The sequence below is a fragment of the Acipenser ruthenus genome, chromosome 1 (assembly GCF_902713425.1).
Source record: "Acipenser ruthenus chromosome 1, fAciRut3.2 maternal haplotype, whole genome shotgun sequence".
Lineage (NCBI taxonomy): Eukaryota > Metazoa > Chordata > Actinopteri > Acipenseriformes > Acipenseridae > Acipenser > Acipenser ruthenus.
Genome location: NC_081189.1, coordinates 17,899,724 through 18,040,298, shown reverse-complemented (window position 1 = coordinate 18,040,298; position 140,575 = coordinate 17,899,724). Strand labels below are relative to the sequence as shown.

General features: G+C 38.3%; 5 protein-coding genes across 15 annotated transcripts; 4 read left to right on the top strand and 1 right to left on the bottom strand.

The window, feature by feature from the left end:
• The first annotated feature begins 22,366 nt into the window (after positions 1 to 22,366).
• LOC117409602 (SH2 domain-containing protein 4A) lies at positions 22,367 to 40,122 on the top strand. Of its 8 annotated transcripts, none has more exons than XM_059012859.1 (11): positions 22,367 to 22,600; positions 22,780 to 22,853; positions 23,967 to 24,042; positions 25,574 to 25,919; positions 26,596 to 26,755; positions 30,756 to 30,918; positions 33,389 to 33,530; positions 33,813 to 34,008; positions 35,318 to 35,448; positions 38,537 to 38,757; positions 39,137 to 40,122. In XM_059012859.1, exons 4-11 carry the CDS (start codon positions 25,745 to 25,747, stop codon positions 39,227 to 39,229), a joined length of 1,281 nt encoding a protein of 426 aa, XP_058868842.1. In that variant the 5' UTR covers positions 22,367 to 22,600; positions 22,780 to 22,853; positions 23,967 to 24,042; positions 25,574 to 25,744; the 3' UTR covers positions 39,230 to 40,122. The 8 variants fall into 8 exon arrangements, with proteins under 8 accessions (XP_058868842.1, XP_058868834.1, XP_058868823.1 ...); XM_059012851.1 differs by having other exon boundaries at positions 23,964 to 24,042; XM_059012840.1 differs by having other exon boundaries at positions 22,692 to 22,853.
• Positions 40,123 to 40,206: 84 nt separating this feature from the next.
• Positions 40,207 to 59,060, bottom strand: LOC117409601 (neutral amino acid transporter 9). The gene is made up of 16 exons (XM_059012828.1): positions 58,899 to 59,060; positions 56,733 to 56,788; positions 56,459 to 56,612; positions 52,646 to 52,775; positions 52,241 to 52,362; positions 48,232 to 48,295; positions 48,028 to 48,121; positions 46,898 to 47,068; positions 46,736 to 46,795; positions 45,477 to 45,674; positions 44,527 to 44,634; positions 43,770 to 43,876; positions 43,516 to 43,629; positions 42,786 to 42,934; positions 41,702 to 41,791; positions 40,207 to 41,153 (listed from the first exon to the last, which is right to left on the bottom strand). Exons 3-16 carry the CDS (start codon positions 56,596 to 56,598, stop codon positions 40,988 to 40,990), a joined length of 1,713 nt encoding a protein of 570 aa, XP_058868811.1. The 5' UTR covers positions 56,599 to 56,612; positions 56,733 to 56,788; positions 58,899 to 59,060; the 3' UTR covers positions 40,207 to 40,987.
• A 1,693-nt stretch (positions 59,061 to 60,753) lies between these two features.
• LOC117962538 (probable ATP-dependent RNA helicase DDX4) lies at positions 60,754 to 89,613 on the top strand. 4 transcript variants are annotated; one of them, XM_034924288.2, is made up of 21 exons: positions 60,755 to 60,854; positions 61,782 to 61,910; positions 64,343 to 64,391; positions 67,718 to 67,831; positions 68,519 to 68,599; positions 70,339 to 70,386; positions 70,854 to 70,946; positions 71,232 to 71,303; positions 71,649 to 71,705; positions 71,848 to 71,892; positions 72,320 to 72,364; positions 73,775 to 73,914; positions 74,052 to 74,204; positions 75,710 to 75,864; positions 76,516 to 76,645; positions 78,027 to 78,193; positions 78,500 to 78,645; positions 79,150 to 79,249; positions 80,187 to 80,457; positions 87,739 to 87,846; positions 88,731 to 89,613. In XM_034924288.2, exons 2-21 carry the CDS (start codon positions 61,836 to 61,838, stop codon positions 88,809 to 88,811), a joined length of 2,130 nt encoding a protein of 709 aa, XP_034780179.2. In that variant the 5' UTR covers positions 60,755 to 60,854; positions 61,782 to 61,835; the 3' UTR covers positions 88,812 to 89,613. The 4 variants fall into 4 exon arrangements, with proteins under 4 accessions (XP_058868804.1, XP_034780179.2, XP_058868800.1 ...); XM_059012821.1 differs by lacking the exon at positions 67,718 to 67,831 and having other exon boundaries at positions 60,754 to 60,854; XM_059012817.1 differs by lacking the exon at positions 71,848 to 71,892.
• An 18,362-nt stretch (positions 89,614 to 107,975) lies between these two features.
• LOC131716120 (interleukin-6 receptor subunit beta-like) lies at positions 107,976 to 122,647 on the top strand. Its single transcript, XM_059012811.1, has 12 exons — positions 107,976 to 108,057; positions 113,377 to 113,445; positions 113,640 to 113,933; positions 114,535 to 114,661; positions 114,923 to 115,083; positions 115,826 to 115,968; positions 117,088 to 117,253; positions 118,931 to 119,013; positions 120,391 to 120,607; positions 120,811 to 120,981; positions 121,634 to 121,735; positions 121,828 to 122,647. Exons 2-12 carry the CDS (start codon positions 113,391 to 113,393, stop codon positions 121,998 to 122,000), a joined length of 1,692 nt encoding a protein of 563 aa, XP_058868794.1. The 5' UTR covers positions 107,976 to 108,057; positions 113,377 to 113,390; the 3' UTR covers positions 122,001 to 122,647.
• A 3,071-nt stretch (positions 122,648 to 125,718) lies between these two features.
• LOC131715973 (uncharacterized) lies at positions 125,719 to 131,158 on the top strand. Its single transcript, XM_059012800.1, has 4 exons — positions 125,719 to 125,987; positions 126,596 to 126,680; positions 127,247 to 127,328; positions 129,077 to 131,158. Exons 1-4 carry the CDS (start codon positions 125,924 to 125,926, stop codon positions 129,674 to 129,676), a joined length of 831 nt encoding a protein of 276 aa, XP_058868783.1. The 5' UTR covers positions 125,719 to 125,923; the 3' UTR covers positions 129,677 to 131,158.
• Positions 131,159 to 140,575: the final 9,417 nt, after the last annotated feature.

The window sequence follows — 140,575 nt, the reverse complement described above, 5'->3', positions numbered from 1 at the left end:
TGTTACTGTAATCGAAAAAGTTGCACAAAACCACAATTTTGAGGTCAGTTAGTGTATAATGGCAATACCTCCGACATCGTATACTAACTTTATAGTTCACGTTGTGGGTAAATGCAGACTTTATTTTACCATACTGATCTGTGCTTTATCATGCTGCATATACTATTAGCACAACTTCTGTATCCTTTTACGCACCTTTACTACACTTTGCTCTGCTTTTAACATGGTATGCTGTCCAGTCTTATCAGAGATAACACTATTTATAAAGAACTGATCATAATGACAAAGCCTCAAAAAGCATAACAGGGGATGTATACATGATTCTTAATGTAGCTTTCCACAGTGATTTAAAACACTCCAGCCTCTCTGGGTTTAATCAATTAGCCAACAAATGGAAACAATTACCTCATGTGATGTGGCTAGTTGGTGGTTGTACATCGTTGTGTCATAGACTGGAGGCCCTGATTCTCTATAACAGGGAAGGCAATGTAAAACAGCACAGCAATGTTTTAGTCAATACACTACATAACTTATAACTTGATCTAAAACAAACGTTTCCTTTCAAAGACCAATTCACATGCCATATTGTTCATTATTTGCTGCCCAAGATACACTAAAGGATTTTTGGAGCAAACAAAATTGAAATGGTTTTGGACCAAATGTATTAAGCCTTTGCTTTAAGTCTTCAGTGGTTTGTAAAATGAAACTTATATATAGAGAGAGCTTATTGGCTGTGAGAAGAGGTATGATTGTGCAATGTGTTAACAACATTTCTCTGCAACAATTTGGCAATTATGAATTTCACAACAGTGTATTCTATTGGTGATGCTGATGTTTTATCAGTGGGGTGGAAACATCAGGATTCTTGATCCATAGCCTAAACTATTTCTTCTGAACCCAATTTATCATTGCTAGATTGAGTTGCAGAGGCTGGTGAAAAAAAGACTTCAAGTACTGAGCAATTGAAACGTATCTGTTGAGAAGTGGCAAAATATAAGTTATGCAAAAAGCTTGTACATACTGTGAAAATGTGACCTAACAGACTGGTGTAGAGCACTCTATCCACCTACAGTACAGTAGCCTTGATACAGTAGTCAGACCTTATGGGCACAATCCATTTAGACCACTTGTATCCACCTCAGTGGCTGAACCACATCCGGGGTAGAAGTGCCTTGAAGAAAACCCTGAATGAAATGGTACGTGTGATTGTATGTGGCTTGGTGATGCATGCATTTGCAGAGGATTAAGACGTCACAGACCAAACCAATGGAGAATTGGGGGGAGAACGATAGCATGGCAGGCTAAGCTATTACCCATTACCATGGGTATGTGTGCCCCTTCAGATATAACTTCTGTAAGTACCATCTAAATATAGTTAAGCAAAATGTAGGCTGCAAAATGAGCTTGAAGCTCCAACAGCTTTCAGAAAGTCATGTTACTATCAATGTAACTGTATGACTTTGGGATCTGGGGGGGGGGGTCTATAAGCCTGTCTGTGTCTGTGAGCGCTACTGAGTGATGTCACTGAAGCACTGTTGTGCAGAAGCAGTGGAATGTCATATACAGAATAATGGGAAGAACACACTTGGTTGGCTTCACAGCTTGGTTCAATAGATACTGTTATTCTGACATGAATTGAATGCTTTTCCCTAACAGGGGATTTGATGCCATGTGCAAGAGGTGTGTAATGCCTGTTGGGTATATCTGGATAGTTTTTTTTGTTTTTGTTTTTTTTTCCAAAATACTCACATTTTTGGCATGTTAAGTTACCTAACACTTTGTTAACTGCCATGTGATCTGTAACATTTTTATAACAATTTTTATAACATTTAAAGCAAAATAACTAAATAAAAAAGTACATTATTCAATGTAATCTAAAATACCCTGTTTTTCAAATTAATCTGCAGATGATCTTGTGAACTGTATATGAAAATCTTGGATGCATTACTACATTTCTGATGACCTTGACTCACCTTTGCTTGCATTACATATCACTTTCAAATTACACCCATGTTGGAAATAATGCTTATCACAAACTAAACTAAAATAACTGCATTGATGGTAAAGACATTCCCTTATCACATAGCCCACCCCCAACACTGCTTTTGTTTCTTCTTCAGAACTCAGCCTGCTTAGCTGCTGTTTTCTCTGGCTGTGCCAGATGTTAAATATGATTTCCCTTCTTAATTTATCTCTAATGTTAATCCACTCCTGGGGTTTGGATTTGTGGAAAATGTTGTGGACTTTATTTCACAGTTTAAAATGCCTAGCAACACAGCGAGGCAGCTGCATAAAGGGAACAGAATACCCTGGACTAAATGGCACGACAGTTTATCCCCAGGGTTAGGTGGAAGTCAGACATCTAGAAAGGAGGAAAAGCTACAGTATACAAACTCAATGACCCGGACAGGAAACGGTGTGGCATCCACGGATTGGAGGAGCGGGTGTGCTCGTTGACCAAGGGGTCATGGGTGACGTTTTAAAAAGGGGACGTAGCGATGTGATCTTTTCCTTTGTGAATGGTTATATTAAAGGACCAGAAGGAGAACCTGTATTGTGAAATGTGAGTGTTTTGTTTGTGTTTGTTTTTGTTTGTCGTTAATAATAAAGAACTGTATTCACCATGAGCACTAGAGCATGCACTGCGGACTGGTGTTTGTGTTTGTGTGTGTGTTACATGTGGGTGAACTAAAAACAGGACTGTTATTATTTCGGGGCCAACCCACAGTTTACAAATAAGCAATACATGATGCTGTATGGCTTCATTACCATTGTTATTATTTACTGTTGTTTTGCCATCAGGCCATTGGATTAAAAAAAAAATACATTAAACCACATTGCACCTGGATTATAATTGTCTGTCTGTTTATTGATCACCTGTACCTGCAAACTGTTAACCACTTTGCCACAATTGTACATTTGCTTTTATGCTAATTTGGAATGATTGAATATTCAAATTAATTTTGAAAGACTATTCAGACATTACATTTCAGACTAGCACTAGACTTTTTGTTTACTACATTGTTTTAAGTTTTGCCTTGTGAAATCAGTTTGAACAAGAAGAACATCATTCTGGACAGACCTGTTTGTCTACATTTTGCAAAGGCTGCATTAAATGTATAGACTTAAGCTACCCCCCACTATTGATATTTGTCTTACTGTGGCAGTGTGCCCCGCCCCTGTGTGTATTTTGTGTTATATGTTGGATGTGGCATGTTATTAATGTTGGTGTATATTGGTGCATGGGTGTTGTACAAGAGTTGCATTAAAACAATAATTTCAGGCTATCTTGACAACATGCAGAGACACAGATGTTGACCTCTGGAAAGGTCAGCCTAATTGCACTAAAACGTGTTTAAGGAACTATTTCAGTCAAACAACAGGAGGTCTGAAAGGAGCATTGTCAACCACATGTGGGGATGTGTGGCTGCGTAGGATTTGGCTAGATTCACAATAGGTTTAAATTTGCACATGCTAAATTGCACTGTTTCCAAAGCAGTTAGTAAATTACATGTATTAGAGTTTTCATAGGACACATACAGTAGGATACCACAATGAATCCTAACATGTTATAAACTTAAACTGCTTAAAAGCTGCTCCTTGCACAAACAAGAGGTGACCAAGGAGTTTGCTACTTGTAATATTGAATTATTGTCTAATCCCTCAGAGCTCAGGTTAGCTAATAACAATACTGTCCTGTCAACATGGCCTAACTGGGAATTAACCAAATTAGTGAAAGATCCAGCCGTGAAATATCGAGGCAGCTCTGTATTTTGAAATACTTAAACCCTGGCAATTGCTGCTGGCCTTTTTCTTTTTATTTATTTGCACAGAAATGAATTATATAAAAAGCAGAACATGGACATAAATATACCAAAAGATTTACCTCTGAAATTAACAGTGTGGTGTGCAGTCTGATACACTGGCAATGCTGTATATCGCCTGCACACTGTGTGTGTATGGCAGACATTTTAAAACAGTCCTCATGATGAAGTCGTTTTAAGCATTTCGACCTACTTCTCAGTTTTCCATCTGGTCAGCTTGTTTTTCTCATGCGTGTTACCACGGTTGACAGGTAACAAAAGAAGCTCTGTGTCAGCATGGCACCCAAGGCAAAACTATTACCTCACAAGTACTGCATGGAAGCAAAACACATTCGATAAATCTGAGGCAGACGTGAATAAAGCCTTTAAAAAAATATATGACTAGTCATTTTTAAGCATCATTGAACATCTTATGGGAGTGTATCTATTAGTAAACTTAAAATGTTTCAGATCAAGACTGCATATCCCTGTCGACATGGATACAGTGGAGTTGCACTATGTCACATGTTAGTTTTTATGGTCTGTGGAGGCTGTCTGTCAAAGAATAGTTTTAGTTGTATCACAATTGGACATGCAGTTCTCTAGATTTATGCAACTCGTACATGACATACAAAAAGGCAGTTGGACGGACAGATATGCATCCCCATTGGGGAATAATAAACTGCCTTATTGATTGTTGCTGACAGCATCCTAAATAAAATGTTTATAGGTGATTATTTATGGATCCATGAACTACACTGTGGTCCTTGCATCCAGCTTGCCTATAAGCCAAACTATAATAAAAACGCCATTAGGTAAAGGAACATCTTTCAGTGGTTGATGCAGCTAGCACTATGTACAACTGGACTTCATTACAGATGAGGAAAAGTAGAAAACAAAGGGCCCTTTCACTGAGGGCAGGAAGAGGTTTGAAAACAAGGAGGGAGGTCACTCCTACATTACTGTGGCTTTCTTCAGTAATCATGGTCTGAAACAACATTGGTTGTTTGAGTCAGTGTGACCTTGAGACCCCCGCCATTGTGAGCTTGACTTGGGTTTTGAGTGTCTGCCAAGCTATAAAATCACCCAGATGCCCCAAAATGTCTGTAAGTTTGAATGTTGTGTGCTAATCCACGTTTCTGTTTTGAATATCGTCCTCTCACAACGTTGGAGTGCGCGTGTTGTTCTAAACATCATGGGTACGATTACACTCTCGTTATACAGTGTACTGCATATAAGGAACTACTTGATGTAGGGCCAGAAGGGGACCTACAGTAATGCCTGTAACACAGTTCAGTAGTTTAGGACAAACCCCTACAGCACAGACTTTGAAATGAATGGTACTTATTTGATGATTATGGAGTATGGTTCAAGATTAAACATTTGGCCTCAAACCCACTTGGTTTAAGGGGTCTACTACTTTGGACGAGACGATAGACCCCACTGGTGGGATAATGGAAAGTGGTGTAGGTGACATGTCAATTTGTATTTTTTACAGTTGACTGATATGTGATGTAGCGTGCGTGGGGGGCAGTCCTTCCTTCCGAATGGAAGTTTAAAACTTACATGAAGTGAATATGGAAAGATAGTGGGGCTTCCCTGCTTTAATAATGAGAGAATTTTAAAGACTTGGTTATTGCACAGGTACCTCTGACCTTATGATATTTATGTTGATTGAAGTAAATACAGGATATACTACAAGTAATTTTATCTTTACCTAAAAGGCATACGTAATTGGCAACGTCGCGTGATGCACTGCCGTTACGAATTCTGGCCCCTGATGGTGAGATGAGGTTAAATACAAGCTCTATAACTATTCCTGCGGAGGTTCAAACCAATTGCATGGTCACTGAATGTCCCATTCAGTCTGCAAACATCAGTCACTTGCTAAAGCAAACCAACTATATAATATTATACAGTGGGAACAGATCAACAGAGGTATTTGGAAAAATAGATTTTGTTACATGCGGATCAATGTTGAATTATGCCCTGAGATAATAACGGAAAAGCTTTTAAGAATAATTTTAAAAATAAAATTGAATCTTGAAATTGATCTTGTCCTACACAAATAAATGTGATTATTTACTTTGGATAGCCAAGTCAAGATGCAGTATTTCCCAGCTGGATCTGCATGGGGTTAGTTGGGTTTCCTATAAGCTGTATTCTTCAAAATGTACTTTTTAAATATTGGTTACAGTTTATATTATCCTGGCAATTACAAACCTTCCAGCTTCATCTGTACTCAAGTAGTAGAATTAGTTTCAAGACAATAGTAACAAATACAAATTTTGCTAGGGCCTCTGGTAATTCAGATAAACCTATCGTCTGTTTAATGTTCCTTTCTTCCCTATAAAAAAGCTCACCAATGCAGATTTATTAAAGAATTTCCTCTTTAGTCCAGTTTATTTTGTAACATTAAGTTTGTTATTCCTCTTTGAATAAAACAGTGCCAAATGCACTTTGGTATAAAGACCTTAATAAATGTGACTGAGTCCTTCTGACAGAGACAGAATAATTCTTGGTGATAAATCTCCCTCCCAACCTGTGAGGATGCAGTGTAAGGGAACAGAGTGCCCTGGACTGGATGGCTTGACAATTCATTCTCAGGGTTAGGTGGAAGTCAGCCATCTAGAAAGGGGGCACATCTGCGGTAAATTAAGTCATCACTCCAGAGAGAAAGTGATGTGGCAACCGCGGATTGGAGGAGAAATGGTTGCACTCGCTAACCAAGGGGGCGTGACTGAAGGTATAAAAGGAGACGTGGCAAGGTGATCTGTTCCTTTGTAATGGTTAAGAGAGAACCGCTGAAGGACGAGTGTAAAATAACCATGAGTGTTTTGTTTGTTTGTATCGTCTAATTGTACTGTTTGTTATTATTAGACAGCTAACACGATCTGGAGCTGTCTTAAGGCCAGCACAAACCCAGACAACACTGCACCAATGTTCACAGATTAAAATTGCATTTCACCACGAGCACTACAACACTCACTCTGGATTTGCGACCGTGTCCATGTTTTGTGTTTGTGTTTAATACTGTGTTTATTATTTTGGGACTGAACCCTGTGTTTATTGAACTGTGCAATACACATCGTTGTGTATTGCCAGACCTCCATTTCTTTACTGTTGTCATCAGACTTTGGATTATACACAAACCACCATGTGACCAGTACTTTATTGTTTGTCATTGTCTTGAGCACTGCATCACCTCTACACCTGCGCACTGCAAACCACTTTGCCACAGTCCCTTAAACCCCCACTTATGTAACAGTAGAGAGTCAACAGGAATCACATGCAGACCTTTATTCAGCTGCTTTGACATACAAATGTTATCAGCTGTTAATGATTCACACATGACCATGAGTACAGCGTTGATTAAAACCGGGTAATGCAGCAGACAGCAGTCCATTAAAAAGCCATCCCATAACCAAACATTACTGGAATGGATCAAAACAATTGTCAGCTTGTTCACATTGCTTGACCTTGTCTAATGAGAGGGCTTTCAAGTTCTGGCATGGGATCAGTGCTGAAAAACGAGACGCTTGCACCAGCGAGATTTACTCAGATAAAGGATGACAAAACATCATTCGGTCTTTGTAGTACTCTCAAGTGTTCTGCATTCAAAACCCTCTGCAAAAATGCTTTGATGATAAAGCCTCCCCACCCCTTTATAAAAGTTTATATAGCAACTCGGTATGGATAGGAAATATTATCCTTACTAAAGCACTCTTCTTCTTGTTTAAATTCACTTGGCATAATGTTCTGTTTCAGTATTACCATAATGGTAACTTTTCATAGCACACCAATGACCTCAGTGGAGCTCTCTGAGTCATGTCTAAACTAAGCACATCTGGTACACCACAGTGTAAACATGAACCTGTCCCTCTACCCCTAGTGGTTATACGAAATGCCACATTTGTTCATTACTCATTTATTTTTCACATCCACTAGCTGCAGATTGTTGCGTGGGGCTACACTGGAATATATGTACTATATGTACAATATGGAATATATGAGGTTTGATTCTGAGAGCTCTAGTGAGGGGGCTTTAAAGTGCTGAAAAGGATATGATGATGTTGCACTTAATTAGTAAACCATGGCAATGTAGAAAAGCATAGAGAAAGAAAGGGAAAAATAGGCATGGAAAGCACATATTCTTATGTGAAAAGAATGATAAACTACAAGTTATTGTTTAAATAATAGCAAATCTGTTGATGAGGTTGAATGTAAGTAATAGAATAGTCTTTCTCCACTTTAAGTGAAACAGTCTAATTTTCAAGAAGCGTTTTTGTCTCTGTTTTCTCATGTCTCTGTCTTGGCGAAAAACTGCAGTTCTAATAGTACTTGCTGATCAGCAATGCCAAAGGCTACTGTTAGTACAATTCATTCTGACAATAATAATAATAATATATTTATTTTTATGTAGCACTTTTCATAGTGGACCACCATCACAAAGCGCTTTACAGAGGTAGGCTGTGAACTGCGCATTATATGCAGAGTCACTTACAATAGGACATTGATTTAACATCTCATCGGCAGGACAGAGCACACAGAGTCACACAGTGAGTCAGTCAGAGACAGAGGTGGGATTTGAACCGGTGACCTTCTGGTTACAAGCCCTGACTTTACCCACTGGACCACACTGCCTCTGTGGATATACTATTGCTTTTGTTTGCACAGTTTGTGCTGAAAATCTCAAGGAAATGGGTAAAGTATTGCTTTTTTATTTCTAAAGCGACACATCTGTGAAGCCTGTTCTGTGATGAGCTCGGCTGAACCATTCCGAGGGCGCTCAGATTCCTGGGGTTTCTGAACCATAGCTGCGGAGGTTAGGTAATTGTTTTAGTTTGGAATGGCAATTGCTCACATTTCCTACAAAGCTTTAACGACAATGTGAAACAAGTTTAATAACCTTTGCGTTCACACACATGCAGCAGGAGTATTCTCATCGGGATGAAATCATTAGACTGTTGACTTGCTTCCAAATTACAAATATATTTTTTTCCCAATATATGACTTAAGATTTAGTGCAGTGTACCAAACACTAAGCTCACACTAATGCATTGCATCTGATTCTATTTATAAAGTGAAATGGAAATGGAAATGTTCATAAATTCCAGTAATGACTACAGTATTTCCTACCAATAATTAATGGGACTACGCCGAGAAACATATATACATTAAACGTACCTCTGTGTATTATATGTAATATTTATAGTATTAAAATAAGTGTGGCTTTTCACAAGTTGTTATTATCTAAAAAAAAAAGATACATCTTGGCAAAAGGCTGTAGCAATGAAAAATGCATGTGACTAGCAGAAATGATCAAAGGACTGTGTGAATAGACAGTAGCATATTGTGATAGGACGGTATATCTAACCTATGTAAAGTGATAGGAAATAAAAATCAATGCCATTAATAACTACTTTTCAACTCTGCAAACTATTGGCTGCAAATTCATAATGAATTCCGATTGGGTACTGCAGGAATAACACCTGAATATCTTATGAAGTTCCTGTCCCCTGTTAATTCATGTGGATTTAATTACCCATATTCATTCCATGTTTCTTTGTAACAAATTATGTTGATCAAATGTGTAAGGCATGCATGAATTAACACAATCCCCTGAATGCATCCCTTATACTGTACATGTGATCAGCATAATTTGTTACAAAGGAACATTGAATGAATACGGGTAATTAAATCAACATAAATTAACGGGGGAGAATTCAAAATGAATTACTTCAGAATATTCCAGAGTGATTCCTGTGGGATTCAGTCGGAATTCATTATCAATTTGCAGACGTTATTTTAAAGTGTTACAGATGCATTAGTTGGGGTTTGCTTGGCAGATGTTTTGTATTACCAACCACAGTGTAGTTAATTTATTGTATTTGTATATCCAGCAGTTAAACTCTCTGCCTTAGGTAAATTACCACCCAGACTGCCCTTAATGTCTTGTAATGCTCATTCTGTTGGGTCTTTGTTTAAATTTAATGATACATGTGGTGGAAAATGTTACAGCATAATTACTGCACTTCCAAAGAATGATGCAATTATTGTGTAACCGGATTAATTAATAAGCATTCCTTAATGCTCATGTTTCAGATATACACACGAACACAGGATCATTTGTTTTATAGTTTCTGAAATCAAATTAGATTTTCTTATAAAGTTTTTTTTTTCACATTGCTACAAAGTGTTTTTTATTTAAAAAAAAAAAAAAAGTGATAAGCCAAAAAAGTGATAAGCCAAGATTTCATTTTGATTCTATAAATATTACATATACAGAGGTAAGGCTAATGTATATATGTCTCTTCGTGTTATTCCATTAATTAGTAGTATGAAATAATGTATTAAGAATAATAACACTTTTAGAGATTATCCTTGAGGGAGGGTTGGTCCACAGTCTGGGAGCACAGGCAGGTGAGAAGTCGGCTGCAGGTGCAACCCCAGGCAGAGGTGTGAGCCCAGGTGACCGTGCAGCGAGTCTGAGCTACCAAGGGGAGCGGAGCAGGAGACCAGTTGACCAACTGTGCCTGGTGGTGCCACAACCTGGGAGTCAGGCTCAGTGACCATAGGTCCAGACATGAAGGTCGGGTGGCTAGGCGCCCAGGTCGAGGGATCCAACTCCCAGGAGCCGGGCTGTGGCACAGGGGTGGTGGTCGGGGCTGTGGCTGTGGTGGTCTCCTCACCTCCGCCCCTTTCTCTGTAGCGAGCACCTCCCTCTTCTTGATCTCCAGCAACAGAAAATCCTACAGTGAAACTGCTGCTGGTGGAGGTGGTCTCCTGACCTCCCCCCCTTCTCTGTAGCCGGCAGCTCCCTCCTCTTGGGCTCCAGCCACAGAATTCCCCCTTCAGCTGGACTTCTGGCTTCAGCCTGATGAAGTCCAAGAGGATATCCAGATGGCTGTCCCCCAGGAGGTGTCTTCCCTCCATTCTCAGCCACAGGGGCGTGCTGGGGTCCCTCAGTCAGCCCTCGTATCTCTCCATATTCTCCAGCCAAAAAAAAAATAATCCTTAGTCTTAAAAAAAAAATGTGTACGCGCAGTACCTGTCTGGCCTGGGTCAGTGGAGGTGCTATAATCCCATGTTGGGCACCACATGTGACAGGATGGCTGAGTGGTGATGTCCCCAGACCAGGAAGCTGACAGAGAGACACAGGCGGTTTGAAAGTGCTGGTGCGCATGTTTGTTCAAACAATCATAAATAAAAGGTGTAGAAAAACACTGCTCACAGTGCGAAATAAATCGGTTAAACAAAACAAACCGCGAACACAAAAACAAACCAATACTTAGGTCAGGCTGGGCAGTCGCCTTCACTGATCTTATAATCTATGAGCTGGTGCGTGTTATTTTATTCAAAAATTAAATTAAACAAACCTTGTTTAGTAAACCTTCACTGAATTTATAATCTAATTTTCTTTTTGCTTTCGTTTTAACTTGCTCTGTCTTACTCTCGTTCCTCCTCTCAAACACCCACCGTGTTCAGTCAAATCTGCAGGTTTTTCTACATGTGACCATCTCCAGTTTAGCAATGAATTAATCAATCCGGAGATGATCACATTCCACGTGAGTTTAGTGGAATGGGGCTTTAACCCCTTCCACACTGCCAAACAATAACACACATTCAACGGTTCTAAATAAACACAATGCAATACATTTAAAATCATAATACACCCCGCAATAATACATTTAACAGCAGGGGTTTGCTCTCCACTAATTACGTGCAGGGCTCTCCTCTGCCCTGCTACAGAGGTTCACAGAAGTGCTTTGATGGGATACTGCCTCTTCGATTTTTAGATCTGCTGTCTTGTCCATTGTGACTGAAACTGACTTGTACTACTTCCATGTCAAAACACTAAAATAAACTAGTAAAATTCAAAATAGTTTATTTTAGTATTTATGCATGTCTCTTGATGGTGTTTTATAGTTAAGTACATTTGCAAAACAAATGAACCATTTCCATGAAGGACATCCCATTCACTCTAAAGCGTGTGCTATTTAGACAGGGTGTTTCTTATTTCTCAAAGGTATATAAATACAGGAGACGCTTGAAGTAAGATGCATACCAAAACATACAGGGACAACTGAGGACATAGAAGTCAACAGACCTGTAGAAGCCTGGGTACCTGGGTAAAGTTATTGTAAGAAGTTTCTTTAATTACTATTACATGTATCTCTCTCTAGCCAGACACTGGACAGGAACTGGAACACTGGAGAATGCTCCCCAGCCTTTTCTGTCACTCCTGCTCATTAAGGGCCTAGGGTACCAAGGTGCTGCTGAGCTGACAGGAAGTCATGTCCAGCCTTCCTTCCTCTGTGTCAGGGGGTCGCTCCACCCCTCAGCAGGGTGTCTTCACCCAGCACAAAGATCTTTTTAATACTGTGCTGTCAGCTCAGCTTTATATATGAATGTAAATTGTGTACATTTGTACTTTTTTTTAAATGTTACCCTATCTTCTAGAGAAGCGTGAAGACATAAGTGGGCTTTGAAGATTCCTACCTGACGATTTGATTAGAAATCTGCTTTATCTTCTTAAGGTTTATCACATTCTTCATCTGTTAAGACAAACTTGTGATTCCTACCTGCAGCTGTTTAGAAAAATTGTATGGCAGATTGCATCAGTGTTATTTCACTGTTCCTCCTAATGGTTTACTGTTTCTTAGTCAGTTTATACTTTGCAGAAGTGTTTGCTCCTAAGATAAACATTTACATGTTTTCCCTCGCCAAGTGCATCAAATACCATCTCAGATGAAATCTGAGGAATTTGTAAATATTTGTTAATTTTTGATTACACAGAAAAGACAAATACTGTAGATAATAAGGGAAAAATCTTGACACTCATAATTAGGGGAAAACCTTTATAATGATACTAACCTTTCTTTTTAATTAGCAGTGTTACGGTGAACTTTTACGGTGAACTTTTTTATTTTAAAGGGTTTACTCAAGCAATACATGATACATTTTTCACAATCTCTTAAATGAAACACAATCCTTTCTGCCGCAGTATTTAAAAAACACCAAACATTGAACTTACCATATCAATTGTTACTGTCTCCGGCTCACAGCTGGTTTACATTCTGCATTAAACTGTGGATATGACTCCCGCTGCAGTGTAAAATAAAACACTCCACAGAGTTATTCCATTTTAGTGGGTCTGCCTCGAAAGCAGTGTATCAAACAAGGGAGCTTTGTACCTTCCCAACCTGCCCTTCTCATTGTCACCAGGAGCCTTAGTTTTACTCATCAGAAACAGAATAGTGATGATGTAAACAGGCAGTTTATGCTGTCTGCCAGTACTGGGGAGCGATTGGTCCTGATTTCAGCGGGAACAGACGGCTGGCTCTGTCTGGGTGCTTGTGTGTTGGGAAGCAGACAGGGGTTGAGCTCCCTCCTGGTTTACTTGAAGTTCACGCCAGGAAACGCGGTGGCAGCTAACACAACCAGAGAACACTGGCCTCCAGTGACCTCCCCAGATGTCGAGTGATCATTTATACTCTGACAATGTAATAACGTTTTGATAGTTGTATAAGTTTATAGGATGGCTACTCAACTTTTGGAAAAGGTAAAAAAAAAAAAAAAAAAAAAAAAGAAACATTTCCAAGTTACAAAATGATAAATAAACAACCTAACTTACTTAAACTGCCTTCAATTAAATACATACTAGGGTTATTTGTATGACTTTCCCAGGTTTTTTTCCCAGTTGAAAAATTGAGCAATGTACTCAATGACTTTGAAAATAAGCACTATATTTGTAATACCCATTTTAAAGCATTTGTGCTTCTGATGTACCTTACTCCAGTGAAAAAAAAATCATAACATAAGCATTTTAGACAAAACTGAAGACAAAAAACTTTTGTCTTTCTTTACTTATTTTTTAGCATTATTAATATATAAAAAGAAGAACGAAGCAACTGAGGTGCATGTATTTGCCCTCATTGCTACAAATATCCTGTCATTTCTTGTTTTGTCGTGTACTATATAGTTCCAGACCTAAAAAGAAAGAGAATTGTACAATAAAGTGAAAGTTTTTTCCTCCTGTTTAGTAACAGCCTCAGTGCACACCATTTCAGTGAATGGATTTCTGGGAAATGGGCTCCCAGCCCAGCTCCTGCCACGGTTTCTTGACTAACCTCTGAGCACGGCAAGGCAGCACAGATGCCAACAGCTCTTGTGGCTGTCCTCTAATCACTCAGTAAAGCTATGGTTATGGAAAAAATAAAACCAGAACTGCCTGAACATAAAACACTTAATGATGAACTATTAGGAAAGAAAGTAGGGACATACGGTGCTGTGAACAAACCATGAAGCAGCTGACCAGTCGGAGAATCTGTATCCCAGACTGCAACTGCAACTGGCAAATAAAGAGCCGCTTTGTCGAGATTTTAAAGAATGGTAAATAACCCCAAATGCAACTGCAACTGTGAATGTCAGTAATGCTGAATTGGATGGATTTTCTTTTTTCTTATTAGTGTTAATAAGTGTTTTCTTATTAGTGTTTTCTTACTACCCCCTTGGTGAAAGTTACCTAATAGTGGAAGTTACGTACCTAATGAGTGTCCAGTGCACTGGTTTTAAATCTTCAACTGCAGAAACAAATATATCGGCTGAACCAAGGCTGTAAGTATAATGTACCGTCAGGGAAATATTGCAGGCTGGTGAATTAATTCATAAATAGCAGTCAAACAAAAAACATGATACATACACGTGACCTTTCACTTTTGTGTTATATCTGGTTGCAGATTAACTGCAGATGGAACCGGCCGCAGCCCCAGTTTGATATTGGAAGGAGATGAGAATGGAATGTCATGGAAATGTGGCACAAAAAATGCTGGTCCAGGCCAAAAGACCAACATGCTTTTTAGCTCTGGGGGTTTCGATCCTAAATAAAATCCCAACCTCACATCACAACACTCACCACTACATTTTCCCATTGTGAGCTGTTTTACAGTATTAATGTCTCTTCATGTCCTCCTGTGACTCGATACAGTCAACCTGCCCCGTTGAGCTTGTATGCTAATCTCTCATCTTTCCTGGGGAACAGTTAAAGCAAGTGCCTCTAATGTACTACATGTCTACACGGTTCACTTGTAATAGTTATAAGAAAACAAATATTTAAAAATGAGTGTCACGCACACACTGTGATAAGATCGACCATTTTGTAAATATCACCAAATTATAGTTTTCCCAAAAGGAAGCAGGAAACATTTATTCCCTTAAAACTGCACCCCATGACTAAGAGATGATGTTAGTGCTCCAATTCTGTGGAAAAGCAAGTCATTTTGGGATTAATTTGAGGATTGTTCAGTAGATGTAACTGCATATATAAAGAATAATAATAATAATAATAATAATAATAATAATAATAATAATAATAATAATAATAATTAAAGCAATTTGATATAAAATCATTCAACAGCGTCATAAGGCTGTAAGGAATATATGGTAGAACCTAAGTTTTTAGAATGTCTTTGTGTTTTGAATACTACTTACTACAATGATTCATATTTTAATTTATAACATTGTATACTAGATTACTGATACTTTTAAATCACAACCAAGAGTTATAAAGGTATAACAAATCCAAATTGAATTATACAAGGCTGGCATAAAGTCACATGGTGTATATCAACATATGCTGTGGTTTATGTTGCCACCATAGAAAGCTGAAAGTATGAGGTCTTTAGCACATGTGCTCATATGGGTTTCAACAGCTCCCCCTATAGGATGTAGTTATAGCATCCTTGTGTGGCTTGTTCTGTACCAGTGCCACAGTTCTGAAATGTTAATAAGGGCCATAAGGCATGCATCTATTTATTTATTTTTTATACATTTTTTATACACAATTTGAAATGCTCAATTCTAATTCCTGCTGTCAAACCAATTGCCTCTTTTCACCTGCAAAACCAAAGTGATGAGTTTTACCAAGCTTGGTGAACCCTGGAGGCAAGGGCCCAGCCAGAGAGCTCTCTGGACTTGTCTGGCGCTGGATCTGTAGTGGCTGCTGAATCGTGATGAGGTGAACTAGCCCCAGACTGTCCCAACCCTGTTGGTGCGTTCATGGGGATGTGTTGTATAGCAATGGATGACAGATTAAATTGCCCTGATTTCCCTGATTGTCTTAATACAGACATGAGCTCAGTAACATAAAGCCATTCTCAGGGCTGTGCCCAGCTCCACCACACGGTTTTCATTAAAAGCTGAATGATGAATATTAATGGTATTTCCAAATGACGAACATTGCATACTAACCCAATGCACCATACGCACGATTGTGAAACATCAGACCAGAAATTGAAATCAGCAGGTGAATAAAGTTCAGTAGCGAGGAGATTCTAACACACCATTACACATACCATGTCAGGCTGCAAGCCAGGGGCACTAAGATCATGTCCTGCTCCCTCATTAATGTAATTAATTACAGGCAGAAGGAATATATTATACAAATTAAAATAAACCTTTAGTATGAGTGTAACTATAGTGTAGAAAGACAATTTATTCAGCCATATACAGGTGACAAAGAAACCCAAGTGTAGATATTATTGTAGGCACAGGAGGTTGTTAGCTATCACATTGATGATGACCTAGTTCATCAACAAAATGACATTTATAATACATAGCGTTGACATTTTCTGTGAGATTGTAAGGTTACATATTACACATGCAGTGTTTGCACTGGGGCAATATATATATATATATATATATATATATATATATATATATATATATATATATATATATATATATAATAAATAAGTAACATGTTCCCATAGACACTAGTTTGCGTCACACATGGCATTAAGTACAAATTCAGTTATGCATGTGGAGGAAAATATTCTGAAGAATTTAGATAATTTCAGGCATTATATGAAATTATGAAATACATCTAAATTAAAACAATCCAGTTTGTTGAAATATTGACAGAAATATAGGCATTATATTACTTTAAACAACAGAATAATATAACAAGTTTACCAAATTTATGAAGCTTCCCTGGCTTATCTTGTGCTGCAATATGAAACATAAGTAATGGTGTCTGTTTATCTTTCATTCATAACCTTCCCCATGCTTTAGCAACACACACAGCAGCTCTCTATTTTGCACATGTGTTTCAGTTTGAAAATGATAGTAAAGGATGTTTACAATATCTACTTTGTTTATTTATTTAAAAAAAAAAATCCAGGCTTGATTCTCCTTGTTTTTTGGCCACATAAGTGAGTCATCTGATTATGTTTCTGAACAATCAACAATCTACTGGAGGCAGGCTGTAACATTCAAACGGTACAAATGTACTCTTCCACATCTTTTTTTGGTGTGCATAGAATTCATTTGGTATTTAAAGTAATATAAAGTACCATCTGTGTGGTTGCTCATAAACTTCTATCACGCAAAGGTTTTGCATAAGAGACCTGCAAATGAACACTTTGCAATGGATTTCCTAACAGATGGGATGCACAGTAGAAGTGAAGACTATTGTTCAATACATTCAGTAATTATTAAATCAACACTATTAAAACTGCTCTTTTTTTGTACACTTCAAAATAAGTTGATACCAAGTCAACATATGTCATACCAGTTGATACCAAACAAGTTTCTAAGTTTAAAAAATCACTGCAGTTTTCTCAGGCAAAGGTCTTGCAAGAGCTATTTGGTGAGTGTTTTTGCAGCAGCATTTTAAATGAATCCTCCTTTGTTTCATTTGCTGGTTTACATTTCTTTACCCATAAGCTGTCCAGAAAAATGTTCCCTTATAACATTGAAGGTTTCATTTATAACTGGCTGCAAGTGAGTGTGTGAATGAGTATGACATACAGATGGATGGATGGATGGACAGACAGACACTCCCTATATCACCAGAATCTCATATTCTCATTAATTTATGACAGGTTCATACCAAGTTTAGATGAACAATTCTCCATATGGAGTAACCTGTGAAGTGCATATTACTGCCTCCACTATATTATTCTCAAGAGATTTAATACACTAGGTTGTTCAGCATGTTTTTTTTTTAAATGGCCAGTTTTCAACTTAAAAGAGTTTTATGTTTGTAGAGGATATTTTTATAACAATGCAGGAAGCAATATTTTTGTAATTTTACATCAGTGATGAATGAACTGTTTTAAGGATAAACTTCGTTGTGATCGCCATCTTGTGTCTAAAACAGAATATAACCACAGCATTGCTGAAAGTGCTGTCTTCCAACTTGTATTTCCAACAGTATATATTTAAACAGAATATATATTTTAACATAATCTACAAGGTGATACATTTTGGGGAGGAAAAAAGCTTGTTTTAGAGATATATAACCTATTTGTTGTGGGATTGTGTTAAAAAAAACTTGGATTTGATATAACATGTCCATAACCACAGTGTATGTGAGGTACAGTAACTGGCAGTTAAATCCTATATAATAAAATAAATGTTCTCTTTTGGTCACTTTTGCTGACAAAAAAAAAAATGCTGTGCGAGATAATTAATTTCCTTACCCTTGTCATTGCAATATAGAAGTGTCTGGGTTACCATGGTTACAGAATAGAACAGCTTTGTTGGCCTCATTGAACACGCCACAGCTTGTAGCACAGGACAGGTGTCTGTACTGATTCCAACAGCAGTGATTGTTTGACATTACAATGAAATCACATGCCAAATAATAATGAAATACCAGTTAGGTAGCTCAGTGCAATGTGATGCTAAACCTCAGTTCATAGGTGACACATGAACACAGGTGCAGTTTTTGTCATTTTACATTGATAAAATAATCTGGAATAATCACTTTTTAGAAACATCATTTAAATCAAATTAAATGAAAAAAAGAAAAAAAAAACATTAAAATTAAAAAAAATGTGTTATTCTTTTCGCAGACAACCTTCCACATTGTTTGTTAAACAGAACCTTGTGAGCACTGGAAAATGAACAAAGAAGCTTGGTCACTGGCTCCAGCGTGGTTTGTTGGTTTGTCATCAAGGTATTCCTATTCCTAATGTAGTTAACAGTAATTGTCCAGCAGTACCTCACACTGTACATCACTGCTTTCTACTCCAATATAAATACCACTGCTCTCATTTAATTTCTATTTTTTTGTTTCTCATTACGAAGATTTTCCATAAGCACACCAAACACAGAGTCATTGAACAAAGTTGAGTCTGGACACAAATCACATAAATGGAAAAAAAAAAAAAACATGTGAACTGAGGCAGTATCCAGGGAACAACTTAAGAAATGAGACCAGAATGATTCAAAGCCTTAAGGGAAACTTCAACTGTTTAAAAAAAAAAGGGGGGGGGGGGGGAGGGGGCATTTTAAAGCCATGAAATTTGAGTTCAAGCTTCCCTCAAAGGTCTCTTAATTGCCTGTATATTCCCTGAGGTCAATCTGCCATGTACTTCCTTCCTACTCAGTCTTCCCTGCTGAGTACCACTGCAACGATACTGCCAAAACTAACACAATTTCACATTAACATCTCATTATTATTATTTTTTTACTTTGTAAACACTAACCGTAGTTTGACGACCAGCTGTAGAATGCCTCCTGCTTCTCTTTTTTGGATTTCCTGGCAAATCTAGCACTGCTTCAGAAAAAGTCTAACAATATTGGCTAAATATGAATGGTGCAGATTGTAAGAAGTGGACATGTTGACTCTAACTCCCACTGTGTTTTCATACTCTTTCAATATAGAAAATGGAGCGTTTGTCTGCTGAAGTGACATCTTCCAGTCATTTTCTCACACTGGATATTTGACTGAAACAAAGTATGTCCTTAGTGCATTCTTTAACTAACTACCCAGTTATATTGGTTATTTATTTTTAAATATATTTAAAATGAATTATAAATATAATATTCTAAAGAGTTAGTGCAATAACCCCCTAGGGGGTCCTTATAAAAGTTTACCACAGTATTTTGCAGTTTTCCCCCCATGATTCTCCCATGGTTATACTATGCATTTACAATAGTTTACCATGCTTATTAATATGATTTACAATACCTCCCTGTGCTTTACAATGCTTAGCTATGATTTAGCTTTCACTGTGCTTTATTAAACTTTATTATAGAACATGTTACCGTGCTTTCATTGTGTTTTATTACACTTTCCTATGCTTTTACTTTTATCTTAACATGAAGGGGTCTGAACCGACCCCCCCAGCCAGAGTGACAGCAGCCATATTGAAACACTCTGAAAATGTACCTGTGGAGCCGGAGCAGTCAGAGAGCGCTGTGAGCAGTTTTAACTCTTACTATCCAATTACAATGCGTCATCTTAACAAATAAACACGCGCTGGGTGCATGCTCAGGGCGCCTGCATGGAATTTTTCCTTTAGTTTTTTTTTTTATGCACTTATTTCACAAAAGTGTTTGGAAGAATAGAAAATGTTGAAGGAATGTTGCTATAATACAAGTAACTTTATATAATGTTTGCAACAATAGTTTCTTGCTCAATTCATATTGGACATTAACAGCTTAGAGTATAATTAAAGTAAGGAAACACCCCTATAATATGAGCACCAAAGCAAATTTCCCACACCTATATCTATATAACACAACACCTATGATTATAAATCTGGCTAATGGCAGAATCCCAAGCTATAGATCTACAGGTGCCTGTAAATCATGTGACCAGATTATGGGCTACAAATTCTTCCATTTGAACATACTGTAAAGGTTTGCACGCAACACATGATTACTCTTCTAAGTCACAATATGCAATTGCATCACAAGGGAAGGGGTTCCTGGAGACATCGGAAATCCAATACAACAGGTATATGTAAATGTGACTAAAAGAGTCAGACTGTAACAGAGCACAGTAGCCACTACAGTGTGTATCTACTCCAAAACACCTGAGGGTGGGTGATTGGGTGATATATACATACAAAATGCATTATGTGCTGAAACATATTGCATGGGTTGGAACACTTCTTTATGGGTTTGTCAAGGGCATTTTATAATTGTTAGCAAATGTATAAGGATGGAAAGCTCATCCTGGAACTGAGGCAAGGGCCTGGAGTCTTCCTATCAAGCCATGGTACTGTGTAGACTGCCTCTCATCCTGGAACTGAGGCAAGGGCCTGGAGTCTTCCTATCAAGCCATGGTACTGTGTAGACTGCCTCTCATCCTGGAACTGAGGCAAGGGCCTGGAGTCTTCCTATCAAGCCATGGTACTGTGTAGACTGCCTCTCATCCTGGAACTGAGGCAAGGGCCTGGAGTCTTCCTATCAAGCCATGGTACTGTGTAGACTGCCTCTCATCCTGGAACTGAGGCAAGGGCCTGGAGTCTTCCTATCAAGCCATGTTACTGTGTAGGCTGCCTCTCATCCTGGAACTGAGGCAAGGGCCTGGAGTCTTCCTATCAAGCCATGTTTCTGTGTAGACTGCCTCTCATCCTGGAACTGAGGCAAGGGCTTTGTCAGTGAGACATGGCCCGGGAAGTTAAACACAATATGAATTAACAAACACATAAGCAGAATTATTAAACAAATAAGATTGTTTATTGTATTTCTGAATGGTGCTACTACAATGTAATAAATTAGTCTTCTGTTAACTTGCTAACAAATCTTAATACAGTAGCAAAACTGGCACTGTAGGCTGAAAACTGGGACAATCTTAAGTACACCTTGTTGAACACTGCCACTGAGTGCATTTCAAATCCTGGGTCTTTCCCGTGCTGCCAGTGGATTTTGTTTCTGATGGTCCCAGGTCACTGTCTGTTGTCCAGAGCCATGATTTCATTTTCATTTCCATATTCAGTGGTTTTGAAATCCCATTTACAAAGATGTCCTGGCTAGACAACAATAACACACACAAAAATCAACAAGGCTCATGAATTATTAGCTTAGATAATTTGCTTATACTATTACTAAACTCTCGGGCATTGAAAAGAATGAGTATCTAGCTGTAGACTGATTGAAAAATGATTCAAGTTCATATGAATAACAAAAAATATCTTGCCAAGCCCTGCTCTACCTCAAGGTCCTGCTCTGTTTCATGATTTAAGTGCACTGGAGCATCACGTGTGTAATACAGTACAAGTTACACACTCTTAAGGCACAGTTTCTTTTTTGGTATTGGGCCTTTTGATGTATAACAACAGGTGGGAACACTACATTTAATGGGAAACTGTATTAGCAGAGCTCTGATTCAATACAATGCAATTCACGTTTCTATAGTGCCTTACACCCCAAGGATCCCAAAGCGCTAAACACAAAAAAAAAAAAAAAATACAAATGAAAATGAAAAACAGTCATATACAAAATTTAATTATATTTAGATTTAAAAAGTATCAAAAAAATGTGGTTTTATTATAGAATGAGAAAAAACTAAGATAAAAAGCAGGTTTGTAAAAATGAAAAAATGAAAAAAAAACCGGAATAAAATCGGAATAAAAAAATAAAATATACAGTTTAATTGTAAAATTATACTCAGATAAAAAGCTTACATTTAAAAATAATAAAAATAAGTTTTTTTTACTACAATATACCAGTACGTCAATGATGTTTGCTAAATAATCCCTCAATTGTTTAGTATACTTCCCCTTACTTAACCAGACCTTTTTCCAGTGCAGCTTGTTAACATTCCTCTGGGGCAGTTATTACATACCTCCCCCCTCTTTGAAACCTGTATGCAGTTTACAGGTTATGCTCTGAGGAAATGGAAATGTTGTAAAAGGTGAATCGTGAGATGGGTGGATTGTGTGCAATCACACTTACTTACGGATCAAACCCCCCACTCAGTGAGTGCAGGCTGTTTTTGAAAACATGCAATATGTGTGATGATAACGATAATGAATAACAACGCATTGGTACAGGTAAGAAGAGCTTTAAATATGATTCGCCGTATTCGTTTGCGACGCATATCAAAACACGGGTTAATCGTCATGACTCATGTTTGTTCTGTAGTGTTACTTCCATTTGAAGAGCATTGAAGGGGGAAGCGAAAAATAATTATTCGCAGCTGTGGAGAACTAATGCCAGTTAAACTTTCCAGGACAATATATCGACGTCAAGAAGAAAATAATTTTGAATGACCTGAAGTACAACCCAACTTAAAGCGTTGTTTTGGTAAGTTTATCAAAAAAAAAAAATCTATATCCATGATTTGTTTTGTTTAATATAATTAAATATCTTTTTTTGTATTCAATAATCTGTAAAACAAAATAAAAAACAGTTGTTTAATAAACTGGTCAGGTCTGGTAGTTTCCACACAGGGTGACATTATGAAGTAAGTTATATCATTTGAGAAATGTAAACACTAGTATTTTACTAGTCAAGAAGGTTTGCTGATAAAGCACACGGCTTAACTACGAATTAATGGAATTAACAGTGAAGAATACGGTTTTAAAATTATTATTTTAATGCCCGTTTAAAATGACTGCAAGTCACTGCAGCGTTAATTTGCTTCATAAATAAGTCATAGCTCTTTGTTTTTAATGATTCTTGATTTGGACTTGTGTGTTACCATACCTCAAGTTACCACGATTTTAAATGCAATAATAAAAATAAAAAAGTCATTTTATAGGTAATGTATTAAAAATGTACTTTGCGGCAGTAAATGTACAAAGCCACGCTGCAAAAAAAGACTCGTATGGTAGAGACTTAATAACGTAATACTGTATTTGCAGAGTACAATGCTCAACCTGTGGTAACCATAGCGTTGATGTATGTGATGGCTGACATTGAGGCCATGTGACTTGCATTGAGTTATTTTTCTTTGATTTTTGGTCTTATATCAGTATTCTATTTTTTTTATTTTTCAATTAAGTCCCCTCTCCTGTGTTTGTCTAGTAATAATAATAATAATAATTTGAAGCCAAGTTGTTTTAACCTCTGGCTATATCCATGATATAAACTATTCCATAGCAGGTGACATGCCTCTAACATCTGCGGTGCTTTCTTTTGTTCACACAAAAAAAAAATTCTGTATTTTACCATGTATGCTTTTGAAATGTTTTTTTTATGTTTATTTAGATAATGTAATGAAGAACACATTTATAAACCAGTATATCTATAAATTCTCTTTGCTGCATTTCTGAATTTCGCAGGTAGTTCATTTTACAAGCACATTGTAGGAATATCTTATTCCAAGAATAGCATGTTTTTTCCTTATTTATTTATTTTTGCTTGTGTTTGTAGTAACAGAAAATGTTTTTTTTTGTTGTTGTTTTTAAAAAGCAGCATCAATTGTCTTGCTATAAACATATGAGTTTACATCTGAATGCTGTGGGTGGGGAAATTCTGCCGCATTTGTCATGTAGGTGGACTTTACAGTTTAAACTGATTAACATTCTCTTATCTGAAAGTTTAAACATTTCTAGGAAAAAAGTTCCATGATGTTGTCATTACTGAACTTCCTTGTGTGATGTCACCTGTGTGTTTTGGTCAGTAATTCCTGTTTCAAATAGACATTAGTCATTTTTAGGTTCTTTCACAAACTCCAATGGGGGTTAGGAATTGAAAATGGAATTGGAATTTAAAAAAAAACAGGAATGGACCCCAAACCTGCTCCTAATACTGACTCCTGATCGTAGATTTTGTGTTTGTAATAAATAATGGGACTTAATGAAAATAGCCTGCTTTGGAGTTCTATTGCTGCTGTATACAAAGCCTTGCATTTAATAATTAAATACAATAAAGGTAAACTTCATATAAAAACCATTTGCAATTGCATATGCTGTATATATTATAGATTGCTCAGGATTGTGTATTCCACGACACATCACAGAGAAATCCTATTCATGACATCAACCATGCCACTTTACCGTGATGTGTTCGCCATATCGGCATGGTTGATGTCCTCTGCTTTAAAAAATCATACCTGAGGCACCTCTAGGAATTCCATTAAACTGCAAAGTCCATTCAAAATGGTGACATAACAATCGTCTTTGTAGCTTAGCCACTGACCGGTATTCTCTTCATCAACCTTTTCCCTTTCCAGTGAAACTCTCAAAGAACTAAATAAAGGTAAAATGATTAGAAAACAAATCTAGCTGGGTTTGTAAGTTGTGTGTTAATTATAAAGCAGTATATAATAGAGTTGTAGGACGGTGAATGTTGGTGTATGGGTAATATTGACATTAGTTAAACGGACCTCAGCTTTCAGCCACAGCCCCTTCACTTCTGCTTGTGCCCATATTTCGACAAACACAAATGTTCACCACCCTAGAACCCTATAGCACAATACTGTATAGCAGGGCTGTCAACGGATGGCTCTGGTGAAGGCCGGACATTCAGTAGTTTTTGGTTGAAGCAAGTCAAAGTACAAAAACAAATGTGTAGGCTAGTGTTTAAATATGTAACCTGTTCATTCACACACACAAAAAACCCTGAAGCGGTGTGTAGTCCACTTAAACTTTTCTTTTTCTTTGTGACTTTTTTGTGGTGTTTGTTTTTGCTTTTCATGTCCATGGTTGGACAGTCTGGTTTGGTAAGCTTCATCCAGTGCCTGTACTGCTAGCAGGAAGAACATCTAATCATTAGTTGACTTGATGAATAACGATTTATCCTGAAAAGAAGTACCTATATCGCAGGCTTTGTATTTGAGAAATAAAAATAAGATCTCTTTGTTAGGGATTAACTCCTTCAGCACAATGTAGGCTACATATACAGAAATAACCCCCTGCGAGAAACCTGGCTTTAAAAAATAACTAAATAAATAAATAAAATTCGAAATGGGTCTAGGTCTGCTGTGTTGAATAGAGTTGTCTTTCCTTGACTTATGCACAGTTTTGCAGTGTTGAAAAAGTTGAGATGGCTCCACTTTAATTATGAGTGTTTCCTTGCAGGATTGAAACAACCTTCATGAGGATATAATTACAAGCTACAAATGAAGCTGTAGAGTTACAGCCTTCAGTTCCTGCCGTTATTTCCCAGCGTGCTGAGTAAAGTGTCTACTGTGGGTCCTTGCTGTGTTTTTAGAAGACTTTGAAGCAAGCTTGAGCTGCGTGACTTTCGCCATGTTGGAGCAGATTTTGGCCGATATGTACATTGAGCCTGAACTCTTGGCTGAGCTAAATGAAGAACAAAAACAGATCCTCTTCTTTAAAATGAGGGAAGAGCAAGTTCGGAGATGGAAGGAAAAAGAGGCGTTGCTGGAGAAAGAGCAGTCGCTGGAGAAGAAATCAAAGAAAGGTAAGACCTGGATCTTAAACACTGAGTTGATAAAACATGTATAGTATTTAGTGGCTGCATATGTGAAACGCTGGTTCCATTTAAAATTATTTTCTTTTTTGTGAAGACATGAGCTCCAAGGATCCCATTGGTACACCAAGTACACAATAAAAAATACATACTGCTCTATATGCCAGATTCATATTAATCTTCCATTTTTAGTAAAAGCTTTTTGCATATCTTGTTCAACTGTGTGCACAAACTAAACTTAGTTTAGCATCATTTAGAATGACACTAGCAAGTATAGACTTCCTAAAACATTGTAGCTGACACCTTGATCAACTGCGAGGCTAGGTTACTTAGGCACTCTCAATTAAACTGCATCAATATTTATAAAACGGTCTGTTCCAAAATTCTGCCTAATGAAGAAAAATTGTGTTCAGGGTGGAATGACCTCCTCTTGGGTACCGTGTGTCAAATAACCAGCCTAATAAAATATTTCCATAAATCTTATCTGTTCTGCACTTTCATTCTCTGTGTCTTCTGGGTAAAACCATGCCACTTTTAGCCATTAGCTGGTTGTTTAATCACAGGAAAAAAATATGTTGATAGAGCTGAGGAAAGTGCATTCAACTTAAATTTCTAAGCTGATAGTCCAATTATCAGAAGTCTTAACATGCATTGATTTATGTTGCAGCCAATGAAAAGTCAGTGAAGTGGCTGCTGGGTTCAGACAGTGATGTGTGGGTCTGGGTAATGGGAGAACACCTTCAAGACAAAACTTACGACCAGATCTGTGATGACATCATGGCAGAGAGAGCACGCCAGCAAGCACAGCGAGAGGCAGAGGAGATCAGGTACCAGCTCACTCGCAGTGCTTCACCTTGTGCTCTGCCGTTATCCAATTCTTTTGATATCTTTTTCTTCAGTTTTTTTATTTATATAAAGTAATTGAACCCTATTTTAAAAAGAGTGCAAAAAACTTAATCAGAGAGGAATACATTCATTTGAATTGTATAAAAGGTTGAGAAAGTAGCCCAGGTCATTCTCATCTGGTATTTAGTGTGCAGCTTGTCAGTTCTGCTGTACCTGACACAGTCTCTTGTGTGAAACAAAAACAATTTCATTTCCAAATATTTGACTTGCAGTTTATATGTTTGGTTTTGTGTGAACAGGTAGCTTAAAATATGTATTATTGTCAAGGCCTGTCAATAATCCTCACAAATGTTCAATATGCGAGTGTAGTCTATTTATGTTCACATATTATGCTGATTCATAAAGTAAACTCTACAGCTTTGGGGAAATGTTTTGCATCACCTAGAATTTTAGGATTGATAAATCATTAAAAAAAAAAAAAAAAAAATGTGAACATAATTTTTAAATCTTTTATTTAACATCATGTAATCAAAGAAACAAAATGATATTGCAAAAGTGTACCAGAAGCCGTAATAGTAGTACATTATTTCATGTTAGATTTTGAAAATGTCAAATCTTTTGTAATTTGTCAGTTTTTCGTTAAATATATGGGAAACTGCAAAGCTGTTAGTAATTCAATATGCTAACGTAACATTATTGAGGAGGTTTCATTCGACTTTATGAAGCAAACGTAGTTAATTCTATAGGGTGATGAAAAAAATCTTGGCAATTCAATGTGGGGATCATGACTGCTTGTATGGGTATGGTGAGAGGTGATTATGGACCATTTGGCCGCTGGTCCTGCCTGTTCGGGGGAGAAGCAGCCACCACCCTGTGAAAGAGGAACTGATCTGATGATGCCAGGACCAGCGGGGTGGACCGTGATGAAGCTTAAGTGCACTTAAGTACAGGAATAAACAAAATAAATGAATACAATATACCAGCCCCCTACTCTATTGACTCATGGCTAGTTGAGTAACAGCTCGGTCTTCTGGAGCAGTTCTAATATACCGTATTACAGCACTTGAAGATGGCGTTGTGGGCGCAACAGATCAAAGGAATCTTATGGTAGTGAATGGACTCCTTGTTGAAGACAGTCTGCTTTACTAGGATTGGGTGAGGACTTTTGAATTCTACATAATAATAAAGATGCTTGCGGTAGTCCGGTGATAGGCGGCCAGTTGATTCTGTTTAGTCTTAGGTTGAATTGGATGCCTGGTATGTTTTGATTGTAGATAGCTGGAGGTGCAGTTTTCATGACAGTGTGTGATGAAGACCAGGAACTGATCGGAAGACTCGTGTGGCAGGATAGATGGTAAATTGAATAGGAGTGAAGATAGGGTTTCCAACCTGGAGTTTACTGGCTGAAGAGAGGAGATGGCTGGGAAGGTAATTTATAGGATTGGCTCTGGAAGTCTGGAAGTGGTAGGCTGACTAGATCGTTGATCGGGGCCAGTTTCTTGAAGCGTTGTTGCTTCTTACGTGAGGTAGTTCAGAGACGACATACAATATGACGGCTCTGTTACGGTATAGGCAATTCGCACAGACCAAAGTGCCGCATCAGTGCCGTCATAACTCACCTGTGTGAAAGGGGTTACTAGAGCAATCATTCAATAATTCCAATAGCTGTAGACCAGTGTTTGTTGTTAAGTAAACATGACCTCACTATGAACCTCTGTCAGCTACCAGATAACAGAAAGGCTTCAAAGAGCAAGAACTCTGCTATTTTTTTTACTTTGTGAGCTTCTGCTTTCTTTCCTTCTTTCTGTGAATTTTAAAGGGATAATTAACAAGCCTTTGAAAACTATTATCCAGTAACCACTTAATTTAATATCCATTGTAGTAGGAGCTTTGAAAATATGGGCTTATATGGTTTCTATTGATGAATCACAAAAATAATACAGTGCAGTGTGGATACTGGATAACCCCCTCCCCTCGCACTGGTTTTGAAAGAGTGTTTTAAGTTAATGGTATTTAATAGTACTGTACAGGTAGCTCAGAACTGATGCACGATGTGAATGCTGTGCTGCTGTGTTGTTCTATTGATCTGAAATACCGACAGAGTAATTCTGTGAGATTATATGGCATCTAGTCCAGGGGACCTTCAGTCAGGTTATTTTATTGCTTGTACAATGGCGCCCACCCGTTTTACATAGGTTTAGAGAACCGCTTATCCACGTGTGATAAAACCTTTAAACCAACATCCTTTACCAGAGTGAGAGCATCAGAACCTGGGATCTGTATAGAAACCTGCCTATACATATATCACGTTTACATTATCACATGCACACATTTTATATGTAGCTCATGGTTAAATTGGGTTTTCATTGTACTATATAGCTATCATGTATAATACTAACATACTTTTAGGTTTGCAGTTGAAGCCATTGAGTACTATAGCATTATAATATGCATGTCGTTCTGGAGGTTCAGGGGAGTGGTTTGGTTACATATTTACCAGACTTCTATTTACAGTAGGTGGCAGCTTATCAGATTAAGGCACTCCCTCTAAAATTTGCTGTCTAATTTCCCACCTCTGCTAACCAAGCTCAAAGCATGTACAGCGGCAAACCTGTTCTTCATTTTTTAGGTACCATAAATATGTAACCTATGTACAGTATTTATGTATTATGAGATTATGATGCCCCTCCTTGGTACAGTATGTGTGTGTTTTTTAGTTTCTGTATTGTACATTAACCCTGCAAATCTGATAGCTTTGCCGACCTTGTCCTTAGTACTGTACATTTTGAAATTGCAAAATAATGTGATCACTGTAGACGTCAATCAGCTAAAATTTCAGTTTCTCGGTTTCAAATACACGTTTAGTTTTTTCATAAATAGCAAAGACAATGGCTTCCATTTCGCATCCCCATTTCAGCATATTAATGGAATTACCTTTTTGTTTTCTTAATTTCTTAAACCACCTAGTTCCCCCCTTGATAACCTCGCACAGATGGAGTCATTTTGGCTAAAGCATTTGTAGATAATTTGTAGATGACAATATTTTGTGTGCCCACCTACAGCCAGTGATATTATCCAACATGTGTGCGAGATAGACAGTAAGAGTAGATTACAGGTAGCCCTTACTACAAAAAGTGTGACTGAGAAAGTGTTGAAACAAACGTTTATCAGTTCCATACTGTTTGTTTATATATGTAAGTGTTTGTATTGTGTAAGGTTGGGCTTTTTTAAACCCTTGATGCCATGTCATGTATTGGTGAGTGAATCTGCAGATTTGTTATGTACACAGACAGCAAGCACTACCTGTATTTAAACATTGCTCAGGGCTCTTTGTTAGTTAAAGTGGTCTCGCATGCTTACGACTCTAACTCATCTGTCCAGTTAATTCCAGACAATTTCAATAGGCAATAAAACAGATCAACTGCATCAACACAGGTTACCAGATTACCTTCCTGTATCTAAATTATTTTGGTCAGTTCCCTTCTGCAGTACTGTATGTATCCATTCACATTATATCAAGAGCTCTTAATTTGCATTATTTAGTACAGTATCTCTGATTTCCTCATACATAATAAACATGAACATGGCTTTTAACGTTTTAAAAATGTTTGCAGTCGTTTCACCATCTTCAGATTTCCCTGTTTATTTTACTTGTACAGTAGAGACACTTAAATCATGAAAAGCAGCATTCTGCATACCCGGACTGGAGTGAAGCAACCTTCCTTTTTTAGGAACTTTAGGCATGCCAGGTTGCCTAGAGCTCTTTGGGCTGAGTTCATTACGAGATTGTTTAATATGTAAGATATGATTTATTGGAAAAAGATGAACTTAAATGTGTACCAATCTTTTTAAAAGGTAAGATCTCGAACGCTTTTTAAATGTACCACCTAATTGTAAAATAAGTGTGTTGTGTTGTAAAGTAATTTGGGGAGTCTACACGTATTTATGGAATATTGAATCCACTTTTCACTTTTTTTTAAGGAAAAGGAATGAGGAGGAGCTGGTTAAAAGATTTTCCAATGCACTGTCCCTGGAGCCCCAGATTGACAGCTCTCTAGACAGCTGGAAGAAGAAGGCTATTGAGGAAGAGCAAGCCAGACTAACTGAGGCTGCTGAACAGAAGAGAACCGAGTTGGAATTAAAGGTGAACCACATACAGTACCTGGCTTAACAGTTAATGGAGTGATGATAACATGAAATTGTACAAAACTTAGTAGTTATATTATTAAAATGAATACATTCTGAATTATAAAAGCGGTAATTGGTGAAATATTTTAAACTATGCTTAATCCAGTGATATTTAAAAATAAACCACAAAAATAAAACTAGTCTTTACCTGACACCATTGTGTCAGGTAAAGACTAGTTACAGAATACAAACAAGAAATACCCTTACAAAAGGTTTTGTAAGGGCATTTGTTACTCCGTATGTGGTGAATGCAGCACACAGCGAGCTACTTTTTAGGAAACATATTTTAAGAAACATCTGGGGCTGTGGGAGATTCCATTCCAAGATTCCTCTTCTGATATTCTTATATTCTCTTATAAAAGTTGACCATGGTATTTTTGCAGTTGTATCATGCTTTTTCCGTGGTTATACTATGCTTTTACCCTGGTTTACCATGTTTATTAATGTGCTTTACTCTACTTTGCAATTCTGTACAATGCCTACTTGTGCTTTGTCATGTTCCAGCCTTATAAAGGTAGAGCTCAGAGGAACAGTATTCCAGGTGGTTTAAAAATGTTTTACTCATGCACTGGGCTTGAGTCAAATTAGCCGAAAAACCCAATAGACTTTGAGAGGGACAAAAAACCAGATACGACACTCATATTAGAATAACAGCTTCCTTCGGAGAAGCTATATTTAATTAAGAACATGCAACGCTTCTATTCAGAATGCATCTCAATCTTAAAAAACATTTTACAGTTTACAACAGAGTTTTATACTATTTGCGAATGTCATCCTATTTTCTTTAAGCTTTGCAAAAAAGAAGTGTTGAAAGTAGTTCCTACAGTGATTGTTTTAAAACGAAAATCCTATTTTTGAGAACTCAGTTCTTATAAGAAAAACTATCATGAAACACTGCTGTGTTATTCAGGCATACAAATCTAAACCACCTAGTACATGCATATTCTACTTCAACTCATCTATGACATCTATTTTTCAGGCAGTTAATGTTTTCTTCCCCTCTTCTTTGAGATGTAATTAATTCAGAGCAGGTAGGGCATGTCAAGTAGGTGAGGGTTTTTCAGGCAGAGTCTCGATTCTGGATTGAGCTGCAAAGGCTGGGTCCAGCAACTCAAGAGCTCAGGTCGAGATTGAGGACAAATTGATATGGTTTGACTACAGGTATTTAAGGCCTTTTTCAAATGCCAACCCATTGTGCTTGATGTCACCACAACCCCCCTGCTTATGTGGTTACAGTGTATTTGAGAACTAGCAAACTCACTAAGGGGTAGATGCACTAAAGTGTTGCGCCTGTCGCAATAGTCACAAACCAGTTGCAAACGAGTTGGAAGTCCAGGTTGAAATGTTCTAAACTTGCACAATGCTGTTAGCGACTTCTTTAACAGAATGCTTTGTGGCAGTGTTTTTTCTTTGCTGTTCATGAATATGCAATTATGGGCATTCCTGCATAAATTTGCAAAAAGGGGACCGATATAGTGCAAATGAGGGTTCTCAAATATTATAATGAGATGTACTATAGCTGCCAGCAATTGCGACACTTACAATTGCATCAATTTGTTAAGAACTTTTAAAGCATGTTTTAAACAGTTGCAATTGTTGCTGGCATTTTCCAGTCCGCTTTTTCTCATGCGTTGCCAGTTGTGCTCAATGTATTTGAGACATTTTAAGTCAGTGCAATAGACTGCACACATGTGCCACTAACCCATCCAGCTCATTCTGAGCATCTGTATACGACCATAATCTATTGTGTGTTAATTGTCTAGGCTACTAAGTAGGCCAAGTAATAAAAAAACCCTAAAATCATTTAGTTTCAATTTAAAATAATCTTTTATTCGCATTGTACACCAATGTGTACAATGCAGGAGCATGATTTATTTTGTGTTACCAGTAGGCTAAAGTAAAAAGAAAGTGTGCTAGGTATTCATTTGATTGTATTCAACATTTTAACTTTAATAATAATTAATTTCAGGAAGCTAGCTAGTTAAACATTCTGACCGGATCCTGTCTTAACACCTCCATTAAAAATATACTCCAGGATATTTCTTCAGACGCACATTACTAGACCACAAAGCTGGCCGTCAACTGGACCTCACCTTCTCCATGGCCTGCTACCCCTCCACCCTCTCTGTCACCCCTCTGGACCTCTCTGATCACTATTTCATTTCTTTTTTTCTATGTCTCTCCCCTCTCTCCCTACTGCACCTACCCCCACTGTCATCTCCCGCCGTAACCTCCGCTCTCTCTCCCCCTCTGTCCTTGCCTCCTTTTCCTTCTCCCAACTCTCTGTAGACTCTGCTACCTCCACCCTCTTCTCCTCCCTCTTCTACTCCCTCCGTCCCCTAACCTCCTGACCTGCCCCCCCCCCCCCCAACCCAACCCTGGCTCTTGTTGATGGTTATGTTACATACTGGTCTTGTTCATTTCAGATGAAGGAGGAAGAAGAGAGACGGCGACATGAGGAAGAACTGAAACGATTAGAGGAAGAGAGAACCCAGCAGATTTATATGGACCTCAAGGAAGTCCAACAAACCGTGCAGAAGAGAGAAGACAAGGAGTGGCAGGAGTCACGTAGGTGTCATTTGATATAACAAATACATGAATAGAATAGCAGGAATGTCTTCATGAGCAAATTAGTTGGGGTACAAAAATACAGCATTACAGTAAAAATCTGTGTTCCTTTATTTTTGTATGGAAAAGCTCCATAACGCAAAGCATGTAGTGGATAAAAAAAATATTAATAATAAAATGAAATTCCCATTGCCCCTAAGGGGACTGAAAATAGTTCTGTACTGTAATAGCACTCGTTTTGAAGTTCAGAAAGCTTATAGCACTCCTTGTCTTTGTGGTTAGTGAGGAAGTCTAAGGCAGCAGATGTGCGAAGGAGGTCTATTGCGAAACAAGCAAGAGATGACCACAAGCGTCACTCGCTGAAGGCTGTTGAACATGGTAGAGTGGCGGCCATGTCAAAGGCATTTGGTGGTGGAAAGCCTCTTCCACCAAAACCGAAGCCAAGAAATAACATCCAACGTGGTCACGTGACTGGAAGGTAAGAGCTGCGTCTCAGTCTACATAAGGGGTTGTGTGCAGAACGGGCTTGTGCATTACTACGATGATGGCCTTTTTCAAATTTACATTTACAATTTTGAAAATGTTGATGGCAAAATGTGCATAGCTTTTTCAAACCTCCTTGATGTCACTCACTTCACTTCAACAAAAATAAATAAATAAACACAAGCCTTACTGTTTATAAGGCCAGCTATGACACACGTTCAATGCTCTGTAGTCAAGCACCCTTGCTTTTCAATTCAAAACTATATTTTAATATGTTCTCCATTAATTCCGTAAGAGGAGGCTGTGTGGTCCAGTGGTTAAAGAAAGGGGCTTGTAACCAGGAGGTCCCCGGTTCAAATCCCACCTCAGCCACTGACTCATTGTGTGACCCTGAGCAAGTCACTTAACCTCCTTGTGCTCCGTCTTTCGGGTGAGACGTAGTTGTAAGTGACTCTGCAGCTGATGCATAGTTCACACACCCGAGTCTCTGTAAGTCGCCTTGGATAAAGGCGTCTGCTAAATAAACAAATAATAATAATAATAATAATTACCTGTCCAGGCCAATTACTTGGCAATGACCAATGAAAATCATAGTAACATTCATTGTAACGTTGCATAAAACTGACAACGTAACATGTGGATCCCAGTTGACTGTTTGGTACAGTCTTTCAGTCGGCTCTTCAGTGCACACTAGTTCATTGCAAATTAGCCCTTGTTTTCTTACAATTTGGTTTACATTCCCTAATGTTTTAACAGTGTGCACACAAGCTTTATCCCTCATTGAATCCTTATTTTCTCTTTGAACCTAAAAGGTATTCCCTTGACCAATAGGAGGTTGTTTATGGCATATGCAATTGCTGCTGTAGCAAAGCAAATTAACATTAAAATTATAATTAAAATGATAAAGATTTGTAATTTTTTTTCTTTCAAACTACTGTATAATCTAGTGTTGAATTTACATTGTGGTAAGCAGTGAACAGCCTTTTGTTCAGTATCATTTACATGTGGTTGTAACTGAAAAAATAATAACTATGTACTGTATAGTGAGTTTCAGTTTGGTTTGACATTGTTGGATTAGCTGCAGTGTTATAAATATTAATATTTCACAGCCTTGCTGAAACCTGAGATACGTGCATTGTTTGTCTTTCCACCTTGGTAGAAGATGTGTTAAAATGAAAACGGTTACCTTGTGCCTTTCCCAGCAAGCACCTGTTTGCTTGTGCTGATTACACCTGCTGCAGTCTAATCATTTCCTACGAGGTTAACGATTAGCCAAATAATATTTTCCCTGTTGTGATTTCCAGTAAGTCAGGACTCCAGAGGACACTCTCTACCTCGACCCGAGAGGTCATCATCAGGTGGTTTAAAGAAGAGCAGATCCCGCTTCGAGCTGGCTACGAAAAGCACACTGAGCGTCTTGCACCTTGGTTTCATGGTGAGCTGCATATATGTCTGCTTTTTGAGGTTGTCCTTGGTGCTGTTGAAGTGTCCTTCCTAACTCATCCCAGGCTTTCTCAGTGGGGTTTAAATAGGCTGAAACCATAAACGAAATTCATGACTTCAAGTCAAAATGTTTGTCATTGAATTTGAGTTTCTTTTAGTATTTTTAAATTCAGCATTGTTGAGTATATTATTACAGTAGCTATTGATAATAAGACAAAATTCAGTCAAACAATAATCCTGTCTGCAACATTTAACACACAATGGTTTTCAGATCAAACCAGTCTATTTATAAGGGGACCCTCGTGCCAGTCATGTCCATCCGTCTGGCTGTCTGTCATCACACTCTACATGATGAACAAGGTGACTGCCTTGATCGTTCCCAAACTCATACACTCCTAGCCTCCTCTAGATGTTTTGGATTGCATTTGGCTAAAATCTGATTCTTTTTATTTAAAAACCTTTAGCTTATTTCATTTATTTTGATTAAATAGATATTTTACACTGATTCCTGTGCAACCTCACTCCCTTAATACCAAGCAGGTATTAAGACCCCACCTGAGACCTGTGCTCCTTTTCTCCTGTATTTTGCACACAGCCCTCCTGTAGGTAGGGTCAGGTACTTTACTGAAACCTATTGAAAAGATTGCCCGTTGGTCTTTATCATTTACAAGTCTGTACAGTCTGAAATCGTTTACATCGACAGGAACTATTTTAAAAACGTGCAAGCAATACGAACTCTTAACATTTGCAGGCATTTTTATTAGATTATTCAATTTTAACCCACTGGTGTATCCTTGTATTTTCATATGAATTCACTGTAGTTCTGTCATGTTATGCTGATGTTGAGCCAGGACACCATTCATAACAAAAGACAGTTTTTTTTTTTTCCCCCAAATGATTTATTATCCTGGTTAAATAAACACTGGTTTATTATTGTTGACTATATTAACAACATTTTAGTTCCCTGTTTTAAAGTCCACAACTATGTACTGTACTGTACAACATTAGGAAACATATGTTATTCCTAAAAAGAAAAAAACACAAACATCTCTGCTCGTGGTTTTGTTGGTAAGAGTCATTTGCATGTTTTCCGTATCCCTTGTTTTAAGCTTCGTCAGGGTCCACCTTGCTGACCTACTGTAGCGTGGCAGTTTCCTTCTCCCCTTGAAACACAGGACAAGCCCAAATCAATAACATGGGTGAAAATTCCAATAGAGGTGCCCATGACTCGGATGTTAATCCCTGTCTGAGTGTGTGTGGAGAGAGTTCAGTACAGTTTTCCTTCTTTATAAACGTGTTTCAGACTTAAGCAGCAGACTTGTTTAAACTACTTATTTATTTGATAATTATTTAAAGCCTGTTTTGCGTAGGATTTGGGGTTTATTTTACAGTTCTGAGGACCGAGAGGGATCTCATTGGACAGGAATAGTCAGAAATGTTGCATTTAGCACCACATGAAACACATTCCTCATTCTGTTGAAGTTTGATAAAGAAATCAAGTAGGCCAACTGATGCGGGATTGTTTATGAAGATCTGAACTAGAATATGACATTTAGCTTTCAAAGTTATCTGGGTGGATAAGAAAGAGCAGAACAAATATATAATGCAGCCAGTGTCTGATATACAGTGTTCTGAATTGTACTCCACATTTAAGTAAACTTTTACTAGTGAATCCAATTGAAATATCAGGGATTTAACATGAGGTGTAAGTAGTACAGTAGTTGTGGTTTCTTAACAGTGTAATTCAGTTCTTCATACCTTATGTAATTGGGGATTTTTAATGTAACATAATGTTGTGCTTTAGATGCTCCTAATTAGGGGTCTACCTAAATCGCGATTTCGCGGAAATTGGGAAATTGAGGGGTGACGGCGAAATTCACCTCTTTTAGGGGCCAATGCATACCGGACAAGTACGGAGAGAGAAAAAAAAAAAAAAAAAAAACTGGTGTTAAATGCACACTGCAAGCGAACCAAACTACGTATCTTCCTTCTATAGACAGTCTTTTTGCCGTCCTGTGAGCATTGCACTTAGGCAAAACAAACAAACAAACAAACAAACAAACAAAAAACGTCTTTAAACAAATGACATTTACAAAAAAATACTCCAACACGGTTAACGTTCTTGTTTACTGTTCAATTGACAACTGTGACCTGTACTGACAAAGCAAAAAAAAGCCAGGTATATTTTGGCTGATGATCGTTTCAAGATATTTCCCAAAGAAACTGTACATGCAGATGGAGGTCATTGTTTTGCACATCTTGTAATGTGTCTTTGGAGAAAATGTGATCGATCGCTATATAGCCTCAGAATATAGCCACACATTAAACGAATGGCTACTACAGAGGCTGCTAAACGGAACGTAAAGTCAAACTGGAAAGTCAGCGCAGACAAAAAGTATTCCTTTCAGTTGTAGCCAAGTTAAATCAGTACTACAGGTACGATCTAGCACAGCCACCTCGCTTTAAACAACCTGCTGCTTACTTTTTAAACGCAGTTAGAATTTGAGACCCAAATAGGCACGTTTTCTTTGTTTTGACTCGGTACTGATAAAATAAATAAAGTATAACTTGACAAAGCTTTGCCTTACACTTCCAACCAATTCAGTGGATGCAGAACGTGCAGTCTCAATGTATGGGCAAGTCCACACCAGACAAAGAATGTCGGCAGCAACTGCTGGGGGATGTTGCATACTTGCCTTTAACAAATGACAGCACTCTGTTTTAGTAAGGAAGCAAGTACCACTATTTGTAGGCTTTTATAGTGCTCTGAAATATTGTCTACTGAAGTTTATTTAATGTTTAAACAGGTCAGCGAAATTCTAATTTTATTCCATAACCTACCCGCGAAAAATATGTACATTTACTGCGATTTTAAGTAGACCCCTACTTATAATTATGGATCAAATGTGAGGACTTCTAGTCCAGTCTAAATTTTATAAACACTTTTCCATTCCCAGACATTCTTTCTGAAACCCCAGGTGTTTGGTAAATTACTTCATATGGTTAGAAAAGCTTAAAAATTTTTTTTTTACATTTTCAGCCTTTGTTTTAAATAATTATTTTTTTCCTGATTTCTTAAGGCATCATATCGAGAGAGGAGGCAGAGGATCTGCTCAGCTCAAAGGGGCAAGGATCCTTTCTGATCCGAGTCAGTGAGAAGATTATGGGCTACGTGCTTTCCTACCGATGCCAAGACAGTTTCAAACATTTTCTCATCGATGCCTCTGAGGATTCCTACTGTTTTCTTGGCGTCGAGCAGCTGGTGCATTCAACGCTATCTGATCTTGTTGAGTATCACAAGGTAACCTCCTCTTGTTTCTGTGTGCACCAGTATTTGAAGTTTGTTTTATGGAACATGCAGCAAATTCATGATTTGTTTTTAGCTTGTGTACTCACAGCAGGCCATCCATATTTTGGTGACAAGAGCATGGACCTTCTCTTTTACATCGTAAAACCATTTTCCAGATATCAATCTAGGAAATAGTACCTATGTATGTTGCTCATTTAGAGAATCACTTATACAACTGCAATAAAATGCTATAGCTTTTAAGAGTATAGGAACCTGTCTTGTCTATATACATGTAGAAAAGTTGATTATTGAAAGCGGTAGCTCTTATTTTGTAAGTGCGTCTAACCAGATTCGTTGGTAAATTGTGTAACATATTTCTTTCTTCCAACAGGTGGAGCCAATTACTATGATGGGAAGAGAACAGCTTCTTGAACCCTGTGGACAGACGGGCAATTGCCTGGATTACTTTGATCTTTTTCAATGACAGAGATTGCTAAAACATGCCATGAGGGATTAAGGTCAAATCACTGGCTGCTGTGGTTTTAGAATGTTGTACTTGTGGTCATACACTTCTCTACTAAAGTAACACACCTGAACTTATAAAGTAATCTTTTACCTGGATGCAAAGGCTAGAGGTAAACAATTGTATTCACTGTCTTCAAAAGATGGGTTAGTGGCTTTTTATGGAGTCAGTGATGGAAATAAGCCTCCTATTGCATAGTTGTTTCACCCATTCCAGGTTTTACTATGAGCTTGGTTAGCCACAGTGTATAGGTAACAAGCTCAGGTGTGTCTTACTAACATAATAAAACCAAAAATGGATTAAACTACTACTATCCATCCCTGTTATTGTATGATTTGCTACTATTTTGTTTTTAAACAGCAAACTAAAAAAAGTTGTACTGTGCACACCAATATTATTGTTGTCCATACATTTTTTTTTAAAATATACATATACAGTAACAAAAAATAATAATAATTAACCTGTTAAGGCCTTAGTAGTAGAATGATGATTTATTCTGTAGTTCTGAAGTATCGCAGCCAAGTAAGCTATCTGTATACACAGGTTTCATTTTACTTTAATCGCTTCAATGTCTTACAGACAGTGCGTGTTAGTGTTATTTTTATGTCAATGCTGTTTTCTACTAAAGAAAGTTTAGTGGTGAATACCTATTTCAATATCAGTTTTGTGATTATGGCCAGGGTGAATCAAACACAGTTTTATAAAAAATAGGCAATTTATTGTGTACATAATGTATGGTAAGAAAAAAGCATGTGTCTGAACAAACTTGACTGGACTAAAGAAAAAGTGAAATAGATGTGTGATTAAATGAGTAAATGTTTTTAATATATCATTTAATAAAGATGTGAATACAATTGTATGACTTTTCATTAAAAGAAAGGCACACAACTGTTCAGTAAGACATATACCTGTGTCTTGCAGAAATACCATACCAGTCCTGGCATTGATAATAACCTTTAATAACATTTTAACATGGCAACTAAAATTGCAATTTATATTTGTATTACATTGGGATTTATAGAACATTCAACTACGGATGAGTGCTTTACAATTTTACAAAAAGTCTGTAGCAATATCAGTTAGCAAAAGTACTAGCTTTTAGAACAAAATGTTGTTAAACACATTTACTCATTCTGGGTATTAAAAGTAAAAATAATAGTGTCCATACATAAAACGTGTGTGTGTGTTTCCCTTTCTGATTTTTACAGATATTTTAAAATGTTTCCTTTAATGTGCATAGAGACATGTGCCACCCCCAATGTCTTGCATGTGCTACATTTTCAGCATCCTTACTAAGAGCACATTGAAACCCATTTGTACAGTGGAAGCTAGGCCACCTTTTCCCTTCTATTAGAATAGAGGAATGCAGCAAATCAAACTGTACAGTTCTCTACAGTGCACATAATGGGTAGAAACACTGTATCAAAATACATATTTACATTATAGAACAAAATCCTTAACATTGAAAAGAATGCCCTAAATGGGGAAAAAAAAACAAACAAACAGTGATACCTTCTGTATTGAGTTTAAAGTGTATTCAGATTGGCTGTATTTGATGATCAGCAGGTAGTCTCCAATTATTGCAACAACCCTTTTTAATAATAATAATAATAATAATAATAATAATAATAATAATACCGGTAAGGATAATAATGTTTTAAAACCGAATTACCACTAATGCTAACAACATGGTTAACAGATCTTTTGTGGGGATTGTGTTCACATTAAGAACTGTCCAATCAGGTTAGCAATGCCCAATACAATAAGAAAACTATGGAAAACAGCAGAAGGCCACCGGAGCTGTCCTGACCGATGAAGTGAAATCATGTGGATGACTGAAGGAAACACAAACACATAGGCAAGACCACAGGTAGCTCCAGAATATCTGCAAAATAAAACGCACATGAAAATACACATTACACACAACTTCTTTAATATTCCAGTACAACACATTAATGTGCAGAATGAGAATAAGCAGCCACCAACGTTTAATCCTTCTGTAGATTAAAATCCATCTTTTTTCTTAACTCAGCACTAAGTGGTTTATTTTATAACCCTATTCCCCTCTGCGATAAGACATGGCTAGACGCAATTACAGCAGCGACTGCATTACCTGCATGGATATCCTGGAATAACCCAATAAAAACAGTGGTGGTTGATTCATTCCAGGAGAATTCCCTGGTGATGTCAACTGTAATGCTCTACTAAAATTAAACTGTGGATTATCAACATTTATATAACTTTATACAAAGACTGCCCAAGCATAACTAAATATTTTCAGTGTCATATACAGAACAAAAAAAACAAACAATGACCATGGATACATCCACAACATTCCTTCTACATTACTAATGTAACTGATCACTTTGACAGTATTAAAATGTACTAAAACATTTAAAAAAAAAACCAAAAAAACAGAAAACCAACATGTACCTGATAATAGAGCCTATGTTTGGGTAAAATCTTGCCATGAGGACTCCTGCTCCCACAATTATTAGGTTCAAAGTCATCACGTGGAAAACACTTTAAAAAGAAAATAAAGCATACAGCAGGTTCAAATAATGACAATCTTACACAGCAAGTCATTTATGTGAAAAACTTGGGAAACGTCTGCTAGATTACCTGAAAACTTAGCAATTACAGTAAACCTTTCTATTATGGTAGAAAGTCTACACCACAACCCAAGAATAATTACAATCAACTTATGCAGCCTAACAAAATAACTCCCCCACACCAGGTTCAACAAACATAGGTAAACTTACACAGCACTTTACTCCTTGTCTTTAAAGGGTTTTCATTTCATGCCCTCGATGAGGTGCCTCTTTCAAGTGATTTAAGGCTGTATTTTGTCATAATACACAGACTCAGACATGTTCCATATGAAACTTAAAAATATTAAAATAATCTTAAATTCAATGACAAATGTTCTGACTAGAAGTCTTTTTCAACGATTGTCAGAGGCCTATCAAGTCTGTTCGGCTCACACAACAACAAAAAAACGAATGATGGGGCTCCCGAGTGGCGCATCCGGTAAAGGTTCTCCGCGTGGTGTGCAGGATGCGCCCTATAGCCTGGAGGTCGCCGGTTCCAGTCCAGGCTATTCCACTGCTGGCCATGGACAGGAGTTCCCAGGGGGCTGAGCGCTGCCCAAGGGCTTAGGTCGGCCAGGGTGTACTCGGCTCACCATGCACCAGCGACCCCTGTAGACTGACCGGGCGCCTGCAGGCCTGCCTGCAAGCAGCCCAGAACTGCGTGATCCTCTGACACTAGCTCTGAGGTGGCTGCATGGTGGGGCTGCAGAGTGAAAAGAAGCAGGCGGCTGACGGCACACGTTTCGGAGGATGCGTGTGTTAGTCTTCGTCTCTCCCGAGTCAGTGCGGGGGTTGCAGCGGTGAGCCAGGCTTACGAATTGGGCATTTCAAATTGGGGAGAAAATGGGGTGAAATACAAATGCCGATTCCAAATTATTAAAAAAAAAAAATAGTTGCCTTTACAACTATAATAAAAGCACACTAACCTGGGGTAGGGTTTCCCAAAGATCTGTCCCATCAGCTGGACTCGAACAAGGTAGCCCAGCAATGGATAAACTGTGCTCATCTGGAACAGCAGGCATGCTCTGGCAATGAACACCAGAATGTCACTGCTAGGGAAGTTGTCCAAAAAGTTCTATAAAAAGAAAAACAGCAAGTATGCAAGTAGCTGAAAACAGGCTTTGAGATTCACACAACCGTAGGGTTATGAATATTCGAACCATGAATTCTGTTGTGATACATACTGTAAGAACGCTAGACTGAGGCATACATTGTAAGGAAGAGTCAACCTGTTGTTTATGGGTTCAAGATACTTCTATGATCTGTTCAGATTTAGCCAACATACAAAAATAAAGTTCAACAAAAACGACACTATGATTTTTATTAGTCATACACAGCAGTTTTGTTTTGTTTTTGTTTTGTTTCTGGGATCTAGAATGCGTTATGTCTCCACTTAAGCATTTGAGAAAATGCACCCAAGAAACTAGTACTGTACATAAAATATACAGTACTGTCCAAAATACCAACATCCATGTAAATGGATACAAGGACGAGAGACTAAAGCTCAACCCTTCTCATCCACCCACCCACAAAAAAAAACAAAGAAAAATGATTGTATAGGTTATTGTTGTTTTACTGCCACCTACTGTACATTTCTTACACTACATCAACACTGACAAGCAGATAATGACACTAAAAATCTTTGAATTCTCTTACCGGCTCAATACAGTCTTTAGATAGTGGTGGGGAGGGAAACACTGCAAATATCAAAATCCCAACATACAGGTATGTCAGTCCAACCAGCAAGTAAGCAACAGAGAGGTCCCTTACCTAAAAATAAAGAAATAACAAAGGGGAAGAAATATGATTTTAGTAAGTGCACTTGTATGTTTACAAACAAGGGAAAACAACACTGGAACATTTTCAAGTTGCTTACAACATTTTATTTAAGCAAACATATGTTTACTTACATTATTTTCCTGGTTCTTGTTGTTTTTAAGCAATGTGATCACACAGTTGTGAATAAAGAAAGCAAGGGTAAGAACTCCAGTAAACTGTGGGAACAGCGACCTGAACTCTTTAGAAAAAAAGAAAAAAAAAGTCAGGGTATTAAAATAAAAACGTATATAAAACAAATATATGCAAAAACAATACTTCTACCGATAATAATAATTTTAACCATGAACAAGATCAATTTTACCATGAAACTGGAAGAGATGGGGCCTACAGCGTTAATCCACTTTCTGGCCAACTTCGGCATAAACAAAAAGACCACTTTGATAATGTTAATAGCCACAAACCTAAAAATCTCATCAATCCTCACAGTTGAAAAGAACGGCGAAAGATCAAAGCTGCTTTCCATTTCTTTAATGAGGTAGAGCAGAAACTTTTTATGTTTAACCCCATCGAGGGAGACAGCCATTTTAATGCTGTTTAGAAGGCAATTCAGTAACTCATGTTTGCACTGATGGAATGGAGAAGGCTTGGTGCACCAGCAGGGATGAAAGTCAGGATAAACTAAAAAAAAAAGAGCTGAGAGGACAAAGGCTGACTGAATGCGAATGCACAATGTGTTCTCCATGTCTTGCAGATACACCACAGGACCGGAAGAAAGCTTAGGAGAACCAGTTAAAAGGGGAGATATTACAATCAAGACACCATTTACATTCTAGAGACACTGAAACTCTCTCAGTGTCTTGATGATAAAATATTATTCACAGGGTTTACCTGGAACAAAAAAGTCTGTCGAATGAAACCAGTGAAACTCTAGGTGAAATCCCAGACGGGCTGCCTTCAAGGTTACCAGAATAATCAGATACGCCACTGAAACTGTACCTAAGGTAAAAAAAAAAAAAAAAGAGGTCAATGTAAACAGGACAACAAATAAATACGTCAATTTGACAGAAATAGAACAGTCCTACAATCCTTCATACACAAACACTCAAAACAGACTTGCTTTGCAGGTGCTATGAATGTATATATCAACGCCTGTATCCATTTAACTGGTTATTAAATCATACAATCAGCAAATCATTTTCAGAATCAAGACCTAGGTTGCAATGAGGAAGGGGCATTCTGTGCAACTGATTTGAGTATTCCAAATTATTAGCAATATGGGAGCACAAATTCACCACAAATCTCAACAGTCTTTTTAACACATGTTTTTATTTATCGTCTTTTCCACTTAAATACATATTGTATTTATGTGTGTGTGTATTATATATATATATATATATACTAGCTGAAGTACCCGGCATTGCCCGGGGAAATTCAATATTTCATACATGACAAATTGGGGAATGGTAGCCTTATGGTTTCCTATAAATTACTGATCTTGGGTGTCGCAAAATGCGCTCTTTCCTTTTTTTTTAACTTTTTTTTTTTTTGATTGTTGCCATTTTTTTTTTTTTTTTTTAATTTGTGTTCTTTATTTTATTTTTTGGTTTTGTGGGTTTTATTTAATTTGAGATACATGGCTACTGTAGTGCTCCAGCAATGGGGTTACTAAATAAAAGTACCCCAGGGGGGGCAAAATTTTTGAATCCAAACATAGCCCTCGACCTTCCCCTGGATGAATTCCGACAGGCCATACAGAGAATATGTGTAAAATGTGTGTGATACACTGTATGTACATTCATACACACACAGAGGTGAGAAAAGTAAACAATTAAACTTACCTAGAAAAGTAAATCTTGCGAAGAATGATGCCGACTTGAAATTCAACAGTGGCAGGAGCAGAATAATTAAGTATAAGGGTACAGTTTTGGTTTTATGCCACCACTGGTCAAAAACATCCTCAGTATTATTGCCATAAGTCATATATTCATCAGCACTGTGATTTGCATGGTGCTCTTTGTTGGGAAATGGGCAAATCACTGAAAATAAAAAAAAAAATAAAAAAAACACAACACCATTATCAAAAATGATAAAAATAAGATTTTGAACTTTCCCCTCTATTGCCGTGCCTGAATTTTTAAGATGGAACAGTATTGTATTTTCTACAGGATACCAAAGACATTTCGGTATATAGTTTAAAAAAAGAAGAGATCTATAACATGTATTACATGCATGTTCTGCTTCTGTTGTATGTGATTTTACAGTGTTAACACAGTGGAAACGTGAGCTTACCCACAATCTGGCCCTGGACAGTATATATAAGACATGCCAAGGGCAGCAGTGTGGAGTAGTGGTTAGGGCTCTGGACTCTTGACCGGAGGGTTGTGGGTTCAATCCCCAGTGGGGGACACTGCTGTTGTACCCTTGAGCAAGGTACTTTACCTAGATTGCTCCAGTAAAAACCCAACTGTATAAATGGGTAATTGTATGTAAAAATAATGTGATATCTGTATAATGTAAAATAATGTATAATGTGATATCTTGTAACAATTGTAAGTCGCCCTGGATAAGGGCGTCTGCTAAGAAATAAATAATAATAATAATAATAATAATAATAATAATAAAAAGATTTCTCCCAGGTAAGCCAGTGGAGGTAATCAAAGTTTAGAACTTTATAGGTCCAACTTTGAAAAAAAAGTGCAAAGGCTAACTTTAACGGAATAAAAACTCAAGAGTCAGAACAATACCTTACTTCCTCCTTCCCACAGTAGTTTTATACCATTGCAAAGGCTTTGTAGACCCCTCAGAAATGCTGTCTTTGCTGTTGCTTTAAAATTGTGCCCTACATGTTCTCCTCACAGTGCACATTACAAGACTGTACAGCAAGTAAATTTCTGACTCCTCCCACAGCTATGCCTCAGAGACAGGGTCTGCCAGGGCTTGCAAATGTGGGATTGGTTCACCAATCCGCAACGGATTACAAATTCTTAAAGACGAACACCTTTAAATTATTCTGACCATGCAAAATCTATTATAATTCTGTAAAGTGCATAAAAGTAATCCTTAATTAAAAAAGATAGCACAACATAAGTTTACTTACCTCTGTCAGTTCCATTTGTGCCAACATCTGTGTCAGTAACATTAACATGATGAACGTAATCTACAAGCAGAAAGAGGAATAGGTTTTAGAAGTATGTCCAGCACATTTCTGTGGTATCATTTCTAACAGCACAGGTAAAGTATCATACCAGTAGTAACTTACTGTAAATGAATTTTCCTGTGTTAAACAAGAAGTTGGACATCAGCACCCAGTAGACAATCATTGCACCGACCAGAGACACCATTGAGAATGCAAGACTAAACCACTGTCCAAACGAACCAAAATAGTATTTGCAAACATCTGGAAACTCCCAGCTTGATGTATCTATAAAAGCTGGAAAATCAAATGCACACAGAAGTCAGATGTAGTTATCTTGCTGCAAATAATCAACAGTTAAAAGGAAATTAAACACTGAAACACACAATATGAAAGTCATTTCTACAAAATAATGCAGTATTAGTTATTGTCCTTCAATTATTTATTTTTTTAAGCTGAAGCACTAACAGATAACGACATAGAACGTCTGTACAGCACTGAAACACTACGTTTAAAAAAAACTCAACTGTAGTGCTGAACCTCGTCTTCATTAATATTAGCATCATAATTGGAGTACAATATCCTTCAACACCATTGTGAAATTTACCAGAACGTTGGTTGTTCTTCATACATGGATCACAATGTTGTTCAGTACCATGTTGAATTGCTCAATTGTGCATTAATGATTATTTTGTTAATGGAAAATGTGTATGCAGAAATAAATATATTCTTCGGCATTAATGATTATTTTGTTAATTGACAATTTATATGCAGGAATAAATACATTCTTCGATAATACACCTACATTTACCAATACACTTTGGTAAATCATACGGTTAACCGGTAAATGTCTGAAAAGCAATCTATTTCTTCATAATTTCAGACGTTTACCACCTTATTTGGTAAATGTTGGCATTTACTGGTAAAACTTAAGACTGACCAGAGTCTGACTTTTACTGTAACATTTTATATATATATATATAAATGCTGATTAGCACGCTAATTGTGGGAAATCTAATGATACTCCGAGTTTAGTGTCTATGAAACCAGGCAGAATGTTTTCATTCATACAGAGTCACTGCAATAAATAATCAAATTGATAATCATCTTCTGCAATACCACCGAGTAACCAACTCCTACAGCTCAGTGACAGTCACAAATATATTGTTCTTATGCCATAGTGACCCAAGTTACCCACCCTGTAGAACTGTTTTTAGTTTATAGTTTTAATTCGGAACATGTAAAAGTTCACTTACGTACTGCAGCACGAGATTTCAACACTCTCAGACAGCAGTAAAGAGTCAGAATGCCCATCAGAATAACGATGATGACTCCAAAAGTGAATCCTGCCTGCAAGAATAAAATAACATTGTGTGATGTAACACAGAGTCAACAATAAGCAGCAGGGGCATTTGAATTTCAGTTATCAGTACAATAAAAATAAGAGGCTTTGAACTCACCTGCTTGATTCCCCATGGAATGCTAAGTATAGATGTTCCCATCATAGTATTCCAAATGGCAAAGCTGAAATAATTCAACAGCAGTTAAAAGGCAGGAACATTATAATAAAGCTGCAGACCCATCAAAGTGTTGCAGGACAGTTTAGTGGTTAAAACTGTTACAGTCAGCACTCACATATCCGACCCTATCAAATCTGGACGTCAGTGACGGTTAAAAGAGTGCGACGCATATCGGATTGTATTTTTCTTTTTGGCCCATTCCAACCCTTGTCCGTTTTTCAGGGAACACAAAAAAGATACAATGTCAAAAATACATAGCTGAAAGCACGGTGTTTTTAAATAAGTAGGTTTCCATTTAGACGTCCTGTAGTTGGTTTTGTTGGTACAGTACTAGATTTTCAATAGAAGAAGTATTTTAATTCAGAACGATAGGATTCTGAAAATATCACTTGCCAAAAGACAAATGGACAAGCGGACTGCAATACAGTACAAATTCGGTATTTAGCAGTATGTAAAATTCCCCATTAACGACCCAACAGCAAAATGAAATCAAAATGCTACCCATGCACAGAACTGCGTAAAATGTAAAAGGCAATGCAATTTAGAAAAATATTTAAACAAACAACAAAAAAAAACCCAACAACAACAACGTTTCCAGAATTAAAACAGTATCCAAAGTCAGTCTTCAAAATTGCAGAACATAGTGCCTGATAAGGCCCTAATGTCACAGTTCACTTACAAATGTAAATGTAAAAGCAACTAAAGAACAAAAAAAAAAAACATCACAGTATCCCAAAGCTGTTTAAAGATGAACTGTTTTACATCACAGTATCCAAAGCTGTTTAAAGATGAACTGTTTTACATGACAGTATCCAAAGCTGTTTAAAGATGAACTGTTTCACATGACAGTATCCAAAGCTGTTTAAAGATGAACTGTTTCACATGACAGTATCCCAAAGCTGTTTAAAGATGAACTGTTTCACATGACAGTATCCAAAGCTGTTTAAAGATGAACTGTTTCACATGACAGTATCCAAAGCTGTTTAAAGATGAACTGTTTCACATGACAGTATCCCAAAGCTGTTTAAAGATGAACTGTTTTACATCACTGTATCCCAAAACTGTTTAAAGATTAATTGTTTCACAGGACAGTATCCCAAAGCTGTTTAAAGATTAACTGTTTCACATGACAGTATCCCAAAGCTGTTTAAAGATGAACTGTTTCACATGACAGTATCCCAAAGCTGTTTAAAGATGAACTGTTTCACATGACAGTATCCAAAGCTGTTTAAAGATGAACTGTTTCACATCACAGTATCCAAAGCTGTTTAAAGATGAACTGTTTCACATGACAGTATCCCAAAGCTGTTTAAAGATGAACTGTTTCACATGACAGTATCCAAAGCTGTTTAAAGATGAACTGTTTCACATGACAGTATCCAAAGCTGTTTAAAGATGAACTGTTTCACATGACAGTATCCCAAAGCTGTTTAAAGATGAACTGTTTCACATGACAGTATCCCAAAGCTGTTTAAAGATGAACTGTTTTACATGACAGTATCCAAAGCTGTTTAAAGATGAACTGTTTTACATGACAGTATCCCAAAGCTGTTTAAAGATGAACTGTTTCACATGACAGTATCCAAAGCTGTTTAAAGATGAACTGTTTCACATGACAGTATCCAAAGCTGTTTAAAGATGAACTGTTTCACATGACAGTATCCAAAGCTGTTTAAAGATTAACTGTTTTACATGACAGTATCCAAAGCTGTTTAAAGATGAACTGTTTCACATGACAGTATCCCAAAGCTGTTTAAAGATGAACTGTTTCACATGACAGTATCCCAAAGCTGTTTAAAGATGAACTGTTTCACATGACAGTATCCAAAGCTGTTTAAAGATGAACTGTTTCACATCACAGTATCCCAAAGCTGTTTAAAGATGAACTGTTTTACATGACAGTATCCAAAGCTGTTTAAAGATGAACTGTTTCACATGACAGTATCCAAAGCTGTTTAAAGATGAACTGTTTCACATGACAGTATCCAAAGCTGTTTAAAGATGAACTGTTTCACATGACAGTATCCAAAGCTGTTTAAAGATGAACTGTTTCACATGACAGTATCCAAAGCTGTTTAAAGATGAACTGTTTCACATGACAGTATCCCAAAGCTGTTTAAAGATGAACTGTTTCACATGACAGTATCCCAAAGCTGTTTAAAGATGAACTGTTTTACATCACAGTATCCAAAGCTGTTTAAAGATTAACTGTTTTACATGACAGTATCCCAAAGCTGTTTAAAGATGAACTGTTTCACATGACAGTATCCAAAGCTGTTTAAAGATGAACTGTTTCACATGACAGTATCCAAAGCTGTTTAAAGATGAACTGTTTCACATGACAGTATCCAAAGCTGTTTAAAGATGAACTGTTTTACATCACAGTATCCCAAAGCTGTTTAAAGATGAACTGTTTCACATGACAGTAGCTCTCGCTCGCTTTGTTGTTGCTGTCTTTTCGTCAGGTGAAATTGGAGGAAGCGCTGTGTAAATGCACAATAAAGACTGACTGATTTGCACATGCAAAAAAAGAAAAGAAAAAACACAACCTGTGACGCATAATCAAATAGATTGTAACATTGAAGAGATGGGCTTTGTATCAGAAAACTGGTGACGGAGTCCGAAATCATGTGCATTAATTTGTTTCATATATATAATGGGGATTGATTTGTTTCTTAATACAAGGACAGTAAAAGTGACTGACGTGTATCCGAGTGTCGTATATCCGAGTGCTGACTGTATATCAAAATGATGTCCTTCCCCATAGCAACTTAAATACAGGGATGAAGGCAATAAACTCAGGCTGCTTACTGGGTATCACACAATCAGGCACATGGGTGCATTTTCTTTGTTGAGACAATGTATCTACTTATTTTGGTTTCTTATCTGCTCCCTATTTTACTGCATTTAATCCTGTACTTTAGAGTACTATAATCTGTCAAGTGTTATTTAATCTGTAGTATTTTGTATTTAATTATATCCTGATGTAACTATCACTGACACTGTTATCTGCTCTGTTATTGAATCGTATTTTGTCATACTTGTACTTGCTAGAACCAAAGTCATTGTATTTTATCTTGCTCTTAATTGATGATTCTTGAAATGTATTTTTGTTTACGACTGTAAATTGCCCTGGATAAGGTGGATAAGGGAGTCTGCTAAGAAATAAATAATAATAATAATAATAATACCTAAGCTCATGCCCCTGTCTACAAGTACACAGTTGAACTGAAGTGTAAATGAATGTCACATTTATAAAATATGCATTACTATACAAATGATAGTCAAATTGATAACAGACCACTTTAAGGCTTCAAGATATAAACTATTTTTTTCTGACCCATTACTAAGGACGTCCGGGTGTTTGAGGGAGAGCTCACTTTTCCTTCCTGTGTCAGATTCACTCACGAAACCAGACCCTAGATATTGACCTTTACCACAGACTGCGACACGGTTCCAGGATGTCTTCACTTTTTTTGGTACAGTGTGGTGCATGAAAAATCTTCATGTCCCCATTTAAAGTAGAAAAAACAATAACTAATCAGTGTGTCTCCTTAAGATCAAACTCTGTCTCGTCACGTCTGATTACACAGAGAATCTTGTGAGATGTCATAGCAAAACGAGTTACACAAGGGCAAGTTTAAAATACAGATGCAGAAAGAAATGCAATTTTACACGTGAGGATGTTTCTAATTAGGAGAATGCTTCAGATTGTTTACAGCATAAACTTTACAAATGTATGGAACACGTTTCTAAGGGACTGGGACTTGACAGCTGAAAATGAAACAAAGAAAGACACCATGCAAACAAACGTTACGAAAAGGTTTTCTCCTCGATAATATCAGTAATGTACCGTTACAGTACGTGTTGCGTGCAGCGTTCTGTTTAGCTCACTTTACTGTTTCTACTTGTTACAGCTGTTGAGCATGTTATAATGCGGTACACTTACATGGTGATTATGCTGGGATTTTTTCCTGACCCATCAGCATTCCCCTGAATTTTAAAAGCAGTTCCTAAAGGGCTGTAAACATAGATCTCATCAGGAGCAGGAATCACATGATCTGGAGGGATCTGCAAGAACAAGGCATGTCATTTTACACTGAAGTGCACTCACTGGTAACAGCTACTGTACTGAAACAGTACTTATAAGCACAGAATGTGTGCTTAGGGCCACTTTTTGTAAGCTTTTTACTCCTAACTGTTAGCATTAGCGCACTTTGTAAGTAAGGAACAATGCACACAATAATCTTACCAGAAAACAAAAATAACATATTTGATTTAGGGGATTGTAAACAGTTGATCCACTTGATTGGAATTTAGAAAGAGCAACAAATGTGAGGAAACAAAGTCCTACCAGCAGCCTGTCGGAGGAGCCTGTTAATCTGCTGTAGTACTGCATTCTGCTGTTCATCACAGAGGCTTCTGCAGACACTCGCTCCTGCATATCCTCGTCCACAATATTCCTGGGCTCCACATAAAAAGGCCTGAACAAGAGAAAAACAAAAAACAAAAGCTGCTAAAGCCATGTATCCATACTGTACTTGGTACAAATATCCCCTACAGTAAATATAGAACCAAATAAATAAACACCTTAAGACTACCTTAGGCATTCACAAAAATAGATAGCCATGGCTTGTGAGATTTGAGATATTATATTTCTAACAGCAACAGAAACCAAATAAATAATAATAAAATACAACTGTGTTGCAAATTTATAGCCCACATTTTAAAGTGTTTGGTCTCTTTCTGCAACATGGCAGTTTTAAATAAAAGGCAAGTTCTGCCTTGTACTCAAAATGGATCATGACAAATACCCAACATGGGGTCAGTGACAAGACAAATGCAAGACTTGGTCAATTTACCCACAGCGACTCACTAGTTTCCCCTGTACTTGCTGAAATTTTCAAGGAAATGAAAATGAAAATGACAGGAGGGCTATGCAACAAGCAGAGGAAAAAGATCTGAGTAATGCTTTTCAGAAACGTTTCTGTACTGCTTTAATTAGAATTCCACGATATTGCAATTGCCTATAGTTGTGCAAGTACTGGCTTGTTCACTTTGACTTAAAAAGTGCTACATGTAGAATGACTGGCAATTTGGACATTTTCAAAAAGAGGATAGGCCCCAACCATTCCTTTGTACTCAGGCCCTTTAAATTTTATAAACACATCAGGATCACAGAGTACTTGGAGAACAGCTATCCTGGCTGTTATATAGGTTGTACAGGTCATTACACCTTTCGACTGCCTTCTCTGAGAACACTAAAACGTCTCCTGTGAACAACCTCCCAGGCACTCTTGGTGACCTAAAGCCAAACATGAGGGGGAAATGTGCCAAATTTACTTCAGACATCTTGCTAAATGTCTCAAACCGTTGCCGTGGGAACAGTGACCCGGGTTAGCCAATATAGAACTAAGAACAGAACTTGCTTTGTGCTGTAAATGTATAGCAACAAAGAGTTGAAATACTCATCCATCTTTTGATATGTCTGAGGAGGCTATAAAAGAGCTCCCATGTAATTTCTTTAGCTTACATTACAACTAAAATGAAGTGTTAAGGGAGTACTACTTAATGTTTGTTTATTTTATATTTTGTCATGTTGTACGAATAAATCACTTTTGTTTAAATAATTCTGAATACTCTCAATTGCAAGCCTTCATATACAGTGTATACCTCACTCCAGAACTTGAATCAAGAGTAATGATCTATTACTGGATTTGTTATAAATTATAAATCTGATGTTATTTTGAGAGAATAATATCACACAGGGTTTATGCACTCTAATGAATACCAATTGTTAATTTCTTAATACACTACAAATCTCCCTTACAATCCTCATTCATTGCATCTGTCCTATGCTCGTTCTGTTGCTAGAAAGACATTTACATGTACAAACTTCAGTAAACACTTCAACTCAGAGACATTCGACACTACTTTAATTCTGTACATTATTAATTTGCCACAGCATATAAATGTATCATTTAAGTCATATTGTACCAAATTCAAGTACCACCAAGGAACCAATTTCCACAACAACTAAAACTAACATGGATACAGTTTCTCTGACCGAAACATTTACCATTTAGAAAAACAACTGGGTTCAAATAAAGGCATCAGCCGTATAAAAGATGTGATCGCTACAAAGAGGGCCGAGTTATAAAAACACAGACACATAACTGCGACGCAAGTTTTCAACGTCACAGAAATCTAGATTTTTCATCTTCCCATTTTGTCTAGTTTAACTTGACCATTTTGTGGCAATCTAGTACCTCTGGGTTTATTTGAGCCACAGTGCAGAAAGTATGAGAGCTTGTGACCACCCACTGATAAAAATAAATCTCCAACTTCAAGCTGTCAGCATTGCTTAATGAACAAACACTCTGTGAAGTATCTGAGGTTTTGATTGCACTGGAAACGTCACCATCCGTTGCCGGGGGTTTGTGAAATAGCTGAGAGATTATTTCATAAGAACTTGTTATGAAGAGCGAGGAGACTGCAGATATAACTGCCCCTCATTTCAGGAACCCTCGGACGACTGTTTAGGATTTTCACACTCTCCTACCACCTCTGGATCTCACAGATTATTACATTCTTGAAACATAATAACTGCTGTGGTATCTACATTGAGCACATTTGGCACTGAACATATAGCCTTAAATGGAAAGCAAGAGGTAGAATAACTTGACTATAAAGAAACAATTAATTTTAATAGTTACTGCAGAGGCAGAATATGTCGGTTTGAGGAGTACATACATTACAGGAATATGTGTACTTATAAAAGGTCCTACTGATTATTAGGAATACTGGAAATATACAAATATACCAATAAAGTAACACAACCAAAAACAAATATCTAACAACAGAAATGCATCGTTTCAAAGAGAATAAAGTCTAAGGAATCATTTGGAAGTACTTTATCCATTATAAAACTTTTTTTTTTTTTTTTTTAATCATTCTTAATTTTATAAATATATTCCAGCCACAAACAGCAGCCTAAAACGTATTAAAAAATACTACGAACCATCTCTAGTTTGTTAAGATAAGGTACAAATTACCTCATCTAAATCAGTGCACCATCAATAGCCACGTTATTACGAGGGAAATCCCATGGCAGAGGAAAACATGGGTCTGATGATATCAAACTGACCAGATTCATAGTAAAAATAACTTGTTTTAAAAAAGTGTCCAGAATGTAGATTCACCTAAAGCATTTAAAACCATTAGGATTTACCATAGTTCTTCTTACTTTATTACCACACTATGAGAACCAAACAACTCAAAGGTGCTTAAGAAACCTTGAACTATACACCTTACTTATCTGGCTCTCGTCTTGTAAAATGAACAGGATGTGATTATCACTCATTTCAGCAAGGCGTCCTATATACAAACTTCCGAATCAGGACTGTCTCAGATCTCAGTACTTGATCAGCACGAAGCAGAGTGTTGCATTTATCATACAGGATTGTTAACAGTAATTATCTGTAGCATACACCATTTGCTGCTAAATTAATTTGAAGTAATTTGCATGGTTTACAAATTGCATGCTGGTGATACATTAACAGTGGAAGAACTGCGCACCAATGTACCATGAAGTGGCTTTATAAATGGCCAGTAAAGACAAAACCATGAAATCACAAAACACTCAACCCACTCACAGTGTTTCAATAACTTAACATGTGACCCGAATGAGCCATTCCTTCCAAACACTGGAAGAACATAGATTATTTTAAACTACGTTTATCTAGAATAATGCATTTCCAGCAATATCAACATGTATTTTATGTATTATTTTGTGTAAAACAGTGCTGTAAAACAGAACCCGGACAGAGTCCATTCTCTTTTTTAACTATTAACTAAATTCACTGCATTTTATGACGTGGTAAATGCCATCATGTGTTTTTAAGTGAGGTAAGAATTTGACCTGAATACCAAAATTGTGTTTTTCACTGCAGATGCAATTTTAATTCTATGATCCTGAGTCATTCTTTATTTTATATTTTCCCTGTGAAATACTACGCTTCACAGAACCAGGGTAAAATAGTACAAACAACATGCATGTCGGTGATATAATGCTGGAAAAGTCTGCATTAAAAAAACAACATTTCACAACCGGTAGTTGTGTACACACTATTATTGTTCTCTTACTGATTAAACTAAGTATGCGTACCTTTTAGATTTTGGATCCAGTGAGTCTAACCCATTCTGATCTGACTCAACATAGCTCTCTTCAGCTCTAACTGGATCCAGTAGTGGCTTTCCGTCTTCTTCCATGCTTGTTTGAGTTTTTACACCAACAGAAAACCTCATTTAAAAAGCACAACCTAGGAGAAAAAGAAGAAGTTACTAAACAGATTATCTACAGTGTCATCATTTAATAACACTTCAATTGAATACTATTTGAACAGAAATGTGATCTGATACATGTACGGGTGGTTGTTTACCTTGCATCCCGGACCTTTTCATTTATATGTCATCTCGAAAGTCGCCAACTATAAGACTGAAAGAAAAGAAAAATCAGATTACATGCTTTCAAATGTTTCAGAGTCTAGCTTAATTATAAACAAATAAAAGAAAACTCCAATTCATTTCAACTGATAGCTGACAAAATGCGCTTGTCTACACCTTGTTTCTGTAACATAGTACTTGAAACTTGGTAGGCAATCTGACTTTTAAAAACCGCACAACTTACAGTAGCTGAGATTTGAAAAACATCCTCTATGTGGCTGATAACAAAATGAAAGCTTTGGAGCACCAGAATGGATCTCTGAGAAGGTTTTCTACCTGGTCACCTCACACAACAAAATTAAAGTCGTTTTCACAGACAGCTGCTTTCCTACTTCTGCTATGTAATTTTAATAAAAGTAAAACTAAACTAAAAATCTTCTTAGTCCAGTAGATAACTGTTTTAAACAAAGTGCCTATAACTGTTTAAAGAGTGTTGTTTTTTCGGGACCCACAAAACAGAACTTTATTTTAGGCCAGATAAGTAGATTACATTTTTTTTGCAACCAGAATAAGGTTTTCTTTGTGACTGTATTAGAAATGTAATTCATGTCTAAATGTTTCTGAAAAGTATTTGTTGTGCAAGTGAAATATTAGTAAGATCTAATACAATGACTATTTCAGGAATATAAATAAGAACACATGCATAGCAGTGCGATCCATTCCTGGTTTTACTATGAGTTTAATAAGACACACCAGAGCTTGCTACCTATACACTGTGGCTAATTAAGCTTGTAGTAAAACCTGGAATGCATGAAACTGTCTTATTTGCAGCTTGTGATTCAACTGAAATACAGAGATCCATGTAAAGAAAAGCGCAGCGTCATTGAATGCTCAACCACACTAGGATAAGTTTGTTTTGTCAAGCCAAACATTCCAAAGAGCATGCGAATCCCATGTGCCTGTATGTAGAATCTAAAAGCAGAAATTACAACAATATGACTTTTCAAGTGGTAGATCCTGCAAATATCTGATGTCTCTTTATGTCTTTTTCAAAGATACTCTAAGACTTGCTGTAAAAACTGATCTGCTTCCATAATTAGGTTTGTTATTTAAAGCCATCTTATTCAGCAGATAATCCCCCCTTTAATTATTCTGTGCATTTGTCTGCCGGCCCATCTTTTGTGTGACACCCAGCACCTGTGGTCTTGCTTTATCTATTCAGCTTCTCCTTTTTCCGGCTGACTAGTTTGTTCACAACCTTTAGAACCACTGAGCTTTCAGGAACTACATCAGCAATGGGTATTATTATTAAAATGTTTCCATACAGTATAAAAGTATCAGTGTGTGTAATAGTACAAGTTACTTACTCGATCCACAAAGTTTATTCATTCGCCAAACATTTCACTTGTACTGACAATAAAATCCTAAATAGGGCATGCTGCTTGCAAGTTTACCATTTCTGTGCATGAGATTGTTGTGTATCTTAACTAGTGTACTACAATGTATTAATGCTGCTCTGTGACAAACTAAATCATACATACATCAATTTACATTAGCACTCATGTTAAGAAAAAGAATACCACACGATCATGACAAAAATAAAACCAGGTCTTGATACAGTATTTTTTTTACAACTTGTTGACAAAGTTAACCCTAATTACTTTAAAAAGTATCCCTACAATGTGGAAAGTACCAGAGAATGCTTCCAGGAGACACACAGCTAGGGAAAGCACCCTGTCAAACATATAATCGAATTGAAGGCAACGGCACAAAATTCAGAACAAGAAAAGCAAGTTAATATTTACAGTACTTTGGAGAATCCGTGTCCCAACTGAGTAAAATAATGTGAGAGAAGGGTATGCTCACTGATGTGTGGAATCCATCGTGTGTTGAGGAAATGCTATGTATTGATCTCATTGATGATCGAATTAACGTCATATTAATTCGACCACCAGCTGCACCATGCTGACCCAGTCATATTTAACAGCACGGTAAGCAACAAACCGCTTAATTGCACACTTCTGCTGTCCTCTAACTATATACACGTATCACAATGCATTACTGCATGTTGTTTACTATCTGACCATCACCATCACATTCATTCTTACGTCAATTATGTTTCTGCAGCTCTTTATTCCCACGTCAAATCTACTTTTACTTACCTACAAATGCTGGGATTCTGCCTCGGGAAGCCGGTGCCGTTACCGGTAGCAGAAGCTAGCAGCTTAGGCTACAACACTACCAACATACAGTACTTTGAAAACAGGAAACGAGCACAAATGTAAACTGCACATGCTTGGTAAACAGATTGGTTCGTGGGATCTGTAGTCTTTTAGGTCTTTGTCATTTTTTTTTTTTTTTTGTGGCGCTTGAATCATACTACAATTCCCCGAATAAACCTCAAGTGGTCAGCTTGTTGCTGCACACCAAGGTTCAGTCGGTTTGGGACTTGGTGCCAAATACTGTCTAAAGCACAATTGTAATAATAAGTGATAATGTGCTAAATATTGTATAACTGTATTGATTTGATATTTTAATTGTTTTACAAGATCAGAGAACATCGTATTACTAATTACTAGTGCATTATTGTAGCGGAGCTGAATACCGTCTCCATTCACCTTGCAATGTGTGTGAATCATGTGCTGCGGATGCAAAAATAGTTCTCACTGACACTATTTTAGAAATATATTTGTTATTGAAAAAAAAAGAAAGAAGACTTTATGATTGCGGAAAAAATAAACTAAGCATACGCAAATGAATTTGCATGCGCGCTTGACTAGATGAGACGCTTTTCTTCCGAAGACACTATTATTTGGCGTAACACCAGAAGTGGGTTTACTAGGGGACGCTTTCGTAAGGATCTGTCGAGGCTTGTCCACACGTGCTCATCAATGGGGTTCATGTCCAGTGACTGGACAGGCCATGACAGTTGTGAAGCCATGATTCTCTTTCTTATCTTTGCTGTACTTAACAGTCCCAGCTGACGGGCTGCAAAGGAACAGTAACTTCTGCCCGGTACAGCAACGTTCTCAAGAGGGGCTTTGCCTGTCTATGCCATGGTCATCTATCCAAAGAGGGCTGCATTTTAAAGGAAGCTGGTGCCCCAGTTTACACCGCCCCTGCAACCAAAGATAAATGGTCATGGCATCATTCACAACTCTGCCATCATATAGCCTGGCCAGTCTCCTGGCATGAACCTCATTGAGCAATCGACCAATCCCCGCGAAATCCTCCCAGTATACCCACTTCCCGAGACACCCTACAGATTCTGTGCCAGGAATGGGCTGCAATCAGTGATGCCAAGTCTCACGAGAAAACAAAGCGGCACTGCCTTTCAAAACAACCCAAAAACAAGCGCAACCCATGTTAGAGTATGGGTGTTTATGCACATTTCAACCCGCGACTCTCAAATTCCAACCCCCTCTCAAAAATCAAGCCCAGTTCCGTTTATATAAGCGGATTTGGCAACCGTGGCTGCAATCCCGCAGACCAGGATTGTTGTAAACACAAAAATTAAGGATTCAAAGTATTAATCCCACTCATTTGCCTGTGCTGTATGGCTCCGAATAGCGCGTTATTCCTTCTTCAAACAGAACTGAATAAAGACCCAATTTGTTTCTGTTTGGTCCTTATAATCTGATGTAACTGTCAAGCAGAGACTATCTGAACACACATACAATTCAGTACAAAAGAACACATATAAAACTCTACACCAAATGAAATGTCCACGTGTTCAATTCTCCAATACACTACATTCCCCAGAATGCATTATGTACTGTGACACAAATGTTCCGTTTATTAATAATAATAATAATAATAAAAATTAAGTTATATTAATGCGTTTTTGGATATGGGGTTTGTGAGGTGGAATCCTGAATTTTAAAAAAATAATAATTATAATAAATATAATTTTTTTTGTATATATAAACACTTAATCTAGTGAGGTAAAATAAATGACCTCACATACACAAAATAATAATAAGAAAAAAAAAATGAAGCACGACTTTCTCACGTGGTACGTTCCCGCCGTTCCGTTCGCGTTTACTTATCTCTCCGAAGTTTCTTCGCTCTTTTCACCCACGTCCAAACAGGAGCTGGCTTCGTGATTCTTGTGGGAGGTATACTGTTTGTTTTTTCAAAGTACATGCTTTTTCACTGCTTAAATTAGTACTTCGTTTTAGTTAGTTTTTGTCACACAACATAATACATGACACATTATGTTAAGATATGTAATGTAATGGATGGTTTGCGTAAAATATATTATGTGACCATTTAGGACCAAAATAACTGAAGCAAAATGTATGTAAGCCTTTCCTTTTTAATGCAAATAAGTTAACTAATGAAAAACATTAAATGTTCATTTGCATGAGACAGCAAGGTGATTTTGTATACATTTGTTGATTAAGTTTAAGCAAAGCTAATCGTCTTATAATACGGAGACAGGTTCGACAGAGTATGCTGTGTGGAGTATGTCCGTATTAACGCGCCATAGACTAATACCAAATTATTTAATACAAAGAGTCATTGGTGATGATGGAAGTTGATCTTTGAGACCCACTTGTGTTTTTTTTTTTTTTTTTTAGTTTGTTTTAACTATTGCAACATTCGTTGGCGAAATTAGTTGTACAACATTAGTTAGCCCGCACATTGAGTCGTGTGTAAATCTTTGGACATTGTGAAAATCTAGTCTCTCTGCTGACATACTGTACAATTGAGTGTGATGTTACGAGTTGTGTTTTTAAACCTTTTGGTTGTAATGTTTGGCGGACGATTGTGCTGTACTTGCCCCAGTCAGGCCCGCTCATTTTGGAAACTTTTCTGGTCACGTTGTCTCCCTGATTCATGCATTGTGAAAATCGTATTTACATTTAAATATCACTACAATTGTTTTGATCAAATTGCCTGTGATCTTTTGATTGCAAGTTTAAGTATTGTGTGTGTGTGTGTGTGTGTGTATTAAACCTGCAGAAACCTCCTGAGGTCACCCACCCACCAGTTTAAATGGAATACTGGACACGAACCTGTGTTTAATTTACTGTTTACAGTTACAACAGGTCCATCCTCTCTAAGCCTCAAAGAAAACCTAGAATTCAGAAAAAATGGCAGATGAAGACTGGGACGATGAAGTTGGAACATCGAGTGCTCCTTCGTTTTTCCCAAACAAAAATATAATGGTAAGGCAGTAAACTACAGTAGATCTGTACATAATTCCGGAGCACAGAGAGCCAAAACAGGATTTTGAAGTTGCCTTTAAACTGAAGGAAATTAACACGCGAATTGAGCGCTAAACCTTTGCTAAATTGATTCTGGTGATTAATTATCTCGAGGCAGCATGACAATAGTACAATAATAGCTTTTAAACTAGCCGGGTCCACACCTGAACGATCAGTTGCGCAACCCAATCGCTTCCGAAATCGCACAACTGGGTTACAAGCAATTGCTTTGTCCACATCTGACAGGTTTTAAAAAACAGTTGACACTTTTTTTTTTTTGTCCCTCGTCTACAAGTTTCAATTGTATTTATTTTTTGACAACAGAGGTGACACTTTTTTTGGTCAGGTCGTAATGTAACTAACGAGGAAGAGTTTGGCTGTTATTATTTTTTCAACTGTTATTTGAAATGTCATATTCCCTAAAGAAAAAAAAAAAACAAAGCCACGTAAAAGCTGGACGAAACCGTTACATTTTACTGCCGACATTTTAAAAATTAGCCCTTCTTTATGACAGGATATGCAAGCCGTGCAGTCAGCATTATAAGAACCAATCAGCGTTCACAAATTGCCACGTGATCGCTACGTCTACAGAAGTCGCTCGGGGGGTTGATTGGAAAGTAGAGCCCGGCTCCACTGGTTGCAGGAACGTACACATAAGCGACTTGGTTGCATGCAACTGATAGCTCAGGTGTGGACCAAGCTCAACAAATTAAATAAGTACCATCAATATGTATTTATTTTGTTAATAGTTTTAAAAATGATATATAGTTTAAAGTTTATTTATAGTTTGTAATAGTATATCGCCTTTTCCCGCTCAAATCATTAATACTAATCAGCTGTTCACTATTCCTGACAGCAGACAGCGTGAACACCTGATCAGTGTTATTTAATTGGAGAGTCAGTATAAATTAGGGCTATATTACTAATTAACAGGATATAAAGAGCAACTTTTAAATATTGATAACTGAAATACTAATTTTACAAAAAGTATCTTGAATAAACCTACACACATGTTTATTAGAGATGCTTTTTTATTTTGTAAGATTTGTATTATCACAATGATTCGGCTAATTAAGAAGTTTACTTAAAAACCCTGTCCTGTCCCAAAGTGTAATGAAATTATAGCGGCAGGTGGCAGCCCTAGTGAGCTTCCAAATACCAATACAGGGCAACAAGAGCAAGGCCAAAATTATTAGTAACTATTTATTTATTCAGAAATGCTGTGTTTTTTTTTTTGTGTGTGTCAACCAGCAGCCTAGATGGCTCCAGACTAACTTTTTGCCTTAGGAGCCAGTGGCCAAATCCAATTGCTGGGTGCCATTTTTTTTTTTTAATTGTCCAGTTGTAATATGGGAAATCGCATGCTGCAGCTCACATGCTCTGTTAGTGGAGTCCTGGTCTGAGAGCATGTGCAGTCAGCTCTTATGTGTTGTTGTTGTTGTTTTTTTTTTTTTTTACTGTACATGTAAACCATTTATTGCTTCAATAAAAAAAAATAAGGTTAAGTTTCAGTGAGTTTGTTCTGTTTCGATATTAAATACACCACAGAAAACACAGTATCATATATGTTAGATATTTCCAAACCATTCTTCTCCATTGTCACAGTCTGAAAGCTAAGTTTAATGAGTGGCAGTTTTTCTACTGCAATCAAGTAAGCTGCAGTAAATTTCATTTTTAATTGTCTAAATGTTTCCTAATTACACTCCCATGTATTTATATGCATTCTGTCACCTTAAATTGGTCATTTTGAGAAATAAACTTGGTTTTCCCAGCAGCAGCTGACCCCTGCATCAGTACAAAACTGAAGTCAAGAGATATATCAGCTGCTCATGTAACTAGGTCAATTAAATCATCCTGAAGGTAATGTAACCGAATCTATCGGGGATGAGTGCGGCTGCTCAAGAAGGTGCAGTGAACGATAAAAAAAATCTGTTCGTGTTCATTCAAAACTTTACGTAGGCATTGAGTGGCGAAAGACAACATTGGTTTGTTGTAGTTCACAAAGAAAACTCTTTTCAGCTTGATACGGTAACCTTTTCACTTCCTTTTTTTATTTTTTTTATATTGACTTTTGCTGAGTTCCAGCCCTTTATTATAATTCTTTTAACTTCATTTCGTTAATGGCACATGTCCACCACACAAACCTTAAGTGTATTTTAGTTTTTCTGCTGTTCTAAATCTCTTGAATGCAGGGTTTTGTTGTAAGCTATATTTTTAGTCAACAGTACTCGCACACCTTTGCTCACCATCACAACTGCTGCATGAAGCTGGGGTCATCGTATTGTGCTAGTGTTAATACAGCACCTCTGGACTTCCAGGCATTTGCATTCTATCAGATTATAGTCCCTCTTGCTCTTCAGTCAAATATGTAACTGCTTGCTTTTACTTCACAGGACAACTTTGGCAAGAAAGAAGATTTCAAAAGCAATACGTTTACTGCAGGTAGGAAAAATATGAGGGGAGGGGGGGGAGAAAGAGTATCAGAATGTGGGGCTGTATTAAGGTATCTGTATCCACATCACAGTATCTTGCAGGCGTGTGCAATTTTTGAAAAACTTCTTGTCCAATGGACAAAATGCTAGAAAAAAACTACTTGTCCTTAATCTATTTGCCCCCTCCCCCTCCCCATCGCACAAAACACACACACAAAAATTAGAATATAACTTGTAGGATTTGGGAATCCTACAAGTTATGAATAAATTAAGTAACATACTAACAGTACAACTATAATAAGCAATACTAGGGAGTTACTGAAATTCTAAAAAAAAGCTTCTGCCTGTTTTGTTTTTTTTCCACACTTTCTCTATAAGATGAATTCAATTCCTGATGTACAGGTGTTTTAGTTTGTTGCATCACAAATACAAAACCTGCTGCTGCTTTGTAGAATTTTTTTTTCGTAATGTTTGTTTTGTATCTGCTGAACCCCAGATTTTTAGAGGACTTGTGCATAACCTGTCAATGTTTTCGGTATTTTCTACTGTTCTACCAAAATGTACGCAATGAAATTCTACAAAGACAAAATGGTGTTTTTCTTTGTTTATTTCTATTATATACTTTTTGTTTTAACTACAACATTTTACAGCTATTTTTTGTCATCTAACTGGAACACTGGTGACACTGATGTTTTCAACCCTGATGGCTTTTTTATTTTTTTTGGGAGGGCAACATTCTTTCCCTACACTACTCTCTGAAATAAATACATTAATTAATACATAAACACATTGCCATGATTTACAGTGTTATTTTGAAATAAAATGTTGTACAGTGATCTCATAAGCATTTAATTTCTGTCATTTATAAATCTGTCAATCTTCATGTTTTAACAGTTTCACAAATCAATGGATTGTGCATGTCCAATACATAACTAATATCGCTTCTGTTCAAATATAATAAAGATAATTTTTTATGGAGCGTTTTAAATTGAAAATAAATAAGTATGTGGTAAATGGCAAATTAGGTAAGCAACACTAAAATCGAAAAAAAAAAAAATCCTTACATTTTTTTGCCAGGGAAAGTGTTTTGAAATGCTTCTAAACAGAAAACTTGACTTGTTTAAAAAATAAAAAAAATACCCAACAGGTACACGCTTGACCACAAAGGAGACTCAAATAAGTTACACGACACAATTTTGTTCTAATCTGCTAATACCTTGGAGACCTATGGGTGTTTTTTTTATTACTTTACTTAACTTTACTAGATTGCTGCATTTAAATATCATGTATTAAGAAATCAGCATCACTTATTTGCCAACTTACAAAAAAATGTAAAGAATACCTTGAGTTTAAAAGATTAGCCCTGTGCCATGCCAGAGGCGCTCTTGCAGCCATTTATTGGTTTCTTAGTAATCAATGGAAGATCGCCTTTTTCTACAGCTAGCCAATCGGAAGTGAACACTTTTTAAAATGTTTGTGTGTAGGTGCTAAACTTCCACAATTCAGTTTTCAGAAACTTGCGTGGCTCTCTAGAAATATACTGTAGTATTTTTCTAGAAACAGAATGAACATAGGAAAAATGAATACATAAAAACTATTTGTCCAACAGGCAAAGTATAACCCAACCCGGGCGTGTGTTTCAGTACAGAGCAGTGGCTGCCTACCTTCAGAAGACATTTTACACTAAACCGTTTCCTATTGTAAGTGACTGCAGCAGCAGTTGCATAGTTCACCACCTAGACTCTGTAGGTCGCTTTGGATACAAGCGTCTGCTAAGTGACTAATTAATTCATAACTGCAGCTCTTGTTGTCCTGGGCGTCGGGCGATACGAATTGCACACCCCTGATCTTGTGGATGTAGGTAATGATGTACTGATGCATTATGCATGTGTTCAGCAAAATGCAAAGTAGTGCATTTGGCTGCTTAAATTCAGTGAATTTGTGCATCTTAAGTTGGGTGGGGGGTGTAGGGGTGGAGAACCCTCCCTCTGTTGTGCATTTAAATCATGGTCCTAACCTATGTCAACTAACATTTTCCCCACATTTCATTTGTACATAACAGATTGTACTTTGGCTTTCATGGTTACACGTTTGTAAGTGTGCACACAAACTGCCACTCTGCCTCTTCTAGCGGAGGCTCCTTTCAGGGCCTTTCCTGTATGTTACTGTGGCAGGGCAGAGGAAAAGCCCTGCCATAATTAGAGGGGGCAGGGCAAAGTCCAGCTGATAAAATGTGGTGTTTGTTTGGCACGGGTGAATGTATTCTGATTTAAAATGTATTGTTTAAGTTTATTTAAACAGAGGATGTTGTATGATTTTAAATGAATTTTGTGTTTTGTTTAAATGTGGTCTGGCAGAGGCGGTGTTAGCAGCTCGTCTCTGCTGTATAACTGTCGGCCATACAAACAAAAACTTGCGCGGAATGTGACCTTCTCTGGGTAGGGTTGATTTAATTTATTGTTAATTTGGAGATGGTCACATGTATAAAAACCCAGCAGCTTTGCTGGTTGGGGTGGTTGTTAACAAACTATTCCATCAGAGGTGCCGTTGCAACAAATTATGCTTTGTGCTTTTTGTTTTGTTCAGATTAACAAATATTATAGACTGCTCAGGATCTTTCAGGCAATTGGAGCATACTTTTCACCTTCTGCATTCCATGGCTCATCACGGAGAAACCCTATTCGTGACATCAACCCTGCATCTTCCAGTTTTTACTGTGCTATATTCTTCATATCAACACATAACAGTAACTTGTTGATATTATCATCAATTTTTTCAATTAAATTGACAGTAGACTAAATACAGGTTGGTAATGAGTATAAAACAAATATCGCAGTGTTTTTCTCTTGCATATTAATAATAAAGCCGTATATCATAGATTTATAGGACTGTCTGTATGGGTTATATCAGCACTCAAAGCACGGTAAACAGTCCTTAACTATTTAGCCTCGGTCTGTTCAGTTTTACTCGTACCAATATTAGCCACATACACACGTTTGCCGTCCTATAACGCAGCATCTGCAGAACTGATTATCAGATTGGGATGAAGCTCATACCAGTTCATGAGGTGTTCTATTTGTGCATGTTTTTGTGGATTGTGATTTGGAAAGGCTACAATGTCTTGGGAACTATTCATCTACACTTGTTAACTTTAGCAAGTTGGATGTTATGGAGTAATGGTACAAATATATTCAATGAAAGCAATGTCTTGATGAAAGGAGAGACTTTAAATACTTTTTTCATTTTGCTTGGACTCGCTGGGTGTAACTATTCTAGGTTAACCACAATGTGTCATGGGTGTAGCATTAATGCTTTTATATGGCCACTGTTCTCTAGGAGGATTTTCATCCTATGGACAGCCTTTTAAACCACAGGGAGCCGCATTTCATCGGATGCAGTCATATAATGACGGCTGGTGTACTTCAGTTGCGCAGCAGCAGCACCAAGATGGCAAGTGACTGCATGACCATGCTGTGTGTGGGTTCTGTGAGATGTGAAACATTTTGTATCGCATATGTTTTTAGTTTTAATAAATATTTGGACATGCACGGGGGCTGGGCTAAGTTGCATGCCGTAATGTGTACCATGTTTGGCAGTTCTACTTGAATTCAAGGTCATAAAGGGTATACTTTTTTTTATTAACCAACTTTGTTGTATGTTGTCACAGATGGCGACTGGCTGCAGTATGGGATTTAGAAATAAGGGTGTTTTGGAAAACAGCTAGAATTGAGGTGTACTTCTAGAGAATATTTGACTGCATATACAATATCTTGTGTGTGGTCTTCCTGAGTGGTGGCTTATGGTTACTGTGTCTTTTCAATCAAGTACAAATCACCTCGTCGTCACCCTTCCTATACGTAGTATTGAACTCATTCCGTTATATATATATATATATATATATATATATATATATATATATATATATATATATATATAATATATATATATATATATAATATATATATATATATTATATTATATTATATATATATATAATATATATATTATATTATATATATATATATATATATATATATATTATATTATATATATAATATATATATATATATATATATATATATATATATATAATATAAAATATATACTCACACACACAAATGCCTTTGTTTTTTGCAGGTAATGAAAATAGTTCCTGGAACAATAACAATGAAAAAAGTAGTGGCTTTGGAAGAAGAGGTGGCTTTGGGAATCAAAGAGGTAAGAAGTATAAAGACTGATTTAGCAAATGGGGCTGGTTGCATATTGAGCAATTTATAAAAACATGCTATGCCAATGCGGACCATATACCATGCATTGTTAATATGTTAAGATGCAAGGACATTTAACCCTGCCCATATTTTTCTGAACCCCGCCTCTCCTGTATTCATGGCATGTATTTACGTGATATTAACCCTTTGCAGTCCATTTATTAACTGCGCGTCAGGCACGCCAGGTCTAATTAATTCACACGCGCAGTTAATTTTATACGCGCTGTTTAAAAGTATTTTTTTTCACAGTCAAACGGGTTTAAATGGCCCTGCATATCAACAAAGCACTCACTAGGCATCTCCAGCCCCGCCCCACCCTTTCGTTTGCTATAGCGTTCAGCTATGTAAGAAATAAATAATAATAATAATAATAATAATAGTCGTACATACCGATCGATCATCTCCGGATCACTCGTTTTATCACCAAACTCCTCAATAATGCGATCCAAGTCATTATTTTATTACTATAACATCTGAAAAAAGCTCTGCAAATGTCCATGATAGTCTCTGTGCGCTGACGCACTCAGCCAGCTTGTTTACTATGAACGCCCCATTATCTGATACCTGATACCATGTATGACTATTCATGAGATACGCTTTTTTTTTTTTTTTTTTTTTTTTTTTTTTTTTCCCCCCCCGACTTATCTCGGCTCCTGTCGCTCCCACTCGGCAATTGAATGGTTTTCTCGGCTTTTTCCGGAGAAAAAACGACTAAACACCCGTTTATTGCGTTGCTATAATGATGTCGGACCCAGTCCGACAAAGGACCTGTGAGGAATAATTGCAATGTCGGACCCAGTCCGACAATGGACTGCAAAGGGTTAAAGATTGATATTTTTGTTAAATCTGTTTCTGTATTTGCACATCCATAATCCTACACTAGTTCTTAGACTGCCAGAAGTTGCCCCACTTGGTTTGAATGTAGTTTATGGTGGTGTCACTCTTGCATGTTACGAATTAAGAGTACGTGGAGAGGGTTTTTATCTACAGGGATGGAAATGCTGCTGGATGTTTTTGGTATTACTTGATTTTTTTTTCCTCCCCACAAGATGGCAGAGTAGAGGATTTGAAAAGTCCTCGATAGGTGATAATGGATGTCTTGTAAAATGTCTTTGGGTAACAGCAGAGGTCTCCAGATAACTTAAATGTATCCTTGTTGCTGTAGAAATGGGTATACTATTTTGGTAAATCCTTTTTTGTGGTGTAATGCTGAAGCACAGAGAGATTTGAGTAAAGATCTTGGCTTAAAACCTTGTTTCATGTGTCTCGGCTCAGCAGTTTAATGTCCCAGCCCAATAGAAAGCGTGTTTCCAGTCTGAATAAAGTCTTGGACGGGTTAACTGTAATCAAGCTTACCTGTAATCAAGTTGGACTTGAGTCAGTGCAAGTGTTGTAAGTCTAATAAGGAAGAGAGGGATTGCTGATATACATTAATTAAATATATGCCCTACAATGTGTAAGGACCCCCCCTCCCCAGGCCCTGTCGATCAGGTGTGTGTATTACGGAGTGAGACTTCTCTTGTGTTACTCTTGGTTCAAGTCATGTTAAATGCAGTATAATCAACGTATAGCTTGTTAAGCAGCACGTATAATCTGAGCTGTTACTTGACTATAAATATAACTAGGCAGAATGCACCTGATCTCTTGACTAAATTAACATTGGGATTTCTCAATGCTTTCTCCATGCAGGCGCTGACTATCAAAATGGGGGAGGCAGTTTTGGAAACCGTGGTGGAGGTATGTTTACTGCCAGGTAGTAGTCAAATGCTGTCCCTGCCCCCCTCCACCACAAAGCATTCTCAATCTTTTTTTTTTTTTTTTTTTTTTTTACTAGTAACTTTTGTTTTTTTAACCTATGGGACATATTCATGATACGGATCTTTCACATTTCCATTTGGTTTATAAACCATTTGTCTGATATGAAACATTTTTTGAATACTTTGAGGCATGTAATCCTAGTGCTATCTCTATCCTGGAAGCTCAAATTATTCTTGTATATTTTTTTTGTCTATAGCAGCACTCCGTAGTCTCACTCTATTGATCAATGCCGTCAATGAGGCGCAGCTTTTTGCTCCAGTTTCTGGGTAGAGGGTGGATCTCGGTAGTTGACCCTAACGACACAGGTGTACTCTCTCTCTAGTACAGTTATTGCAGCTGTGCGTCTGTGGGGTATAAGAAGTGTTTCATGTGTTTTTTGGCTGTAGGATTCAGGGGTGGTTCTTCCTTTGAATCGGGCGGTGGACGAGGCAGAGAAGGCGGCCGTGGGTTTGGAAGAGGGAGAGGAGGATTCCGGCAGGGTGAGTGACAGTAGAGTTTCAGTTATTTATTAGTGTTGGTTAAGTGTCAAATGGCAGAGGTACAAGCCTGCATGGATTTTTTTGGAGTTTTCCGTTTTAACTACTTATTATTCGTGGACATACTGTATAAATATAACTCTTTGAAGACTGGATGATCTATATAGGGATACTTGGTATATAAGTGTTGTAAGTGAGGTGCTACAGGTATATGCAGTGTATGTTTGCATACATTCCTGTGTATATGTGTTGTGTGGTTTTTATTATTATTATTTATTTTTTTTAAAGATAATGGAGACAATGATTTTGGCAGCTCTGGTGGGTTTGGAGGCAGAAGAGGAGGATTTGGAAGTCGTTCAGGTTTGTTGTCTTGATCCTTGGACATGTTACTGACTGAACCTGTACGTTATGGTCAGGATTTTCAATTAGTTTTAAGGTATGTGGCTACTTCCAAGGTAGTAGGGGGCACTGGCCTCATTGTGGCACGTAGGGCCGATGGGGGAGTGTGGAGGGTGGTGTGTTGTGTGCATATGTATCGCTATTGTTTATTTTATATTGTTATAGTACGACAGATTTACTGAAAGATAATACCTGAAAATAATATTTAATAAAAAAGCTGGTGCAAATCCAGTATTAGGCGGTGGTTATTCTGAAAACCCTACGCGCTTTGAGAGAGGGTTCATCTTTTCTTTACTCTGGTTGCAGGTGATGACAGTGGTGAAGGAGGAGGACGAGGAAGATTTGGCCGGGGAGGATCTCGAGGTAACTCAATTTACATGTTTTAATAGGAGAATCAATCAGTTACGTCCGTTTGTACCGACTGCTCATCTTCATTGCAAGTTGTGTGTACTGATTAACACAGCAGTGCTCCTTGGAATATAATAGCAACTGTTTTTGTTTTTAGGAGGTTATAAAGGAAGGGATGAAGAAGTACTTTCTTCAGAAAAAGGTAGAGAGGGTCCATCTCAGATAATGCAGATGTTTTTTTTTTTGTGAATCATGAGTAAAACGTTGGGAATATAAAACATAATCCAAATAGACCGCAGCCATGTCAGTCGCTACACTAAGAATAAAAAAACACCACTAAAATCTCCGAGCATCCCAACAAAGCTAGCCGTGCTTCATGTATTTACTGTCCATTTATAGCCTGGCTCTGTTTTTCCTTTTGAGAACCCATGGCTAATGTGTTTGATTAATTTACTGTTGTAAAGTTACTTTTTTTTTTTATTTGTTTAGTCTTGTTGCCCGTTTACATTGCTCACCTGAGGTGTGATGTTTAAGTTTATTCCACTAGAAATAACACTTTTTTTTTTTTAAGCTGTTTTTGGTAAACCTGAATGCAAACTTCTGAATAAACTTTAGTATTTTTTTACCAGCACCTTATAGGTCTGATAGAGAGGATGAAGGTGGTGAAAATGCAGGTATGTGTTGTCTGTAATGGATTAAGGTGTTACAATGATTAACAATAGTTTTGAATGGAATGATTTAATATAGAATATTTGAATAAGCTTTGAACAGTATTTATTGTATTTGTTTATTAAGGTGCATACTAGTATTCTGATCTCTTTAGTCTGGTGTTTTGCCTTGCTTTAAAATTCACAAAAAAAATCTATTTATTGCAGTAGCATCTTGGAATTGGTGTGCTTTTTTCAGAACACCCTGGGGAACACTAACGTACTTCAGTAACCATAAAAACATCTTCTCTTTTTTTTTTATAAACACTATTTAGTATTTTTTTCTAATATTTTCTTTAAAAATACTATTCAGTAGATTTGGGGTTTTCAAAGAGATAAAGGTACAAAAATATTTCTGTTACCTGAAGACCCAACAACATTCACTGAAATTTCTTTTGTTAAAATAAACACAACACATGGTTTAGAACTGAGCATTTATTTAAATATACTGTGAACACGTATATTATATAAACTGAATCACTATCAAGATTCATATACACCAGAATCAGGTGCCAGTATTTGCCAACAGTGATTCATCCAGTTGTCTTGCCATCTTGAAAAGAAATTCTATAGTGTTTATATTGTTTGCATATCAGTTTCTGTACATAAACCGTAAACATATGCACAGTGTATTCTATTATAAAAGCAATATTTTATATACAGAACAGTGCTAAATGCTAACTACCATAAGCAAACCTAGTAAAATTGCAATGCCATGATAAATGTTAATAGACACTACTCAAAATACTTTCTCAATAAATATTTATAAAGTTAATTCCATCTGTAATTGATTTAAATTGTTTGTGAAACATTATCTGCTTTTATCCACTTGTTTCTTGATATTGATAAATGTTTTAAAAACATATATAACAAAACGTATGAGACACAATTCTATTGGAACATTTATTTTTAATTTTCCAGGGGCTAGCAGCCACTGGCTTTTTTTAAATAAAATTAATAGTTGGCATCTCTGTGTAAAGTAATGCTAACTTAAATGATTTCATTTTCAAATAAAATGCATAACTGTTGAAATTCAGCTTTGTTTTCAAATGTTCAGTTTGAATGGGTTAAATGTTCATATAAGATGTCTGCTGTGCCTTTTAAAATTAGTTTGACAAATGTGCACAGTCCACATGCTTGCAGCAACCATGGCAATATACTCCCCATCAAGCCTCTGATGATTTAAGCATGACACAGCCTTAAATAAAGTGATTTGGGTTTATAGTATATAAGAAGATGAATCGTTCCGAGTTGTTTAATCCTATTCACTTCGTAAACAAGCACACATTTGGTCTCTGGTCATGCAGTATTGCACCTTCTCAATACCCTTGCCCTCCACTATGTCTGCGTTATGTTTTGCCAACTCTTTTTCCGAAGGTCCCAAGGTAATTTATGTACCACCTCCACCTCCGGAAGAAGAAGATACGATTTTTGCTCATTACGAGACAGGAATCAACTTTAACAAATATGATGATATCCTAGTGGATGTATCTGGAAATGCTCCACTGGCAATAATGGTTAGTCATTGTCTTTTTAGTTCTAAGAAGGGTACTAGCACCCAGAGAAATACTACTTTTGAGATGACGCTTCCAAAATATTTGTTTTATTGGCATAGTTCTTAGTTTCTTAATTTTTTTTTCTTTTTTTGCTGTAGACTTTTGACGAGGCTGGACTATGTGACACTTTAAACAAGAATATCAGTAAATCGGGGTATGTCAAGCCCACTCCAGTTCAGAAGCATGGCATTCCGATAGTTTTAGGAGGCTGTGACGTAATGGCATGTGCGCAGACAGGATCTGGAAAAACTGTAAGTGCAAATAAAGGGGAAGGCTTGTGAGAGTCCTACGTCTTGGCATTTAAGTGTATTAAAAATAAATCAATTTCAATAAAAGGATTTGGGGATTTATAACAAACAGGGTGGTGTTAGCTGATATGTTGTCATCCAACTAAATGATGACCCATTTGTCAACTCTACATACCTGCCCCAATACTGTTGTTCCATACCAGTTGTGTGTAGATGTCACGGTATCAAATTGACGGTATGGTAACCGTCAAATATACCACGGTTATCGTCATACCACGGTATAATGTCACTTTTTTGTAATCCCTTTTTTTAAATGGCTATTTTAAAGAAATACACTCAAGTCATTTTTTAACAAGAAAAATAACATGAAAGTTTTAAAACAAATACAACACAGGTACTACAGTTCTATCAGGCACTACCTAACGAAGTAGTGTTCACTCCAGCTCACACAGGCTTAGCAAAATAAGGCTGCTTTTTTATTTCAAATTACTGTGGAGAAACACCAAAATATTAACATTGACTGGGCTCAGTCTGGAACGATAGGGGGTAAGGATGTGACAACTGCAACCCTCTTCATCTTTATCAGTTTGAACAGCATCCTATTAGTTAAGAGAAGCAAAGTGTAACCTAGCAATAGCCAATCGAGTGCGTTTTAAGACATGCAGTGCCCGCCCACTGAACATGCAATGCCCGCCCATTGGACTGCATGTTAACAGCAATGAACACAAAGAACAGAAGAAAAGTTAAGGTGGGTATGACACCATTGCAAAGTTAAACGGCATCTAGGGGACTTTTTTTAAGTGGGAATGAAATTGTATTAATTTTTGAATACATAAAACCAAAATTCCTACAACACTATCAACTCGAGGAGACGGCAACACCTTTACAATACCGTTTAAAATAAAAAATACAAATGCCTGTAGCATCTTATTAGTTATATAGTAGTAAATAGACTTTCTGATTCTCTGCATTGGTGTGTGCTTACTGCGTTTCTCTTGACCGATACGATGGATAATAGCTGCTGTTACCTCTTTGGTTTGGTAAATTAATAGGAAGGCAGTGATGAAAAGTTACAGTGCCTTGTTCTTGCTGATATTTGAGTATCTGTTTCATCTACTGACAATCACGTTTGCTAGCGATCATTGTTTAGTAGGACGGTTTATTAAACATGACGTCACTTAATAGCCTACTAGGATAATCTCATGCAGTTTTCAGAACTTGAGATGTCTGTGTTCATTAGTTAGTTCAAATGAACACAGTGGCTCACTGATGTACAAATGGTGAATAAAAGAAACGCGCCCATATCACCTTAAACCATTATAGAAAAATGGTTGTGGTTTTTATATATATAAAATATATATATAAATAAAAATACACACCTAGTAATTCCTGAGCCTTTGTGTTGAACCGGTTTCTTGTTAAGGGGTTTGCATTGGCTTTGGTTAAAGAATAAAACAATCAAGTAAGAGTCCTAATGCTGACAAGCCCTTTCTATATTTTATATACAGGCAGCATTTCTGTTGCCGATCTTGCAACAATTGATGAAGGATGGAGTTGCTGCTAGTAAGTTCAGTGAACTACAGGAGCCTGAAGCAATAATCGTAGCTCCAACAAGAGAGCTAATAAACCAGATCTACTTGGAGGCTAGGAAATTTGCGTATGGGTATGTATAGAAAATGTATGGAATTTATGCATCAGTAAGAGAAATGCAGCATAGCACGCTTCACACAGTCCTTCTGGAAGGCAGATAAGACTTTTTTTTTAGGTGTTTTTGTTTTGGGTGTGTTCAAGTTTCCCTGGAAGCGTTTTGTGGTCTTTTTTTTTTTTTTTTAAATGGCTTTGATCCAATTTTTGCAGCACATTGATCACCATGTGGTGTTTTTGTTTTGTGCTGACAATGCTTCAGCTTTGCTTTCTCTAATGCTTATTAAAACATCCATGTCCAGGGTGGTTCCAGCAGCTGCTGCAGCTGTGTGGGACGCTATCAAGATCTAGTAAATGTTCTTATGGTACATGCTTGTAAATTTATTGGGACCAAGTAAGCATTTAAACAAAATGTACTCTGGAGATTTTTAAACAATAGAAAAGTTTTTATTGGGTGTAAACCTCTAGTTAAGCATTAAGGCTCTGCATTTACATTAAACCTCTGCTATACCAGGAATTCTCCAGTACCAATGAAGTTAATCGTAATTGAATTGTAAGTTAATCGGTTTAACAATGAACATTCCAGTTAACATGAAACACAAAGGGATACATGAGATTTAACATAGCAGTAATAACGGATGTTGCCTTCCTCCATACTGGTGTTTTTCAGAACCTGTGTGAGGCCTGTTGTAGTGTATGGCGGGATAAGTACTGGGTACACAATACGGGAAGTTTTGAAAGGATGCAACGTATTGTGTGGAACTCCAGGAAGACTCATGGATATCATTGGTAGAGGAAAGGTAAGGACCCAGCGCCAGCTTTTTTTTGTTTGGCTCGGTTTATTTGTTTGTTTTGTGCGTCAATACCTATGGCTATACTAAATAATGAAGTGCAAAAACAATTAGAATATTGCAATTGGTATTTGCCAATTTCAAAATCAGGTACCTGGAGTGCACATTCATTTTTGCATCTGGAGTTGAAGAGATTAAATGAACTACTGCACATCGCAAGCAATGCAAACTATGTATCTTAATTCTGTAGATGGGCTTTTTTTTATTTTAGTCCTTAGGCAAATAACAACATAAAAAAAATAACTCCAAAGCAGTTAACTTTCTTGTTTACTGTTGACATGACGACAATGTTTTAATCAGCCTATCCGTGCGTCTGTACTGGCTTTTCTGCGTACTGTACTGTATTGTACAGTAGGAGGTGGGATAAAGTCAGTGTTACATTGTGTTTTTTTTTTTTTATTTAGGTTGCTAAAATTTCCAAAGGAACTTTATATGCAGGTGGAGGTAAATTGTTTTGCACATCTTGTAATGTGACTGGAGAAAATGTGATCGATCGCTATTTAGTTTCAGAATCACACATTAAACAAAAGGCTACTACAGAGGCTGCTAAACAGAACCTAAAACAAATAACAGCTTTCATAAAACAAACTTGAAAGTCAACGCAGATCAAAAGTATTCCTGTCGGTTGTAGCCAAGTTAAATCAGTACTACAGGTATGATGTAGCACAGCCACCTCGCTTCAAACAACCTGCTGCTTACTTTTTTTTTTAATGTAGTTAGAATTTTAAACCCGAAATAGGCAAGTTTTCTTTTTTTGATATACCCTTACACAAGAAATAAATTCCTGGATGGGACAAACTTGACCACGAACGTGCTGCATATATGGCCTTTATTAAAATAATGCCAGATGCCCTTGGGTAACAGAGTTTTGGGACCTTCTAATTGATTTCCACATCTGTTTAAGTTGGCAAAGCGGTGCCTTACACTTCCAACCAATTCAGTGGATGCAGAACTCGCAGTCTCAATGCATGGGAAAGTCTTCACACCAGACACAATGTTGGCAACAACTGCTGGAGGATGGTGCATGCTTGCTTTCAACAAATCACAGTATATCATTTTTAGTTAGGAAGCAACTACCACTATTTTTAGGCTTTTATAGAGCTCTGAAATATCTACTTATGTTTATTTAATGTTTTAAACAGGTCTGCGAAATGTCCACAAAATCAATTTTATACCATAACATACCCAGGAAAAAGACCCCCTAGTTATCTTCCCCCTCCTCATATGTTATGCATCCTTAATGCTTTGTTCTTAAATCCTTGAAACCAGAGTATACCACAGTCCTATTCAGTGGCTGTGCTACATGTGCTCCCTTCTGCTTTTTACCTAGGTCGGACTAAGCAAACTAAGGTACCTTGTACTGGATGAAGCAGATCGGATGTTGGATATGGGATTTGAGCCAGAAATGCGCAGGCTGGTAGCATCTCCTGGCATGCCTCCAAAGGAAGAACGGCAGACTCTTTTGTTTAGTGCCACTTACCCAGAGGATATTCAGAAGTATGTGGTAAATTATTTCAACTACTTGGGTGCAGATTTTTGTTCACCTTTAGTTTTACTGTGCAACATTTTTTCCAGACTTGATTCACACCCATTTCAATTAGAATGTGATAAAAATGTATTGACAATCCCAAATCACACATGTGTTTGTCATTAGTGAAGGAACAGTTCTTCAGCACTTGTATTGGGGAATAAGTCATTTGACTTTTAACATCACCAAGGCATAATTTTGTTAATTCATCTATAGGGTATTTTACAATTTAACTACCCAACTTTATCTGTTTTATTTGTCTTTGAATTTTAAAGGCTAGCTGCAGACTTTTTAAAGCCTGGCTACATATTCCTTGCGGTTGGTCAAGTAGGAGGTGCTTGTAGTGATGTGGAGCAAAATGTGCTGCAAGTTACTCAATATTCAAAGAGAGACAAGCTGGTTGAAATGCTTCAGACTACAAGTGAGCTGATTCTAATGACCTTATCTCCATCCAATTTTATTTTCTTCCCTAACTTATTTATTTTTGCTACTTGGGTGTCACAATGCACTTCAGGGAATAGTGTGGTAATTTGAAGAAACTATGTATGGGTATTTTCAAGCACACATTTAAGGTATTGGAGTGTGTCCTAAGCTAAATTAATCATTTTTGTGTCAGTAGTTTGAGACTTTTTAATGTATTCTTTATATTAGCAAGATTATGAACACTACATGCCAAATGTGTTGGTGACCATGACATGGGTGCCATATGAAAGTGAAGTGGCTTAAAATTTAGGTTTCTGCTGTATACTTTGTACAAAGCACCATAATACTAGATTTTATTCCCGTTGAGGCAAGCGCTGGTTTACTATTTTTGGCAAACAAACAATTTTAAGTTGCATAATGCATTATGTGGGGGTGGGGTGCATTAAAATGTTAAGTGATTTAAGTAAAATAAAGGATTGGTAAGATGACTATTCTCTTTCAGGCACGGAACGCACAATGGTTTTTGTTGAAACTAAAAGAAAAGCAGACTTCATTGCAACTTTCCTCTGTCAAGAAAAAATCCCAACCACAAGTATTCACGGGTAAGTTATACTTGGTGTTCCGCATTTTCATTTTTTGTCTTAACAAATTTAATAGGGATAAAATCGGGGGTGGGGAGAGAGAATCTCAGTATACACAGTACACATTTTTGCATGTGGAATATGGTGCTTGGCAGTTCCAGTTTCTGATTCAAGTTCAATGTCCCTGGGATGTATGATGTGGCCTCGATTTGCAGATTCTGCTTCATTTTTCCCCAAGTTATCAGGTACTTGGCAAACCTTTTGGGCAATCGCTGTGCTGACAGCTAGTATCTGCAGAAGGTGCAAATGTGACATCAGCACAAAACAAGCCAGGTTTATTCGCCTTGAAGTCAAAAATAAAATTGACAGAACTAGGCGGAGATAAAAAGTCCTAGCTAGGAGATAAAGTCCTACGTAGGACTTTTTTCCTCCTAGCTAGGAGATTTTTTTGTTCAATTTTTTTTTTTCATTGGCACTAGGACGCTTCTGTAGGATATAGTTGCTTTAATAATCATGTGCGTGGGAACGATGTCAGTACACTATCAGAATACGTTTTCTGAAGTGGGTTTACATGACAAGTTATTGATTTCAGAAATACTGTTGGAATATTCTAGGTGGTATTTTTCGGAAACTTTCGGTATTCAATACGTTTTCTGAAAACCTGTGTTTTACATGACTTCATAGCTGAATTACTTTTCAGAAAACCATATATATTGAAAAATATCGTAATTATGTTCATGTAAACGTACTGAAGGATGCAGACCGCACACTTCTGAGATGCTGGCTTTCCAGTGGGCATTCAGGTGTTTTCTATGATTTGTTCAATTAACATAGTGCTTATCAGCAAACATTTGTTTCACTGCTGCATTGTTTTAACCTTTTGTTGTATCAAATAAACTTGTTTACAAACTAAATGGAATGTGTTGACTTTGACAAATGTCATTGTTTCATTTTGAAGGGATCGAGAACAGAGGGAAAGGGAGCAAGCACTTGGAGATTTCCGCACGGGGAAGTGTCCTGTTCTGGTTGCAACCTCTGTGGCTGCTCGGGGGCTGGATATTGAGCATGTGCAGCATGTTGTAAACTTTGACCTCCCCTCTTCCATTGACGAATACGTCCACCGTATTGGTCGCACAGGGCGCTGTGGAAACATTGGCAAAGCAATATCCTTCTTCGACCCAGAATCTGATACTCCTATAGCTCGTTCCCTGGTGAAGGTTCTTTCTGATGTAAGTTTATCTTCATGTGCTTTCATTTCATTATTTCGCTTATATTTAAAAATATTTAGTTAATTGTCATGAAAGCAAACTCTGGTTAGACTATTGTCTTGATACTACACGTTTTCTACATGGTCCCAGACTAATTTTGCAGTCACTTACGGTAAGTTTACTTGCAGTACTAATTTTACTTAACACGAATTTCCTGTTTTTGTGAATTCTTTTGGAGAGAAAAAAAATTTGAATAAACCGAATCGCCCTAGTTCGAATAGCTGAGTGGATAATGAACAACTGTACAAGAAAGATGTTGCAGATTTCAACATTCCTGCAAGCACTTTGTCAACCATTCAGAAAAAACAGGGTACAGTATTACAGGCCTATGAACAGTAAACTGTGGATGCAAGTTGTCTGTGTTTTCCGGTTTGCTCTATACCCTGATGTTGTGGACTGTCACAGATGGTTCTGGCACGTCCCTTTTGTGCTATGTCATTAGATCCTTTTGCATGGAAGGCTTCAGTTGCAAGGGTGTGCGGTTCTTTGATGGACCCAGATTCAGTTGTTTTTGCCCACTGACGATGGGAATGAGAATGTAGAGATGGGAGCCCAGCTAACCAGATTTAGGTTTTTGCAGGTATCAAGTGAAGGCCCTGGTTGCCCACACCTCTGATGTAAAACGCTGGATGCACAGGCCTGTCGTGGTGTTCGCAGAACCAGTCCGAGCTGAGCCTGGCGCAGAGTTCGAATCCTGTTGGGAACATGCTGAGTTATTAGACATGGATTGGATGATTGAAAGAACATATTAGTTAAAAATGAAAAGTTCAGTACTAACTGACACTGTCGGAATATTGTAATAATTGTACTGTGCTTTTAAAGAATATAAAACCAGCATAAATAATATTGCAGCAAATTATGAACAGATTACAATGATTTGAACTAAGAAAACTGAACAAGTGTTAATGTTGGAAAAAAAAGCTTGTCTATGTGCCTGTCACAAAGACGGCCAGAGTGGGTGGCGTCAGACCAGAAGCAGGAAGGAATACAAACACAGAGACTTGGATTTTGGTTAGGCTGAGCGCGTGATCGCGCTCAGCATTTAATAAACAGAAAATAAAAGGTTTGAAACACAAAAACACGGGACACGGCACTATACGCCAAAATAAAGAGACATACAAAACGGACTAACACTAAACAAACGGTGCACGGAGAGACAAACAAACACGGTGAGTACACACACTTATCTTTACGTTTAATGATTTTACGTTCTAGTTTCTCCTCTCTCTCTCACCCGTTCTCCTCTTCCGAACACCCAACCCCCAGTGAGTGAAAATGTGTCTCTATATATACTGTTGTGCTGGGATTCAATTACTAATTAATTACTCACTTGAATCCCAGCACGTGAATTCATTACGTGAAACCCCGTGTTCACATATTATATTTTAAATGCACGTGCGTGATGTGCAATCCCGTGACTAAATACAAATATACACTATTTAAATACACGTGAAACACAGACCCGTTTATATCCCGTGTACCAATGACTATACACCAACATTAACATACGCACGCATACATACACATAGATCACACAAATGCACACAGGGGCGGGGCACTTTGCCACATATACCCCCCCTTGTGCGCAGCACACATGGCCTCAACGGCCACCTCCCCCCTTAAAAACCCAGCAGTCCAGAACAAAGTCTCGGGCTGGGAAGGGAGGCTTCAGTGGGCCCTTGGCTGGCAATGCTGTCAGCACCCCTGCCGGTAGTGGCACGGCTGACAGCCTGTTGGTCCCATCCTGCAGCGAAAAAGCTGCGGGGGCAGGTGGTCCCCCGACCTCCCCCTTCTTCGTAGCCGGCAGCTCCCTCCTGTGGGGCTCCGGCCACAAGAACTCCTGCAGCGAAACTGCTGCTGGGGAAAGTGGTCTCCAGACCTCCTCCCCCTTCTTCGTGGCCGGCAGCTCCCCTTTCTGGGGCTCCGGCCACCGTACTCCCTGCGGAGGTACGGGCAGCAGAGGCAGCTCCTGCTCCTCTGCTCCGGGCGGTGGCGGAGGCAGAGGCAGCTCCAGCTCCTCTGCTCCTGGCGGCGGTGGAGGCAGAGGCAGCTCCAGCTCCTCTGCTCCTGGCGGCGGTGGAGGCAGAGGCAGCTCCAGCTCCTCTGCTCCTTGCGGTGGTGGTGGCGGAGGCAGAGGCAGCTCCTGCTCCTCTGCTCCTTGCGGTGGTGGTAGCGGAGGCAGAGGCAGCTCCTGCTCCTCTGCTCCTGGAGGTGGTGGAGACAGAGGCAGCTCCTGCTCCTCTGCTCCTGGCGGTGCTGGCTCCCTCTGCTGTGTCGGCTGGGCATGTGCACGCCGTGCTGCCTTCAGCAGCATAGCGAGAGGCTGCTGGGGGACACCAGCATCCTGCCCTTCTCCCCCCCAAAAATTTTCAGGGGGTTGAGCCTGTAACTCCTCCCCTTCTGGCTCTTGGGACGGCACCAGCAGGTATTCACCCTCTGCTGGTGGAGGTGGGACCAGCAGGCATTCTCCCTCTGCTGGCAGCTTGGGTCCTACGGCTGTGGAAGCCCCGACTTCCCTCTTTTTGGGCTGTGGACGCACCGACTCCTCCCTTTTGGGCTGTGGACGCACCGACTCCTCCCTTTTGGGCTGTGGACGCACCGACTCCTCCCTTTTGGGCTGTGGACGCACCGACTCCTCCCTTTTGGGCTGTGGACGCACCGACTCCTCCCTTTTGGGCTGTGGACGCACCGACTCCTCCCTTTTGGGCTGTGGACGCACCGACTCCTCCCTTTTGGGCTGTGGACGTTCGGGCTCCTCCCACTCAGGCGTAGGACGTTCGGGCTCCTCCCACTCAGGCGTAGGACGTTCGGGCTCCTCCCACTCAGGCGTAGGACGTTCGGGCTCCTCCCACTCAGGCGTAGGACGTTCGGGCTCCTCCCACTCAGGCGTAGGACGTTCGGGCTCCTCCCGCTTGGGCTGTGGACGCTCAGGCTCCTCCCATTTGGGCTGTGGACGCTCAGGCTCCTCCCGTTTGGGCTGTGGACGCTCAGGCTCCTCCCGCTTGGGCTGTGGACGCTCAGGCTCCTCCCGCTTGGGCTGTGGACGCTCAGGCTCCTCCCGCTTGGGCTGTGGACGCTCAGGCTCCTCCCCATAACTGCGGAAGGGACAGTGGGCGAACAGGTGATCCTGGTCGCAGAGGAGGCACCCCGACGATGGCTTGTTACATCGCCGTGGATGCCTGGCCCTTAGGCGGCACTCCTCCTCCCTGTCCTTCACCTCTTTATCTGTCTCCCGCTTGGGCTGTGGAGGCAAAACCAGCAGGCATTCACCCTCTGCTGGTGGAGATGGGGACAGCAGGTACTCCTCTGCTGGTGGTCCTGCTACCTGGGCTGCTGTTCCGTTTATCATTGCCTCCAGGTAGCTGAGGAGAAACTCCACACCTTCCTCCAAGGTGTTTGGGGTGTGTTCCTGCTGATAAGCCTCCCATCTCTCACTGTCCATCATCCACAGGGCCCGAACGACTATGGGCAGAGCCTGGGCCTCCAGCCCAGCATTCTCCAGGAACCAGTCCCGCCATTTTGTGGCGTCTTCTGCCATTATATATATATATAATTTTTTTTTTTTTTTTTTTTTTTAACAAAACCCCTCCTGGTCTGACGCTTGGAGGCGCGGCTATCCCACGATGACACCACGTGTCACAAAGACGGCCAGAGTGGGTGGCGTCAGACCAGAAGCAGGAAGGAATACAAACACAGAGACTTGGATTTTGGTTAGGCTGAGCGCGTGATCGCGCTCAGCATTTAATAAACAGAAAATAAAAGGTTTGAAACACAAAAACACGGGACACGGCACTATACGCCAAAATAAAGAGACATACAAAACGGACTAACACTAAACAAACGGTGCACGGAGAGACAAACAAACACGGTGAGTACACACACTTATCTTTACGTTTAATGACTTTACGTTCTAGTTTCTCCTCTCTCTCTCACCCGTTCTCCTCTTCCGAACACCCAACCCCCAGTGAGTGAAAATGTGTCTCTATATATACTGTTGTGCTGGGATTCAATTACTAATTAATTACTCACTTGAATCCCAGCACGTGAATTCATTACGTGAAACCCCGTGTTCACATATTATATTTTAAATGCACGTGCGTGATGTGCAATCCCGTGACTAAATACAAATATACACTATTTAAATACACGTGAAACACAGACCCGTGAAATAATGTTTTAAGTATTTTGATCTCATAAGTAACATAATATTTAAACTACCAAGTGTTTTTGCTTGTTTAAGGCTCTACTGTAATACAAATAGACTGTAAAAGCAGGAGCGAGCATTTAATTTAATCAATTTAAGAATTAGTTCTTCAACTAAACAATCTTTTGAAATTACAGTATCCATTAAATTAAAGAATAAATGTTGAGTTTATATAAAGGTTTCACTGCAATAAAAAACAGGAACTGTTAGGTTGGAATATTAGACAAAGTGTAAACTGTATTCAATAATTTTAGTACACAATAAATCTGCATTAAAATAGCCGTGCCCTTATCTGTTTGCAAGCAGAGTGGTGCTAGATATGGAAGGTTCTTTTTGGCAGTCAAAGTGAGATTTTCTTGTAGTCCACAGTTTTGAATCCAAGGTGTTTTCTATGATAAGAAAACCTGGCAGTCGTAGTGAGCATTCCACGAATTAGGGAGATTTTTTGTCCAATATCAGTTCTTATCAAATAAGTAGCAACTTTCTTTGGGAGAACTAACTTCATGCGGTGAATTTGGAGAAGTGCTTACAATGGTCTTTCATATTAATCAAAACAGTAGTTGTTTTTTTTTTTTTTTTTTTAATTTAGTCGTTGCCAATTATTTGTTTTCTCCCAATTTAGAATGGCCAATTATTTTTTAGGCTCAGCTCACCGCTACCACCCCTGCGCTGACTCTGGAGGGTGAAGACAAACACACGCTGTCCTCCGAAGCGTGTGTCGTCAGCCGACTGCTTTTTTTCACACTGCGGACTCACCATGCAGCCACCCAAGAGCTACAGCGTCGGAGGACAACGCAGCTCTCGGGCAGATTACAGGCAAGCCGGCAGGCGCCTGGCCAGACTACAGTGGTTGCTGGTGAGCAGTGAGCCGGGGACACCCTGGCCGACCTAACCCTCCCTCCCCCGGGCGAAGCTTGGCCAATTGAGCACCGCCCCCTCGGAGCTCCCGTCCTCGGTCGGCAAAGGAATAGCCTGGACTCGAACCGGCGATGTCCAGACTATAGAGCGCATCCTGCACTCCACGCGGAGTACCTTTTACTGGTTGTGCCACTTGGGAGCTCCTTAAAACGGTAGTCTTGGCAAGAAAACAGGGTGTCTGAATCCTGTTTGGAACAGAGAGGTCAGGCATAGTCCAAGAATGGCACAGTTAAACAAGGCTGTTATACTTAACATGACCACTGTATGCTTATTCAGAGGCAGTCTTTGTCCCATACTTTAACACACATTTGTATATGAAGTTAAACTGGCCTACTGACAACACATTGAAAAGGTAACATAATATGCGGCTAAGAGGGGCATATATTTTTGACCCAGCTTAATATAATCAAATAGAGCTAGTGTTACATATTAAAAACATTGCTCATATATAGACATATACTTGTATGTATATTATAGCATGGATTCTGTGAACTTTGGTCCTCCTGACAAATTAGAAAAAGGAGGCGTTGGAAAAAGAGAGCGATGAAATCATGTTCCAATATATTTTGGCAAGAAGTTGTATCCAGTCTATTTTGAAAAAGTTGACCAGGTAATTCTAGAATTTATAATTAACTTAAAGATAAGAAATGTCAAGGCTGAGTGATTTATTCAATGGAGGGAAAATCCAGTATAAGCCCAGAACAAGACCCCATTTGATACCATTCAACTTGATCTTGCAAGCTGACGTGGTCCATGCTCTGAGGGTTTCTGAAAAACTGATTGCTGTTTGGTCAAAACAAGTCTCTGCCTTTTGAAGACAGTTCTTGTTTTTCAATATATCCTACACTACACTTCCATATGCTGGAAGGTAAGCATATATTTGAATATAATCTCTTTTATATTGATGCATTGCTATAATGTATAGAGTGATATATATTGAATGTTCTAGAATTTAGTGGTGGGAGTTTTTTTAGCTTTATGCATGCATAGCCTGAAGGCTAAATGTGTACTAACCATAATCATATTACTGTATTGAAGTACAGGTAGTGGACAAAAAAATGGAAACACCTGGGTAAATCAGGGACACCAAGTATATTGAAAGCAAGGGCTTCCCCACAGGTGTGGCCCATGTGTTAACTAAGCAAATAACATCCCAGCATGCTTAGGGTCATGTATAAAAATGCTGGACAGTCCTGATTGCCTATAATTATGGCTAGCATGGCTGCAAGAGGAGACCTCAGTGACTTTGAAAGAGGGGTGATTGTTGGGGCGCGTTTGGCAGGAGCTTTAGTGACCAAGACAGCTCAACTTGCTGATGTTTCACGAGCAACAGTGTCTAAGGTGATGTTGGCATGGAACTCCGAGGGAAAGACATCAGCAAAGGGCAACAGTGGGCAGAAGCGCATACTCCAGGATCGTGATATCCGTGCATTAATTCGAAGTGCAAGACAAAACAGGCGAGCAACTGCAGATCAATTGAGTGCAAATTTCAAACTGGGGCGCGAGCAGCCAGTTTCGTCAAACGGTCTGCCGAGAACTCCACAGAGCGGGATACCATAGCGGCCCAACGCCCTATTAAGTGACTTTACATTGGTGTTTCCATTTTCTTGTCCACTACCTGTACTAATGCTGTTAAATGCGTAAAGCACTGGATCACCCAGACCTGCTTTTTACTTGGTGGTCTGCGCAACCAACCAACCAACCAATCCAATTTTTAAAGCATTTAATAAACCGAAAAGAGCACTACTACTGCTCTGATTAGTTAAAACTTCAAATTAAATGAGTGTGATTTTCTTGATGATTTTGAAAAGTTGTCTGGACATATAGCACGCCCAGTGCACGAACAAAACCACTGCAGGAGTTTAAAACATCTCTGTCCGCTTTGCTTGCAACTATTTTCAATGAAATGCACAGCACTTCTAAATGTTGAATACTTTTGATTGTACCATAAATTGATTTCAGTGTTAAAGAAACTTCAATAAAAACTGACAGTATGCATTTGGCTTAGACTCCTGATGATAGAATTACTGATAGGATGAATTGCTTTCCTTGTCCTTTTGAAAATCACATTGACATACATATAATTTTCCTTTTTTTTTTTTTTTTTTTTTTTTTTTAAGGCTAAACAGGAAGTTCCTGCTTGGCTGGAGGAAGTAGCATTCAGTGCTCATGGGACTACTGGCTTCAATCCAAGAGGAAATGTGTTTGCATCAGTGGACTCCCGTAAAGTATGTGTGTTTACATAAGTGTATATACAGTTCAATTGTCATTAACCCTTTTTGTGTCAATGTCCTAGCCTTGCTGTCATTGCCTCAGTGACTTCATATTTTAATGGATATGTTAACACTGCATGCAAAATGTGTTGGTGAACTTGGCATTGACCTCTATGTCTTTACATTTTGGTGATTTTTAGATATGTTAATTTCTGCAAGAATACACTAATGTAGCGCCATTAACCCCTTCAACTCCAGATGTAAAAATGAAGGTGACCAGGTACCAGAATTTAAAATAATTCATTGCTATTTTTACCCCAAAAATTGCTATTAGAAAGATGATCATGTTACCCCTGTGTGCCAGTAAAACATAGTAAAATCAGTAAAACACATGTTTTGATATGTACTCTTTTATTATTATTTTTATGGTTTGAGCTGGTTAAAAGTGAAACAACTTGTATAGGAAATATTTGTCTCCTTGAAGGCAAAATTCCCATCCTATTAAAGAGTTGCAGTTGACAAGTTAGTTTTTGGTGTTTCATGTAGACATACACATTCTTCTGTTTTTTGTTTTCACTGTTTGTTTGGTTTGTCCCAAGAGGATATGCTCTGTCGCATTTAGCTGTACTCGTTTGCTTTGGTATGTATAGTGCACAGCCAATCGGAGGGCAAGGTTTTCACCAGCTATGATTTCATTATTTGTATGCCATGTTGGATGACTGTGTGGGAAGGTTGAATCCCTTCCTGGTGTCTGCTGGAATGAACTGGAGCATTTTTTTAATTATTTTTTTTATTGTTTTATTTACTGCTGCAGCACATTTCCAAAACAGTTGCAGCGTGTCCTTTTGAGTTCTGCTCTGGCTAAAGTGTATTGCAAACCAGGTGACTTGTCTTTACAGGGCCCTGGTGGGAATAGAAGCTTTGGAAATCGGGAGTCAAGCCAACCAGCAATCGCTGTGGACGAAGACGCTTGGGAGTGATTTCCTGTACAAGAACACAACTCTTATTGGAGCATGACACTTATTTGAGAGAAGTGTATTGAAATGAATGGTTTTGTTTCTCTTGTTAATATATAAAGAGCATTGTGTTTTAAAGTGCTGCTGTACTTTAAGTTAGTTCTGTTGTAATGAAAGTTGGCACTTATCACTATTTTGTTTTGTAGATGTGCAAGTTCTATGTTGGATTTAAGTTTCAACTTTATGTAAAATTTCATAAACTGGTATGCATATTCAAAAATGGGAGCATCACATGTGTGTGTTTTTACCATTGCGTATGTCAACACAGTAACTGAATTGCATTTTTTTTGGGGGGGGGGGGGTCCAACCTAGTTTTAGGGTTTTCCCATTTTAAATTAGAAGGGTAAAAATAACTAAAAACAAATGTGTATGCTGGGCATTTTATATAATTTACTTCTATTTTCATTTTTTCTCTTTGCAAAATTGAGTTTGGGATGCCAGTGTTTTAAGGGCTGGTCGGCACACATTTAACTGATTTGCTTTTATAGTGTGATCCACTTGTGTTGAGCAGTAAGTGTTTGTGTGTGTGTATATATACTCCAAGCAGTTATTTCGATCATGTCATGGTTGATATGTTAATTGTTTGAGTCTTCTTCAAATGCCATGTCTGCCTTTTGTAACTTGTCTTTAGTTTGTGTTGCTTAGCAGTGGTTTCAACCACATATGACCTAACTGCAACTGAAATAGTTTAGCTTACATTTCATGAAAAGATCTGTTGATGTACAGAAATGAATGTACAAACTAAAATTAAAGTAAGCATTCATTATTCAGTGTTTTAATTCTCATTTGTTTCTTATTTAACAAATCAAACCTTACCCTCACTCCAGCAGTGACATTACTCCTGTCTAGTGAATGGGTTACATGGATAAAGTCTTGGGGATAATGCTAGGAAGTATTACCAATGTTCAGTGTTATCTTTTGAACTGTGTCCAGCTGACCAGGAGGGATCAGTATGCAGCGGGTGTAGACTAATGGGAGAATTTCTTCTCGTGTGGTTGTCTGAGGAAGAAAGAGTCTTTACCAAGGGGCTGGTCTCAAGTATTTTAATTTCAGTCAAATTGTACATTTTAAAAGTCTGCACACTTTTACCATTTCAGTTATTACCTGAGTACACAAATCATTCTTGCTTTTATTGTTCGATTTACTCAATGTAATTGATCAATGTTAATTTAAATCTATTTTCATAACAATTGGCAACTACTAACTCTATTTCATTAGAGGAAGGGGTTTGGCAGTTTTCAATACAAGATGGAATAAGGCTGTACAAGTGTAGAAGGGTGTGAATAAATGACCAACACCTTGTCAAGGGCAGTTTTATACTTCAGTGGCTGAGGACTTGCAAGTAAAGGTTTGGATTTATCTTTGGCTATAAACATTCTGTACTGAAATCCCTATAAAAGCACATGAGAGAGTCCATTGATTAAATGCATGCTGCTTTTTTTAATGAAATTTAAATAAAAGACCAAGCAAGCCATTTTAGTATGAAATGAGTTACGATCATTGCTCTAAACAGATCTGAAAAGGGTCAACTACAGTCATACTTGAGTTTTTCTGTGTTTTATTTTCGTTTTAACGGTTTGTTTTTAAGTCTTAAGCCGCTACATCCTAATTGAGAAAAACATTCTGTTAAATTAGCGGGAAAGAACAACACAACACGAAACAGACATATTGGAAGCTACCTAGTTCCCAGGCAAGTGCGAGAACGAAATGCAAATTAAAGTAGCATCAGGGGGGAGTGATTTAATGCCATTGCTTACTCTTGTGTTTGAATAATGAAGAAGGTGAAACGGAATCAGCAAGACAATCAGGACATCAAGGTAAAAAGATGCGACTTTGTTTAGAAATTAACAGTTTAAGATTGAATCAGCTCAAAACACGGTCAAGTGAACAAAAATAACTTCAAACTTTAAAGCCCTAGTTCTTTCAGTTTCAAAGTGCTGTATCTGCGTCTTTCTAGTGCCGAATTGTTAAGCAGTTTTTCTGGCACTTACAAGTTTAATGACTTTTTATTAGTTTAATTCTGTCATCTAGGGAGGACCTTTTGTTTCTCCACATTTTCTCTCTTCCTTTACAAGAGAGCATGAACCATTTAAAAACATTTTTCTTATAACAATAGCCCTGTGTAAGGGTACTTAATACAGGTTTGAGTCCATTGCTGGGTAAGAGAATTGTGGTCGCTGGTCACGTTAGACAGGTGGTCGCTTAATACAGTTAAATAAAAGCACAAATATCATTGGGTGGAATTTAAAGTGGTCACATTAGCAGTTTTAGAGCCCAGCCCTGTGCCGTTAAATGACCTGTGCAGGAGAGTGCATTGATTTTTAAGATGGCAAGAAAGGAATGGAAAGTCCTCTTATATGGCTTCTATTGTTATTAGAAAATGGATTTTCTGGTTGTTTTTGTTGTGATTTTTATGCAGCACTAGTTTTTGTTGCCAGTAAGAGTGTTTCTCAATATTACATGAGTAATGCAGTTTGCTCATGCCACGTGTGGTTTGATAGCCTTCAGGCTTCATTATCCCAGCGGTGGATTAATGTAGCGTTGTGGGCAGCGTTCCCTCTGAGCTTTTTAGATCCTCAGAAACTTGCCATTTTGACTGAGAGGGTAAATTCAGTGAGAAACCTTCAGCCATGCATTAACCCTTTTAATATATGTTTGTTGCATTATACAATGTTGAAACAATATTCCAACACAAGTATCTCAACAATTTGACAATTTACTTTAAATTTAAACAAGACATTTATTGTGGCTCTGCCTCTGATGTTGAATCATCCTCTGATCCTATGCAGCCCTGTCGGTTGTTCTCGTAGATATAGACTACATGCTTAACTGGTGGCCCGCATAAAATTGCTTGATACTACTGCATAAAACACTGGCGTCTGCACTGCCTTCAATTGTAACCATCTTTAGGGCTACTAATTGTTCTATTTTTGGGAATACCAAATTGCGTTTTTCGAAAATGGCCAATTCCATTTGTTCCCGCTTTCTATTAACGTAGTAATAATTAAATATGGCATTTGAACATAAATGTTGGTAGTTAAAATAAGTAAATTTAAATATTACCAAAATTATTATTATTGTTTTCAATTAGACTCTTGTTGCTGTAATAGTAAATAAAGCACCTGAAGACACTTCAAACCTGTCATAATGTTTACAGACGTCACTTGGCTCATTGCTGGCATTAAAATAAGCAGGAAAACCTAACAGTTCAGAAAACCAAATATCAAGAATTATATTTACAGTCTTCCACTAACACAGTTCAGTCTGCAAATTAAGGTGTTTTGAAAATACCTGTTTAGCTTACTGCTGGCATTACAATAACAATTATTATTTGTTTATTTAGCAGACGCCTTTATCCAAGGCGACTTACAGAATACACAATAAAAAAATGTGCAAGGTTAGTAACAGTCCAGCTGGTAACAATCATGTGAGAGTAATCCTATGTACAGCACTATGATATTTAATGGTATTGACTCATTGATGATGCGAATTACAGCAAAACTTTAAGAATACTATCGCACCATCCTCATATAATCAGATTTCTTTTAGCTCAGTCTTACTGAAACTTTTTTTTTTTCTTCGTTGGTGCAGCCGCCATGTTGAGTTTCAGCAGACATGGAATGAAGTCACATGATGAATAAACGCTTAAATGTGTATTTTTGACTAATGTGCTGATTTACATTTTTACCAGTTTCAACACGCTTGATTTCTAAAACCGCCAAAGTGTGAGTATTGTGATTTTTATTTGTTTACCTGAGTATTTATACTTCTAAATAATGCAGGAAGATTTAGTATTCTATTATACGACTAGTTAAAAAACTTTAAAGTTCATGAGCAGCACCGAGCAGCACTTTCTATAGAGGCAGAATCGCCAGACGCCTGCTTCGCCTGCCCTGTACTAGATTCGCTGGTGCCCGAGCGAGCTCTGCTCTAATGCGATGTGCAAGAATGCTCTCAAAATGATAGGTTTACCTCGAGAGGCTGGAATCTCAATTGAGGTTGATTATTTATAATAACTTGCGAAAGTTAGTCAACTGAGTGCAAAGGTTGTTGCCAGTTACTGCAAAAACTGCACGCATTTCAGCCTTCGAGGGAACGCTAGTTGTGGGTATTTCCGATAGCCTTAATACTAAAAACAAATCTTCTACTTGCATGCAGCTGTTCAGTTTAGGTACACCTATTACAAAAGCAAACATAGTTTAAAATAAGTACAGCTAACTTTGTTTTTTAATTTAAGGCTTGAGTGTATTTATATAAGTTTCTGTATTTAAGTTACTGTTTGGGTCCTAACAGTTAGAGTTTGCTGTTTTGTTCAGTGTGTTCATAAAGTTTATTCAAAGCCTCCTTCCTGGCATTGTGGGGTTACTGTGATATGCTGAAACTAATCAGACTGTACAAAGTTGTTTTTTTCAACTTGTCATTCAAACTGGAGACTAGTTGTTATTTTGGTTACTGTATTGTCGCTGACAATGTATAGAACAGAGATTTTCTTTTCAAGCTGAAAAAAGGTAAAATACATGAATACTTAACTATTTTCCGGCGACTCGATTTGGAACAGTGAGTAAACATAGTTTGAATGATAACATTTGAAGTCCTTTACCGGAGATTAAGGACCTATTGACCAATTGGGTTAAATGAAATCACCAATCCATTTTGTAATTGGCGAGAGAGAACTGCATCAAGCTGTACAAATCAGTTTTCATAAAATGTATCCAATCCTATAGCTTCTGAGTATGGCATCCGGCCTTCAGATGTATAATCAAGAAACAAAACAACTAGTCATTCTGACTGCAGTCGTGTCTGGATGAAAGATAACCACAGGATTGATGTCAAAGATGGCAGTCAATGTGCATGATTAACCAAAACCTCAAAACAGGTAGTGAGTGAGCAGAATAGATCAAATCTGGTAGTAAAAATGGTTACACATTTCTGTTTTGTCAAACTGAAGAACAAAAAAAAAACATTATGTGTGAAAGAGTATAATTAAGTATGGGAATACAAAGATGGCCAAATGCAATTTTAAATAAATGAATATTATGAGGCATGTACTTAATCTTATCATTGGTAAGTCTTGTTTTATTGTCATGAATCCATAACAATGTGTAGTTCATAATTATTTTTATAACAATGTTTGATCTCAACAAAGAAACAGAAGGGAGACTACGTCAAAACAAGGGCACAACTCCGGTAAGATAGCCATTAAATGTATTTATCTAAATGCTAGTCTCAAAAACAAAATGTTGGAACTTGAAGCTACTGCACTAACAAGTAACTACGATGTGATAGGTGTTACAGAAACTTGGCTATCCGAGAGTGATGGAGACGAATATAATATTAGTGGGTATACATTGTATAGGAAAGACAGGCAGGACAGAAGAGGCAGAGGGGTAGCGGTATACATCAAAAATAGTCTTGAAGCCTGGGTGTTAAATCTAGGAGAAAAAAATGCAGAATAATGGATACAAATTCAAAGGGCATAATAGGGGCATGCTGTAGACCGCCAAATTCAGACACTAAGCAAAACAATCTGTTATACAATGCCATTAGAAATGCGTGCAGCAAAGGAGAAGCCATATTAATGGGGGATTTCAAGTTCCCCTGTATAAAATGGGAAAACCCGGTGGGGAGCACGACAGACAAAATTGAAATGACAAATGACTGCTTCCTAATGCAATTTGTGAAGGCACCGACTAGAGGGGAGGCATGCCTTGATTTAGTCTTCATTAAATAACGAAGACAGAATAACTACAACAGAGGTCAGAACCATTGGCAAACTCAGATCACAACATGGTCTCATTGGAAGTGCTTTTTAAAACCCCAAAAAGTAATGACTAAAGCTAAGGTTTACAATTTACAAAAAGCAAACTATAAAGGAATGAAACAGATTAACAGTAGATTGGAGTAAAATAGAGAAAACATCCACAGAAAAAGGATGGCTATTTTTCAAAAATGTAGTACTAGAGGTGCAAAACAATTACATCCCAAAAGTAGACAAATCATAATTGCCAAAATGGTTTAATTGATCAATTACAAAAAGTATTCAGAGCAAAAAGGCACTTGACCGAGTGTTTAAAAGGGACTAAGAACAAAGTACACGGAAAGAGTACTTGGAACTGCAAACTCAAATCAAAAAGGAAGTTAGAAAGGCCAAGAGGGAGATAGAAATGAGCACTGCTAAGGGGTCTAAAACCAATTCAAAAAAGTTTTTCCAATATTATAACCGCAAGAGAACATTCAAAGAGGAGGTAAAATGTCTAAGATACAAATAGCAAAATCATAGACAAAGAGAAAAAAAATATCAAATATTCTAAATCAGGGGTGGGGAACCCTGGTCCTGGATGGCCGGTGTCCCTCCTGGCTTTTGTTCCAACAGTGCCCTAAATTATTTAATTGGACCAATTATTACCAATTACAAGCAAGATGGGCCGAATGGAATCCTCTGATTTGGAAACTTTCTTATGTTCTTATGAGTCGATTAGTGGAGGGATTCGTACAAAAAACAATTGCATAACTAGGTAAAAGAAATCCAGGATGGGTTCAGGTTTTTGGGTAAAGTTTGTATGACAATGGTGGCTAGCTGGGTAAGCTGAGTGGCTTTGTCCACTGGTCAGTAAATGTAAACTAGATCTGGGGTTTTTTGTGCATTTTGAGAAGCTTCCATAAAGCCATTTACTAATTTTTTTTTTTTTTTTTTTTTGCTACAACCACAAAATCAATACAACCTCCACTGAAAATAAAACAAATTTGATTCCCTGTAAATTCACCTTACTTATGAGGTGAAGTGTGTGGGTTTTGCTAATGTATTAAAGTAGTACAGCAATAATAATAAAAAGGGAGAGATGACAAGTTCTAATGAAATCACACCATACCGTTTTAAAATGTTTTGTTCAACCATTTTGATGCTCTCAGCATTTAGAGAGTGTGCTATTAAAAGTGGGTTTATAGAAATTAAAGAACACAATCGAAGGTTTATACCAAAATTAAAATTCTGAAGGTCCTTTATTTTACTCAAACATTCTAAACATTCTGCTAAACTCCAGGCCCATGAACTTTTAAGCCTTGTTACAGGAAAGTTCTTGCTCTTCCCAATACCCAATCATTGCATTTCCTGTTCCTAAGAATTAGCCAGACAGTCCTTATCTCAGATCTGTGTCTTGCCGACTCTTACTAAAAACATTTAAAATGATGTACCACCATTAGGCAAAACATAGCCCTTTTGATGGACTTTGGTGACCCAAGTTGTTTACTACTGTTTGTTTGTTGTATACCAGATGACTTAATTCAAGAAGTGCTTACTGTCTAAATGGACCTTCTAAGCAGTCAAGAAGTGGGCGATGCTCCGGATGATCTAGTAAATATACATATGTGTGACAGAGATCGAATGGTGCTTGGTGTTAGATCTCCCTCTCGACCTGTGAGGGCACTGTGTAAGGGGAACGTTAAACGGTGTGGCATCTGAGGATTGGAGGAGCGGATGCGCTTGTTAAACTAGGTGTCACGAGCGAGGATATAAATAGGGGTCATAGCTGACGTGATCTGTTCCTTGGTAAATGGTTAGAAACAACCTACAAGGAACCTGTGTTACCGTACTGTAAACCGTGAGTTTGTTTTGTCTGTTAGTGTTTGTTTTAAACTAGACTTCCTGTAACACGATCCGGAGCTGTAGCAGAAGCCAGCATAAACCCGGACATCACTTTCATCCCTGCATTTCACGGAGAACTGTAAAACTCCACTTATTTCACTATCACTAAGAACTGTGTTTGTGTTTTATGTTTAGTGTTGGTGTGTAAAACTGGACTTTTTGGTTGCGGGTCAAACCCGGGGATTTACAAATACCGAGTGATACACGCTGCTGTATCACTCCATTGTTATTTACAGGCGTTTGCGTTAAGGCTCTGGACATTACCTGTTAGTAATTGTCCGTGTGATTTGTACCTGCACTGCACTCACCTGTATCCACTCGCCACTTTGCCACAATAACATTCTACTAAGCTCAAATGGCTGAAGCAATCGAGATTTCAGGAAGGTTGGGGCACACAGGCTTTCAATTTCTAGGCTGCCCCCTTGTAACTATGTGTAAATGGAATAATTTGTAGATGGATATTAATTTATTTTAGAAATGCAATTTCCCCCCACATTTATACTGTACAGATGTTTTTGTTTTAAACCTATGCCCCAAGTTACATGGAGAATGGTTTGGAACTACATACTGTAGTTGGGGAAGTTTTCAGTAACTCGGGGTCAGAAATAAAGAGTAGATTTCATGGAGGAGGACACTGCAAGTCAGTTATGCACAGACAGAAGTGTTCTTTATTGTGATCCAATCAATTTGCACTGCAGCATCAAAGTACCGCTAAATACATGTGTTTTTCCCAGCTTTAATGTAAACTGAAGACACTGTTGGGTGAATCTGTAAGGAAACTGATTTGAGCAATACAAATTTAAGTTGATCTGCTCTGCGCCTGAAACTGATCCTCAGCCCCTACCCTCTAGTGAACTTCATTGACTCTTCAGTGAGCTGGGAAACTACTGCTCTGTGTCATAGAGTTGTGAGGTTCTCATGCCCACAGTTCCCTGGAGCTAAATACTGGCAATTGTCTGCATGCCCTTAGTTTTAAGGGTATGGCTGCTGAAAGGGCCCCTTCCTGAAATGCAGCTATTTTGGTTTATTAATTGATACAACAATCTTAAGATTGATGGGTTTCTGTTCCAAAAAAAATGTAATCAAAGTACTGTAAATTGTTTATTAGGAAGGAATGATGAAAACATAATTTAAGAAGCAGATGTTGCCTTCCCTTTTAGATATGGAAACATTATCCATTGATGTTACATTTTCCATCTATTGCCAAACTAGCCCTTTACAATTCTGTAGCCTTTCATAAACAAAACAAAAGCATTTCCAGTAAAGAACAGCAATACACTGCCTACTGTAACCAAAAACACTGCACAATAACAAATAAGTGTGCTAATATAAGAATTAATGGAAAAATATGAATTAAAATAATTAATTTATATTACACTATGCATAGTCTTTTTTTTTTTTTTTTTTAATATGTAAAATGCTACAAGTGCATTCTGTAATTATGACCAGTCCTCTTTTGATTAATTAGGTCTGTACAAAAGCAGATAAAGAATGGAATACAGTAAAAACTGTCTAATCCAGCCCTGCTACAAACCGGTGTCACATGAAATACTGTCCACTGCGCATGGAGAGCACGCGCGATTTCATATCGAAGCCACATGCAATACTGCTTATAGTGAAATAGTGGCTGGAGGAAACAGGCACTTGAATCAGAATTCAGCGCAGTGAAGTTATGGTCATATATATGCTTTCTTTGAATAGTGTATTTTAGAGAACCTAATTTCATTAAATTAAAAATAAATAAACAACAAAAGTTAATAAGTGTGTGTATATATATATATATATATATGTGTGTATATATATATATATATATATGTGTGTGTATATATATTATATATATATATATATATATATATATAATGTATATATGTAAATATATATACACACACAGTCACAGACAAAAGTATTTGGGCAGTTAAAAAAAAAAAATAAGAAAAACCACAAAGAAAGTGGTTTCTGTAATTTCAAATTGTTCTATTGAAAGATATAAATTAGAGATTCAGCTTTATAATAAAACACATTTTTACTTAACATGCATAAAATTGCAAAAACTAATTTCATACTTTGACAAAAGTAGGGCAGTCAACATATTTCTTATGAAACCCATTTGTTGCTAATTATTGACTATTATCATGATTGAAAACCAACACCTGAAAATTATAGAATAAATAAATATCATAATCATCAAGTGCTGAAAAATAAATTGGAAATTTGTGATTCAAAAAAAGCAACAAAAATGGTTAAAACTAAAGAGTACAGCAACAATCTCAAAATGGCAGTGATACAACTAAACAAAAAAGGAGAAACTAGCAGAAAAATAGCACAAAGACTTGGTTTACCAAAAATCACTGTGTGGGCTGTTATTGACAAACACAGCTGTGCAGGAACTACTGCAACTAGATCCAGGAAGACCAAGAAAGATTTCTCAAAAATCTGGAAGAATCGTTCGAGCCTGGCAAAATCCTGCGATACTGCAAAAGATTTGACATAAGAATTGATGGTCAAGAAATTCATGTGCAAACAATTCAACAAACCTTAACACGATATGGGCAAAAACCAAGATGCAAACCTTTGTTATAAACAATACACAAAGGAAAGCCATTGGAGTTTTCCATTGAATACTTTGAAGAAGCCTGATGATTTCTTCAACCAAATTTTATGGTCAGATGAATCTAAAATATAACTTTTCACCAAGAAAGCAACAATATGTTTGGAGGTAGAGAGGGGAAGAATTTAAAGAAAAGTTCATCATGCCCAGTGGTAAACATGGTGGAGGTTGTGTGATGGTATGGGCTTGTTTTTCTTCCTCAGGCACTGGTGACCTTTGTATTGTAAAAGGATCTGAATACTGCAAAATATCAAGATATTTTACACACCCATCTGTTACCCAGTGCTAGAATGCTTATAGGACGGAAGTTTGTATTCCAGCAGGAATTTCTGAAAAAAAGGAAGATTACAGTTATGGATTGTCCATCTCAGTCCCCAGACTTGAATCCCATCGAGATGTTGTGGATTGACTTGAAGGCTGCTGTTGCAAAAAGGAAACCAAAGTCAATTGCAGAACTCAAAGCTATATGTCTTGAGGAATGGGCAAAAATATCTCCGGAAAGATACTAGGAACTGTTTTCAAATTACAAAAAAAGACTGCAAGCTATAAAGGAAGCAAAGAGTGGGCATACAAAATTAAAAATAATGTGTAAAAAAATAATGTAATTGTATGTAAAAATAATGTGATATCTTGTAACAATTGTAAGTCACCCTGGATAAGGGCGTCTGCTAAGAAATAAATAATAATAATAATAATAATAATAATAATAATAATAATAATAATGTAAGGATGCCCAAATACTTTTGTCAAAGTATGAAATTCGTTTTTGAATGTTACTAGACTGGCACTACCTCCTCTACGCTCCCCTGCCTCCAGAGCCCGCTCCTTCTCCACCCTCGCCCCGCAGTGGTGGAATGACCTTCCTACAAATGTCAGGACTGCCCAGTCCTTGACCTGGCCTTCTCAAGACTCACCTCTTCAGACAGCACCTGTAGAACTCCTCTTTTCCCTCTGGACACTTTATCACTCCTCCTTAAATGCGCTTTACTTGCTCTGATCTGCCCCCTATTTTACTGCATTTAATCATGTACTTTAGAGTATTGTAATCTGTCACAAGTGTTAATCTGTAGTATTTTGTATTTAATTATATCCTGATGTAACTATCACTGACACTGTTATCTGCACCGTTATTGAATCGTATTTTGTCACATATTTGTACTTGCTTGAACCAAAGTCATTGTATTTTATCTTGCTCTTAATTGTATTAATACTTGTACTGTGATTCTTGAAATGTATTTTTGTTTATGACTGTAAGTCGCCCTGGTTAAGGGTGTCTGCTAAGAAATAAATAATAATAATAATAATAATAATAATAATAATAATTTGTTTTATTATAAAGCTGAATCTCTAATTTAAATCTTTCAATAGAACAATTAGAAATGACAGAAATCACTTTCTTTGTGGTTTCTCTATTTTTTTTTTAACTGCCCAAATACTTTTGTCTGCGACTCTGTATATATATATATGTGTATACACAGCAAGGGTAATATACCAGTTCAACTTGGGCAGCAAATAAATGAGTCAACATCCATACAGCAAGATTTCTCTTGAAACAAAATGTGCGCTTATCAAAACTAGGCGAACGCTCAACAAAACCAACACAAAAAGAGCAAAGTGAAAAGTTCAAAATGCAAGGCAAACCGTTTCAGACATTCTGAAAATAAAAGATCCCAATTCAAAAGCCAACACAGAGAAACCAGCGTAGTGCCTGAACCCCCAATGCAGGGACAGTACCAAGAAGCTTTCTATGGGAATGGTTTAAACAGGCTGGCGCTTTTGGTTGAAGTTGTGTTGTGTTTATTATACTATGTTTGTACATTAATAAAGATTGTTTAAAGCGTTCAAATAGTTTTGTCATTTTATCTTTTTTAGGTACAGTATTAGTAACTGTAATCTAGCACACTCTCCTGGTCCCAAGCGACACCGAATTGTACAGGTTTTACTGTACAAGCAATTAGAATAATACCAATAGCCACTTTCAACTGTAGAAGCGAATCAGAATGTTTGCTTACCAAATTTTTGGCAACAATATTATAACAATAATTGAATAATATTAGCACCAAATCTATAATTACACTACAATAATAAATGTTAGCCACCTTGGTTGCCACCCAAAAATGGGCAGATTATCCAAACTCTTTATATAGCCAAATAGTGAGCAAGCAGGAAAAGGGCAGGGCATGCAGGCCTGTGCAGAGGAATACAGAGGATATTAATTATGTAAAAGTATATGTTTTTGAGCTGCAGTCAAAGTGGTTCCCTTAGGAATACATTCTATTTACATTTTTTGAGAAATGATTCCTGGAAATAATCCAGAAATAATAGCAATCCCCTGTGGCCCCAGCTTCTGTGGAATAAAAAAACTAAAATAAAAAACTGTATGCTGCATCAACAAAATGAAAACATTAGTGACCTTGATCTTGAAGTGGAATTGAAGGGGACAGCCTCCTAGTTTACTGCTAAGAATAATCCCGAGGACAAAACCAGGGGAAATTGTAACACACCTTAACATATAGTGTGCTAAGCAGTGCCGCTACATCATCACTGTAACCCAAAATGAGATGTGCCATGGCAATTTTAAGGCAAACCTAACACAAAGGTAATTGTACTGACCCTATACAAACTGTGTGGGTATAAAAGAGGCCCAAATATCATTGGTGTAACCAACAGCATGGGTGCCTATCTAAAACTGTGGGGAGGGCATGCTCTGGGGGTGAGGGTGTAGCGGGCAGCTGGGCTGGGCTGGGTGTTGCAACAGTTTTCAGGAATAAATGAAAATATTATTTTGAGAATGCACTTTCATTTAGAACAAAATGTGTATAAAGTTGCAAAACACAAGGGAAGCTCTTCTAGTAACAGTCTTTAAGGGTATTCATAAACCTTTATGATCACAACATAAGATACATTTTGAAGAATTGTAAATGTGGGATTAAGAATTTGAGTGATATTAGCGAGGCTGGATGGTTAACTGGAAAATAACTTAAAATACTAGCAGTGGAAAGCTTTGTGTTGTATAATAAAGTTAAAATGTTTCTTGCCATGGCGTATGTTCTAAAATTGGTTATTGTCTTACTAAGATTATGTTCTGATAAACACAAATATTGTTAATGGCAATACTTAATTTACATCAACAGACACTGAATCAGAAAAAAAAGTAGTTTGAACAAAGGCAAAATAAGGCTGTATTTTTTCATAGATATCATCAATCAATAATTGTTTTAAAAAATCGCCCTTTTCAGACTGGCAGCTATGGGCACAAATTCTATATAAAGGCAGGGAACCAAAGTGCATTGTGGCATGCTTTAAAATAGTGAATGAAACGGTCTTGGGGTGATATATATATATATATATATATATATATATATATATATATATAGTTGTAATAAAGTAATTTATAAAACATACATAATAGGATACTTATATGTAATTAACACATTATTATTATTTATTTCTTAGCAGACGCCCTTATCCAGGGCGACTTACAATTGTTACAAGATTTCACATTATACAGATATCACAGTATTTTTACTTACAGTTACCCATTTATACAGTTGGGTTTTTACTGGAGCAATCTAGGTAAAGTACCTTGCTCAAGGGTACAACAGCAGTGTTCCCCACTGGGGATTGAACCCACGACCCTCCGGTCAAGAGTCCAGAGCCCTAACCACTACTCCACACTGCTGCCCATCTTATAAGATACTTTATAATAGCTTTATAAATTGACCTTGACATTTTAACAAGATATTGTTATTAGTGGGCAAATTACATGTTATATATTACATTATAAATACTATTATAATCTATATTATAACCTTTTTATAACGTGTTATAACCTGCTAGTCTGTGTTAGTCAGTTGTAATTTGTGTGCAGTATCCTGTGCCAAAATAAATATTTATACATGGGAACGCTACCAAGTGACTGTTTCCTGCATTTTAAAATACTGGACAATTTCAAAGAACACTACCACTGTGATAATCCTATTCTGTTTACAATGGACATTAAAAGCCTCTACACTGTTATCCCCAACAGTGAAGTTTCAATAGCTTTAAAACACTTCCTTCATGAAGGGATAGTGAAGGAGCTCCAAACAGATATCCTTTTGAGACTAGCTGAACTTGTGCTCATTTTGAATTGTTTTTCTTTTAATGGAAATTTTTTGCACTCAAGTAAGAGCTGTCAGCATGGGAACTAAAATGGGGCCATCATATGCCTGCCTTTTTGTAGGATCAGTTGAGAACACACTTTTACAGCAATACACCGAAACTCTACCTCAGATACATTGATGACATCTTTGGAATTTCAACTACCTCTTATGGAGATTTGAAACAGTTCATTCAGTCAGCATCAAATTCCCACCCAACTTTAGAATACACATGGGACATCTCAGAGACCGGCACCAGTATATTGTTTTTAGACATTTCCATCACAGCTGAGAATTCCACTATCAATACAACTATTCACTACAAACCTACCGACTCTCATTCCTATCTACAATATGACTCCTCACACCCAAAGGCTTGCCAGGACTCAATTCCCTATTCCCAACTTTTAAATGTGTGGATTTTTTTCAAATTGCAGTTTTCCAGACAAGATCATCAACAGTGCTAAAACCTGTGTTTCGTGTTTAGACAGAAAGCATGTTTTAAATACCACTAAAAAACACACAGTGAACAGAATTCCTCTAGTTCTCCCTTCTAGTTCTTATATATATATACACTACCGGTCAAAAGTTTTATAACACCTCCATTTTTCCAGTTTGTATTGAAATTTACGCAGTTTAATGTCTCAATGTACTCTGAAATTAAAGCATAGAACAAATAATTGGAGATAAAAAAGAAATCATGGAATCATTTTGTTTAACAAAATTTAATCTAAATCTTTGACTCCTCAAAGTAGCCACCTTTTGCAGATATAACAGCCGAACACACTCGTGGCATTCTTTCTACAATGGAAATCAAATATTGTTTGGAAAGTTCTTCCCAACACTGTTGCAGAAGTTCCCACAAATGTGTTGCACTTGTAGGTTGCTTTGCTTTCACCCTTCTGTCCAGTTCATCCCAAACCAGCTCGATGGGGTTTAAGTCTGGAGACTGTGCTGGCCATTCCATGATTTGAAGCCTACCGTCTTGTTCTTTTCTTCTAAGGTAGTTCTGACATCGCCTGGAGATATGTTTTGGGTCATTATCTTGCTGTAGGATGAACCCCTGACCAACTAGGCGTATACCAGAGGGTATCGCATGGCGCTGCAAAATGCTGTAGCAGCAGTTTTGGTTCAGGGTGCCACTCACTCTGTGCAAGTCGCCGACTCTGGATCCAGCAGAAGAGCCCCAGACCATCACGCTTCCTCCTCCATGTTTGACAGTTGGTGTCACACACCGAGGAACCATCCTTTCGCCTACTCGACGGCGTACAAAAACCCTGCGTGATGAACCGAAGATTTCAAATTTTGATTCATCGGTCCATAAGACCTTCTTCCAGTCTTCAGTAGTTCACTGGCGGTGCTTCATGGCCCTGGCAAGCCTCTTTTTCTTATTTTGCCATCTTAGCAATGGCTTTCTTACTGCCACTCGACCTGTCAAACCCGCAGCTCGAAGTCTTCTCTTCACAGTTGAAACTGAGACTTGCTTACTTCGACCAGTGTTAAGCTGTGCTTGAAGCTGTTGTCCTGTGAGCCGCCTATCACGCAAGCTGTTGACTCTCAGAAACTTGTCTTCTGATTCTGTTGTGGCTTTGGGTCTGCCAGACCTCTTCCTGTCAGAGTTTCCAAGTGCCTTTTGATGGTGTAGGAAACTGTACTCACTGACACCTTGGCTTTCTTTGCAATTTCCTCTAAAGGAAAGACTTACACTTTTAAGGGTTATAATGGTCTGTCTGTCTTCCTTTGATAATTGCCTTTTTCTCGCCATTATGAGAGCAATATACTACTTCCTGCAGTACAATACTGTCCAGAAAATGCTTAAGAGGGTGTAGTAACACAGTCTGTTCCAACACTGCTTTTATACAGACAGAGGGTTTGTAAGTAATCAACAAAAGTTGGGACACCTGTAGGAATTGTTAGCATCAACTTTCAAGGCTTAATTTACTTCCATTGCTGCATTACAGCTGTAAGTTGTTAACCCATTACTTGTTCCCTGAAAAAGGCCTTTTCGTATAACTCTGAAATGTACATTTCAGTTTTTGGTAACCTAAACTTTTTTTAACCTCTGGCAGTTTACCGCTTACCTTTGTACCATTTCAGGTTATTCACTGGACTTGAACTGCTTAAATTTCAATAAAAACTGGAAAAATGGGGGTGTTCTAAAACTTTTGACTGGTAGTGTGTGTGTAATTTTTATATATATATATATATATATATATATAGCACCCCCCAAAATAAACATGCCAGACTACACCACCTTATGTTTAAAGAAAATAAGGAATTCTGTTCTATTATAATTACCTGCTACTTTCATTGACACAGGTTCGAATTATCAACAAAGGGGGACAGCAACTAGCCCACAAAGAACACAGACGAGAAGCAATATTCAATTCTTTATTAAAAACAGGCAATAAAGAAAACTTGGCATTAGTATAGCACACCTCGTCACTAACAAGAAAAGTCAAAGTAATACAGTAAAATAATGTGCATGACCAGTCCTTATTCAACATTGCACTTGCCCTGGCTGGATTGTCTGTAGGGGACATGCCACCCCAAATTTCAAAACTGCTCAATTATCCCCTTTCCCCAACAGGGGGCGCCACTCCACCACAGAGTCCAAGCCAACAGACTAACACCAAGCCTTCCCCAGAGTCAATTGAGTGGAGAAAGAAACGTTTCAATCTGCAACAGAGCAGGGCCTCCACTCTATCTAAAATAAGATATTGCACACGACACAGGTTTCCTGATAAAAATAAAGCAAAGGATCAGTGCACTTCAAGACATTTCAATTCATCTACTACTTTATCCAACAAATTAAAATAGTATAATAAAACCAGAAAGATTACTATTAAGCAAATTACTGATTAAAATTAATCACAAACACATATCTATAACCATATGTCAATACACATATATCTAGATCTATATATATATATATAAACACACAGTATAATCTAGTAACAGATATAACCCAATAGCATATACAACCTAGCAGCTTTATGTAGTTTAGTAACAGATACAGTCTAGCAGCGTTATATAATTTTAGCAGCAGATACAATTTAGCAGCATTGTCTAGTGTAGCAGCCAAGTATAATCTAACAGCATTTGTAGCAGTAAACTACAGCCCGACATCAGTTTAATTCTGGCTGTAATGCAAGGCAGGGAACAGGGAAAAGACTCCGCTGATAAATTATAATAAAAAGTAACAATAGCTCAATGAGAAGGTGTGTGACTACGCAATTTAAGCATAAGGCACCACAACAAAAACACTTAGCGGATGGATGACGACCCACAACTCCCAGTCCAGCATCTCGGGCAGCTCTCTCTCAAAATCCTCGTGCTTTTTACTTCTCTCCAGCCAACTCCGCTCAGCTGGTCATCTTCAGCTCCTCACGTCCCGATTTCTCTTTAGTCTCGTTCCCAGTACACCAAGTGTCCCGTACTGCTGCCAACAACACCCCAAATTCCTCACATCGTAGTCCCGTGCCGCTACCTGCAACACTCCGATCTCCTTGCTTTCTTTAGTCTTGTATCTGTTTTGTTATTTTCTCTATCCCCGCGTTCTGCTTTCTCCCTATCTTGTTTCTGCCTCTCTTTCTTTACTTTTCGTTCCGCCTTGTTCTAACTTCGTTTTCTCACTTTGTTTTCTGACCTCGTTTTCTGAACAGCGTCTGCTAATATACTCTTTTTTTCTACCTCTTTATAGTGCACAGCTAATTAAATTATTGTCCACACCTGCGATCCAAACAGTGATTTCAAGCGGTAGACACCGGTGGCGTTGCCATAGGAACAGGTAAGACAGCGTGTGTACGAAAACGTAAAAACAAAATAAATCAATACATCAATAACGTGCTTAAATTAATCATTCCAACAACACATTGTGAAAAAAAGGAAAAATAAATAAAACATTATAAAAATCACAACAATATAATTCAATAAATCACATACACCTTTGTCACCCGTGACATACATATATATATATACATACACACACACACAGACACACACAGACACACTTTACACTGCTGTATGTTCATTTTCATGTAGGGCTGACAATTCCAATCAAAGCGGAAAAGGGCACCTCTATTTAACAGCATATTGTGGTAGCTTAAAAAGTTGATGTAAAATGAATCATTTAAAACGATTTACAATCCCCAATATCTTCAGCAGTTCAAAATGCTGTAACCTAGTATTACTTTTTCAATATAGGCATGTACCATGCTTACTGGTATTATTATAATAATAACAGAAGATATGATTATTTGTCATTAAAAAAAAAAAAAAAAAGCTAATCCAGTATTAACTATTACATATTTTCAATGTGCTGTATTCTGACAGTCACATTGTTTTTATTAGTATTTAAATCCATGTAGGATTTTTTTTTTTTTAAATCGTTACCTATACTTAAAATTACTTCTCGCAATTATTTTTTAGTTCTCAGACAAAAGTTTGACTCCTGATAAATTAATGAACATCTGCGCAATGACTTTCGGATTCTGAAAGTAGTATCCTGTCAAATATAACGAGGAAACAAAAATGTATGCTTTGGAACTTGCTCATTTCCCTAACAACCCCCTGCATTTCGAAACTTTCTTCTGAGTCAGTTGACATTTCCTAAATTCTGGGGTGTGTGTATGTTTGTGTGTGTGTGTTGCTGCCAGTTTGATAACAACGTTAGTTTCCATTTTTTCCAAGAAAGGAGGAGTCAATATAAAGAACTCTAGCTTTGGATTGAAAGTTCAGACGAGATTGAGAGAAGTCGATAGAAATCTCAAATACTCACAAGTGAACTCTGCTGTTCACGGTAAGATCTGCCAGCAGGTATGTAATGATTTATTTGTATTTCTTTTTTATATGAAATAGGGTTGTTTGTTCTTTTATCTGCAGAATGAATGTGGACACAGATTAAAACTTTATTTAAAAAAAACATCCTCTCAATATTTGAAAGAGATTTTGAACTTGCTTGGGATACATTTTATAGAGCATAGTTACAGATGTGTATTGTGAGAGCAAGGTATGGCGCTATACTAAGAAGATCACAACGATAACTCGGAGCAGTATTTTGGTTGTGTTTGTTTTTGCCGAACGCTTACAGCCCTGTTGTGTTAGCTAGTTAATAAATGCTTTTCATGCCATTTGTCTTGAGTGTTCTACCCATTGCACCTACATGGCTTGGATGGTATCAACAAAGGGGTTTCTGAGTGATTTGAACCGAACGTTGTTTAAACAAAAGTCAAATCCAGGGAAAAAAAACTGAAAATATGACTATTTTTGATTTATTTTTAATTTTAAATAATGGTAATTCCCTTTTAAATATACGTGGCATGATGTTTTGATTCTGATGAGGAGACTTCATAAGCCTATTTCTTGCAAACGGAGGCGTAGTTCCCAGCAATTCTCCCAAGTGGAGTCCACACGGTTTTTGTTTTGTTTTGTTTTGTTTTATCACAGTACAGTACAGTACACTGTAGTTGTGCATGCATTTTAATATTCTGTATATTTTTCCTTTTTTGTTACGCGTTCATGCATCAATATTGGCACTCTACTGAATTTGAAAGGATAGTCATGAAACTAATTAAGCTTAGTTAGGTTTGGAGAGATAAGAGATTCCTCCTGGAGTTTATTTTTGTGTTTTGTTGTTTGTTTATTTTTTGGTTTTTTAAGAAAAAAATAAAATTGTATCTTTTTTTTAACTCCTTTCTCCCATGTTTACGCACTGCAAAAGATACCCTCTAAATGACACTTAAAGCAGGAGAGCCAGGTCAACTGTACATATTACATTTACATGGTAACATTTCTATATAGTGAATAGGTATGCTACAAACCCTATTTTATCTCCACACTTTGTCATCTATCTATAGCCTAGGTCATGTAGCGATCCGTGTACAGTAATCCCTGCTGTGTATGTTTGTTTTGGTGCTGTATGTGTCTCTGTCATTCCCGCTATTTGTAATTGTAATTTCCCCACTCTGTATTTCCCACCGCTGCTTTGTTTACCTCTGTCTGTCTGTGCCAACCTGCACCACGCCGATCGATACTGGATCCACCGTCACCCTGGTCAGACTGACATCTTCCAGCGGGCTAGCGAGACCAGCTGGGCTAAAGTAGCCAGCTATCCCCGATGCGAGGGAGAGGGCTCAACATGCAAGAGTACAACCAGCTCCATGTGCTCCTACAGGTGCTTGGGCACCTCTTTGCGATCCAGCTGGAAAATGGGGGACAGACTGGGATTATCCAGCACCGGATCAACATCAGCCACTCTCCACCCAGTCGGGAACCACCACGTCGGCTGTTCCAACGTGAGGCAGCCAGGAAGATCATACAGGAAATGCTGGAGGCGGGGGTGATTGAGCAGTCCAACAGTTCCTGGGCTGCACCTGTGGTCTTAGTCGTCAAGAAAGACAGGCCTGTGCAGCCGTGGCCCACCCCGGCCAACACAACACAGCTCCAAAGTTTCCTGGGACTCACGTCCAAAGTACATAAAGGGGTTCGCAATCATCGCTATCCCCCTGCCACGGCTACGCTGGCGCTCTGTCCAGGAGACTGTGCAGTGAGGTGCGGTGCCACTACTACGATAGGCAAGAGGCACAGGAAAGAGAAGATGGGGACAGGCAGTGGGAGAAGATGGGGACGCGGTGACGGTAAGGGAGGTGCAGCCCCTGCCGACTGCGGAGTGGTGAGAACGGCAACAGCAGGACCCAGAACTAGGTCTGATCGTCAGGTGGAAGGAGGAAGACCGCCTGCCCAAATGGGCTGAAGTAGCCCTGCTCTCCCAGGCCATGAAAGGACTGTGGTCACAGTGGACGTCCCTGGATTCGGAAGGGCATTCTGCACCGCTGACGGCAAGTTCCAGCCACCGGCAAATCCCGCCTGCAGCTGGTGGTGCCTGCCTCACTCCAACACACTGTGCTCCAAGCCAACCACAGCGCTCCAGGAGTGGGGCACTTCCGCATCACTAAGACGTTGGCACGCCTCCACGACCGGTACTAATAGGGATGCTGCCACCGCGATGGGGATCTGCTGCTGCCACTGATCCTGCTGACGTGTCACACTGCCATGCAGGAATCTACATCCTGTTGATGATAGGGTGGGAACTGCGAACGTCAGCTGCAATCCTGTATGGTCAACCGCCGGGGGGATAGGAGACACCAAGGATAGAATATGGCAACCACACTCGGGGGGAGGGGGGGGGGGAGCAAGGGGTTGTTCTTGAATTCGAGGACCTCATTGCATCGCTCGCCAGCTGCACCCTGACTGCGTTGCCAGCGCCACTGGTGTTGACCGTCAGTGGCTACTTGGAAAACATGTAGCAGATTGCAGTGATGCCAGCAGGACTAGTGTTGCTCCAATTGTGGAGCTGGCATTGCGCCCTGCAAACTTTTTGTGGACAAAAAGAGACTAATATGGGGGCAATGTGGCAATGTGTGCACTGTAATCCCTACTGTGTATGTGTGTTTAGGTGCCGTGTGTGTCTCTTTCCCACTGTTTGTAATTGCAATTTCCTGCCGCTGCTTTGTTTACCTCTGTCTGTTGTTATTATTATTATTATTATTATTATTATTATTTATTTCTTAGCAGACGCCCTTATCCAACACTAAGCAAGTGTTCTGTGTCTCCCCTGTAATTGGCTGTTGTCTGTCTGTCCCCATTGGTTGTTGTTCATCTGTACCCATTGGTCCTAGTGTGCAGCTGAGCACCAATGGGATGTGTGTCAGCTGTGGTACCCTGATCTGCATAAGAAAGAGCTGGACCCGGCCATTTGCGTGTGTGTGTGACCTGAGGAGCTGACAGCTGTGGACTGAATAAAAGCATTGAATAGAAAACAAGCGTCTCTCTTGAGTTTTCTGCATCCTGTAGAACGCTACAATAACAAATCCAATGCTGAGTCCATGGTATACAGTACACACAGGCATATGTCATTCATTAATGTAATTTGGTAAGCGTGTTTGACATTATTTATTGTGTCATATCATAAATGTGGGTGTTAATGGGTGAATTATATTTAAATTAAAGAAATAGGAGCACGTTGAAAAAAGCTATGTGCAACAATGTTCTGTATTCATGGGGTGCTAAAGGCTCAAATAAATGTTTAAAATTAAATAATCAAACGCCAAGCACTCACCAAATGTCAGCTATCAAGCTTGTATCTTTATTATTAAAAATCCTTTTGATAGAAACTGTAGAACAAAAGAATTCATGCTCATACAGACGCGTTGCGGCTACTGGCCTTCATCAGTGCAGTACAAACATTTCAAAAAACATTATATTTAAAAGCAGGTTTTTATTAAAAGTAGTTTATTTATTTCATAATTCTTTAACCATGAAAAATGCATTGAGACCTAAACCTCATTAACAGCAGTGTCCTGGCAAAGAGACCAACAGCAGACAGCAGTACATGCACACTTTTTTTAAATGGAAATATAATAATGATACAATAAATTGTTCTTTTTGTTCTATTTCAAATTTAACAAGATTTTAATTGTGCGGGACGCATGATTGGTTTGGAGTACGCTGTTCTGTAGTAGAATTCACGTAATATTGTTCTGCTTTTGAAATAAAAATACAGGAATGCTGAGAAGTCTGGAGTACAGGGTTTTGACTAGTAAATCAGGCAATACAGGAAGGAAATGTATTGCATAAAGCTGAATTGCGTTACTTCCTGTTACAGTTTTCTTACTTCTGAATTCTGGTAAATATATATTTGAGCAGATCCTCAGATGGCAAGAAATTGTTTTTCCATAATGGATTTTTCCAATTTCCAAATGGACATTACATTTCATAATTACTTTATTGATTAACTTATGTTATTGATCAAGAAAGTTCCGGAAGTTCAGTTTTTGCTTGGTGAAGTACTGTCAATGAAACAAAATATCTTAATGACTATTGCAACAGAAATATAGAAGCGGATTTTCTCAGAAAGTAAATAAAAAATAATTTAATAACAAAAGACATACATATATTATTGTATTGTGTTAGACATGCTTATTATTATTTTTTTTTAGAAATATTAAAATGCACTTAGAAAATTCAATGACCAACTTTTCAAAGTAGCTATTAAATTCCAGTAATTTAATTGAAGACATTGAAAAAGACTTCTAGTCGGAATGTTTTGCCATTGAATTGATTAAGTTTCTTTTAGTATTTCTAAATGTAGCACTGTTGAGCTTTTAATTGTTATGGGTGGCTGCTGTTTTTATGTATATGCCCAATGCTGGTATACTCGTATTAGCAAGTCACTGAAAGGTCAAGGATTGCTTTAGTTTTCAAATCATTGCTGTTTGTAATTTCTAAAATTGTAACACTAAAATTACTGCTAGATCTAGTTATTAAAAAAACATCATAGCCTTGTTGTGACAGAGATCGAATGACGCTTGGTGTTAGATCTCCCTCCTGACCTGAGAGGTAAAGGGAACAGAGTACCCTGGACTAAAAGGCATGACAATTTATTCCCATGGGTAGGTGGAAGTCGGCCGGCTAGAAAAGGGACGGAGCTACGGTACCCGAACTCAATGACCCGGACGGGAAACGAGGTGTCATCCGCGGATTGGAGAAGTGGATGCGCTCCTTAACCAAGGGGTCATGAGGGAGGGTATCAAATAGGGGCGTAGCGTAATCTGTGCCTTTGTAAATGGTTAGATCAAACCTAGAAGGAGAACCCTGTTAGAAAAAAAAAAAAAAAAACTTGAGTGTTGTGTTTTGTTTGTCTGTCGAAGTAAAAACTGTTTGTTTGTTGTTTTAGACTGCTACTAACACGATCCGGAGCTGTCGCTATTCAGCCAGCATCAAACCTGGACACCAACACTTTCCCTTTGTTCACGGAGAACTGTCTTTGCACCACGAGCACTAATATCACTCACTGTTAACTGTGTTTGTGTTGTGTGTTTCGTATGGGTGTAATAGAACTTTTGGTTACGGGTCAAACCCGGGGATTACAATTACCGAGTGATACACGCCGCTGTATCACTCCATCATTATTATTTACAGGTGTTCGCCATAAAGCTCTGGACATTGTTAAATAAATCAATAAACACCCTTGCACCTGGAAATCATTATCTGTCTGTTTGGTATCCGCTCTGCTCTGCACTCACCTGTAATCACTCACCACTTTGCCACACTTGTTTATTTATTTTTCTTTTACAGGTATCTTAAGAACAATGTTGATCATTGTTTACTTGGTTGTCGTGGTGATCTTTACGGTCCCGTGTCAGGGTAAGTTTCCAGCTGTCATTGATTACCACCATCTTCTTGATTCCAAAGCAACACTGAGATTACAAATTGTACTTTTCTTTGTAGAATGGTGGTCACATTTTACATTGCTGTTAGTTATGAGAATGTATAAGGATTAAGCAGAATATCACCATGGTATATAGCATTACCTTTATTTTTTCTCTCTTACTCAACAGGTAAACATGAAGACTGCGATATTTTTCCTAAGAATCCAGTTGTGGAAATGGGATCAGATTTGTTGTTAACCTTTGCAAAATCCTTTGGCATTCCATGCTTGACATACGATCCTAGAAAGATAATCTGGAAACTGAATGGAAAAAAGATCCCAGAAGAGCACTATAGTTTCATGAATTCAACTGGTGCCAGTGTTGTAATTAGAAACGTTTCATTCCCTATAGGAGATGTGTCATGCAATTTACGTGTAGCCGGGAAAGACATTCTTATTGCAGTTACCGATGTGAAAGCTGGATGTAAGTAGTTTGACTATTTTTTAAAATGTCACTTATTACTTTCTTGGTACGCTAATTGTCACTCTGCTCCTGGTGAATGGAAGAAGTACCACGTTTGTTCCTAACATCCACCAGGGCAGGGTGTTAATGGCTACACTGGTGTGCCAGGCACACTTAGAAATCAGACATGCTTGAGAGCCTGCGACAGTGCTAAAGTTCTGACTGATCAGTGAATGGCTGTTCAAATAAGCATGGTTGAGTCTTTTTTGTAACCCATTTAAGAAAATCAGCTTTGCTGCACGATCACTCAGCATCCAAGAATTAGGATCCAAGAACGCAGCAGTGTGGCGTAGTGGTTAGGGCTCTGGACTCTTGACTGGAGGGTTGTGGGTTCAATCCCTGGTAGGGGACACTGCTGCTGTACCCTTGAGCAAGGTACTTTACCTAAATTGCTCCAGTAAAAACCCAACTGTATAAATGGGTAATTGTATGTAAAAATAATGTGATATCTTGTAACAATTGTAAGTCGCCCTGGATAAGGGCGTCTGCTAAGAAATAAATAATAATAATAATAATAATAAGAATTAAACATATCAATAGCCTCTCTCTTGTCTTTCTACAGTTCCTCCAGAAAAGCCCAAAAATATTTCCTGCATCCAGTTTTTTAGGAAGAATGTTGCTTGCAGCTGGGACCCTGGAAAAAATACCTTCTTGGAAACTGAGTTTAGTGTTACATACACGTTTGGATAGTAAGTGCTTGAGATAAAAACAAAAAAGTATTTAAAACTGAGGCATTGAAAACATTGCACTAATCTTTTAAAGGCGAAGGAGAACTAACCGCATGTTATTTTTGATGGGACTGTGGTATTGGACTGGTTTTAAACTTATTTGATGTGTGTCCTAGATTTGGGTCATTATTTTTTAAGTACAGTGTGATACTGTGTGCATCACTAACTACGTTATGCAGCTAAGAAACCTTTTGCTATTTTAACTGTTTGTTTCTTTTTCAGTGATTTCAGTGAGATACTTTTTTATAGAACAAAACACCACACCTACCAGTTTGAGGATGGGCATTTGCAATTGTTTGCTCCCCTCAACGTAACTGTAAAAGCGGAAAATGCCTTGGGCGAAGCATTCTCTGATGTTCTTCATGTATTCGGATTAGATATAGGTAATCTTATAATCTCTGAACAAATCCAGTGGATGAATGGGCCTTGGATGTGTTAGAAAACATGACAAAAGACTAGTCTGAGGCTAGTGTAAGCTGTTAGACATGTTACAATGGGGGGTTGCCCAAATTGCATTTCACATGTTGCAAACAGGAGGACCATTTCCTCTAGAAATACTGGAACTAGAAACACATCATGAGACAGTGTTACGCAAGCCCTGTAATTAACAGTGTATTTTGTAGAGTAAGGTCTACAGTAGTTTGAAGCTAGTTATTTGCTTTTAAAATGGGTAAAAGCAAGGTTGTACATGGGCATAATGTCTGGTGCATCTGACTTAAGTATCCCATACTGCAAATGTAACAAGAGAAAGCAAAAACCATGTGCCACACTTCTGTAAGACAACTACTGAGAGGTCTTCATGTGTAACCTATATGTACACCAAGCCAGACATGGAATGCACATAGTGAGCAAGCTGTATCGACCACAACAGAGGCATTTACACACCTTTTCTGTTGGTAATCCCTGCACAGGTTAAGCAATCATGCCATTGTACAGTAATTCCTAGAAACTAACATGTGCTCACAAGAAACAAAAATAAACCTGTGGTTATGTTACCTGACCTCTGTCTTGTACTTTATTTTTTTTTAATGATCTCAACTATTTCTCTGCATGTTTTACAATATGAAGTTTATACTGGCCATTAGCCTGTTAGTCATAGACCTGCATGTCGTTTCTGTCTTTTAGTGAAACTGGAGCCGCCTGTAATTAGTTTGGAAAATCCCATCTTGAGGAGCAGCATTAGAGTAAACTGGGGAAGGCCAAAGGCACCACGTAATTTAGGATTGAATTGTGAAGTCCAGTACCAAGAGACTGGTTCAAACAAATGGGTACGTTTTTCATTTATTTGGTTTTATTTGGACACTGCTTACCGTCAGTAGTTTTTTACAAACTCCCTCATTACGTCATCACGCTGAGCGTCCTTCCTCTCTTCACACAACAAAGCAAAACGACAGACAACAGAAAACAAATTACAAAATGTACTACAAAACAATGAGGCTGCAAACACTAAAACTGTCATACAAACTCTGCTTTCAGTGTTTTCTGAGTTACTAAAATTCAAACAAATCCAACTCGATGATGTAGATATATACGACTCCTCCAAGAATTGCATGCCCCAGTGAGAAACTCAGACAGACAGTTCTATACGAAATAAACTTTTATAACTATGTGCTATGGACTTCGAAAACATTCATTTCTCTTAGGCGAAGTTTACTCTACGATGGAGCTGACCACCAGACACAATATGAATAAGTAAATATGTATTACTTGTCATGACGTACGTGCATCAACATATGAAATGAACTGAATAAGTAAGAGAAAAGCAATAGGCAAGTGTATGTTAATAAACTATAATAATAAAATAACAGACAAACTGACGTTAATAAACTAACTGTCCAAATAAATTAGCACAGCACCCCTACACACGTTAAAAAATGCAGCAGCAGCTGCTTAGACTGCACTTGTCGATCTCTTGATCTACCCCTCCTACGGTGTACTGGACTTGACTTGACCTACTCTACCCACCATGTTACTGGATCCTCAGCTGATGCACCATCCTTGCACTATTGCGCTACTAATATGTCATTGTAGGTATAACTTGCTGTAACCCTAACTTGTTGAATCCTATTTCATATTGTATTTTAGTAGTATTATTTGCACTTACTATAAACTATACTGTATTTAAATATTAATCTTGCATTGTAACCTTGTACTGCCCCGTAACACCCCGTAACAGCCTGACATGTTATAGCAAACTTTTATTTTCTGATTTTTAAAAATTATACTGTATAACTGGTACCATACTTTGTAAATAAAGCTCTGTTTGTATGCATACAGAGGCAGGTAAAACCGGGTAAAATGTATGGATTTAATTTGCTATAACCTATTTAAAGTATATTTGAAAAGTAACTTGACTTATACGTTGTACTTGTTTTGATTTTTAATAGAGTGTATCAGCTATCAACATGAGTCTAAAAAAAGAAGAATCTTTTGATATAGAAAATCTAAAGCCCTTTACCAACTACACTGTGTCAGTTCGCTGTATTGGAGATAAAATGCAAATCCATTGGAGTGACTGGAGTTCAGAGATTACTGCTACTTCACATGGAGACGGTGAGGAAAATACATTTGAAACAGCATTTTATGAACACAATCCTTTACTGACGCATAAGCAGTATGGTATAAGTATTGTACTTTGCTGTACAAATGCAAATGCACTTCATCTAAAGTAGGCTACTGCAGGCTCTATTTTTTGTAATACAGTATTTCGGTAATTAACTATTAATGCAAGATACATTCAATTATTAGCTTAATTGATTCTGCAATTCATAATCCTCTTATTTAATTATATAAACTATATAAAATAGTATTCAATTAAAACATATGTTTGTTTGTTTGTTTGTTTAATTAATTAATTAATTAATTAATTAATTAATACATTTCATTTACAGAGAAGTAGTCAATGATCAAAATGAAATTCCAATAAATTGGTCCCAAAAAAAGATATACATTGTGGCAGAGCAGATCTGGAAACAATGTGTTGTGGGATTGGCAGGGATAGGGTTAAATTCTGTCCCTGCACAGCCACAAGGTGTGTTGTTAAAAAGGTAGTGTGTAAACCATTTTGTTTGTGTTGTACTTTTTATGTTTGGTGGCTGGTAAACAGTTTAGCTGTCCAGTTTTGGAACTGTGAAAAGTTTTAGTTAGCACTCCATGTGAGTCAGGTTTTTGTTTTTTATTTCTGTAATTTTAAAAAAATCGCATGAAAGTGCTGAAGACTTCAGATCTTGTGTCTGGGTCTTCTTCAAATGGGCTATTATATATACTGTATATATCCATGTTTATATTTGCACCTGTCTTGTATGTACTTTGTGAAGCTCTAATCACTGCTTTCTGCGCATGCACCATCTCAAGTACTGTGTTCAGAAAAAAACATTTTCCATCACAATTACGATGTGAACCACTTAGAAGTATTGCAAATGCCAGAAAGTAAATAATTCAGTCAAAATAGCATTTGAAGCGGCATACTCTTTAATGTTATATCCCAGTGTAGTGCTGGGTGAGTCATGCTATTAGGAGCTTGCTGTTTTGAATCCTGCTCATGCTGTCTTTGTGTTTGAGCAGCACTGGTCTCTGGGCTCCCCTGGGTTGTAGGGAGGAACGTTGTTGTGACTCAGTTCACCTTCACAACCTAGGATTCTGCAATATTCTGATATTTATGGTATTTTATGATACTACCAATACCTGGTAATGTAGGGTACATTTAGAAACCATAGTATTGCAATGTTTGCTATTCCAAAATTTCATGGATCCCCACCTGCACTTACAAAAATAGGCCCACACAAAGCCAAGGTTATTATTCGATATCCATGAATTGACCCCTGTATTTTTTAGCTGAGGGTAGCAGAAGTGATAATGTAACATGACACTTTCTGGTCATGTGAGGCTTTCATGTCACATGGTATTCTGTGATGTAGCCGCAGCTGTGTTCAGTTGGTTTTTATTACAATTTTTCTCCCAGTTTTTTTGGACATTGCACATTGAAAGAATGGCTTGGCCAGCAGGTAAGAGTTGTAGCAAACATGTCTTGAATAGTTTTCTTATTATTGTAAATTGAAACGGAAAGCTTTTCTTTATATTCAGAAGAAAATACATCACAGTTACTTATTACGGCTGCTGTACAATAAACAATGTATAACGTATTTGCTGTTACAATATGCAGTGATATATATTTTCACTGTGATGACGTTTTCGTTTTTTGTTATTATCGTTATTTCTTCCTGTTACCAGTGCCATCAGAAAAGCCAGACCTTTGGAGACAAATTAATGCTCCAGATGAAGAAGGAAACAGGATGGTTCAACTCTTGTGGAAGGTACACTCTTTAATAATTAAAACAGTTTGCAGTCAAAAGTCAGCTAAATCATTTGTATCTATCCAGCTTGAGTTTCCACAAAAAAGCATGAAAACAAAGTAGCGTATTTAACAAAGAGAAACACTGAACATGATGATGAAGTTAAAAAGCATCTCATGTCGAAGCATCAGTGTATTTAGATTAAGTTGCTTTTAGACCGAGGTTGTCAATAATCCTGAAATGCTACTGAACACAAAACTGCATACTAAATACAGAAAATGTTTTTCAGAACTAACAGAAATACCATCATGAGATAAATAATTTAATAGATTGCAGCAAAACGAATAAAAATGGGAATATTTACAGATTCAAAGATGAACCATTGCAATATCCTGAACTTCACAAGCACACATTTACCATCCCTTATTGTATAACTCTTACAGTTTACCACAGACTACAGCGGTGTTGTTAATCTATAATGAAACAAGAATCTATGCCCGACCGCCCACAACAGACTTGTTTTTCCAATACAAGTGAATGACAGAGGCACTTGTTTTAAGCAACCACAAATGCTCATTCTCTGTGGTGACATGTAATGCTTTAAACTTGCATACCTGTGTAATTATATAGATTGATTTTACAAAGGAAGCAATTTTATTATGCATTAGTCATGATATAAATCAAGTGTAATTTAAACTTTATATGTACAGGTTCTAATTCTATTTTAAAAACAAATCTATGATGCACTTTCTGTGGTTGCTGTTCTGGCAATCTCACGGTATGACAATCCGAGCCAGTTGGGAAAGGTCTCTGTTCATATTAGTGGTTTGATCATACTCTTTACCAAACTCTTTGTTTTATGCATTCATTTTAGTCAAAAATGTTGAATAAAAAATGCAGAAACTGCTGTCAATGCTTTACACTCGTATCAGTGCATTATAATATCACAATGTGGTTCTTGCAGCTGCTATCCGCATGCATTCTGTTATGATAGTTCTGAGTACAGGTCAGTTTGGGCTACCGGAGTTCAGATTAGCAAGTCTGCTTTATTCTAATTGGTTAAACAGACATTTGGAGAGCCGAAGACTGAACAGGTGTAAAATTGGTTGGTGTAAAATCCTCTGTGAATTTCTGCAGGCCCTATGTATATACTGTAGTACACAAATGTTAACGAGCAAGACTCTCCTGTACTTTCATTTTTATTGCGAGAGCAGAGTGCAATTAATCCCTGTTTCTCCTGGTTTCAGGCCTAAAAGCGAAATTTATTTTGCCAAAGTAATTCTTTCACAGAACCATGTGTAAGAATTGGGTGTCCTTGTGAACGAGGTACTTGGACTAATCCTGGAGAAGTAACTTCTAATAAATACATAAATAATAATTTGTTTAATCTGTTTACAGGCATTACAGATACCCACTTCAAATGACGGCACGTTTTGGTTCAGAGTACAATGCAAATCAAAGAGCAAACCCTGGCCAGACCTGGTTTTAAATACGACCAGTCTGAAGGCATCCCTGAATCTCACAAAGGAAGCCTTTGAAATAAGTGTGGTTGCTTTCAACTCTTTTGGCGACTCTCCCAAAGCGGTATTGGTAGTTCCTGCAGTAGGTGAAAAAGGTACTTCTAACTTTTTTTTTTTTTTTATTTGTATATTAGTTTTAAAGCTGTGCTAACTAATGTTTTGAAACCTTTCATAGTGAATAAGTGCAGTTCTTGGGATCAAAAAATATAACAGACAACTTATCATGACTAAAACTTTGTCATTTGGTGAACAGTACTACTGTTCTGGTGTAACAGGCACTTCATTTTTTTTTTTTCAGGTCTCCAGCAAGTGAAAGAAGTAGAGGCTTTTTCTTATAAGGATCTCATATGGGTCAAGTGGAAGACCCCTGATGTGCCAGTAAATACATACATAATTGATTGGTGCATGGATGATGAGACCTGTGAAATAGACTGGCAATATACTAATACAACTAATGTGTCCCTGAATGGTAAGACTGGAGTATTTTAAGATATTTCATCATGATAAATCATTAAAATCATCATCTTGACTATTATTTTTCTGTGAAAGGCTTTGTAAGATCATCACAATGATCATCCTGAGGTGAAGCTTGCAAGTCTTCAACAACTGCATTCAACAACTGCATTAGTGACGCATCTGGGGGTGGGGTATTGGAATAACACACTATTATACTGTACCTACATGTTGTACAATAATGTGTAACTTTACCACTAATAAGTACTGAGATGCAATTGTAATGTTACATTCTGTTTTAAAAACAAAAGCTTACAACCAAATTACAGTACACTACAATATTGTTCAATCTAAAGGAAAGCACTGAGAAATGCTGTGAGAAATACACATTTATGAAGAGATGCAGTACTAACGGGAATGTAATATGTAACTGTAATGTCAGACATTCCTGATAGCGGGCACAAGAGCAGCAGACTCAGCTTTGAACTCAGCCTTTACCAGACTAAAATGTTGAATACACTACAGTACATCCTTCTTGGCACAGCCCCTTCGACCCTATATTTCAATTTTTCACCCATGGCAATAGTTTCGTATTCAGGTTTTATCTTTTTTTATTTTTTTTTTTAAATGATTGATTTCCTGTTTTAATTCAGTATTTCATTCTGTAGGTGCATCCGAGCCATATCAGCGTTATAACATTACAGTTTCCCCTCTGTTTGATGGAAAGCCAGGAACACTGGTGTCAGTGCAGACATACCTGAAGGAAGCAGGTATGTTAGAATCGACATGGTCTAACATTGGTTTAAAAAAGAAAAAAATAGTTTGTGCAAAATAATGTATTCTTGTTTCTTTTTTCACTCAGCGCCAGGACCAGTTTCTGATGTGCAGGCATTTAATGTACAACAAACCACAGCAACAATAAAGTGGAGAGAAATCCCCAAGAATGAACGCCACGGATTCATCACAAACTACACTATATTTTACAAAGATGACAAAGGACTAGAGTCCTGTAAGTTCAAATTGTGTCCTTGCTAGTTTTATCCCGACAATCGATTTCCAAATTTTGGTAGGTATGTTGCAGCAGTATGACACATTCTTTGCTGTCACCATAAATAAGGTGTACAAGTTTTATGGTCCTTTATCATCCATAAAACAATATAAAGCAGAATCAGAAATTGTATTTTAAACAATAGCTGGTCAGGCTAGTTGACAGGCCACTGTCATACTTTATGCAATATATGGTTAATGCTTGCCCTGCTAATGGAACCCCTGCACTCTTTTATACCTGCTGAACGTACCTGTACTTCAATTCAAGCTTCCCAAAACACCAGGCAGCATTGGGTCCTCTCTGAGCAATCCATCATTGCATCGTTAGTCAGCATAGTGTCCGGCACTCCAGCAACAAGGCGGATAGGACAAATAAACAGAATCAATACAATCAACCACCTGTTTTCTTTGGAGTGGAGTGGGGGATTTTTATTTAAAGCAAATGGAAAATGAGGGACACCATGCAGTGAAAGGGTTCCACTCATGTAGGTGCTGTCTTAATGTGAAACTCTCCTGCCATCCATGCCAGGACTCAAGCTCTGCTAATTGTGATGAATTGCACCTTCAGGAACTCTGTAGTGGTCGGTGATGTGGACTCTATGCACTGGGAGACCCCTAAACAGTGGCGACGCGTAACTGTTGATAGTGGGGGGGCACAATTTAAAGTTCCTGGTGGTATGCAATGTTCAGGGTCAGTAGACAAAGTAGTTTTAATTACCCCAAATCTCTCGGGTATTTGTTAACCACATAGCAAGTTTTCCAAAAAATAACACAGCGACGACTGCACCACAGTAATGAGACGACTAGCGGGTGTTCTTAAATCAGAAAGAAAACAGAGCGACTTCCTGGGTTGTGGCGTGCTAACTTTCCATTCATAATAAACATAGCCACGCCACCTTGCGGCTCCCAATACGAAATGCTTTAACAAACATATGACCTAATCCTATTATTGTGACAAATAACCATTAGCTAAAAAATAACACATGTAAATGACAATAACAAATTCAATAACAAATGTACATGCTTTAAAAACCTTACCTTGTCAAAAGAATTGTAGGCGTCGGTCCTTTCTGCTTGCAAACCTTGTTACAACGTCCAGTATGTTAACAGCGTGTCCTCCTTTTTCAATCTGTAGTATTGCCAGGTTAGAAACACGAGCATCTGTCATTGTCGTCCTCAGGTAAGTTTTCAGTTGCCGCAAAGAAGAAAAGCTTCTCTCAGCCGATGCTGTAGTCACTGGGATAGTTAAGTAAAGCACGTAGAGTTTGGACAGATTTGGAAGGGTGTCACGCAGTGCCATTTCACGAAAGAATCGCAGTCTTTTTTCCAGCTGGGTGCGCTCCTCTTCCTCATTACTCTTGTCAGCAATGCCATCTTTAAACATCCGGGAAAACAAATTGATTTCAGAGTTCAGATCTTCTTGATCAATACTGTAAGTGGTGGAAACAGCGCCAACACTTTCATCTGATGGGCTCTCAGAAGAGAGAACGTCTGCAAGGGACTTGAAAATGAACAGGTCATTCTCGGAAAAGCGGTCTTCTACTTCCTCAATAAGGGTATCCAGAGTGCTGTACAGTATTTCAGTCCTGTAGTAGTCCTCAGGCTTTTCAAAAGAGGACTTTACCCCTCCTCCCAGTTTTGTGGGAATAACCGGTTTGCGTGGCACACAAGGGCCAGAATAACCATTTTTCTGGCACAGTTCATTGACGTGATTAAAGGTTTGGGATGCAAAATCATCACTTCTCATTTCCTTTAGTACAGACACTGTGGATTTAGCCATCGCCATTGCTGTTTGATATGTAAAGTCTTTTGATTGAAGAAATTTGGACAGGTGGTTTGTTTGCATTAGCACTCTCCGCATAAAAAACATGCAGTACAGAAAATTGAAGTCTTGCACATTTCTGAGAAGTGCATAAGCTTCAGTTCCAGCTTTTGAACCCCCATGTGCAATTTCGTTCAGAGCTTGAACCATTTCATCAAAATTTTCCAATACAGCTCTGATAGCCTCGACTCGACAGTTCCAACGAGTGTCGCTGAGTGATTTAAGAGTAGCTGGCCCCGCAGAATACGTTTTTTGTGACGTAATTTTTTCAAACACAGCATGTCTCTTTGAGCTTACTTCAATGAAATTTCGTAGAGCCTGGAGAATTCCGAAAGCATTTCGGACAACTGGAATGCAGGAAACCATGTCCACTACGCACAGATTTAATATATGAGCATAACAGTGAACATAGTAAGCTAGAGGATTTTCGCTAAGTATCCGTGTGGCCACACCTTTGTAGGGTCCTCTCATGTTGGCGGCTCCATCATAACATTGACCTCTTAGAGCTGAAATATCAAGTCCCAAGGCTGATAATGTACTCTTGATCAGTGTGGCAAGTGAAGCCTCGTCCGTCTGCAGCGTCCTGTAGAAGCCAATAAACCGCTCCTGTATTTCAAATGACTGGTTTACGTAGCGCACTATGAGAGCAACTTGCTCGTGTCTTGACAGATCCATTGTTTCGTCTGCAATGATGGAAAACACTTCAGCTTTTTTTACTTCATTTACGATTGAATCTGTTACTTGTGAAGCCATGATTTCGATTATTTCATTCTGACACGAGCTGTGAAGGTAGGTGCAGTATTTCTCTCGGTTAACCATAAATCGTTGAATCAGTTCGTTGTCTGTACTACGCAGTTTCATCAATTCCCGCAAATTGCCTTGATTTGTGGAATCCATTCCCTCTTCGTGTCCCCTCAAAGGTATACCCTGGCGAGCGCAAAATAAAGTACTCTCTATTACAGTTTCTAAATATGCTCTGTTGTCCGCCACTCTTTTTTTCTTTTGACTATCAAGCTGGGACGCAACACTCCCTGTTTTACAGGACTGCAGCCTACCCTTCCATTTAGCAACGGCCTCTAGATGAGCTTCACACTTTGAATGTTCCCGAAATCTTTCATTTGCTTTCTTCCATGTTTTAAAACCAGTAACTCGAAATGCCAGGTCACTGTTTGGCCCATTGCCAAATGCTCGACAGCAAAAGCAGAAAGCTCTGTCATCACGTACACTGTATTCAAGCCATTTATACTCATTGTACCACACTTGCCTGAATTTTCTGGTTTTGATCCCACAGGCACTGGCTGGAAAATCAATTACTGGCTGATACGGGCCTTCTTCGATATATTCCAAAGCTGCATCCGGTCCAAGGCAAGGGTCTCTTTTATCGACAGACTCGACAGTTGCTGCACCCGCACTAACCAGAGCGTTTGAAATTGTATCGTCACTCTCGTTGCTGCTAACATTCTGAACTACAGAAGAGTCAGGTTCAGTTTCTGTTGATTTCTCTGGCGTTGGTGGTTTAGATTTTTTGTTGTAAAAAAACTCCAAACTTAGCTGTCTTTTTGCCATTTTAACATATTTTCGAATGCCGCGCTGACTGAAAAAGTGTCTCTCACGAGAACAAGTATAACGGTGAACGGTCAGACACTCGTTCTCGCGAGAACAAATATAACGGTGTGGTTATGTTAATAAGGTTTGAAAGTCTGAAATAAACTACTGCGCACTCACACATTCTCTACCCACTTACGAAAAACATTAAAACAAAACAAAAAAATATTATATATGTATATATATATTAATAATAAAACCTGGCAGAAGTCTGGAAATCTGGGGGGGCACGTGACCAGGCGTGCCCCCCCTACGCGTCGCCACTGCCCCTAAACTCTGTGATGTGAAACCCAAGTAACAAGTAGTGTCACTTAGCCCCTTTTATTCAGATATCTTAGCCTCACTTTGTTTTCTCTGTACTTTTAAATGGCTTTAATGATTGTTTTCTTTTTTTTTAACTTTATTAGATGTAACGGTGAACAGCAGCATCTTGGAGTATTTGCTGGATTCTCTGCTGCCCAACACAAAGTACATTGTTCATGTAATGGCTAGTACTAAAGCGGGACAGACCAACAGCTCTGAAACTTTCTTTACAACAGTCAGATATAGTAAGTATTTAACAGTCCAAATAAAATCTTTGTATTGTACAGTAAAGTACAGTTTAGAAGCTTAAGAAAATAAATAAAGGTGTCACAGCACTGCAGATGCAGTACAGTAACTCAGAGGCTGCAAGCATTTCATGTTTGTGTATCAGTACTCTCCACTGAGATGCAGCAAAGCACCAGTTTTAATTAAATAATGATAATGTGAAGGGTAAGCTCATGAAGTGAAATGGAGGCCACATGCTGGGGCAACAATTCACCAACTTGTTTTAGACTTCCATTGCACCGCCACGAGTGAAGACTATCTTCAGCACAGATCCTGACGCCCACGTTATTTAATATAAATACTGTACTGTGGTTGGAAAGCTATACACAGATGGCATGTACCGTAGCTATAATGTGAGTCAGTGGTGAGGTCATTTCTTTCACTAGTTGAAATGCTGCCTCTTGTCAAGATGAGCCTTGAACCACATGAAGCTTTAAGAGCAGGCTAGATGCTCATAACCTTGAGGGCGCTGTTCGTCTAAAAAATCAATAAGAATACACACAAGGCAGCTTTTCCATCTCATTTCACATGCATTCTTGTAACAGAACTGGTTATTTCTGTTTTGCAGGTCTCCCTTTTATTAAATACAGCTCTCTGGCTGCTGGACTGGGTATCGTCGCGATCATCATTTTAGGAATTTCTACCTTTGCTATGTAAGAAATATTTTGAATATACATATTGCAACTTTTTACAGTGAAATTCAACTAAAATTGAATTGTACGGTGGCTATTTTAAGGTTCATGTGTAAATATTAAATAAACACTTTGATAATTGACATCCTTAGTGAGCCGCCCTGGAATTTGATTTTGACTATCATGCAAATCTTCACTTTCTATTAGCTTTTATTGTATAACTACTGATTCAGAGCCCACTGTCTACTGAGTTGCGTATGACATGTATCCTAGCCTTTCACAAGGTCCCATTGCTTGACTTAAACATGTGTGCCACTTCACTTATAAAAATGTACCATAGTAAAAGCATAGCAAAGTGTAGTAAAACATAGTGCAAGCATGGAAAAGCAATGGTAAGCATTGTAAAGCCCAGAGAGGAGGTAAACCATGTTGAGTCATGGTAAACAATGATACATGCGCAGTAGAACCATGAGAAGAGCATCAGTTGCAAAATGATTGTGCAAATGTATCGTTATTAACATTTCTAAAGGTTTGTAATGGGTGAAGAGGACCACTGTTTAAAATTGTACTTCTTTATTTCACTGCAGGGCGAAAAAATATCTGCTTCCTGAAATACCAGATCCTGCACGTAGCAGTATTAGTAAAATGCCACTGGAGAACATTTTTACGGTATACATTTAAAATGTTATAACCAGGAGAAACAATTAGCTTCTAGAGATACAGATTGTTAATCCAATAACAATAATACACATGATTCAGAAAACCTCTATGTAACAAGTATCATCATTGTAAAAAGATTTAGGACTGAAACCAAAAGGAAATAAAGGTAGGATTTTGCGTAAGCATATACAATAGATGTCTACAATTGTTTATTTCTGCATTTTGTTGCAAAACTCAAAAAATGCAGATTCGAAAGTATTCATACCCTGACAAGGAAACTTAAATTTAATAGCTAGTTGAGGCACCTTTAGCAATAATAACTCTTTTAAATTATTAGGATATTTGTCAATGAGCTTCTGGCATGATTCTTTAGTGATTTTTTTTTTTTTTTTACCATTCTTCAATGCAAAATTGTTCCAGTTCATTCAAATTCTGAGGACTTCTCTTGTGCACAGCTGCCTTCAACTCATAAGATTCACAATCGTATTTAGATCGGGACTTTGACTAGGCCATTCCAGAGCCTTGGTTTTTATTCTTCTTTAACCATTCTGAAGTAGATTTTGATGTGTGCTTTCAGTCGTTGTCTGGAAGGTACAGTTGCGCTTTAAACCAAGTTTTGTAGCGGAGGATTTCAGATGATTTGGCCAATATCTTTTGGTATGGAATCCATTTTACCATCTATTGGAACTAAATTTCCTGTGCCATTAGAGGAAAAACAGCTCCATAGAAGGATATTACCACCTCCATGCTTGACAGTAGATATGGTGTTCTTTTCTTTGTATGGCTCCCCAGACTTTCTCCAAACTTAATGACTGTCAACGTGCCCAAATAGCTCGACTTATTTAATCACTCCTCAAAACTTTTGACCAGAACTCATATCCATCATTCAAATGCCATTTTGCAAACTTTAAGCGATTGTCCTTCGGACGTTTTCCTAAGAGTGGCTTTTTCCTTGGCCTGCGACCCATTGAGACCTTCACAATGCAATACTCTACCTGTGGTTGAAATGGAAACTCCAGTCCCACTTGCAGCCAATTCACTTTGAATATATTTGGCAGTCAATCTCGGATTGTTATTAACCTTCCTCACAATTCTTCTACTTGTTCTTGGTGAAAGAACCTTCTTTCTTCCAGACTGAGGGAGTGTTGTGACAGTACCATGAGTCTTGTACTTCTTGATAATAGAAACAATAGTTGAAATTGGGATACTCAAATGCTTGGAAATCTTCTTGTATCCTTCTCCAGCTTTATGACAATAATTTTCTGCCTAAGGTCTTCAGATAGCTCTTTACTTTTTCCCATATTGACTTGTTGGTAATGACAGCAATCATCCTATGTCTAACCCGTTTATACTCTAAGAATGTTGACCTACAATCCAGCATTTTCTAGACTTTTCTAGAATTAGGTTCAGCATTATCATATTGAAATTTCTAGCACATTGTAGACAATACTATCTTATCAAAGGGTGTGAATACATTGGAATTAGTTTTTTTGGAGTTTTGCAAAAAAATTGCTAACTGAAAACTCACTATTTTAATAATTAACTACAATGCTTCGGCTTCTGCCTTCCTCACAGATATCATGGTAGAAATATATAGGCAGACTGATGTTATTGTTTAAGTCCGAAAGTCAACTTTCATTGATGAGTATCCTGTTTGATCCAACATAGGCTGATGATATTTCAAATATAGCTTATATAACTGTGAACGGCATTAGTGTTCACTAAATAACTTTAATTAATGTTAATTTTGTTTACAGGCCAATTTAAACAAGTCTAAGCAAGACGGTGAAAATTTTGTGTATAATTTGTTAATCATTGAGAACGCCTCAGATCTGCCTCTTCAGAGACCTTCTATAATCAGCGCTGAGAGTAAACTCATCACACCGATCAACCCTCCCAGAGGACCCAGCCAGGCACAATTGTCATTAGACTATTACGTTTCAGGAGATGGATATCGCAAGCAAATGTTGGCAGAAAAAATGTTAAACCGGTCACTCTCGAATCAGCCTCTCCTGTCAGTCTCCTCCACTGAGTTGCAGAGTGAACCTGGGTCTCCTTCATACAGCAAAAATGAAGAGAGCCCCATGGAGGACATTTCAGAGATCAATGTTTTTGAGGAGACCCCATCAGTCAATGCGTACCTGAAGAACTCTGTCAAAGCCAGGGAGCTTGTAGTTAGAGAAAACAAACATTATCTTTGTTATGAAAAAGGAACAACTCCTGAGCCAAGTGTTATGAGTAATGCAAAACAAAACAGTGCTGGGCAGGCTTATGTTACAGTAGACATGTTTTCACACAACTTAAGCAATTCATGCAATCCAAGTGCAGTGATGGAACGGAAAGAGAATATAAAATAGACAAGGAGATGCTGGCAGTTAACAGGGTTTGATGTCTGTTAATTTAATTATCAGAAATATAAATATATATATATATGAGAGAGAGAGATATAGTACATACACATTATGGAAACAGCAAATGATTTAGGGGTGGGTATTGTATTGCTCATTTTTCCTCACTCATACCCCATACTTACTAAATATCCTGGTACCTCTGAATAGATAATCGTCTTCTCTTTAAAATATGCAAAATATTTTAATGAGCAGTCTGTCCCACAAGCATTATTGTTGTTATGTGCCTCTTGTCCATTGCATAGCTGAACAGCCATTATTAGATTTTTTTTTTTTTTTTTTTAAATATAACTTGACGTTCCTCTGGACGATACAGTAAAAGGGTGTGGTCTATCACCAGTCAGTTGAGGAATGTTTCATGAAAAGGGCCCAGCCGTATCAATGGCTTCAGTTTGAATAACAAAAAGAGGTTACTGAAAGAAAACCATATAAGTATAATAATTTTAAAAAGTATGAAATATGTCATCTTAAATATATTTTTACATTTATAGGACAAGCAATAACAGGCAGTTTGTCCAAGTATGGTAGTACGAGTCAGAGTGGAGACGTCTATATCGATGATTCACAAGACCTTGTTGATACTTGATTGTAGAATGCTTGTTCTGTTTATCTTGGCAGAATCCTCCTCAAGTTTACGAGGGGAACTTGAAGATATCAAGTGACACTATAATTATAATTATACCGGAGATACAGTCCACTGCTCATAGCTTTATGCCTCCTCATACAGAGACAAATGTAATGTTATTGCAGAAAGAACATAGTAGTGTGAAAATGCATGTCTGAAGACAAACTATAGCTTAACCAAATATATCCTCTTTATTCATTGTAACTACCTTTCAGACTTATCAAAAGACATGTATTGTGGTTTTCCAGAATTCATATAAAGATACTCCACCCAGCATGTGGTGTTTTTGGTTACATAGTTAATAATTTAAAATGTGAGTAAAGGTGAGTAAAGCAAAGACAACAACAAAAAATGCATTGAAGTGTTTTTTTCCCCAAAGTTGTCAGGTGACATTTAATACATGGATTTAAATGAAGGGACCAAAATATGTGTCAGAGTTCACAGTTTAAAGTAATAGCTTACTACAAGAGTAACTCCTCATTTTTCTCTTTCCACTACCAATGTAAGTGGGGGTAAACATTGCAGAGCATTTCTAAAGTTCCGTTGAGTTTTTTGTTTAAAACTGTAAAAATATGTTATATTGATTGTATTACTGAATGTTTATTGTTATGCTTATGTTGCAGTTTTGTTGCAATTTTTCAATCTTGTCTAACCCTAAAACTAACCCTAACCCTAATCCCTAATGTGGTACGGTTTTTCATTGCCCATCTTTCTGCATTAATGCATTATGTCTTAAGAGCCATTTTGTAATTCCTTTTCTTTGTCCCACAAAAACAACGGAGACAAAAATAAAATATTCTAAAATCCATGTCTCTCAGGCATACAAGTCAAAGAAAAAAATTGTAATGTTGTGGAATTTATTTTATTATTCCAAGTGGGGGTGATAGACTTCAGCGGAGGTGGTACTAAACACATACACATTTACATTTGTCCATGTCTCTCGAAACACGCTTATCCAATTGTGATCAAGCTTGGTTTAAACAAGCATATGTTAATGAGAGTATTATATTCTGGGGATGTATGGGGGTGAATGTCTGTCTGTAAATTTATTTGCACCTCTGTATGTCACAATTACTTTTTTTACAGGTATTGTGAGAACACAAGAAGTTATTCCACATACTGTAAATCACAGTAATAATAACAATACAGTGAAAGCTAACCAGTCACCCAGTAATCAAAGCAACAACACATTGGTGGCTGCTAAAGACGGGTACACTGAGCATTCCATTTACATTATTTGGAAACGACTCTGTCCTGTAGAAAATATAATCTGTTGTATTTTCTAGAATTCTATCATAGGATGAATTTAACTGTTCCCTTGCTCAGTTAGCACACTGACCTGGCGGGTGCATTACACACCTGTAGATTTGCTTGATTTGTAATCAAGTTATAGGGCATCTGAACCTGTACAAAACGATACCTAACTTTCAAAGGCACTAATGTAAGGCACTTCCTTCGTAGTTGTGTAACACTAACAGTGTTGTACAGCTTGGGGAGACGGGGGCGAACTTTGCATTGGTGTAAAGATGACTCATACAGCTGATTTCCTAGAAGGAGTTGGAGTAGAAAAATATGAGTATGTGCAGAATAACCTGGACATGCTAGTACGAGAGGGATTCGAAATTCGTTTCATTTTGATCTGTGACTAAGTTTAGTGTCTTTTAGTGAGAAGGCATTTTCCTAGAATTTTGTTTGAGCTTCACATTATGCCTGAAGGATATCATTTATATGGCAAATTAACTATTTAATAATGGGCACCTCTCCCATTATTATTATTATTATTATTATTATTATTATTATTATTTAGCGGACGCTTTTATCCAAAGCGACTTACAGAAATTAAACAAAATATAACAATATATGTTACAGTAGGCTATTAAATTGAAAAATAAAGAAAAAGATACAGAGAGAAACAGCCAGTGTCCTTTCCCGATATTCTTACACGATTGCGGCACACGCTGCAGCTCACACCGGCAGGGAAGAACGACTCCATAGTAATCCTTAATCAGCGTTAGTAGAAACAGGTGTGTGATGGACAGAAGTGAAAACAACAAAGTCCCATAATACTGAAGGATATTTATGAAAAAAGAAGTATGTTTGAACCTAAATTAAACAACAGAACAGCAGACTTCAGACCATCATGCGTCCCACACATACATTTATACTTAATGAATTTATAGAGCGCTTTTTATACAAAAGTATCACAAAGCACTGTACAGTACATAGCAGAAAAAAACGAACAAACCACAATACATTTGTATAGCATGTCACACATACAACTGCCACAGCTCATTTAAATAACAGTATACACATACTACAAAAGCAGCAATTTTTAAGTTACATTAAAACCCACTAAGAAAGCCATTTTATAAAAGTACATTTTAAGTCTTGACTTGAAAACTGTAATGGTCCCAGCTTCCATGAAAACGAAGGCAGAGCATTACATAATTTACGAGCTCTATGTGAGAATTGTTGCCTATGTATTGCCCTGGCCTTGTAGGGTGTGACTGACTTCATACCTCAGAGTGCAGCTGTAACCTCGGGACAGATAACATTTTTGTTTTCACATAAATTGTTTCTGCTTAATAAGCTGTTTTGAGCCTATATACAAATCATTATCAAAACAATTGAAACTGGTTCTAAAACCAGTTACTTTTGTTAAAAGTGACATGCTATAAGGTGTCACAGAGAGTTTTGCTCAATTTTCACAGACAGCAAGGCGCTACACCCACGCATCACAATGTCGAACAACAAGGCTGGTGATCGCAAACGGCTGATGTACAGCTTAATGTTAAGACTTCATTAACCCTGCGTTGATTCAGAGCTTACATTAAACACAGGAAAATCACACAATGTTTACAGACATTTCCAATGATTTCTTTATCATTTAAATGGGAAGCATAAGTATCGTGTTGTATAATGAAAAGGAACAAAGGCTGATGAAACAGTAAGAGCGTGTGCCATTTAACTGGAGGAATGTGTATACTGCCCCACACAAGGTGCGTGCTTATCAGAAAAAACGTGTTCTACGTGTTCCAGTAGTGTGTTATTATGCATTCTCAAATGTAACTTTTAATGTGCTTTGTCTCATGCTACACCAAATTTGGTCAAGGAAATGACGTCAGCTAGCTGTATATCTGTGCTGTACAAAGTATTGTAACGGCGGGCGCCGCCCACTTCTCCTAGCAGGGACTTTCCAGGATCCCTTGGCTGGTGAGTTTCCCCACAGCTGATACATCACTGATGCCATGAAAGCTCAGCTTGGCTCAGAACGCCATCAGCTGACACTTGTATGTGAGATCACTGATGTATCACCTTTGATTTGCATTGTTCCTGCTTGCATTTTGATTCCTGAATAAACTATTTTTGATTTACTTTACCTGAAGAAGATTAATTATTTTTAAGAAGAAATCAAACCTCTTACATCTACACGAAAAAGCCCTGCCTCCCGTGTTGCTTTTATTGACCCTAGGAATAACCAGCAGCCCCGCATCCCGTGATCGCAGAATGCAGTTTGGAAGATACAGGGTCAGTAACTCCTGCAAATAACTAGGTGCTAATCCATTCAGGGCCTTGTAAATTAACAACAAAATCTTAAAATCAATTCTATACTGCCCAGGGAGTCAATGTAAAGAGGCCAAAACAGGGGTAATATGTTCACTCTTCCTGGTTTTAGTCAGAATTCTAGCAGCGGTATTCTGAACAAGCTGCAAGCGGGATGTCACATGTTTTGGGACACCAGAAAAAAGTGCATTATAATAATCAATTCTAGATGAAACAAAGGCATGCATTCGTCTCTCTGCATTAGATACGGAAATAATTGGTCTAAGTTTGAAAGTATTTCTCAAATGGTACAAAGATACTTTAGTAACTTCCCTAATATGAGTCTCAAATTATAGATCAGGATCAAAGATGACCCCCAAACTCTTAATTTCTAGTTTAAGTTTTGAAGAGACTGCAAGGTTCGAGCTCATGTAATCCCACATTTCCTTTTAATTGGTTCTGTGATCCCACTAGCATAACCTCTGTTTTTTTTTTTTAATTCAACATTAGAAAATGTTGTGATATCCAATGCTTGATGTCTGTAAGGCAAGTAGCTAATAACACCCAGGCAGAAGAAATTCCTGTTTTTAGGGATAAATATAGCTGGGTATCATCATATTACACTGGATTCCTGTGTAATTTCAAATTGATTTTAAGATTTTATTTTTAACTTATAAAGCCCTTAATGGATTAGCACCCAGTTATTTACAAGAGCTGTTGATCCCATAAATTCCTAAGTGGAATCTTAGCTCTCAGGATGCAGGGCTCTTGGTTATTCTAAGAGTAAATACTAATAGTATGGGAGGAAGGGACTTTTCTTATCAGGCTCCTATATTATAGAACGCTCTGCCTTTTTTTGTCAGAGAAGCTCGGAGTCTTCCTGTTTTTAAGACAAGATTCAAGACTTATTTACAGTGCCTTGCATGAGTATTCACCCCCCTTGGACTTTTCCACATTTTGTAGTGTTACAACCTGGAATTAAAATGGATTTAATTGGGATTTTTACCATTTGAAGGTGAACCTCTGCCCCAGTCCCAGGTCTCTTGCAGACTGAAACAGGTTTTCCTCCAGAATTTCCCTGTATTTGGCTCCATCCAGCTTGCCCTCAATCCTGACCAGTTTCTCAGTCCCTGCCGATGAAAAGCATCCCCATAACATGATGCTGCCACCACCATGCTTCACCGTGGGGATGGTGTTCTCAGGGTGATGAGCAGTGTTGGCTTTGCGCCACACATAGCGTTTTGCAAAAAGTTCAATTTTGGTCTCATCAGACCAGAGAACCTTTTTCCACATGTTTGCTGTGTCTCTGTGGCAAAGTGGTAATGACGTGCAGGTGAGTGCAGTGCAGAATAATCACACAGACAGACGTTGGTACAGGTGCAAGGGTGTTTATTTAATTTAATAAATGTCCAGAGCCTCAAGGCAAAACCTGTAAATAATAATAGTGCTGGAAGTGATACAGCGGCGTGTATCACTTCTAATTGTAATCCTACGGGTTTGACCCGCAACCCCAAAGTCCCGTTCAGACACCCACACTAAACACAAACACAAAGACAGTGCGTGATTCAAGTGCTAAAAGGTGCAAACACAAAGACAGTTCCGATAGTGAAAAAGGTGAGTGGTGAAGTCCGGGTTTTCGCTGGCCTGCGGCTGCAGCTCCGGATCGTGCTCAGTAATCTTTAGTGAGACAACAACACACAAGACACACAGTGTTAGGACACAGACACAAAAACACTCACGGTCGATTTCCACAATACGGGCTCCTTCTTGGTTATATGAGTTAACCATATGCAAAGGAACAGATCACTCAAGCCATGCCCCCTATTTATACCCTCGCCCATGACCCCGAGGTTAACGAGTGCATCCGCTCCTCCAGGCCTCGGATGCCACGCCGCTTACCGTCTGGGTCACTGAGCTCGGGTGCCATAGCTCCGCCCCCTTCCGAACTGACCGACTTCCATCTACCCTACGGAATAAATTGTCGTGCCATTTCATTAAGGGTACTCTGTTCCTCGTACACCGTGCTCTCACAGGTCGAAAGGGAGATCTAACACTAAGACTCATTCGATCTCTGTCACAGTCTCCCACATGCCTTTTGGCAAAATCCAAACGGGATTTGATATGGGTTTTTCTCAGCAATGGCTTTCTTCTCGCCACTCTTCCATAAAGCCCAGCTTTGTGGAGCGTCCGGGTTATAGTTGTCCCATGGACGGTTTCTCCCATCTCAGCTGTGGATCTCTCCAGCTCCTTCAGAGTTACCATTGGCCTCTTGGTTGCTTCTGTGACTAAGGCCCTCCTTACCTGGTCACTGAGTTTTGGTGGACAGCCTTCTCTAGGCAGAGTCGCGGTTGTGCCATATTCTTTCAATTTTTTAATAATGGATTTAACGGTGCTCCGGCGGATGTTCAAAGTTTGGGATATTTTTTATAACCCAACCCTGATTGGTGCTTCTCCAGAACTTTATCCCGGACTTGTTTTGATAGCTCCTTGGTCTTCATGATGCTGTTTGTTTAGATATGCTCTCTAACAAATTCTGGGGCCTTCCAGAAACAGGTGTATTTAATCTGAGATCATGTGACACTTTAATTGCACACAGGTGGACTCCATTCAACTAATTATGTGACTTCTGAAGGCAATTGGTTGCACCAGAGCTTATTTAGGGGTGTCACAGCAAAGGGGGTGAATACTTATGCAATCAAGACTTTTCAGTTTTTTATTTGTAAATAACTGTGAAAAATATGTAGATTTTTTTCCCCACTTCAACATAATGGACTATTTTGTGTAGATCAGAGAGAAAAAATCCTAATTAAATCCATTTTAATTCCAGATTGTAACACTACAAAATGTGGAAAAGTCCAAGGGGGGTGAATACTTATGCAAGGCACTGTATATACACAGGCCTTTTTATTATAGTCTTTTTAATATTACTGTTTGTTTTTTTAAATATGATTGGAAATGTATTTACTTTTATTTGAAATAGTCTTTTTATTATCTTTTTTATGCTATTTTAATGTTTTATTATGCTGTGTGTATTATGTGTTCTGTAAAGCACCTTGGGGTCTATGACGTAAGGTGCAAAATAAATAAATAAATAAATAAATAAATAAATGACCCTGACATTGATGTAATACAGCCATCTGAAATGTCTTTGTATTAGATGGCTGGTATTCAGTGAGAATGATTATCTATATTGTTTAATTATTTTTATTTCATGATATACTGTATTCAACAGCCAGTAAGTCCACGTGTGGCAAAGCTGCTCTGTCCTTTCGCAACATGGATATCATCTTGCCATAGCACCCCATACCTACTTTTTGAGCAGGGTTCAGATTCGGCCGAATACTTAGGATTCGGTGAACCGAATCCTATATCCGCCCAGACGCACATCCATTTTAATAAAGCCCTCCAATGTGTGCGGTTCTTCTTTAAATAAAAGACACGAATCCGGTATTGAATGTAACTTTTGTATTTAATAACAAGAACATGTTTGATGAACTATGTCGCGGCTCTCAACTCCCTACTGGTGGTGCACGCACTAAACACGTCATGCAGCTGCTGAATGCAAACAAAGTCCAGATGCCAGGAAGGAACCATCAGTTTAAGGGGCGGGCGGAGCCGCCTAGCCCCTTTTAAAAATTGCACTGCCAAAAAATGAGCTCTGGGAGACACAGAGTCAATTTTGATGTGGCACACAGATATTGCAGCCATGTACACCTTCAACGTAGAGGGGGATTTACCCTCCTCTAGGAGGTCCTGTAGAAACTGCAAAACAACTGAAATGGGGCAGGAGGTGGGTCTCTTGCCAAGCACCACTCCTGGAATATTCTCCATTTATAAGAATACTGAGACCTCGTTGAAGAGGCTCTAGCATTCTGTACTGTGGCTATAACGGAGTCTGAGAGTCCGACGGCACTCAGACGCTCCCATTCAGGGGCCAGACCCACAGCTGGACTGACCTGGGGTCTGGGTGCCACAGATGGCCCTGAGCCTGACGGAGAAGGTCCATGCGTAGCGGGATCCGTCACAGCTGTCCCTGAATGAGCTGGCTCAGAGCAGCAAACCATATCCTCCTGGGCCAGTGCGGCGCAACCAGGAGGACCCTCATGCACTCGTTCGGTACCTTCTCCAGGAAGGATGGGATCAGCGCTAGAGGGGGGAAGGCATACAGCAAGTCCTGAGGCCAGCTGTGGGCTAGGGCGTTGATTCCCAGAGGGCTCTTGCCTTTCTGAATCGAGAACCACAGGGGGCAATGCATGGGCTCCCCTGAGGCAAAGAGGTCAACTATTGCGCTGCTGAACCTGTGCCAAATCATGGCTACCACCTGGGGATGCAGGCACCACTCGGCTTACCGAGGAGCCCTCCTCGACAGCAGGTCTGCTGCCTGGTTCAAACCCCCCGGCAGGTGGACTGCCCTGAGGGACAGAAAAAGCGGTTGTGCCCAGGTGAGCAACTGGAATGCCTCTTGGTGCAACCCCGGGACCGTTGCCCCCCCTAGCGATTGACATATGCCACGACAGTGGTATTGTCCGTGCACACTAGTACATGCCTGCCCTGCAGCAATGATTGAAAATGGTGCAGAGCCAGGTGCACTGCCCTCAGTTCCAGCGCATTTGTCCATGTCTCTCAAAACACGCCTATCCAATTGTGATCAAGCTTGGTTTAAACAAGCATATGTTAATGAGAGTATTATATTCTGGGGATGTATAGGGGTGAATGTCTGTCTGTAAATTTGCACCTCTGTATGTCACTGTCACAAAGACGGCCAGAGTGGGTTGCGTCAGACCAGAAAGGAATTCAAACACAGACGGTTGTTGTGATGAGCTGAGTGCAATGGTGGCACTCAGCGTTTATTAACAAATAAAAGGTTTTAAACGGTACACAAAACAGGACACGGCACTATACGCCAAAGTAAATAGACAAACAAAACGGACTAGACAGTGCACAACAGACAGACGAACAAACACGGTGAGTGAAAACACTTTAACTATTATTATTCTTATTATTATTATTACCTCCGTCTCCAATCCCGTTCTCCACTCACTGAACACCTAACCCCGAGTGACTAAAAATGTGCCTATTTATACGGTTGTGCTGGGATTCAATTACTAATTAATTATTCACTTGAATCCCAGCACGTGAATTAATTCTGTGCAACCCCGTGCTCGCATATTACATTTAACCAGCACGTGAAGTGATTTGTGCTCTCCTCGTGCCTAAATACAAATCTACACTTTTTAAGTACACGTGAAACACAGACCCGTTTATATCCCATGTACCAATGACTATACACCAACATTAACACACGCAACATACAACACATAACACACAAATGCACACAGGGGCGGGGCGCATTGCCACATATACCCCCCCTTGTGCGAAGCACACATGGCCTCAACGGCCACCTCCCCCCTTAAAAACCCAGCAGTCCAGGACAAAGTCTCGGGCTGGGAAGGGAGGCTTCAGTGGGCCCATGGCTGGCAATGCTGTCAGCACCCCTGCCGGTAGTGGCACGGCTGACAGCCTGCTGGTCCCGTCCTGCAGCGAAAAAGCTGCGGGGGCAGGTGGTCCCCCGACCTCCCCCTTCTTCGTAGCCGGCAGCTCCCTCCTGTGGGGCTCCGGCCACAAGAACTCCTGCAGCGAAACTGCTGCTGGGGAAAGTGGTCTCCAGACCTCGTCCCCCTTCTTCGTGGCCGGCAGCTCCCCTTTCTGGGGCTCCGGCCACCGTACTCCCTGTGGAGGTACGGGCAGCAGAGGCAGCTCCTGCTCCTCTGCTCCGGGCGGTGGCGGAAGCAGAGGCAGCTCCAGCTCCTCTGCTCCTGGTGGTGGTGGAGGCAGAGGCAGAGGCAGCTCCTGCTCCTCTGCTCCTGGCGGTGGTGGTGGCGGAGGCAGAGGCAGCTCCTGCTCCTCTGCTCCTGGCGGTGGTGGTGGCGGAGGCAGAGGCAGCTCCTGCTCCTCTGCTCCTGGCGGTGGTGGAGGCAGAGGCAGCTCCTGCTCCTCTGCTCCTAGTGGAGGAAGCGGTGGTGGTGGCGGAGGCAGAGGCAGCTCCTGCTCCTCTGCTCCTAGTGGAGGAAGCGGTGGTGGTGGCGGAGGCAGAGGCAGCTCCTGCTGCTCTGCTCCTTGCGGTGGTGGTGGCGGAGGCCATGGGGTTGATGCTGGCCACTCAGAGGGAGGCTGTGGCAGTGCTGGCTCCCTCTGCTGTGGCGGCTGGGCTGGTGTGCGCCGTGCTGCCCTCATCAGCATGAATAGAGGCTGCTGGGGGACACCAGCCTCCTGCCCCTCTCCCCCCCAAAAATTTTCAGGGGGTTGAGCCTGTAACTCCTCCCCTTCCGGCTCTTGGGGCTGAACCAGCAGGCATTTTCCCTCTGCTGGTGGCTTGGGTCCCAGGGCTGTGGAAGCCCCGACTTGCCTCCCTTCGGGCTGTGGACGCACCGACTCCTCCCTTTTGGGCTGTGGACGCACCGACTCCTCCCTTTTGGGCTGTGGACGCACCGACTCCTCCCTTTTGGGCTGTGGACGCACCGACTCCTCCCTCTTGGGCTGTGGACGTTCGGGCTCCCCCCACTCAGGCGTAGGACGTTCGGGCTCCTCCCACTCAGGCGTAGGACGTTCGGGCTCCTCCCAGTCAGGCGTAGGACGTTCGGGCTCCTCCCACTCAGGCGTAGGACGTTCGGGCTCCTCCC

Bases quoted from the DNA above. Each gene is read 5' to 3' on its own strand.
- LOC117409602 (XM_059012865.1), top strand. From the start codon at position 25,745: ATGTTGGAGCAGATTTTGGCCGATATGTACATTGAGCCTGAACTCTTG. The intron at 34,009-35,317 runs GTAAGAGCTGCG...TGTGATTTCCAG, and splicing joins CGTGGTCACGTGACTGGAAG to TAAGTCAGGACTCCAGAGGA. The intron at 38,758-39,136 runs GTAACCTCCTCT...TTCTTCCAACAG, and splicing joins ATCTTGTTGAGTATCACAAG to GTGGAGCCAATTACTATGAT.
- LOC117409601 (XM_059012828.1), bottom strand. From the start codon at position 56,598: ATGAGGTTTTCTGTTGGTGTAAAAACTCAAACAAGCATGGAAGAAGAC. The intron at 44,635-45,476 runs GTAAGTTTAATT...TTTTTACCTTAG, and splicing joins CGCAAGATTTACTTTTCTAG to GTACAGTTTCAGTGGCGTAT. The intron at 43,630-43,769 runs GTAAGTAAACAT...CTTTATTTTTAG, and splicing joins ACAAGAACCAGGAAAATAAT to GTAAGGGACCTCTCTGTTGC.
- LOC117962538 (XM_034924288.2), top strand. From the start codon at position 61,836: ATGGCAGATGAAGACTGGGACGATGAAGTTGGAACATCGAGTGCTCCT. The intron at 61,911-64,342 runs GTAAGGCAGTAA...TTTACTTCACAG, and splicing joins TCCCAAACAAAAATATAATG to GACAACTTTGGCAAGAAAGA. The intron at 71,304-71,648 runs GTTTGTTGTCTT...CTCTGGTTGCAG, and splicing joins AGGATTTGGAAGTCGTTCAG to GTGATGACAGTGGTGAAGGA.
- LOC131716120 (XM_059012811.1), top strand. From the start codon at position 113,391: ATGTTGATCATTGTTTACTTGGTTGTCGTGGTGATCTTTACGGTCCCG. The intron at 113,446-113,639 runs GTAAGTTTCCAG...CTTACTCAACAG, and splicing joins CTTTACGGTCCCGTGTCAGG to GTAAACATGAAGACTGCGAT. The intron at 120,982-121,633 runs GTAAGACTGGAG...TTCATTCTGTAG, and splicing joins AACTAATGTGTCCCTGAATG to GTGCATCCGAGCCATATCAG.
- LOC131715973 (XM_059012800.1), top strand. From the start codon at position 125,924: ATGGCTAGTACTAAAGCGGGACAGACCAACAGCTCTGAAACTTTCTTT. The intron at 125,988-126,595 runs GTAAGTATTTAA...TCTGTTTTGCAG, and splicing joins CTTTACAACAGTCAGATATA to GTCTCCCTTTTATTAAATAC. The intron at 126,681-127,246 runs GTAAGAAATATT...ATTTCACTGCAG, and splicing joins GGAATTTCTACCTTTGCTAT to GGCGAAAAAATATCTGCTTC.